Source organism: Lagenorhynchus albirostris, chromosome 19 (assembly GCF_949774975.1).
Source record: "Lagenorhynchus albirostris chromosome 19, mLagAlb1.1, whole genome shotgun sequence".
In the NCBI taxonomy this organism is placed as follows: Eukaryota; Metazoa; Chordata; class Mammalia; order Artiodactyla; family Delphinidae; genus Lagenorhynchus; species Lagenorhynchus albirostris.
In genome coordinates, this window is record NC_083113.1 from 14,167,242 (window position 1) to 14,306,391 (window position 139,150).

Below are 139,150 nucleotides of genomic sequence, written 5' to 3' on the forward strand. Positions count from 1 at the left end.
AATCTTCCAGTTACTCTGACACCCTTTTTTTGCTTATTTAGCCTTGCAAACCTCTGTGCAACCGAATATCTGAATTATTTGATTGATTGATTTATTTTTATTGAAGTGGAATTACAATGTTGTGTTAATTACTGCTGTACAGCAATGTGAGTCAGTTATACATACCTATATATATATACATTCTTTTTCATATTCTTTCCGATTATGACTTATCACAAGATATTGAATACAGTTCCCTGTGCTATACAGTAGGACCTTGCTGTTTATCCATTCTATATACACCAGTTTGCATCTGCTAATCCCAAACTCCAATCCTCTCCCACCCCCTCCCCCTTGGCAACCACCAGTCTGTTCTCTATGTCCCTGATTCTGTTTCTGTTTTGTAGATAGGTTCATTTGTGCCACATTTTAGATTCCACATATAGGTGATATCATATGGTATTTGTCTCTCTCCTTCTGACTTACTTCACTTAGTATGATAATCTCTAGTTGCACAAATATCTGAATTTAAAACCCTCTTGCTTGAAATAACCTAGCGTGGTTCTCTTTTCCTGACTGGACCCTGACTGATCCCTCTGCCACAAATAGCTGAAGATGGGAGATCACGAGGTTATCACTGGAACAGATGACTTCAAGAACACATCCTGTGTTGGGACTCAGTGATTATGAGGTTGTCCTGTTTCTTTTTTTTAAAAAAAATAATTAATTATTTTTATTTATTTATTTTTGGCTGCGTTGCATCTTTGTTGCTGCGCACAGGCTTTCTCTAGTTGCGGTGAGTGGGGGCTACTCTTCATTGCAGTGCGCGGGCTTCTCATTGCGGTGGCTTCTCTTGTTGCAGAACATGGGCTCTAGGGGCACAGGCTTCAGCAGTTGTAGCACGTGGGCTCAGTAGTTGCGGCCCGCAGGCTCAGTAGTTGCAGCTCACGGGCTCTAGAGCACAGGCTCAGTAGTTGTGGTGCACCGGCTTAGCTACCCTGAGGCATGTGGGATCTTCCCGGACCAGGGTTCAAACCCATGTCCCCTGTGTTGGCAGGTGGATTCTTAACCACTGCGCCACCAGGGAAGTCCCCCTACTGCTTCTTTTTCTTTTAATTTGCGGTACGCGGGCCCCTCACTGTTGTGGCCTCTCCCGTTGCAGAGCACAGGCTCTGGATGCGCATGCTCAGCGGCCATGGCTTACGAGTCCAGCCGCTCCACGGCTTGTGGGATCCTCCCGGACCGGGGCACAAACCCACGTCCCCTGCATCAGCAGGCGGACTCCCAACCACTGCACCACCAGGGAAGCGCCCCCCTACTGCTTCTTTTTTTTTTTTTAATAAATTTATTTATTTATTTATTTTTGGCTGTGTTGGTCTTTGTTGCTGCGTGTGGGCTTTCTCTAGTTGTGGCGAGCGGGGGCTACTCTTTGTTGCGGTGTGTGGGCTTATTGTCGTGGCTTCTCTTGTTGCGGAGCACAGGCTCCAGGCGTGCGGGCTTCAGTAGTTGTGGCACGTGGGCTCAGTAGTTGTGGCTCGTGGGCTCTAGAGTGCAGGCTCAGTAGTTGTGGCGCACGGGCTTAGTTGCTCCGCGGCATGTGGGAATCCTCCCAGGCCAGGGCTCGAACCCGTGTCCCTTGCATTGGCAGGTGGATTCTTAACCACAGTGCCACCAGGGAAGCCCCCTACTGCTTCTTGACACCTGTGAATCTCTCTGTAGGAATTTTCTGGAATGCTGCTGCACAACAAAATCAAGACAGCGGGAGGAAAGTCTTTGTCTCATTTCTCCCTTTAAAATCTCTGTGACCAACACCTAATTGGCCAAACCGAATTTGCATCCAGAACTTGACTGGAAAGGAGTCTGAGAAAGATTTTTAAGTTTCCAGCTTCTACAATTCAGGATGATACAGTGGAAGGAGGTTGAAAGGATGTCACTTTACCAATTATCCCTCCTCTCCCCACTGAACAAAAGGCTCCCCGAAAGCTTTACCACTGGCAGTCGTGGTAGGCTGGTGAGGCTGGGGGCCGGATTGCAGGGGTTGAGTGAAGGATTCTGGTGAGTCTAGAAGACTTAGAGGCTGAGGTTAGTTTGAGCAAATCCAGGTTGATTGGAAGATGGAACAGGGCCTGAGAAAGTTGTTGGGTGGATAAGACAGAAGTGAGTGGCAGGGGAATTCCCTGGCAGTCCAGTGGTTAGGACGCCTGGCTTTCACTGCCGAGGGTCCCAGTTTGATCCCTAGTCGGGAAACTAATATCCAGCAAGCAGTGCAGCGTGGCCAAAAAAAAAAAAAAAAAAATAGAAGCGAGTGACAGAAGTATGTTACAAGGCAAAAAGGACTTTATAGATGTAATTGGAGTTTCAGACAATAAAATAGAGAGATTATCCGGGGTTATGTGAGTGGGCCCAATCTCATCCCATAAGCCCTTAAAAGCAGAGGACTTTCTGTGGCTGGGGTCAGAGAGTTGAGGCAGAGGGAGAAGTCAGAGAGATTCAAAGTGTGAGAAGGATTCCACCCAGGGTTGCTGGAAGGGGCTGCATAGAAGACAAGAACAGGAACACAGGCAGCCTCTAAGAGTAAAGACTGGTCCCTGCCGGACACCCAGGGAGGAAGCCGAGAACACGGTCCTACAGCGGTAAGGAGAATTCGGCCAGCAACCTGAGTGAGCTTAGAAATGGATTCTTCCCCAGAGCCTCCAGGAAGGAAGGCAGGCCTGATAACACCTTGATTTTGGCCTTGTGAGAGACCCTAAACAGAGGACCCAGTTCAACCCATTCAAAATTCTGATCTACAGGGCTTCCCTGGTGGCGCAGTTGTTGGGAGTCCGCCTGCCGATGCAGGGGACACGGGTTCGTGCCCTGGTCCGGGAAGATCCCACATGCCGCGGAGCAGCTGGGCCCGTGAGTCATGGCCGCTGAGCCTGCGAGTCCGGAGCCTGTGCTCTGCAACGGGAGAGGCCACAACAGTGAGAGGCCCGCGTACCGAAAAAAAAAAAAATTCTGATCTACAGAAACTGTAAAATAATAAATGTGTGTTGTTTTAAACTCCTAAATTTGTGGTAAGTTATTATGGCAGCCATAAAAAATACTAAAAAAATAAAATAAAATAAGAGAGAAAAAGCCCCCAGATGAGCATTTTCCCTGCCTGATGATCTCCATGTGTGTCCTCATCAGGCTGCAGAGGAAAGATCAGCCCAGCCTGAGTGGTTTCTGAGTCCAGGGTCTATAAATGAATCACCCAGTATGTGGCCCTTTTCTGGCTTATTTCAGGAGTGCAAGGAAGGGAAGAATTACAAAGTAGCAGGAGAAAACTTTAGCAGTTGGTGATCTATTATCTTGATTGTGGTGATGGTTCCACAGATGTTTTCATATGTCAAAATTGATCAAATTGTAAACTTAAATATGTGCAGTTTATTGTATGTCAATTATATCTCAAAAAAGCTATATATAAAAAATAGGGACTTCCCTGGTGGCGCAGTGGTTAAGAATCTGCCTGCCAATGCAGAGGACATGGGTTCGAGCCCTGGTCCGGGAAGATCCCACATGCCACAGAACAACTAAATCTGCGAGCCACAACTACTGAGCTCGCGTGCTGCAACTACTGAAGCCCGCACGCCTAGAAGCCCGTGCTCCGCAACAAGAGAAGCCACCGCAATGAGAAGCCCGTACACTGCACCACTGGCTGCAACTAGAGAAAGCCCATACACAGCAACGAAGACCCAACGTGGCCAAAATAAATAAATAAATGAATGAATAAATAAAAACAGTAAACTGATTAAAAAAAAATAGTCACTCCTCATTTCAAGAAAAAAAAAATAGACAAGGTTAAGACAGGAAAAGACAAGCCATGGATGGGGAGAAGATATTTGCAAAACAATGATTAGATAAAGGCTTTTTATCCAGCATATATTTTTGAAAACTTGCAACTCAATAATAAGCCAAAGAATCCAATAAAAATGAGCAAAAATTTTGAACAGACACTTCACCAACAAAGATACATAGATTGTAAATAACAGTATGAAACCATGTTCATCATTATTAGTCATTAGGGAAATGCAAGTTAAAATCACAATGAGGCACCACTACTCACTCACCTGAATGGTTTTAAATACAAGGACTAAAAGTACGAAGTGCTGAGGCGTTTGAGAGTAACTGGCCTGGGAACTCTATGAGGGCAGGACCTGGGCTCTCTTGGTCATCACAGTGTCCAGTCGTCACCTAGTTCAGGGCCTGTCACAGGGTAGGTACTCACTCAGTAGATACTTATTGAATAAGTGGACAAAATTCTTTGGGAGGACATTTCTTGATGATTTCTGGGGTCCAAGAGCAGTTGGACTTTCTCTCCTAGGGGCTCCCCTGAGGTAATGTCCCACCTCAGGGGTGATGACTTTCACTATAGTTGTTGGTTCATTCCTTCATTCATTAATCACATATTTCTTTTACTTATTTATGTATTTATGTACTTATTTACTGAAGTACAATTGATTTACAATGTTAGTTTCTGGTGTACAGCAAATTGATTCAGTTTTATATATATGTACGTATACATATGTACATATATATACACATGTATATATTCTTTTTCAAATTCTGTTCCATTATATTATGTTATTATAAGATATTGAATATAGTTCCCTCTAGTATACAGTAGGACTCTGTTCTTTATCTAATTTATATATAGTAGTTTGTATCTGGTAATCCCAAACTCCTAATTTATCCCTCCTCCCACCCCCATTTCTCTTTTGGTAACCGTAAGTTTGTTCTCTATGTCTGTGAGTCTGTTTCTATTTTGTAAATAAGTTCATTCGTATCATATTTTAGATTCCACATATAAGAATCACATATTTCTTTTTTTTTTTTTTTTTTTTTTGCGGTACGCGGACCTCTCACTGTTGTGGCCTCTCCCGTTGCGGAGCACAGGTTCCGGACGTGCAGGCTCAGCGGCCATGGCTCATGGGCCCAGCTGCTCCTCAGCATGTGGGATCCTCCCGGACTGGGGCACGAACCCGTGTCCCCTGCATCGGCAGGTGGACTCTCAACCACTGCACCACCAGGGAAGCCCCAAGAATCACATATTTCTGCCATCTGTATTATGGCATCTGCAGAGTCCAGGACTTTGTCCTCGATACCGGAATCCAGTGTGGCCCACCATCTCAGCCCTCTGAGGACTCAGAGGCCACATTAAGAAAGAGCTCATGCACTCAGTATGTGTTGGGTGCAAAGTGTGTAGGAAGAAAGGTGAATGTGACTTACTGATGGAGCCAATGAACGCCTCTCAGAGGAAGAGGGGATCTCGTTAGACCTTAAAGGATAAAGAAGAATGTCTGAAACTCCACAAGGACAAGGAAGGGTCTGTCTTATCATTACTAAAACTCCAGTGACTAGTACATGGGCAGATGCAAACTGGTAAATTTTTACATAAAAGAACGCTGCTGTTTTATATGAGGCCCTCTATTTCCACACAGAAAGATTGCCTGTGTGAGGTCACCAGGAGGCATTGGTTGCAAGTAACTGGAAATACTGTCTCACCTGGGCTTAAGCATTAAGGAGAATGTATTTCATCACAATGAAGGAATCTAAATGTAGGTGGCTCTGGAGGGTAGTTAATGAATTTTAGAAGATGAAGGAAGTATGGAAGGCTTAGATTCCTTCCTTGTCTCTGATCTGCTAGTCTTAGACAATTGACTTGTCCTCAGATCCTTATGGTCCCAAGATGGCTGCTGCAGCTCCAGGCATCACATGGAGATACAGTGACGTCTAGGGTAAGAAGGGGATGGAAGGATCTCCTGGTCCTATTAGCAACCAGGAACCCTGTCTTGAATATGTAGGTTGATGCTCTGCATTCACTTCAACTTCCCTCTTGTACGCCGTCCTGCCTGCAGGGGCTGAAAGGTTTAAAACAACTTTTCTGACTCCGGTGCAGCTGGGATCTGCCTTACATTTGGGTTCTTCCAACCAGATGCACTCAGACAAGATTTGAATGATGGACGAGGGGTGGAGGCCATTCTTCTGCTGGCTCTACCCCCATGGAAGTGTCTGCTTTTTTGTGGTGGTCTTTCTGATCATAGCAGTTTCCAGATGGCAGTTGTCCCATAACTGTGACAGATCCCTGGTGTGTGGCCTGTGGCCTTCCTGATCTTGGCAGTGGAAGCCAATTCCTAATTAAGCAGTCAGGATCTTGATCCTAGAAAGGAAGTGGGCCTTTGAAAAGCTCTGGTTTATGGTTTGGCTCTTAAAGTTATACCTGAATGGTCAACACAGAGTCTATTTGTTCAACCTTCCTGACGCTTCTGTAAGCCACTTATCACCCTATAATAAATCCTTTACTGCAGACATTAACCAGAATTGGTCCTGGTCTCTGTAATGAACTGTATAAGTTTGCCATGGCTACTGTAACAAATTACCTCCAATTTTGTGGCATAAAACAACAGAAATTTATTCTCTCGCCTTTGTGAGGCCAGAAAGCTATAATCAGGACCACTGGGCCAAAATCAATGTGTTAGCGGAGCCATGCTCCTTCTGGCACCTCTAGGAGAGAATCTGTTCCTCGCCTCTTCCAGCTTCTGGTGGCTGCCGGCACTCCTTGGCTTGTGGCTGCATCTCTCCATGTCTGCCTCCCTGGTCATGTTCCTTCCTCCTCTTCTGTGTGTGTAATCTCCCTCTCTCTCTCTCTCTCTCTCTCTCTCTCTCTTTTCTTTTCTTTTCTTTTTTGGCCATGCAGCTTGAGGGACCTTAGTTCCCAGACCAGGGATTGAACCCGGGCCCTTGTCAGTGAAAGCACAAAGTCCTAACCACTGGACCACCAGGGAATTCCCTCCCTTTGTGTCTCTCTTATCATGATGCTTGCCATAGCCTTTCAGTCTCACCCTGATAATCCAGGATAATCCCATCTCAAAAACTTAATTTAATCACATCTAAAAAAACCTTTTTTTTTTTCCCCAAATAAGTTCACACTTACAGGTCCCAGGGATTGGGACATGGATATCTTTGGGAGAGCCATTTTTCAGCCTACCGCATGAAACACCATAAAACCTTTCTTAGAGGTCTTCCCTGGTGGCGCGGTGGTTAAGAATCTGCCTGCCAATGCAGGGGACACAGGTTCGATCCCTGGTCCAGGAAGATCCCACATGCCGTGGAGCAACTAAGCCCGTGCGCAACAATGACTGAGCCTGTGCTCTAGAGCCCACGAGCCACAACTACTGAAGCTCACGCGCCTAGAGCCCATGCTCCGCAACAAGAGAGCCACCGCCATGAGAAACCTGCGCACCTCAACGAAGAATAGCCCCCGTTCGCTGCAACTAGAGAAAGCCTGCACGCAGCAACGAAGACCCAACAGAGCCGAAAGAAAGAAGGAAAGAAAAAAAACAAAAACAATACCTTTCTTAGAGCATCCACCTCCCCGCAAGCCAAATTCCCCTAATCATGGGCCAACTGGATCACTGTGAAACACGTCCTCTCTCCTTTTGTTTTTTGACCACGCCGTGCGTCACGAGGGGATCTTAGTTCCCTGACCAGGGTTCAAACCCGTGCCCCCTGCAGTGGATACACTGAGTCTTAACCACTGGACCACCAGGGAAGTCTGAAAACATGTCCTCTCTTTTCCCTCTAGATTCACTCTCCACTCTGCTCTAGGTCCGGGAATGTGGATTACATCAGTTGGGACTCCCTTGCCTTCTGTCTTCCAGCTGGGTTCAGCAGTGGGAAGTGTTAGCAGAATATTGGAGAGAGGAAAAGAGAGCAGGTGGGTATTGACTCTCCTACTTCCCTGATGGGCTGTGGGCTGGCAGCAGTGATGTTCCGGAATCTCTGTCAGGGGACTGGTAACCGCTCCCTCCCAGGCCCCTTCTGGTGGTTTAGGAACAGTGATAGCTTCCGGCTGTTGGGTGGGCCCAGGTGCTGCCCTGTGTTGGTTTGCCCTAACCATACCCCACATCTGTACTTTGTTGCTTAAATAACTCCCTTACCCCATTTGACCCTTTGGTCTCCTGCGGGGATCCTGGCTGACGCAGACACAGAGCCAAGCCTACGGGAGTCTTTAGCAAGAGGGCTCGTGTAGGTTGGTTTAGGTCAATCAAGAATGACGTGGGGGAAGGGCTGTGCCACAAAGAATGACGTGAGAGATTTTTGCTGGGCTGGCAACTACCGTATCTCCTTTACCCATTTTAGGGATTAGGGCCCTAGGATAAAGCTTCCTGTCTTCTTGGACAGTTCACATGTTAGAAAAAAAATTTAATGGTGATATATTGATTTAATAACGAGTCCTTAGGTTGTGCCAGGGACTGTGCCTTGGTACTTGACATGATTTACCACATTTAATTCCCACTACCACCCAGTGACGAAGGATATTATAATATCGTTTACTGATGGGAAACTAAAAGTTTAACTGACTAGCCCAAGGTCATGCAGTAACTAAGCGAGCAGAAGTTGGGATTCTAAGATCTCTGTGACCTCAGAGCTTGCATTTTTAACCACTACAACCATACTGTCTCCTTTATCGTACTTGAGATACTTCTGTCCACCAGGTGAGATGCTAATTGCTTTACGTATATTGTTTCTAATTTACAGAAGAACCTCTCTACGTGAATGCACGTCACCATCATCTCACACCCAAACTCCCTCCTCTACTCTTAGGCATTCCTGGGTGCTCTCCTCTTATGAGGCCTGAACTTTTAGAAACATAAACTGGAGCAGTTGCTTCTTTGCTTAAAACTCTGCAGTGACTGCCTGTGTATCTTCCAGGAAAATCCAAGTGCTTGAAGATCTCACAGACATCCAAAGCCCTGGTCCCTATCTACCTGTCTAACTTCACTCCTAGCCACCTCTTCGTGGAGTTCTGGACTGCAGCACACTGGCCTCCTTTCTGTTCTTCAAATTTTAATGACCAGCTCCCTCCCCAGTCTGAAGCTCCCCGAGGAGAGGGGCCTGTGGCTCTGTATTCCCAATACTGGCAAATAACAGGCAGCTAGGAAATACTGTCCATGTATATAATGAATGGATGACTGAATGGCTGCATGGATGAATAAATGAACCTTTCAAAGAGAGGTATCCCTAAGGTATTTTCAGATGAAGAAATCTAGAGGCCAGGAGAGGCAAATATATTACTAAATGTCACTCAGCAGATAAATGTTCCATCTGGGTATCAAATTCAGGTCTGAGTTCAGAGTTGGGCTTCCTCCAGTCACACTGTCTCAAAATGACTGCTCCCACTAGTAAGTGTAACACCATCTGATAATGAAAATGAATTGACACCGGGAGAAAAGATTGACACCAGAGGTACAGGGTTTGCAAACACGAGGACACATAAACAGCAGGAACCAAAGTATCATAACTGGGAACTTTGACATCTGTGATCCCCAAATCCCTCAGGGAACGAGACCTGCTCAGGTGGGGAAGTCCAAGAGTGACAGATTTATAAAATCCCCAAAAGGTGTTGGGGATTCACATTAGAGGACCAGGCCTGTAATGGTCAGAGGAGCCCAGGCAATTATGTCAGACTGGTTCATGGTATGTGGGGGTCAGTGACCAAAGCAACCCAGGAATCAAGTCTTCTGCTGACCGCCTTGAAAGATATTCTGGCCATGCATCCCACGGAAACGTCACTGCACCCAGGGAGCTCGTTCTAGTCTTGGGAAAGAATCCATGCCTCTTGCACCCAGTGTGGGTGGGTCAAGGTTCAGCCGATGGTGGCAGACAAGCCACCTGTAAGTGCTCCGCTCAGCGTGCCCAGCTGAGCTCCCCGCCAACAGCTGCCCTGTGGGTGAGCCATCAGCTCCCTCCAGCCCTGTCAAGCCTTCAGGTCAATCAAATCCCAGCTGACATCCAACTGCAACCATGGGAAAGACCCCAAGTGAAAAATCACTCACCTGAGGGAAAACAGGAGGAGGAGAAAGGCACGACATGGACAGGTGAGAGGGTACTGTCTTACTTCCCCACAGACAGCAATTGCCAACTCTGAACAAAATATTAAAAAACAAAACAGAGCTTCCCTGGTGGCGCAGTGGTTGAGAGTCCGCCTGCCGATGCAGGGGACGCGGGTTCGTGGCCCGGCCCGGGAGGATCCCACATGCCGCAGAGCGGCCGGGCCCGTGAGCCATGGCCGCTGAGCCTGTGCGTCCAGAGCCTGTGCTCCGCAACGGGAGAGGCCACAACAGTGAGAGGCCCGCGTACCGCAAAAAAAAAAAAAAAAAAAAAAAAAAGAATCGTAGAGCAAAACTCAAGAAAGCCAAATACTGAGGATTTTCAGTCAGAACAGCAAGAAGCTCAACAGCCATTATCTGAGGCGGGAGGCAAGATCAGCTCTTCCAAGGGAAACATGGATACACCTCCCAGGTCCCCTGATGGTACCTCCCCTGCATCTCTAGTTTATATGGATCGTCCAATACCTTCCTTCCAACTCAGCAGGTGGCGCAATTTGAAGGCTGTCACAGACCATTCTCTTGGCCACAAAATGGTCCATTCTGGCTACTGCCAAGACCCTAATATATACTGCCTCTATCCCATTGTGGAATCCCAAGCTCTCTCCACAAGCTTCAATTCTAATTCTTTTGGCTCTTTTTCGCCATAAAGATCTTAGAGAAGCCAGACACGGAAAGTCATAGATGATTTGTAATGATTCCCATACAAGGGAATACTTTTCAGCACTGAAAGGAAAAAACAAGATATCCACGACGTGGATGCAGTTCAAGACCATTATGTTGAGTGAAAGAAAAAAGAACCCACACAACAGAGTACACAGTGTATAATTCTGGATAATTCCCACTACATGAATTTGTAGAGCAGGCAGGAAAAACTAATCTACAGCATCCAGAAGCAGACTAGTGACTGTCTATGTCGTAGAAAGAATTGAGTTGAAAAAGGCACAGGATGATGTAGAGGTTTTATGTCTTTTTTTTTTTTTTTTTTTGGCCACTCCGTATGGCTTGCAGGATCTTATTTCCCTGAACCCGGCCCACAGCTGTGAAAGCGCTGAGTCCTAACCACTAGACCTCCAGGGAATTCCTCTCACGTCTTAAAATGTCAGTTACTTAGGTGTAAAATTCATCAGAGCACTACATTTTATACTTGAAAGTTGCAAGAGACTGGATCTTAAATGTTCTCACCACAAACAAGAAATGAGAATTATGTGATGGGATGGATGGAGGTGTTAGCTAATGCTAGGGTGGTAATCATTTTGCCACATATAAATGTATCAAATCAACATGTGGTATACCTTAAACTTAGGTGAAGTTATGTGTCCATCATATCTCATTAAAGCTGAAGGAAAAAAAAAAACAATGGAACGCACTATGTGAGATCAAGTTCATATGGCTTTTCCTCTGAGGACGCACCTCCGTTCGTGTGGCAAGGGACAGCTTGAACTCAAGCAGAAAAACAGTCATTTATTTATTTATTTATTCGCGGTACGGGGACCTCTCACTGTTGTGGCCTCTCCCGTTGCGGAGCACAGGCTCCGGACGCGCAGGCTCAGCGGCCATGGCTCACGGGCCCAGCCGCTCCGCGGCATGTGGGATCTTCCCAGACCGGGGCACGAACCCGTGTCCCCTGCATCGGCAGGTGGACTCTCAACCACTGCACCACCAGGGAAGCCCAGAAAACCTGTCATTGACTTGAAGTATCAGACCCTAGAGTTCAGGGAGGCAAGAGTAGTTGGAAACTGAGAGGAGAAATCCTAATATGGAGGGAGCCCCAGAGAAAGAGGACCTAAGTCCGTATATAAATTACCCTTGAATCTTTAATGTACTGAAAGAAAAAGAAAGCTGTCAACACAGAATTCTATATCCACTGTAAATATCCTAGAAAATTGGCAAAATAAGATGGCTGCTCTCATTTCTGTCATTCAGCAAGAGTGGAGACAGGAAACGAGGAGGGCATTGCCATTTCCTTTAAAGGACCAACTCATAAGGTGCTCAGATTGCTTTCACTCATTTTCATTGGCCAAAACATAGTGCCATAGATGCAGGGAAAGCTGGAAAATGTTGTCTTTAGTACAGCACTCTTAAATCCACTAGGTAAAGGAAGAAGGGATAACAGATATAGAGACAGCTAGCTGGAGTCTCTGCCATCCAGCTTTATAGACAATTATGTGGTTGTGTGTTGGCTGGAGCTGTGGCAGCCATCTTATCACCATGAGGGGAGACAGTACTGATACACTGAGGATGGAGGAGCAGCCAGATGGAAAAACCCTGGCTCTACTACGACATCATGCTCTCTAAACTGGCACACTTCAGTATAAATATTATGTGAGCCACGCATACCATTTAAAATTTTCAGTAACCATGCTTAAAAAGTTAAAAAATATAGATGAAATTAATTTAAAATATACTTTATTTGACCCAGTATACCCAAAATATAATTTAAATATATAATCAATGTAAAATTATTAATGATTTAAAATCTTTTAAACAGTAAATAAAAATTCTGTATGTACACACATCTGTTTCCTAGCTCTATCCACTGAGAGAGTATAGAAGCAATGATATCCTTGTAGCAATCAGTTCACCCAGGTCTTGGTTTCTAAATACTGTTCTCCACTAAAAGGAACCAGAGCTCCTTGGGGAAATGGCCAGAGTTACAGAGATGAGGCAGGATAATTACAAAAGGAGCCTGGGAATCTGATACCAGAAAGCGAGGAGGTGCTCAACAAATGATGGGGACACATCAAAAGGACACGAGCCCTCTTGAAAAGGTTCCCATGGGCCTCATCTGGGACAACTTGAGCATCACGATAAATGATAGTGAAGAACTACAATTATAAAATAATAACTCATGAGTCCATGTTGATATAAAGCCATCGGTAAATACATGAATCGGGAAGGGGAGGAAAGCTCTTCCTAAGAGTAGAATGTCGACTAAGAAATGTAGAAAGAATGATGACATGAGAGGCTCACTATTCGGTAATGGTCATAATAGTAACCGTAAGGCAAACTCCAACAACGGATGCTAAAATGAATGGGTCAGAGTTTGAGAAGTAACAGGAATTTACATGGTCTCAAACTCTCTCCACATCCTTATTAACGACAAAGAGAAAAAATAGTAAGCATACAGTGGAGAAACGAGGCAGGCAACATCTGAAAAAAGAAAAATAAGAAAAGGAAGAAGTCGTTAAATTCTGGGGGATATTTTATACTTAGAGCACAGCTCGGCTTGCACTAGTTACCTTTCAAGTGCACAATGGCTACATGGGATCCGGGAGCCATACTGGAAGCTCAGCTTAAATGGACCCTGCTGTTTGAGATTTCTCATCCTGTACAATAATAAATGTTCTCATTATTAAGGCACTTGGAGTTAATATTACTTTACTTATAACAGAATGCAATCTAATGACACCATCATACCGTCACACACATACTGTGGGAGGATGAATTATGGCCCCCAAAGATGCCAACCCGCAATCTCAGACCTATGAATATCCCCTGTTACATGCCAAAGGGACTTTGCAGATGTAATTAAGATTTATGGACTCTAAAAGAGAGAAATTATCCTGGATTCCCTGAGTGGACCCGGTCTAAACACACGAGTTCTTAAGAGCAGAGAACTTTCTCAGGCTGGAGGTAGAAGAGAAATGTGGCAGAAGGAGAAATGAGAGGGATTCCAAGCATGAGAAGGATTTGACTCACCATTACAGACTCTGGGATGTAGGGTCAATGTGCAGGGACCAGAAAGAAGTTGCAAAGAGCTACGGATGGGCCCTCACGGCCAGCAAGGAAAAAGGATCTCAGTCTGACAAGCGCAAGGAACAGAATTCTGCCAACAACTTAAATGAGTTTGGAAGAGGGTCCTGCACAGAACCTCCGAAACAATCCAGCCAGTGACACTTTGATCAGCCTTGTGAGACCCACAGCAGGGAAATTAGCTGAGCCCACCCAGATTTCTGACCTGCAGAAACGTAAGATAATGAATTTGTGTTGTGTTGTGATGCTCAGTTTGTGAGAATTTGTTATGGCAGCAAAGAAAAACCAACACACACACACACACACAAACCCCCCCCCACACACAAACCCCCACACACACACACACACAGTCCCACACCACAAAGAGCATCTTTTCTTCATCGTTTATTTGTACAGTTTTTATAAAAAGTAGAAAAATAAACATTTTATGGGGTCTGAGCTTGAGAAATTACACACATAAATATAAAAATAGTGATTTGGAGGCAATAAATTAAAAAAGGGTTTTGACACATAAATAATATCGAAGACGCTGAGACACATTGCAGGTGGGTCTCTGGGGTCAGACACACTGGTCTCCACTGGCAACACATTTCAGGTCCCGGGTGAGGAGGCGGAAGAGGTTGAACACGACAGAGGCTTCGAGGCAGTCCCGGGACTCCTGGGGGCAGAGGGGGATGGCTCAGTAGCTCCCACGTCTGGGCTCCCAGCTGAGCCCAGCCATCGGTTTCCCCTCCCCGGTCACTCACCTTCTTCGGGGCCTCCTGGAGCCGGTGCAGCCAGTGGTGGAGGCGGCCCCGGGGCCTGGGGCCTGCTGTGGGCCGAGCTGGGACCTGCGGGCAGAGGAGGGTGGTGTTGAGGGTGTGAGGCAGGGCCTGGGACAGAGGGGCACGTACAGGTGGCCAGAGCCCAGACGCGGCCCGGGTGCCCCAAGCGCTCACACAGGCCTGGAGCTTGGAGTGGATGTGGTGCAGCGTGTGAAGGGGCTGGTCCAGGATGTGATCCAGGGATGAGTTAGCCGTGGCCTCCAGGACATTCAGTGTCAGGGCCAGCTCCGCCTCCAAGGCCACGGGGCGCTCCCACACCTGAGGAGGAGACAGAAGACAGGTGAGAGTTGCACGTGAGAGAGAACAGGCGAGGAGGCACAGGTGAGGGGGACAGAGGAAGGGACAGTGGAAGGTGAAAGTCGGGGTCAGGTGAGAGCCGATGCGGTTGGCTGAGGGGAAGGGGTCAGGGGACGGGAGGGGAGGGCAGGGAGAGAAGGACGTGAGGGAAGGAGGAGGTGAGGGGCCACCTGCAGAGCGGGAGCAGGGCGAGCAGGTGAGGGCAGGCGGGCCTGACTCTCCCAACTCACCTGCAGCTGCCTCAGGTCCCGGGTCCTGGGGAAGAGGCGGGAGCTGCAGTTCCAGTCCTTCTGCAAGAGCGACTCTTCCTGGAGAGCAAGGGCAAGGTCAGCCCATGGGGGGAGGGACAGAGGGAAGACCCCAGGGAGACTGGAGGATGGCCAACAACAGGAGGACGGGAGGTTGACTTCCAGAAGGACCGCAGAGGCAGGTCCACCGCAGGAGGACAGGAGATCGCCCACCGCGGGGAGGGTGGAGGTCAGCCCAGTGCGGGGAGGGCAGGCCCACCTTCAGCCCAGGTAGCCTGGGAGCGCACAGAGGGAGGGGTGGAGGGTCGCCCACTGCAGGAGGGGTCGGGGGAGACTCACAAAGGCATCCTTGGCCCTCTTGAAGGCCTGCAGCTCTTGCGGGGACAGAGACTTGAACTGGGCCATGTGGCAGCCCCTTGCACCTGGGAGGGCCCCGAGGGGTGAGGGCACAGGAACCGCTCCTGTCCTGCTCGGCGCCACGGTCATCAGCACCAGCAGCAGCCTGCAGCCGGGGGCCATGTCTGTGTTAAGGAAGGACAGAAGGTGAGGGGAGGGAGGGCGTCGCGGGGGGGAGGGGGGAGGCTCTGGGGAGGGGAGGGTCCCAGACAATGATGTAGGGGCTGACCCAGCTTCATTCCTGCTCTCTGGTCTCTGCAGCAGATGGGGATCAAGTGTCGGCTCTGAGGCTGCCGCCTGGGGTCTCTCAGTCTCGTCCGGCGTCTCTGACTTCAGCCTCCTCCTCTGGATCTCAGCTCGCTGCTCTGTCCTTGTCTCTGAACTTCCAGCTCCGTCTCAGGTGTAATTCCTGCCTGAGTTCCATGGCGCAGCTTTTAGCCTGTGCAGCTGGGCAATCCCAGCTGATGTAGGAAAAGTGAAAACACAGCTAGAGGCTGACACTGGCAACAGGGGAGGCGAGCGCTGGGAAAGCCCAGAGCGGGGCGGGGCCTGTGAGCCCTGTGAGCTGCTCAGGGAAAGAGAAACTGACATGGATTCATGTCCCATTTCACCTCCAAGAAAGTGAGTAAGGAAGTCAAAATCAGGGCTGGGGCAGCTTCAGCCCCACACGGCGGGTCTCCTGCGCCGGTGCCCAGGCTGATCTAGGACTGCGGTGGGGAGGGGACAGAGGGACTTCCTTTTTGGCAGAGTCCCCAGTACAGGGAGTAGAGGGAAAAGGCACCTGTAGGAGGTGTTGCCATGAAGAGCCTGGAACTTCCAAGAGGGAGGCTGTCTAGGAGAAGGCAGAAGGTCCAGGGATGCTGCTGCGGGTGGGAGGGAGAGTGAGAAAGGCAAAACACTCGCGAATTCAGAGAGGACACCAGCTGCTCCCCACCCTTCCCCACCTGATACCGATAGAGACAGCATGGGAGCCTGCACCGACCTGCCCTCTGTCAGGCGCACAAGGACCCAGGAATAGGAGGATGTGCTATGAAATTGAGCTGTGACCAGTACTTCAGGGAAATCAGGTGGGGTTGAGAAAAATGCCTTCATTCATTCACCAAGTACCTATTTGCCCTCCCACCCCCGCTTTGGGTCAGACCCTGCTCAAGGTGCCAGGAAGAAAGCATTGAAAAAAGAAAAGACAATCCTTCATGGGGCTTTTTACTGGAGAGAGGTACGAGGTAGTACCTGTCTGGGACACGGGGATTAGGCATGTGGTACGTATTACGTTAGGTAAAGTCAGATAACGGAAAATGAAAGAAGTGAAGCAGGGATGAGAGCAGAGTGCGAGAGGAAATCTGTATTTAATAAGGTCATGAAATGACATTTGAGGGAAGACCTAAAGGAAGTGAGGGAGGGAGGTCTGTGGAGATCTGAGGGGGAGCCTTCCAGGAAAAGGGAACAGTCAGTGAAAAAGAGAAACAGAGACACGCCCCTCCTATGAGCCTGTACATCTCACCCTGTTCACAGAGGCCCTGCCACAATATGGTTTGTTTTCTTTGTTGTTGTTGTTGTTGTTTTTGGCCGCGCTGCCTGCAGGATCTCAGTTCCCGGACCAGGGATTGAACCGGGCCCTCGGCAGTGAAAGCGCGGCGTCCTGACCACTCGAATGGCTGGGAATTCCCTCGCAACGTGCTGCTGAATACTCATGGTAGCACCAAGGACATCCTGTGCTTTGCCTACATTGCAAATACAGAGGACACTGCAGGGACTCAGAGGAGTTAAGAGACTTCTCCAAGGTCACACAGCAAGTAAGTGGTGAGGGCAGGATATTAACTGAGTTCTGTCTGACACCAGAGAGTAACCACTACACTCAACGGCCCCAGTGTAGCGACATCTCCTGACTTGGAGGTAATGGACGTCTCGAACAGAAGGTGTGGAGTCCTTTTGACTATTACTCCCACCCCCTCTTTCCCTCATTCATAATTCCGGGGAGAGGGTGGACCAAAGTCTTCATTTGGGAATGTCCTTGAGCTCTGATACGTAACGTTTTTTAGAAATTTTTTTATTGGAGTATAATTGCTTTACAGCATTGTATTAGTTTCTGCCATACAATGAAGTGAATCAGCCATATGTATGCCTATATGCCCTCCGTCCTGGACCTCATTCCCACGCCCCCATCCCACCCTCTAGGTCGTCACAGAGCACTGAGCTGAGCTTCCTGTGCTTTAGAGCAGGTTCCCACTAGCTAGCTATTTTACGCATGGTAGTGTATATATGTCAGCCCTACCCTCCCACTTCGTCCCACCCTCCCCTGCCCCCACTCTGTCCACATGTCCATTCTCTAGGTCCACGTCTCTATTCCTGCCCTGCAGATAGGTTCACCTGTAACAGCAGGTGGACTTCCTTGGGGGTCCAGTGGGTAAGACTCTGTGCAGGGGGCCCGGGCTCCATCAGTGGTAGAGGAACTAGATCCTGCATGCATGCCGCAACTCAGACCCAGAGCAGCCAAAATAAATAAACATGTTTTTTAAAAATAAAAGCAACAGGGCTTCCCTGTTGGTGCAGTGGTTGAGAGTCTGCCTGCCGATGCAGGGGACACAGGTTCGTGCCCCGGTCCGGGAGGATCCCACATGCCGCGGAGCGGCTGGGCCCGTGAGCCATGGCCGCTGAGCCTGCGCGTCCGGAGCCTGTGCTCCGCAACGGGAGAGGCCACAACAGTGAGAGGCCCGCGTACAGCAAAAAAAAAAAATAATAATAATAATAAAAATAAAAGCAAAGCAGGGATGTGCCCAAGTCACCTACCAGTGTTCTTTCTGGTCAGTTTCTATTAATTGCATCGGCCTTACATCAGGGGAGGACGCATTGCAACAACTGTGAATCCTGAAAATTGACAAATTATCTCAAAATCCCTCAACATCATACTGTTTCTCTTAGAAAGGAAGTTCAGGGGAGTGGTTAGGAGCATGGGAGCTGGAGCTAAACTCTGGGGCTCAAACCTGGCTCTGACCCTCTCTAGCTGTGTGACCTTGGCAAACAGGCTTTGCAGTTGGCCACGAAGATTGCCCATCCACAGATGCAGACAGATTTTAAAAGTGCAATTGTTCTGCATTTACGGGTGTGATTATTTAATGGAGACCAATTATTAAGGCCATTCTGTGGCTTCAGCTGGAAGCTTCAGAAACATTATTTCAATGTATAGTACTCACTGCAAGGGAAGTGTAACAATGCCATGGCATAAATGAGTAAACTGAGGCTCAGAGAGAAGTAATTTGCCCAGACACGCAACACTTAAGGGGCAGGGGCAGAACTGAAACTCAGGTCACCTGATTTCCCTGTCTCAGCATTTTGTGCTGAACAGCCCCCCTCAAAATGATCACGGAATAAACAACCCAAAGAAATGCAAAAATAGTTAATAATTCGCTATAAATTAACAACAGAACACAGAACGGCAAATACACACAGGAACTTCATAAACACAAAACACACCTAAGTAATGGAATTCAAAAAACTACTTATCCAGAGGACTTTTGGCCCTTTCACTATCCAGTCCCTCAGGGAAAGAGACTTCCCCAGCGGGGACGTCCAAGAGTCACATATTCATGGAATCGCAAAGCGGGCACTGAAGGTTCAAAGCAGGGCTGGGACCTGTCATGAGACAGGACTGTTCCTATAACCACAGAAGTAGAAACTGGTCCATGGTACGTGGTGGTCAGCGACCAAGGCGGACACGGACTCCAGTCTTTTCCTGCCAGCCCGGACCCTGGAAGATCTTAGGGCAACGCATCCCGCGGAAATATCGCTGCTTCCGGGGGAACTCGTTGTGGTCTTTGGGAAAAGGGCGCCTCTGGCACCAGCGCCGGCGGGTCCAGGCTGAGAGACCCGCCTGGTCCGATGGGGCCACGGAGGAGGGCGGCGTCCGCAGCCAGGCGCCCCCAGACTTTCGGGTCCCAGGCGGAGCCGCGGCGGGATCACAGACAAGGACCCGAGTGCGCCACCAGCCGCAGGTCCCACGCGAGCAGGCGCAGGAGGTTGAAGATGACGGTGGCTTCGTGGCACCGAGGCGAGTCCTGCAGCCCGGGAAGGAGGCGGAGTGGGGCTGACTCAGGGATCTCCTTCCCCGAGAGACCCCTCTCCAGACCCTCACGGCTCCAAGCCGGGCTCCCGTCTAGCCGCTTTCCCGCCTGCTCCACTCACAGCTGTGCGAGTTTGGGGACGCCTCCTGGGCCTCCGCAGGGACTTCCTCCGGGAGCCTGGCCTGACCAGCTCGAGCTGGAGGGAGAACAGGAGGTTAATGAAGGCGGCGGGGAACCAAGCCCCCCCCCCCCGCAGACCAAAGCCCGGATCTGGGGACACCGAGAGGACGTGAATCGTGTCTGTGCCCGTTTCTGGCCTCATGGGACAGATTCGCAGTCGGGGGGCCTGGCCTCGAGACCAGGCGCGCAGAGCGAGCCGGGAAGTGTGCGGGGCCAGGGCGCGGCGCACTCACGCAGGCCGCCACGTCCCGCCCCGCGGCCGCCAGCAGCTCCAGGGTCGGGCCGACGCCGGGGAACAGCTCGGGGCTCGGCAGGCTGCTCAGCACATCTTGGGCGTCGGCGAGGCCGCGGGCCACCTGGCGGAGCAGCGCACGGGACTGCGGGCACCCGGCGGGAGTTAGACGGGGCCGCGCGCCAGCCCGCGCTCCCCCACCCCACCCCCACCCCGCCCGCCGCCCTCGGGCCTCACGGAAAAGCGCGGAGGGTCCCTCCTCCGGCGGAACGAGCAGTTGCGCGGCCTCCAGCTCAGCGTCTCTTCTTCCTGCGGGGCAAGGGCTGGGGTGACGCGGAGTCTCCTGGCAAGGGCCCCTGAAGCGCTGGGACGTCGGAGATTCCTGGACGTGGCTGGGGACTGGCCGGGACGGTTGTGCTTATCGTGTCCCGAACCAGGCAGCGCGCCGATGGCTGAGTGGGGCTGAAAGGCACCCGCGCTCCCCGTGCGGAGTCTGTGCCCCGATGTGGAGCCGAGTCCGCCTGGAGGGGGCGCCCCTCTGTGACCCGCACCAAGGCCGTGCATGAGCTGACCACCCGGGCCTCCGGGAAGAGGTCGTGGTCACAATTCTGGACCCTGAAATCTGAGATGTGCCTGCTGGACGCTAGGACGCGAGGGCCCCTCGGGACAAAGTCTGGTGTCTCCGAGCCCGGTGGGCCCGCGGTCCAGGGGGCGGGGGCGTCTGAGCATCACTCACGTAGCGGTCCCTCAGTGCCTTGATGGCCAGCAGCGCCCGGGGGTCCAGGGAGCGGTAGTGTGAGAGGAAGCGGCGCGGAGGCTCCACCACTTCGGGGTCCGCTGCCACGCCCACCGTCACCAAGACCCACAGCCCCACGGCCACCGCGGCTGCGCCACTCGGCCCCATCTCTGCTCCTGCAGGACGCGACGGACGTCAGCGAGCTCAAGGGGAAGGCCCCGAGTCCAAGCCCCTGCCTGTGGTTAGACTTGCAGAGGGACTGACGCTCAGAGCGTGGGCTGTGGACACACGCAGGGGAAGAGACAGGATGGTCCCCTCCTACCCTCAGCCTCTCTCCTCTCCCTCCTCAGCTACAATGTGTCTCTGGAGCCTGGTGCTGCAGCAGGGCCTGCCTTCCACTGTCCTCTGGGTGGTGTCCAGAGTGGTGTCCACCTGGGACAGCGGTGCCTGCACCCTCCGTGGTGGCTTTTAAGTGCCCAGCTGAGAATGGTGAGCAAGCGGGCTTCCCCGTGCAGGGTAAGCTTTCCCAACGTCATTGCTGGCCATTGACTAGCCCAGAGGGTTGCAGGCAGGGGTTTGAGGACTTTACCCACCTGTGGGCCAGTGCCAGCGATGACTCTGCTCAACCCTCTCTCCTGAGCCAATTGCTACGTTTGTTTTCTGCACGTTTTGTCTTTTCTGTGTGTCGGTCTTTCTTTTGCACTCTAGGAATGAACTCAAAACACACCTTTTCCTTTGGCTGGAAGCTGCAAGCTTGGCAGAGGTACCCATACAAGTGCCTGCTGTCAGGAGTTCATACTCGGGTTTCTTTCTTTCTTTTTAAAGATTTTTTTTTCATATGGACCATTTTCTAAAAAGTCTTTATTGAATTTGTTACAATATTGCTTCTGTTTTAAGTTTTGGTTTTTAGGGCCAGGAGGCATGTCAGATCTTCGCTCCCCAACCAGGGACTGGACCCACGCCCTCTGCATTGGAAGGTGAAGTCCTAACCACTGGACTGCCAGGGAAGTCCCCATACTAGGGTTTCTAATGGTTGCTCTTCAATCTCTCTCTTGTCATTATATCCTTCCTCTCCCTGTCTTTTTTTCCCTCTTTCTCTGCACAAATATCCTTCCCTTCTGTTTTCTCAGCTTCTTTCCTCATCTGGGACTTAGACAAACTCTCTCTGGCTTCCTTAGTCTGTTATTAAATGACATGTATTCCTTTACCAATTATAAAACCATTCTTCATTTGCTGTTGAAAATTGGAATTGCAAACATGTTTTTCTCAACCACTGTTAATAATAATTATAGTTGGTACATACTGAGTGCTTCCTGTATGCTTAGCTTCCACTTTAAGCTCTTCTCATGTATTTACTGCTTTATTCTCCCCAGCAAGTCTGTGAGGTAGGTCCTCTCACTGGCTGACATTTTATAAGATGAGGAAACTGAGGTACCGAGGCCGTGCGTCTGTCCAAGCTCACACAGCTTGTAGATGTGATCCCAGGCTGTCTGGGTTATTACTGGTGATGCTCTGCCACTTCTCACCTATATAGACAGATCTATTCATGTGCAGAATAGTTAAGGTATGTTTTGGGCAAGTAAAGCAAAGTTTCCCACATGAGACCACCTTTAATTAATTATAAAGTTTATTAATAAATATTGATAATTACAGGCAAGTAATGGCTGTTTTTCCCATGTATGTCTTCCTCAGCATTAATATGAAAAAAATTATTTTGTCTTTCAGTGTATACTTTCCTTATTCAAAGGCATAGAGGTTTTAAAAAACATCAAAGTGGTTGAAGCAGAAGTACTCTGAAAAAAACATGAGGGAAATCCTACTGAGACACTAGACGAGATCAGCCAATGTGTCCATGTGCAAACTTTCCAGTCTTCCATTACCTCTCCCCAACTCATCCCAGCATCCCCCCATTTCAGCTGGAGATCCAAATGGTTTGGGGAAGGTGACTTGACCCCCCGTCTCTGGGTTGGCATATGTGACTTGGCTGCAGCCATTGACCTCAGTTAGCCTCCTTGGCCACAGTGATTGCATTTGGGGGTGGGCATATGACCTAAGCCAATCTAATCAGAATGAATCTCAGTGCTGGACATCTCATCCCCAGATAGCTGTGTGTATCGAGTTTGTTCCTTTTTATTGCTAAATGGTATTCCATGGTATGAATGTACTACAGTTTTGGGTTTTTTTAAACAGTTACCTGTTAAAGAACATCTGGGTTGTTTTTTGGCTGTTATAAATAAAGCTGCTATAAACAATCATGTGCAAGATTTTGTATGAATGTAAGTCTTCATTTCTCTGGGAAAATGCCCAGGAATGCAATTGCTAGGTCATATAGTAGTTGCATGTTTAGCTTTTGTAAAAAAACTACCAATCCTATTTTCCAGAGGGGCTGTACCATTTTGCATTTACACCAGCAATAAGCGATCAATTTCTCCATATCCTTGTTAGCATTTGACTTTATTTATTTATTTATTTGTTTTTAGGCATTCGGATGGCTGTATAATGATATCTCATGGTGGTTTTAATGTGCATCTCTTTGTCGGCTAACAATGTTGAACATCTTTTCATGTACCTATTTCCCATCTTTCACTCTTCAGTGAAGTGTCTCTTCATGTCTTTTGCCCCTTCCCAAACGGACTGTTTAAATTTTCTACTGTTGATTTTTGAGAGTTCTTTATCTATTCTAGATACTAGTCCTTCATCAGATAGGTGGTTCGCAAGTACTCTCTCCCAGTCTTTAGCCCGTTCTTCTATCTTCTTAACATGGTCTTTTACGTAGCAAAAGTTCTGGATCAAATTCAGTTGATCAATTTTCCCTTTATGGATTAAGCCCTTGCTGTCAAGTCTAAGAACCCTTTGCCTTGCTCTAGATCCTCAAGATGTTCTTCATCACTTTTTCAAAACGTTTTATAGCTTTATATTTTACATTTAAGTCCATGATCCATATTGAGTTAATTTCTATTTTAGTGTGAAGTTTAGGTCAAGGTTCATTTTTTGGCCTATGGAGGTCCAATTACTCCGGCACTATTTTTTGAAAAGGCTGGTTTTCTCCACTGAATTGCTTTAGTATGTATGAGTATTTCTACATGCAAGGAGTGTCACACCGTGTATATTATTCAGCGATTTACTTTTTTCACTGTGTGATATGTCTTGAAGATTTTTCCGTGTCGGTGCCTATAGATCTGCTTCATTTTATTTAACTACTGCAGGTCTAGCTTAACCTGGAGTTCCTGGACAATAGGATTCTGGGGAGGGTGAACCTGCATGGGAAAAAGCTGCATCTCCATCTTCACTGACCTCAAACTGAAATTGAGCATGTCTTTCCATTATGAATGTAAGCAACAAACCACAATAATATTAGCAGAACCTGTGACTTTGTCACTAAAAGAAGCCACAGATATTTCCTAACACATTACAGATGTGGCACATATCTTTTTTTTATTATTTTTTTAAATTTTTGGCTGCTTTAGGTCTTTGTTGCTGCGCGTGGGCTTTCTCTAGTTGCGGCGAGTGGGGTCTACTCTTCTTTGTGGTTCGCGGGCTTCTCACTGGGTGGCTTCTCTTGTTGCAGAGCACGGGCTTTAGGCACGTGGGCTTCAGTAGTTGTGGCACTTGGCCTCAGTAGTTGTGGCTCGCGGGCTTAGTAGCTCCACGGCATGGGGGATCTTCCCGGACCAGGGCTCGAACCCGTGTCCCCTGCACTGGCAGGTGGATTCTTAACTACTGCGCCACCAGGGAAGTCCTGTGGCACATATCTTGAAAAATCATTTACTCCCATTACTCCCTCAACAGTATAGTAGTTATTAAACCTACTGCTATGTCTTGTATTTAGTTCATTAATAAAGAGACATATGTATTACTTATCACAAAGTTACTTTAATGTTGTGGTAACTGTGTTTCAAAATAATCGGTTTTCTTAATAGTCCTGTGTATTTAAAAACACGTTTCTGAACAAATAAGCGATTATAGCAAGGTTGCAGGATACAAGATTAATATGAAAAACTATATGGCTTTCTTCTATAACAGCAGTGAACAGCTTGTAGTTGAAATTTAAAATTCCATTTACATCAGCACCCCCAAAAATGAAATACTTAAGTACAAATACAACAAAATATAAATAAAATCTGTGTGAGGAAAACTATAAAACTTCGATGAAAGAAATAAAAGTACATCTAAAAATGGAAATATTCTATGAATATGGATAGGAAGACTCAATATTGTCAAGATGTTGGTTCTTCCCAACTTAATCTATAGATTCAATGCAATCCAATCAAAATCCCAGCAAGTTAATTTGTGGATATTGACAAAGTGAAAGTTTATATAGAGATTCAAAAGACCCAGAATAACTTTCACAGTATTAAAAGAGAAGAACAAAGTTGGAGGACTGACACTCTCTCACATCAAGACTTACTATAAAGCTATAGTCATCAAGACAGTGTGATATTAGTAGAAGGACAGACAAATCAATGGAACAGAATAGAGAGCCCAGGAATAGACCCACACAAATATAGTCAACTGATCTTTGAGAAAAGAGCAAATGCAATTCAATGAAGAAAGGATAGACTTCCAACAAATGGTATTGAAACAACTGGACATTCGCATGCGAATAAATAAAAAAATAAACAAACCAAGCTAGACGCAGACCTTGAACATTTCACAAAAATTAACTTAAAATGTATCATAGACCTAAATGTCAAGTGCAGAATTATAAAACTCCTAGAATATAGTATAGGAGAAAATCTAGGGAACCATGGTGATGATTTTTTATATACACTGAAAGCACGATCCATGGAAGAAAAAAAATTGATGAATTGGAAACATTTTATACTCAGCCCTATGAAAGACACTATTAAAAGAGTGAAAAAGGGCTTCCCTGGTGGCGCAGTCGTTGGGAGTCCACCTGCTGATGCAGGGGACGCGAGTTTGTGCCCCGGTCCGGGAGGATCCCACGTGCCGCGGAGCGGCTGGTCCTGTGGGCCATGGCCGCTGGGCCTGCGCATCCGCGGCGGGAGAGGCCACAACAGTGAGAGGCCCGTGCAAAAAAAAAAAAAAAAGAATGAAAAAATGACTCCCTTTCTCTCCCGCAGTCTTGAGATCCATGATTTTAACAAAAGACTGGAAAGAATATCAATGCCCACCAATAGGGGATTGGTTATTCAATAATCCTGTTACAATGCAAGCCTTACCAGTGGTATATGCAGGATGTCTCCCATTTGCCCCTCCAAGTTCACTCTTCCCACTTCTCCACCCTCCTCTGGGCCCCAGGAAGCTGGCCTTTGGTTTCTGTTGGGTGCAGCCAATGGGGAGCCTAGCAGTAGGGCCAGAGAGTGGGGAAGGAGAGTAAAGTCAGAGTATTTATTCCCCAGGTTTCCTCCCTGCAGGGGCATCATGACTTCTCTGTCCCTCCCCCTGTGTACATGACTCCCTCCTTCCCAGGTGAGGTAACCACTCCCTCCCTTCTCCCATTCCTTCAGGCCTAGGGATGACAGACCCTCATCCGGGTGGGCCCCAAGGCCTTGCATTCCTCCTCCTCTGTTCTCTTCACCATCCAATCCCTTTGTAAACACCCTTGATATTAAACCACCACAGATTATCCTACATTGATTAGGCCATCTGCTTCCTGCAGGGGACCTCACTGATACAGTACAATTAAAGATGTGGGCGAATGCAAATGAGAGGTAATGGTAAGACACACAGAGCAGGCTACCAAACTCTATACAGACTCGTTCCAATTTAGAAGTTGCTCAAAGAAAGAGAAAAAAGAAAAAAGAGGAGAACTAGCAACTAACTGCTAAAAAGATTACATCCAGGAAGTGGGATTAAAGACTTTCTTTAACTCTCCAAGTTGTATTTTTTTTTAATATTTATTTATTTATTTTGTTGCACCGGGTCTTAGTTGCAGCAGGCAGGCTCCTTAGTTGCTCCTTAGTTGCGGCATGCATGTGGGAATCTAGTTCCCTGACCAGGGATCGAACCCAGGCCCCTGCATTGGGAGCGTAGAGTCTCAGCCACTGCGCCACCAGGGAAGTCCCAATGGTATTTTTTTACTGACTGAATCTTTATAACAAATGTGTTACTTCGATAATCAGAAAACATATGTACAAATAAATATATGTAACATTTCTACTCATTGGAAAAATTGTTCCAGATCTGGGGTGATGAAAGACAGGTGGGTGGTGAAATTATAGGTGGGTTTTTAGCTTTATCCAATGACCTTGCCTTGCTAATTTTATCAGGAAAAGTAGTAGATTTTATTTTTAAAGCAAAACAAAGAGACTGAGACACATGGAGACAGAGAGACACTGGCCTGAATGTTTGCTAGAAAAAGGAATGATAGACAGATGGAGTTATCGACAGAGACAAAAACAGGACCAGAGAGACAGAGACAAAAGAGGAGGCAAACAGAGAGGGAAGAAAGAGAAACAGAATGAAATGGGGACAGAAATGGAGAGAGAGAAGGAGGCACTGAATCAGATATTTAGGGGTAGTTGTGGCTTGGAGATCAGGCTTTGGAGCTGGATTGAGTGTTGGTTCAAATTCTGCCTCTGCCAATCACTGACTGTGTGTCTTGGAAAAGTTCCTTCACTTTACTGTGCCTCGGTCATCCCATCTATACATCGGAGGTGGAACAATTCTTGCAGTGTCATTTTTTGAGCATTAAATGAGACATGTACATATCAGTTACTTAGAACAGGGCCCAGTAAGACCAAGCACTGTATAAGGGCTGGTTGTTATTATAGAACAGAGATAAGGACACCCAGGGTGATGAAAAGAAAGTGAGAGGATGCAGAAAGGGACAGAGACCAGAACTGGTGGCAGAGAGCTGGGGCAGAGTCATCGCTGGCACTGGCCCACAGGTGGGTAAAGTCCTCAAACCCCTGCCTGCAACCCTCTGGGCTAGTCAATGGCCAGCAATGACGTTGGGAAAGCTTACCCTGCACGGGGAAGCCCGCTTGCTCACCATTCTCAGCTGGGCACTTAAAAGCCACCACGGAGGGTGCAGGCACCGCTGTCCCAGGTGGACACCACTCTGGACACCACCCAGAGGACAGTGGAAGGCAGGCCCTGCTGCAGCACCAGGCTCCAGAGACACATTGTAGCTGAGGAGGGAGAGGAGAGAGGCTGAGGGTAGGAGGGGGCCATCCTGTCTCTTCCCCTGCGTGTGTCCACAGCCCACGCTCTGAGCGTCAGTCCCTCTGCAAGTCTAACCACAGGCAGGGGCTTGGACTCGGGGCCTTCCCCTTGAGCTCGCTGACGTCCGTCGCGTCCTGCAGGAGCAGAGATGGGGCCGAGTGGCGCAGCCGCGGTGGCCGTGGGGCTGTGGGTCTTGGTGACGGTGGGCGTGGCAGCGGACCCCGAAGTGGTGGAGCCTCCGCGCCGCTTCCTCTCACACTACCGCTCCCTGGACCCCCGGGCGCTGCTGGCCATCAAGGCACTGAGGGACCGCTACGTGAGTGATGCTCAGACGCCCCCGCCCCCTGGACCGCGGGCCCACCGGGCTCGGAGACACCAGACTTTGTCCCGAGGGGCCCTCGCGTCCTAGCGTCCAGCAGGCACATCTCAGATTTCAGGGTCCAGAATTGTGACCACGACCTCTTCCCGGAGGCCCGGGTGGTCAGCTCATGCACGGCCTTGGTGCGGGTCACAGAGGGGCGCCCCCTCCAGGCGGACTCGGCTCCACATCGGGGCACAGGCTCCGCACGGGGAGCGCGGGTGCCTTTCAGCCCCACTCAGCCATCGGCGCGCTGCCTGGTTCGGGACACGATAAGCACAACCGTCCCGGCCAGTCCCCAGCCACGTCCAGGAATCTCCGACGTCCCAGCGCTTCAGGGGCCCTTGCCAGGAGACTCCGCGTCACCCCAGCCCTTGCCCCGCAGGAAGAAGAGACGCTGAGCTGGAGGCCGCGCAACTGCTCGTTCCGCCGGAGGAGGGACCCTCCGCGCTTTTCCGTGAGGCCCGAGGGCGGCGGGCGGGGTGGGGGTGGGGTGGGGGAGCGCGGGCTGGCGCGCGGCCCCGTCTAACTCCCGCCGGGTGCCCGCAGTCCCGTGCGCTGCTCCGCCAGGTGGCCCGCGGCCTCGCCGACGCCCAAGACGTGCTGAGCAGCCTGCCGAGCCCCGAGCTGTTCCCCGGCGTCGGCCCGACCCTGGAGCTGCTGGCGGCCGCGGGGCGGGACGTGGCGGCCTGCGTGAGTGCGCCGCGCCCTGGCCCCGCACACTTCCCGGCTCGCTCTGCGCGCCTGGTCTCGAGGCCAGGCCCCCCGACTGCGAATCTGTCCCATGAGGCCAGAAACGGGCACAGACACGATTCACGTCCTCTCGGTGTCCCCAGATCCGGGCTTTGGTCTGCGGGGGGGGGGGGGGACTTGGTTCCCCGCCGCCTTCATTAACCTCCTGTTCTCCCTCCAGCTCGAGCTGGTCAGGCCAGGCTCCCGGAGGAAGTCCCTGCGGAGGCCCAGGAGGCGTCCCCAAACTCGCACAGCTGTGAGTGGAGCAGGCGGGAAAGCGGCTAGACGGGAGCCCGGCTTGGAGCCGTGAGGGTCTGGAGAGGGGTCTCTCGGGGAAGGAGATCCCTGAGTCAGCCCCACTCCGCCTCCTTCCCGGGCTGCAGGACTCGCCTCGGTGCCACGAAGCCACCGTCATCTTCAACCTCCTGCGCCTGCTCGCGTGGGACCTGCGGCTGGTGGCGCACTCGGGTCCTTGTCTGTGATCCCGCCGCGGCTCCGCCTGGGACCCGAAAGTCTGGGGGCGCCTGGCTGCGGACGCCGCCCTCCTCCGTGGCCCCATCGGACCAGGCGGGTCTCTCAGCCTGGACCCGCCGGCGCTGGTGCCAGAGGCGCCCTTTTCCCAGAGACCACAACGAGTTCCCCCGGAAGCAGCGATATTTCCGGGGGATGCGTTGCCCTAAGATCTTCCAGGGTCCGGGCTGGCAGGAAAAGACTGGAGTCCGTGTCCGCCTTGGTCGCTGACCACCACGTACCATGGACCAGTTTCTACTTCTGTGGTTATAGGAACAGTCCTGTCTCATGACAGGTCCCAGCCCTGCTTTGAACCTTCAGTGCCCGCTTTGCGATTCCATGAATATGTGACTCTTGGACGTCCCCGCTGGGGAAGTCTCTTTCCCTGAGGGACTGGATAGTGAAAGGGCCAAAAGTCCTCTGGATAAGTAGTTTTTTGAATTCCATTACTTAGGTGTGTTTTGTGTTTATGAAGTTCCTGTGTGTATTTGCCGTTCTGTGTTCTGTTGTTAATTTATAGCGAATTATTAACTATTTTTGCATTTCTTTGGGTTGTTTATTCCGTGATCATTTTGAGGGGGGCTGTTCAGCACAAAATGCTGAGACAGGGAAATCAGGTGACCTGAGTTTCAGTTCTGCCCCTGCCCCTTAAGTGTTGCGTGTCTGGGCAAATTACTTCTCTCTGAGCCTCAGTTTACTCATTTATGCCATGGCATTGTTACACTTCCCTTGCAGTGAGTACTATACATTGAAATAATGTTTCTGAAGCTTCCAGCTGAAGCCACAGAATGGCCTTAATAATTGGTCTCCATTAAATAATCACACCCGTAAATGCAGAACAATTGCACTTTTAAAATCTGTCTGCATCTGTGGATGGGCAATCTTCGTGGCCAACTGCAAAGCCTGTTTGCCAAGGTCACACAGCTAGAGAGGGTCAGAGCCAGGTTTGAGCCCCAGAGTTTAGCTCCAGCTCCCATGCTCCTAACCACTCCCCTGAACTTCCTTTCTAAGAGAAACAGTATGATGTTGAGGGATTTTGAGATAATTTGTCAATTTTCAGGATTCACAGTTGTTGCAATGCGTCCTCCCCTGATGTAAGGCCGATGCAATTAATAGAAACTGACCAGAAAGAACACTGGTAGGTGACTTGGGCACATCCCTGCTTTGCTTTTATTTTTATTATTATTATTATTTTTTTTTTTTGCTGTACGCGGGCCTCTCACTGTTGTGGCCTCTCCCGTTGCGGAGCACAGGCTCCGGACGCGCAGGCTCAGCGGCCATGGCTCACGGGCCCAGCCGCTCCGCGGCATGTGGGATCCTCCCGGACCGGGGCACGAACCTGTGTCCCCTGCATCGGCAGGCAGACTCTCAACCACTGCACCAACAGGGAAGCCCTGTTGCTTTTATTTTTAAAAAACATGTTTATTTATTTTGGCTGCTCTGGGTCTGAGTTGCGGCATGCATGCAGGATCTAGTTCCTCTACCACTGATGGAGCCCGGGCCCCCTGCACAGAGTCTTACCCACTGGACCCCCAGGGAAGTCCACCTGCTGTTACAGGTGAACCTATCTGCAGGGCAGGAATAGAGACGTGGACCTAGAGAATGGACATGTGGACAGAGTGGGGGCAGGGGAGGGTGGGACGAAGTGGGAGGGTAGGGCTGACATATATACACTACCATGCGTAAAATAGCTAGCTAGTGGGAACCTGCTCTAAAGCACAGGAAGCTCAGCTCAGTGCTCTGTGACGACCTAGAGGGTGGGATGGGGGCGTGGGAATGAGGTCCAGGACGGAGGGCATATAGGCATACATATGGCTGATTCACTTCATTGTATGGCAGAAACTAATACAATGCTGTAAAGCAATTATACTCCAATAAAAAAATTTCTAAAAAACGTTACGTATCAGAGCTCAAGGACATTCCCAAATGAAGACTTTGGTCCACCCTCTCCCCGGAATTATGAATGAGGGAAAGAGGGGGTGGGAGTAATAGTCAAAAGGACTCCACACCTTCTGTTCGAGACGTCCATTACCTCCAAGTCAGGAGATGTCGCTACACTGGGGCCGTTGAGTGTAGTGGTTACTCTCTGGTGTCAGACAGAACTCAGTTAATATCCTGCCCTCACCACTTACTTGCTGTGTGACCTTGGAGAAGTCTCTTAACTCCTCTGAGTCCCTGCAGTGTCCTCTGTATTTGCAATGTAGGCAAAGCACAGGATGTCCTTGGTGCTACCATGAGTATTCAGCAGCACGTTGCGAGGGAATTCCCAGCCATTCGAGTGGTCAGGACGCCGCGCTTTCACTGCCGAGGGCCCGGTTCAATCCCTGGTCCGGGAACTGAGATCCTGCAGGCAGCGCGGCCAAAAACAACAACAACAACAACAAAGAAAACAAACCATATTGTGGCAGGGCCTCTGTGAACAGGGTGAGATGTACAGGCTCATAGGAGGGGCGTGTCTCTGTTTCTCTTTTTCACTGACTGTTCCCTTTTCCTGGAAGGCTCCCCCTCAGATCTCCACAGACCTCCCTCCCTCACTTCCTTTAGGTCTTCCCTCAAATGTCATTTCATGACCTTATTAAATACAGATTTCCTCTCGCACTCTGCTCTCATCCCTGCTTCACTTCTTTCATTTTCCGTTATCTGACTTTACCTAACGTAATACGTACCACATGCCTAATCCCCGTGTCCCAGACAGGTGCTACCTCGTACCTCTCTCCAGTAAAAAGCCCCATGAAGGATTGTCTTTTCTTTTTTCAATGCTTTCTTCCTGGCACCTTGAGCAGGGTCTGACCCAAAGCGGGGGTGGGAGGGCAAATAGGTACTTGGTGAATGAATGAAGGCATTTTTCTCAACCCCACCTGATTTCCCTGAAGTACTGGTCACAGCTCAATTTCATAGCACATCCTCCTATTCCTGGGTCCTTGTGCGCCTGACAGAGGGCAGGTCGGTGCAGGCTCCCATGCTGTCTCTATCGGTATCAGGTGGGGAAGGGTGGGGAGCAGCTGGTGTCCTCTCTGAATTCGCGAGTGTTTTGCCTTTCTCACTCTCCCTCCCACCCGCAGCAGCATCCCTGGACCTTCTGCCTTCTCCTAGACAGCCTCCCTCTTGGAAGTTCCAGGCTCTTCATGGCAACACCTCCTACAGGTGCCTTTTCCCTCTACTCCCTGTACTGGGGACTCTGCCAAAAAGGAAGTCCCTCTGTCCCCTCCCCACCGCAGTCCTAGATCAGCCTGGGCACCGGCGCAGGAGACCCGCCGTGTGGGGCTGAAGCTGCCCCAGCCCTGATTTTGACTTCCTTACTCACTTTCTTGGAGGTGAAATGGGACATGAATCCATGTCAGTTTCTCTTTCCCTGAGCAGCTCACAGGGCTCACAGGCCCCGCCCCGCTCTGGGCTTTCCCAGCGCTCGCCTCCCCTGTTGCCAGTGTCAGCCTCTAGCTGTGTTTTCACTTTTCCTACATCAGCTGGGATTGCCCAGCTGCACAGGCTAAAAGCTGCGCCATGGAACTCAGGCAGGAATTACACCTGAGACGGAGCTGGAAGTTCAGAGACAAGGACAGAGCAGCGAGCTGAGATCCAGAGGAGGAGGCTGAAGTCAGAGACGCCGGACGAGACTGAGAGACCCCAGGCGGCAGCCTCAGAGCCGACACTTGATCCCCATCTGCTGCAGAGACCAGAGAGCAGGAATGAAGCTGGGTCAGCCCCTACATCATTGTCTGGGACCCTCCCCTCCCCAGAGCCTCCCCCCTCCCCCCCGCGACGCCCTCCCTCCCCTCACCTTCTGTCCTTCCTTAACACAGACATGGCCCCCGGCTGCAGGCTGCTGCTGGTGCTGATGACCGTGGCGCCGAGCAGGACAGGAGCGGTTCCTGTGCCCTCACCCCTCGGGGCCCTCCCAGGTGCAAGGGGCTGCCACATGGCCCAGTTCAAGTCTCTGTCCCCGCAAGAGCTGCAGGCCTTCAAGAGGGCCAAGGATGCCTTTGTGAGTCTCCCCCGACCCCTCCTGCAGTGGGCGACCCTCCACCCCTCCCTCTGTGCGCTCCCAGGCTACCTGGGCTGAAGGTGGGCCTGCCCTCCCCGCACTGGGCTGACCTCCACCCTCCCCGCGGTGGGCGATCTCCTGTCCTCCTGCGGTGGACCTGCCTCTGCGGTCCTTCTGGAAGTCAACCTCCCGTCCTCCTGTTGTTGGCCATCCTCCAGTCTCCCTGGGGTCTTCCCTCTGTCCCTCCCCCCATGGGCTGACCTTGCCCTTGCTCTCCAGGAAGAGTCGCTCTTGCAGAAGGACTGGAACTGCAGCTCCCGCCTCTTCCCCAGGACCCGGGACCTGAGGCAGCTGCAGGTGAGTTGGGAGAGTCAGGCCCGCCTGCCCTCACCTGCTCGCCCTGCTCCCGCTCTGCAGGTGGCCCCTCACCTCCTCCTTCCCTCACGTCCTTCTCTCCCTGCCCTCCCCTCCCGTCCCCTGACCCCTTCCCCTCAGCCAACCGCATCGGCTCTCACCTGACCCCGACTTTCACCTTCCACTGTCCCTTCCTCTGTCCCCCTCACCTGTGCCTCCTCGCCTGTTCTCTCTCACGTGCAACTCTCACCTGTCTTCTGTCTCCTCCTCAGGTGTGGGAGCGCCCCGTGGCCTTGGAGGCGGAGCTGGCCCTGACACTGAATGTCCTGGAGGCCACGGCTAACTCATCCCTGGATCACATCCTGGACCAGCCCCTTCACACGCTGCACCACATCCACTCCAAGCTCCAGGCCTGTGTGAGCGCTCGGGGCACCCGGGCCGCGTCTGGGCTCTGGCCACCTGTACGTGCCCCTCTGTCCCAGGCCCTGCCTCACACCCTCAACACCACCCTCCTCTGCCCGCAGGTCCCAGCTCGGCCCACAGCAGGCCCCAGGCCCCGGGGCCGCCTCCACCACTGGCTGCACCGGCTCCAGGAGGCCCCGAAGAAGGTGAGTGACCGGGGAGGGGAAACCGATGGCTGGGCTCAGCTGGGAGCCCAGACGTGGGAGCTACTGAGCCATCCCCCTCTGCCCCCAGGAGTCCCGGGACTGCCTCGAAGCCTCTGTCGTGTTCAACCTCTTCCGCCTCCTCACCCGGGACCTGAAATGTGTTGCCAGTGGAGACCAGTGTGTCTGACCCCAGAGACCCACCTGTCTCAGCATCTTATTTATTTTTTTTAAATTTAATTAATTAATTTATTTCTAGCTGCATTGGGTCTTTGTTGCTCTGCACGGGCTTTCTCCAGTTGCAGCAAGCACGGGGTAGTCTTCATTGCGGTTCATGGGCTTCTCATTGCGGTGGCTTCTCTTGTTGCAGATCGCTGGCTCTAGGCGTGTGGGCGTCAGTAGTTGTGGCACGTGGACTCAGTAGTTGTGGCTCACGGGCTCTAGAGCGCAGGCTCAGTAGTTGAGGCGCACGGGCTTAGTTGTTCCGCGGCATGTGGGATCTTCCCAGACCAGCACCCTAACCCGTGTCCCCTGCATTGGCAGGTGGATTCTTAAGCACTGTGCCACCAGGGAAGCCCTGTCTCAGCATCTTAGATATTATTTATGCACAAACTACCTCCACTGGATTATTGCTTCCAGATCCCTATTTGTTTTTGAAGCCCCTAAAAGATATTTATTCTTGTACTTTTTGTAAAATGTGTGAAAATAAACAATTTGTCTATGACATTGACCTTGTTTGTATGTGACTGTATAAGTGACCGCACAACTGAGTATGTGACTGTGGCCCTCTGAGTGTGCGTGTATTGCATTTGGAAGGAGAAGTGAGAGATGAAGAGACTATGAAAGAATAAATGAATGAGGAGTGAAAAAATCACTGAGGATGTTTTCAGCCACAACAATGGAAGATTTCATTGCATCACAAGCTATCATTACATTAAGTAATAAGATGTCTAGAGGAGGCTGTGTCTGGGTCAGATCAGTGGGACCATGGCTTTATCATGGACCTACGGTCTATAACTGTTAGTATTTCTAAGGATATGTGTTATAATTGTGTTTGCGTTACATTCACCCCAACCTCCTGTGGTTCTAAACCTGGGATGACTATTGTCAGGGTGGCGATGTGCTGGGAGAAACATCACAGAGAGAGTTGTCACCAAAAAGTCATTAAGTTCCACTGTGGGCATTGTTCTATGTAGACAGTGGTGTTGACTGCAAATAATTTTCTTGTCTGATCTGTATGTCTTTTATTTCCTTTTCTTGCCTTATTGCACTGGATAGAACTGTAGTACTATGTTGAATAAGAAGGGTGAAAGAGGCCATCTTTGCCTTCTTCCTGATCTTAGGGGGAAAACATTCAGTTTCACCATTAAGTGTAAATGTCAGCTGTAGGTTTTTTGTAGATGCTCTTTTTCAAGTTGAGGAAGTTCCTTTCCATTCCTATTTTTCTAAGAGTTTAAAAAAATCATGATGGGGACTTCCCTGGTGGTCCAGTGGTTAAAAATCTGCCTTCCAATGCAGGGGACATGGGTTCGATCCCTGGTCAGGGAACTAAGATCCCACATGCCACGGGGCAACTAAGCCCGTGTGCCACAACTATTGAGTCTGTGCACCACAACTAGAGAGCCTGTGTGCTGCAACTACTGAGATTGTGCACTCTGGAGCCCGTGCGCCGCAACTAGAGAAGCCTGTGTGCTCTGGAGTCCACGTGCCACAACTAGAGAGAAGCCTGTGCACTGCAACGAAGAGCCCGTGTGCTGCAATGAAAGATCCTGCATGCCACAACTAAGACCTGACACAGCCCAATTAAAAAAAAAAGATCATGAATGGATGTTGAAATCCGGCAAATGTTTTTTCTTCATTGATTGATATGATCATGTGATTTTCTTTAGCCTGTCTTGGTGGATTGTATTGATTGGTTTTCAAAGACTGTCATTGATAAAAAGCTGCAAAGAGTCCTTGTATTCAGTATCCATGGAAGGGGGGCAAGAAGATGAATAATCTGGGGCTGCAATCTGGGGAAACATGCTCTTCTGCCTACTCCTGTCTCTATGACATTACTATTTCTTACCTCTGTAAGAGTACATGGTGTACCATGCACTGGCTCTTAGAACTTCTGCTCAGAAATGATACACACCACTTCCATCCCCATTTCATTGGCCCAAACAAGTGACATAGCCAAGCCTGAGGTCAATAAGGCAGAGATTAATAATTTTCCCCAAGAAATGGATTCCTCACTTTGGAAAGGAAGAAGGTATTTGGAATGATAAGGCAGTATAACACATCCTAAGTTCTTATCTCCAACTCTGACTTTATTGTTTATTTATTTTTTGGCTGCATAGGGTCTCAGTTGTGGCACGTGAGATCTTTCGTTGCGGCATGCGGGCTTCTCTCTAGTTGCAGCATGTGGGCTTCTCTCTAGTTGTGGTGCACGGGCTCTAGAGCACGTGGGCTCAGTAGTCACAGCACGCGGGCTTAGTTGCCCCTCGGCATGTGGGATCTTAGTTCCCCGACTAGGGATCGAACTGGCATCCCCTGCATTGCAGGACGGATTCTCAACCACTGGACCACCAGGGAAGTCCCTCCAACTCTGACTTTAAAGACAAAGACAAATTAGCTTTATTATTGTGTGTAGAAACCAGCTCAAGTTCAGATCCAAACTGGACCAGCTGATAAGCCAGTAGCAATGAAGACTCTCATCCTAAAAGTTCCCATGCCATTTTCCGACTAATGATCCGTAGAAAGGGATTTGCTGGTGGAAACCCCCATTAAGAAGAGCTAGTCCACAGTGCTGAGAAGGCAGGCCCGCTGTCCACTCTCCATGGTTCTGAACACCACTCTTGGCTACAGGAGGGTAGTTTCTTTCATCCCTGGGACCTTGGTGGATGCCTGTTAACTTCTTCAGCACTTACAGATTTTTAAAATGAAATATTGTCACATCACATAATGGTTATGGGATTTTTTTCTTAAATAACAGAAAACTTCAACTCAACTTGCTTAAACAATCAGGAATTTGTAATCTCATATACCAAGAAGCCTGAGGGGAAGAAAGATAAGGAGTTGGCTAATTCAGGAAATCACACTAATGTTATTGATCATTCAGATCCTTTCCATCTTTCAGCCTTGCTGTCCTCAGCATTTCAGTCTCATCCTCAAGTTTGATCATCTCAGGTCACACGGTGGCTACCGCAGTTATGGATATTAAATCCTTTGAGCAATGTCCAGAGGAAGAAAAGGGACAGCATTTCCATGTATCTTTCTTATCACTGAGGAAAACTTTTCCTAGGAGCCCCTAGCAGACTTTCCTTCAATCCCACATTAACATCCTATTAAAAATTGCAAACCCGGGCTTCCCTGGTGGTGCAGTGGTTGAGAGTCCGCCTGCCGATGCAGGGGACGCAGGTTCGCGCCCCGGTCCGGGAGGATCCCACGTGCCGCGGAGCGGCTGGGCCCGTGAGCCATGGCCACTGAGCCTGCGCGTCTGGAGCCTGTGCTCCGCAACGGGAGAGGCCACAACAGTGAGAGGCCCGCATACTTCCAAAAAAAAAAAAAAATTGCAAACCCGCTAGTGCTCCTGATATCCTAGTGCTCTACTTCCCCCCGCCATAGCACATATCTACTTCTAACACACCATAAATGTGCTTACTTTTAAAAAAAAATGTATTTATTTGGTTGAGCCAGGTCTTAGTCGTGGCACACGGGGCCTTTGTTGCTGCGTGCGGGATTTAGTTACTTCCCTGACCAGGGATCGACCCCAGGTCCCCTGTATTGGGAGTGTGGAGTCTTAAGCACTGGACCAGCAGGGAAGTCCCAAGAATGTACGTACTTATTGGGACTTCCCTGGCGGTCCAGTGGTTAAGACTTCGCGCTTGCACTGCAGGGCGTGCGGGTTCGATCCTTTGTCTGGGAACTAAGATCCCACAAGCGGCTCCGCCAAAAAAAAAAAAAAAAAAGAAATGTGGTTACTTATTATGTTGTTGTTTATGACCTGTCGCTCTCTACTAGAATATAAGCTCCACCAGCTCAGAGGTTATTGTCTGTTTTGTTCACCTCTGTCCCCAGCACCCAAAACAGGCACAGAGTAGGTGCTCAGTCAATACTTATTGAAAGAATGGATGACTGTCACATTGTGTCACATGCCTCAGCCCGAATGATTTGCTGGAAAGGGACATGAGACAACTATAACTGGCTCAGACCAGAGATGGTCTGCTTTGTAGAGTGGGGTTGGGGCCCACTTCTCCTGAAAGCTCAGGTCACAGCAAAGACGGTAGATTTCTGATCAAAATGGGGGTTATTTCAGGCCTCCATAATCTATTACAAGCCTCCAATACTTATTTCATATTTTCTCCCCTCTCCTTAAAACTCCAACTCCTCTCCCCCATCCTCACTCTCACAGATGGCTTTGCTTCTTCCACTGAAAACACGGAAGCAATAGAAGAGACATCCCATATGCTCCCACTACCACATCCACATACCTACCAGCATCGGGGCCTGGATGCTCTGCTATCCTCCTTTCTAAACCCAGCTTCTCCATTTGGACCCTGGATCCTACCTGTTTCTTACTCATAATTCTCCCCTCACCGCTTATCCTGCATCATCAGTTTTCCCCTGTCTATTCCTATCATTTCTATTATTTATTCTATCTCGGGAACTCCCTGGTGGTCCAGTGGTTAGGACTCCACGCTTCCACTACCAGGGGCACAGGTTTGATCCCTGGTCAGGGAACTAAGATCCCACATGCCGCGATGTGGCCAAAATACATAAATACAATACATAAAAATAAAAACATAAAGAAATTCTATTTCAATCCCACACCCCCTCCAGTTACCACCCCATTTCTCTGCCTCCTTGTACTAGTCAGGCTTCTCCAGAAAAACAGAACCAACAGAACACAGATATATATATATATATATATATGTAGATATATATATATATATACATATATATTTATTACGAGCAGTTGGCCATGCATTATGGAGGCCAAGTCCCAAGATCTTCCGTTGGCAATCTGGAGACCCAGGAGAGGCGATGTGTAGTTCCAGTGTAATTCCAAAGCCCTGAGAACCAGGAGAGCCTATGGTGTAAGTTCTGGTCCAAAATCCAGGATGCTTGAGACCCAGGAAGGGCCAATGTCTCAGCTTGAATCTGAAAGCCAGAAAAGAACACCATCTCAACTCAAAGCAGTCAGGCAGGTGGCGTTCTCTCTTACTCAGCCTCTTCCTTCTATTCAGGTCTGTCGTTGATTAGATGAGGTCCACCCACAGTAGGGAAGGCAGTATATTTACTCAGTCTACCAGTTCAAATGTAATCTAATCCAGAAAAACCCTCGCAGACACACCCTGAACAACGTTTGACCAAATGTCTGGGCACCCAATGGCCCAATCAAGTTGACACATAAAGTTGACCATCACACTCCCTTTTCAGCAACGTTTGTCAAAAGAGTTGTCTATGTCATTGTCTCCTCTTCCCCTGTGCCTCCTTTGAGTAAGGCTTTTGCCCCAACCACTCCACATTCAGCTCTTGTTCAGACCACCAATGACCTCCATGTTGCCAAACCCAGCGGTTAAGTCTCAGTACAATTTTTCCTGATCTGTCAGCAGTAATTGACATGGGTGTTCATCCTCTGCTCCATGAAACACATTCTTCGCTGGCTCCCACTTTCCTGGTTTTCCTCCTTCCTCTCTGGTGGTTCCTTCTCATTCTCTTTTCTGATTCTGCTTCTCCCCGAATGTACCAGGGGCTCATCCTGGCCCTTATCTCTCAACTCTCTGTGATGCATGTATCTATTCTCATGGCTTAGAACCCAACCCCACCTCTACAGTCATGGCTCTTGTGGCAGATTGAATTCTTGGTGCAAATTTTCCCCCTCCCTGCATCTATACCCTTCCCATGGCCTCATTGAAGGCAGAGTTTAATTCCCTGCCCCTTGATTTTGGACCTAGCCATGTGACTTTTTTTTTTTTTTTTGCAGTACACGGACGTCTCACTGTTGTGGCCTCTCCCATTGCGGAGCACAGGCTCCGGACGCGCAGGCTCAGTGGTCATGGCTCACGGGCCCAGCCGCTCCGCGGCATGTGGAATCTTCCCGGACCAGGGCATGAACCCGTGTCCCCTGCATCGGCAGGCGGACTCTCAACAACTGCGCCACCAGGGAAGCCCGCCATGTGACATTTTTTTAGCCAATGGTATGTATGTGCAATGATATACAATAATGTCCTGTTCTCAGTCTAGTCCTCAAGAGGCCTCATGGGTTTCCTGTGTCCTCCTGGGATTTTGTCATGACAATGAGAAGAGCTCCCCTGGCTTGCTGCTTTCCTTCAGCCTGGCCTCAGACCTGAGCCAGCCAGACCCTCAGCTTGAATCAGAGCCACCCAGCTGAACCCGACCTGCATCACCCAGCCCCAGAGGTCAGCAGAGCCATCCCCAGCTCATCTGTGGATGGCTGAGCTAAGTAAGTGGTTACTGTGGTTTTGAAATTTTTGTGGTTGTTTGTCAGTCATAGCACACACTGACTGATACACCTCCCAAATTTAGCTCTTCAGACCTCACTCCTGAACTCCAGGCTTATACATCAAACTGACTACTGAACAGCTTCATTTGGATGTCTAATGGGCTTCTCAAACTTATCATGCCGGAAATGTAACTTCTTCCCTTCTCCACCCTAAACCTCTCCTTCTATTATTTTTCTCATCCTAGAAAGGGCAGCTCCATCTTTCAAGACCCACAGGCCAAAGACTTTGGAATCATCCTCGGCCCCTCTCTTTTTATCATCTCCCACATCCAGTTAGTAAGTCCAGTCGATGCTACTTGAAAGAATATGCTGCATTGGACCATCGCTCGCTCCCTCTCTGGCCCCACCCTCTCCCAGCTGGACCATGGCAGCAGCCTCTTGCCTGTGTTCCCCAGTCCTGCTCTGAGCCCACCGTCTGTTCCCCACATGCAGCCAGAGGGACTCTGTGAACACCTGAGTCAGGTCAGGCCCCTCCCCTGCCCAGAGTGCTCTCCTGGCTCCATCTCACTCACAGTAAGTGTCCATTGACCAATGAATGAATAAACAAAATAATGATATATATGTCAAAGAAAAATTGACCAGTCGATCTAAGAAAGAAATGGAATGGATTTGCATTTCCTTAATGATCAGTGAACATATTTTCATATGCTTATTGGTCATTTGCATCAAAATGAGTCTTAGAGGGCTAAAATCAAGGTGTCAGCAGGGCTGATTCCTTAGGGAGGATCCTGGGAAGAATACGATTCCTTGCCTTTTTCAACTTCTAGTGGCCACCTGGATTCCTGGGCTTGTGGCCCCTTCCTCTAGCTTCATAGAACATCACCCCAGTCTCTGCTCCCATCATCACCTCTCCTTCTCATCTGTAGTCAAATCTCCCTCTCATAAGGACATTTGTGTCTCCATTTACGGTTCATCCAGATAACCCGGCACAATCTCCCCATCTCAAGATCCTTAATTCAATTACATCTGCAAAGTTTCTTCTGCCAAAAAAAAGGTCACATTCATAGGTTCCAGGATCAGGACCTGGATATCTTAGGAGGCCATTATCAATCAGCCTACCACAGTCAGCCTTCCCTCTACTGTACCCAGGTAGTGGAAAGACTGAATTCCCTTTATTTTCCCCTGGAGATCTGTGTCCTATCGGACTCTCTGATCATCCCTCAACCTGCCTCTTACCCAAGCTTTGTGATAATACCTTAATATCTATTCTTCCTTTATTAATAGGAAACTTGATTTTTTACCAGGCATATGGCTAACCCGAGTCATGACTCAGCTTCTTATGGCATCATATGCTCACCTGTAGCTAAGTTCTGACAGAAAGAGCTCTTAAAGGGTGGGGCATTCTCTTCTTCTTCCCTCCCTCCTATTCTCCACCTGTTGTCTGGGATATGGATGCAAAGGATGGAGTTCAAGCAATCATCTTGGACCACGAAGAGGAAGCCACATATTGACGATGGAGCAACAATATAGAAGGAGCTTGGGTTCTCGCACTGTGGAACCCCAGACAGTCTGACACTGAAGCCCCAGACAGCTTGGGTGGCACCTCTCTTCATGAAGGAGAGAAGAATACTCCTCATTTGCAGTAAAATCAAATACAAATTAGTGATAGGCAGAATAATGGCCCCCCCCCAAAGATGTCCCTGTCCTAATCCCCAGTTATGACAAGGAGGAGATAAGGTGGCAGATGGAATAAAAGCTGTTAATCAGCTGACCTCAAAATAAGGAAATTATCCTGCATTATCCGGGTGAGTCTAATGTGATCACAAAGATCCTTTAATATGGAAGAGGGGCAGAAGAGGAGGTCAGAGTCAGAGAGAGATTTGAAGATGTTGTGTTGCTGGCTTTGAAGAAGGAGGGGGCCGCAAGCTAAGGAGTGTACGCAGCCTCTAGAAACTAGAAAATGCAAGGAAATGGATTGTCCCCTAGAGCCTCCAGAAGGAATGCAGCCCTGCCAACACCTTGATTTTAGCCCAGTGAGATCCACTTTAGACTTCTGACCTCCAGACCTGTCAGATAATGTCTGTGTTGTTTTAAACTACTAAGTTTGTAATCATTTGTTATGGCAGCAACAGAAAACTAATATATAATTGATCCAGGCTTCTTCCCCTGAATCTTTCTGTCTTTAAGGCCCATCACTAATAATAATAATCAAGGGACTTCCCTGGTGGTCCAGTGGTTAAGAATCCACCTTCCGGTGCAGGGGGCGCCAGCTCGATCCCTGGTCGGGGAACTAAGATCCCAAATGCCACGGGGCAACTATGCCTGCACGTCGCAACTACTGAGCCCGTATGCCACAACTAGAGAGAAGCCCGTGTGCCCCAACGAAGAGCCCGCACGCCTTAATGAACGATCCTGCATGCTGCAGTGATGATCCTGAGTGTCGCAACTAAGACCTGACGCAGCCAAATAAATCAAAATAAATTTAAAGAAATAATAATCAAAACCAACACCAACATTAATAGTTAACATACTGAGCATTTTCCTGTGCCTGACACAGTCTCAGCACATGACACTTATTATCTCACGTAAGCCTCACAACAATCCTACAAAGGAAGTAGAAAGCCTTAAATACAAATGTGGGAAAAGAAAAATAAGGCTGAAAATTAGCAAGCTAAACATCAATCTCAAATGTTAGGATAAGAACAACACAATAAACTCAAAGAATGAATGAAAACCAAATGCACAATAGAAACTAATGCTGTTTATTATTATTAATGAAATAAGATCAAATGAAAGAAAAAAACCCAAATATGCAATAGAGAGGATCTACAAAGCTAAATGTTGGTTATCACTAGTAATTTGAAAAGACTAATAAAACCCTTGCAATTATATCTCAAAATAGATGAGAAAAAAGATTCAGCCATTAAAAAAAAGAAGGAAATCTTGCAATTTGCGACAGCATGGATGGCATTATGCTAAGTGAAATAAGTCAGACAGAGAAACAAATACTCTGTCATCTCGCTTATATGTGGAATCTAAAAAAACAAAACCAAAAACAAATGAAAAACTGAACTCACAGAAACAGAGAACAGATTGGTGGATGAATGAAGGTGGTCAAAACGTACACATTTCCAGTTATAAGATAGATGAGTCCTGGGGATGTAATGCACAGCATGGTGACTATAGTTAACAATACTGTATTGTATATTTGAAAGTTGCTAAGAGAGGACATCTTAAAGGTTCTCACCACAGGGAAAAAAATGCAATTATTCGAGGGGATGGATGTTAACTAAACTTACTGTGGTCATCATTTTGCAATATACGCATATATCATTATGTTGTACACCTTAAACATATACAATACTATATGTCAATTATATCTCAATAAAACTGGAAAAGAGAAGGAAAAAGAAAAAAGAGAGATAGAGAATATATCAATGACCAATATAAGCAACAGAAAGGGAAACCTTCCGAAATTTTGCCACTTGCAGCAACATGGGTGGACCTAGAGGGTATTATGCTCAGTGAGGTAAGTCAGACAGAGAAAGACATATACTGTATGGTATCACTTACATGTGGAATCTAAAAAGTACAACAAACTAGTGAGTATAATAAGTAAGAAGCAGGGAATTCCCTGGCGGTCCAGTGGTTAGGATTCAGTGCTTTCCCTGCCGTGGCCCGAGATCGAGTTCAATCCCTGGTCGGGGAGCTAAGATCCCACAAGCCTGGGAGCCAAAAAATAAAAAATAAAAATAAAGTAGACATAGATACAGAGAACAAACTAGTGGTTACCAGTGGGGAGGGGCAATATAGAGGTGGGAGAGTGGGAGGTGTAAAGTAAGCTATAAGGATGTATTGTACAACACGGGGAATATTGCCAATATTTTATAGTAACTGTAAAAGGAGTGTAACTTTTAAAAATCGTATAAAAAGTAAAATAAAAGGAAAGGAAACGTTCCTTACAAGTCTCAAAACTAGAAGAGGTAACTAGCTTTTGTGTGTATTGTCTCCACTTCACACACGAGGAAACTGAAGTTCACAGAGGTTGAGTATCTTCCCGAGTTCACGCAGCAGGTAAGTGGCAGCGTCGGGATTTGAACCTGAGGCTCCAGCAATCACCTGCCCGCTACACGAATCTCTGGCTTTGGCGCCACCTCGCGAGAGTGCCCAGCCTCCCCTTCCCGGCCGGCAGCCCGCGAGACTCCGCCCCCTCCCCGGATTGAGTTTAGGGTTTCTACCGCCCACCTGCTGGGAATCTCGGGTCAAAGTTGTTGCAGCCCTTAGGAGGTTCAGACTCCGCTTACTCCACAGGCTTCCTCCTGAAATTTCATTTGATTTTCTCTTTCAGTTTCAATCGCTCCCCTGCAGTGGCCCCCACCCTGCAGCCTTGATCACCTCTGAATTCCTGCCATGCCCTCCTGGTGGCAGGTTGCCTATTTGGAGCTCAATTATTGCTATATCTGTCTCAGCTGGGAGTGTCCGCCTTGCTCAAGGGCCCCCAGCAGCCTGACATCACCTGGGAGCTGGTAGGAAATGCAGAAACGAAATCCTACCCCAGACCTGCTGAATCGGGATCAGTATCTTGACCCCCCCCCACCCCACCTCGACCCCCAAGTAATCTGCGGCACAGTGAAGCCTGAGTAGCTCTGGCCTAGACCGCAAGGGGACCGTGGGACCCAGGGAGCCTTCCAGGTAGGCCCCTCACCTGGAGCAGGTGTAGCTGAGAAAATGGTCTTCAGCCACGTCCTGAAGTTAGATGATTTTGTGTCTGAGCTGGAGAAGATTCAAGTGCATTCCAGGCACCTGGGTTTCAGGCACTGTCTTACGAGGCTCCGTCGTGGACCCTAAGAGATGTTCCTTTTTCTATTGCTAATGGAATTTTAATTTGTTTGGAAAATTATATGAAATAAACTTTATAGGAGCTGAGCAAATTGAGGTATCAACACAGAAAATTCTAGATGTGATAAACAGTCAGTGACATATGAAGTCTTAGAAGACCAAAGCCCTAACCCAGTGGTTCTCAAACTCTAGCATCAAGTCACCAGGAGAGCGTTCAAAACTCAGACTCTTGGGCCCCACCCCTAGTTTCTGATTCATAGAACTGGGGTGGGGCTGAGAATCTGCATTTCTCACAGGTTCCCAGGGGATACTGATGATGTTAGTCCAGAGACCATGCTTTGAGAACCACTGTTTCCAAACTACAGAGTCAGGGCTGCTTTGAAGGGTTGTATTAGCCCTTGAGAATTATATAGAAATGATCCCAGTCAGTGACCTGTCATTACAGAAGAGTCATTCATTCCAATGATCCAGTGTAAATTTAAGTACTGATCTGAATATTTTCCTGTATTTATGCACAGATTTAGCATTTTCATTTAAATTATGTGTCACCTGTAATGTGATTTATGTTCAGGTTCTACCCTGATTGAGATAAAAACTTTCTTTTTCCTTCTAGTGGCACTTTCAAGTGTATACCCACCTCCTTTTTCTATGGTCTGATGAGAAATGTCAAATCAAGATGTGAGATCTAAAAAGGGGATTTTTTTTTCCCCACATGGTACGAATCAAAATACATCAGTGGATGGTTTTTAAAAAACCTGCTGTTCTTCCCACTGCATTCCCAGAGTCCTTTGCAACGCACCTGTAATAGCTCTTTTCACATTGTGTTCGAATTATTGATTTACCATCTAACTTTCTGAAGGGCTCATGGGTTTCTCAAGGGCAGGACATTCTTCCATTTGAAGAAAAAAAAATGTGCAATAAGGAGATGTTTATTTTTCTACTATTTGTCCACTATGTGTTATCAACAGCGAGGAAACTGTTTCTGGGGGAAGATGCCTGATGGGTGCTCACGTGGGCATGTTTGATGTGTGCATGGAGTTTTGTGATTTTGAGATTTCATGGGGCGTAGGGTGGGAGCAGTTGAGAACTGGGGTTCTGTTGATGATGGTGGGCGTGTGATTCTGTTGGAAGGATATTGTCTGGGACCGTGTTTCTCTGGCACTGTGGTATCAAGCATGTGCCTACACTTGATGCCTGTAATCCTCTAGGATCCACCAGTGAGAATCAGTGACCATCAGTGGCTGACTGTGTGAAGGGGTACCCCTACCCCCCCGAACCCATGTGTGTGTCTCTGGACTGGGGATGCTGTGCCCATGCACCAGATCTCTGTGGGTTCTCTCTGACGCTGGCTGTGTACTGTGACTCCGTGGGTCCTGCGTTCCTGCCCCTGGTCTGCCTCCGTGTCAGGGTCTCCTCACCATTCCATGTTGCTCTCTGTGTCTGAAGCTCATGGCCCTCCTGGGTGGCTGGGGCTCTGGGGGATTGTGTCCATCCCCAAGTCCGGTGGCCCTTGCAGAGCTGGGAGGGTGGGGACTCTGTGTCCCTGAGGTTAAGGAGGCCCGCTGGGAAGTTAGCAGCTGGAGATAAGATTTCACAGTCATGAGCGGAAAGGAGGGAGAAGGATCCAGATTTGGTCTGAGGCAGGGCCAGGCCAGAGTCCAGGGTCTCAGAATCATTATAAGAATAGTTCTAGGGACTTCCCTGGCAGTCAGTCCAGTGGTTAATACTCTGAGCTTCCACTGCAGGGGGTGTGGGTTCGATCCCTGGTTCAAGGAACTAAGATCCTGCATGCCATGCGGTGCGGCCAAAAAAAAAAAAATGTATAGTTCTAATAGCTCCTGTTAATTGTGCATATACCATGTGCCAGGCACTGTACTTCATGTTTTATAGTTATACTGTTTTTATATTTATACTGTCATTTACAAATATAACTATATTTATATTTATACTGTTGTATTTATTCAATATCACAATTAAGTATTTATACATAATTATATGAATTGTTCCTCATGTTTTTGAATAATATTCTATTATTTATAAATTACATAGTTTTTTTTTTTTTTTTTTTTTTTCCGGCACGCGGGCCTCTCACCGTTGTGGCCTCTCCTGTTGCGGAGCACAGGCTCCGGACGCGCAGGCTCAGCGGCCACGGCTCACGGGCGCAGCCGCTCCACGGCATGTGGGATCTTCCCGGACCGGGGCACGAACCCGTGTCCCCTGCATCGGCAGGCGGACTCTCAACCACTGTGCCACCAGGGAAGCCCCATAGTAATTTTTAATTATCATTTTCTATCATCCCATTGAAGGTAGGAAGAAAAGTTCAGAGAGGTGAGTTCACTTGCCCGAGGTCATTCAGCAAGGTGACAGAGTCAAAATTTGAACCTAGTTCCAAGTGTTTCCGGCCTTTGGCTTGTGACCATTGCATTACCCTGGTCAAGGCGGAAGACGGCATCTGGGGGACCAGGAGGGAGCAGTGTTAGCTGGGTGGCCGTGCATAATAGCAGATTGTTGTCGGTGTCGCGTTGTGCTGGTGTGTGTTTATTGAGCCTTTAGTGTGTGCCAGGCACCGTGCTAAAGGCTTTCACAATAAGAATATGGCAAGTGCTCATGTGGCATTTAGCAAGGGCCCTACTCTAAGTACTGTTATGTGGATTAATTCATTTACTCCTTATACCAGCGTCCTGAGGTGGATACCGTCCTTGTCTCCATGAGGCCCTGAGGTGGAATCATGTGTGAAAGCTCGTGGAGGAGCTGGGAACTGGCTCCAGGCAGCCTGGCTCCATAAGCTGTTCCTTTAGCCCCCATACTTTCTATTATCCCTTGTAATCTTCACAACAATCCTATAGTGTAGGAAGAAATATCACCCATTTTACAGATGAGGAAACTGAGGCCCAGTCTTGGACTCATCCACAGAGCCACAGACTTGAACCACTGTCTGTCTGATCAGCTCATCCACACACCTGACCCTGTTCCTGTCTGGTGGGAGGCCAGGAACTCCAAAGAGCCTCTGAAGGGCCTTGGCCAGACTCCCAGATGCCAGGGGCCCTGTCTCTCCCTGAGGTCCCAGCCTCCCTAACCTTCTTGTGCAGCTCCTTAACTTTGCCTTTGGCTTGTGCCATTTCAGCTTGCTGATTAGTAAGCAGTCATGTTAACAAAAATTGTCTATTTTCCCCCAGATTAGGTTTTTATTTGTTTGTTTGTTGCTCTACAAAAGGTTTAAGTTTTGTACTGTTCAAAAGGTCCTTTGTTTATATTATAGATGCAAGATTTCCAATCTTGGTTAAGAGAATCTCCTAGCTCCTTGGGAGTGGGAATGCCGGGCAGTGGAGTGGGGGGGAGGCAGCCTCTTCTTCCTTCTCTCTCCCCCTCCTTGGCTTGTCCTTCTTGGAGTGGGGACTGGGGGCGGGGTTGTTTGATATCTTCTTGTCAATTTATAAGCCCTCTTTATATATTATAGCTACTAATTCTACGCTGTCCCAAGTGTTGCAGAATTTTCCCCAAGCCTTTTGTACATTGCCTTGCAATGGTTTTTGTTATGCAAATATGTCTAATATCTTAAGATTGGTTAGGAAGATCTCCTGCTCCTGGGGAGGTGGGGGGGGTCCCCCTCCCCATCTCCCCTCTCCCCCCTCTTCCTTCCCCTCCAGGGTCTCTCTCTCCTTATCTCCAGCTGTTCTATTCCCAAGGGCCTGCCTCCCGGGAAGGGGACCTGCCCAGCGTGGAGGCCCAGCTCCCCTCCCCCTCTTTGGGTCTCTTGGTATTTGGAAGGGGGTTGTCCATTCCTTGTCAGTTTTTAAGAGCTTCTCCTCCTTATAACTTTTTTTTTTTTTTTTTTTTGCGGTACGCGGGCCTCTCACTGCTGTGGCCTCTCCCGTTGCGGAGCACGGCCTCCGGGCGTGCAGGCTCAGCGGCCATGGCTCACGGGCCCAGCTGCTCCACGGCATGTGGGATCTTTCCGGACTGGGGCACGAACACGTCCCCTGCATCGGCAGGCGGACCCTCAACCACTGAGCCACCAGGGAAGCCCCTCCCTATAACTATTAACTCTATGCTACCTTCTGTATTACAAGCCACTGGTCCTGTCATTTGCCACATTAAATCTTAAGCTGCTGAGTTTTATACAAATAAGTCCGTCTTGTATTCATCTGTTGTGGGTTTCCGACCTAGGTTGGGAAGACTCCCCGCTCCTAAGCGCCCTCCTCTTCCCTCCCTAAGTCCTTATCTCGCAGCTTTTCCCTTCCCACGGGTCAGGAGCATAAAAGCGCGGGAGGGCGCTGCCCTGCAGTGTCAACATGTCCCCTCTGTGCTCACTGCTGCTGGCCGTGGCCCTGGCGGCCGTCCCCGGCGTCCGAGGCAACTGCCCGGAGCCCGCCAGCCTCAAGAAACCCGACGGGACGCGCACGTGCGCCAAGCTCTACGAAAAGAGCGATCCCTACTACGAAAACTGCTGCGGCGGCGCCGAGCTGTCGGTGGAGCCGGGCACCGACCTGCCCTACCTGCCCTCTGGCTGGAACAACGCCATCTCGTCCGCCGTGGTGGCCCCGCGCTGCGAGCTCGTCGTGTGGTCCTCTCGCGGCAAGGGCGGCAAGACGCGCAAATTCTCCTCCGGCACCTACCCGCGCCTGGAAGAGTACCGCCTCGGCATCTTCGGGGACTGGTCCAACTCCATCTCCGCGCTCTACTGCAGGTGCCTGCCCGCTGGCCCGCGCGCCTAGGGACTCGGCCCTCCAGTCCGCACATCCACCTGCCTAGCTCCCAACAGAGCACCCGGGCTCCAGCCCCATCATCCAGACCACTGAGCCTCTGACCCAAATTGGGCATCCTTAGAACCAGTCCAGGAGGTCCCCCTTCTCACCCACGCCCCCTCCCCCAAGCCCATGCCCCTTGGATCTCCCTGACCCAACTCTGGGATTCCCAGGCTCAGAAGCTGACCCAGTAATCCAGCCTCCGTTCTGGGAGCACCCTCTCCAACCTCAGATCCCAGAGCTCTCAGACCCAACTCTGGGACTCCCAGATTCTAAACCTGACCCAGACCTCAAGACCCCAGACCTCATTCTAGGATTTACCCTATCTAGCCCTCATGCTCCACCCCCCTAGACCCTCTAGATCAGCCTTGGCCCCAGAAACCAGTTCCAGAGCCCCTGTTAAGGTTCTGAAGCCCCCAGACCCAACTTGGAGGCCCCTGAGCCCACCCTGGACTCACATATCCAAGCTCACAGACCCGGGGGCCCTAAATGTAGCCAGGGCACCCTCTAAAACCACCCCACCTGTCCCTCTACCCCCAAGAACTCCAAGAGCCTCCAGCCCCAAACTTCCAGGCCAGGATGTCTAGCTCCTGAACTTGGAGTCCAGCCCGGGACCCCCACCCCATTTCAGGCTTCTAGAATCCCTCCCACCTGGCACCCCCTGGTAATAATCTTTGATTCTGTGGCAGGTGCTACTGATACCTTAGCAATCCCTCATCTCCATCCCCCGCAAAGCGCTGAGCCCCTCACCTGGCCTTGTCCGTGGGGTCTGCTGAAGTCCGCAAGACCCAGAAGAGAGCTCACCGCCTGCCTCCACCACCCTTCCTTCCCTGTAATACAACTGTTATGAACTTGTCCCTGTCTGCCATCTATTGGTGCCTGGGACCCAAGCCCATGCAGATGCGGGTCAGGATGGAGGAGAGAGCAGGGTGGTCAGGCCTGGGTCAGCCCATACTTGGGACAATGCCGTGGATGGGGACACACCCATAGATTCCGACATGGGTTTAGGTGTGGACACCCCACACACACACAGGACATCTGGGTGACATGCCATGGTACTGCCGGTTGATTGTTAAACATTGAAATGCTTCCCACACTTTTTTTTTTTTTTTTTTTTTTTTTTTTTTGCGGTATGCAGGCCTCTCACTGCTGTGGCTTCTCCCATTGCGGAGCACAGGCCCCGGACGTGCAGGCTCAGTGGCCATGGCTCACGGGCCCAGTCACTCCGTGGCATATGGGATCATCCCAGACCGGGGCACGAACCCGTGTCCCCCACATCGGCAGGCGGACTCTCAACCACTGCGCCACCAGGGAAGCCCTTCCCACACTTTTTGATGGCTAGCCCTTCTCTGAATGCCCCCCAGCTGTTCAGGCCTGCCGGGACCTCCAGACTCCCTCAGGATTTATGAATAGGACAGTAGGAGGCCTTCAAGGACCCTGCTCCAGGCTAGGGCCAGGGTCCGTTTTGCAATCTGGTCACAGCCCAGGACTTACGGGTTGTGAAGTGCTTTCAGTGCCCCTCTACCCAACACATGGAGAATACTTTAGTTCTAATTTGTGTATTTTTGAAAATTCGAATTTGCAATTTACTACTCCCAAGGAGCAGGGCCCTTGATGGGTACCTGGGTTTGGGCGCTCTGGAGGAGTGAGGGAAGAGAAATGAGGGGTCTTGGGGGGAGAAGAAGTAGGGGGACAGCTCTGGGGGATGATAACTTGGGATTGGAGGAGGAAGGGAATCTGGGGGGATTCTGAGTTAAGAGACATGGGAGAAGAGGTAAGTGGAGAGGCTACGAGGCCATAAATTGGGGATATGTGAAGAGATCAGAGGTCAACGGAGGTACTGGAGGATCAAGGATTAGAGGATGTGCAAGTTGGAAAGTGGGAAATGAACACAGTGAAGTTTTTTTCTTTTTCTGGCCACCACGCACGGGTATGTGGTATCTTAGTTCCCCTACCAGGGCTCGAACCTGCGCCCCCTGCAGTGGAAGCGCAGAGTCTTAAACACTGGACCGCCAGGGAAGTCCCTTGGTGAAGTTCTAAGGATCAAACACCACGGAAATAATCAGCATCCTTGGGCACATGTATTTATTCATTCAGTCAGCAAAGATTTATTGAGCCCCTACTATCTGTCAAGCACTGACTCAGGAAGAAGTGGCCACTGCCCTCATGGAAAATGCCAGAGAGTCAGACATTCAAAGATGTGTGAAGATGTCAAATGAGAAACCAAGGGTCAGGCAGGATTACGGGGGCATAGGAGGTGGTACGTGATCCAAGAGCAGCTGAGGGGTCGTGAAGGTCTAGAGGGAGCAGGGAGGTGCTCAGGGAACACGGTAAGCTTAAGGGTCAAGGAGGTGCCAAGGGTTAGGGACTTCTAAGGGTCAGGGAGCTGCTACGGGGTCAGAGAGACGCTAAGACGTCAGAAGTGATAAAGGAGCAAGAAGATGCTAAGGGCTCAGGGAGGTGTCAAGGGGTGGATGGATATGACAAGGGGTCAGAATGGGCCCGGAGCCAGCCAGTCACTCCCTGAACTGCACAGACACAGAGGAGTCGGTCACCCTCGTCCGCAGCAGCCCACCGTGCTCCATCCGGTTCTTGGTCTTGTGCAGGAAGTGGACAAAGCGGACGCCAGGGCCGTACTGGCGGAATACGTGGGACACCTGGGGCAGCACCAGGGTCAGGAAGAAGCTCTTATGAGGGACCCATAAACCCTGCTCTCCTCCCTCTGTGAGGTCTTGGGATGCGAAAGCACGTGTGCGGGTGGCAGACAGGGTAGGGAGTCTCACCTGGACCCAGTGGCCAGGGGGGCCTCTCCCAGAGGTCCGGGGGGCCACGTGGTGCTGGGCGATGACTGTGCGGCGGTCAGCTGCCAGCAGCCAGACGTGCAGCTCATACACACACACATCCAGTCGGCTGTCCTCATACCTGGGGGTGGGGGCCAGGCCTTCAGCTGCCTCCACTGCCCCTACCTCCCAGCCCCAAACCCTGGCTCAGCCGCCTGTCAACACACACTCCCTGGCACCCACTTTGTGCACCGGGGCTGGGTGGTGCTAGCACCACAGCAGTGACCAAGACAGCCCCACACCCCACCCTCATGGGATTCATGGTCCGGTGGGGGAGGCGGACATGTCACCAGGCAGTGACAAACAGGAATGGTCAGGCCCGCGATGGGGGAAATCCGGGGCCCTGGAGGATAATGCATTTGACGCAACCTGGGGCGGCCAGGGGAAGGCTTCCTGGTGGAGCCACATGTACTGACTCCTGAAGGAGACAGGGGACTCCGCCTCCAGAAAAGAGGGTGGCCACATCCAAGGAAGAAGGAACAGCCTCTGGGCTGGCACACTGCAAGAACGGACTCCGAGAGAAGGGGCCGCAGAGGTGGGCAGGGCTGGGTCCTGCGGCGGCAGGAGGGTCTCTGGGAGGATGGCGTGAGGCTGGCGCTTCGGGGAGCGCCTGTGTGCGACCTGGCTGGGCAGGCCGGTGGTGCAGAGGCACATACCAGTCCATGACCGTGATGTTTGGCTGCTCAACGTCGAGCAGCTCCTCCCACAAGCCCTCCGCCAGAAGGTCCACGCTCTGCTGCTTCACGGTCCAGCTGTGAGAGACAGCACGGGAGAGGCGGGGTCCGCCATCTGCCGGCATTCTCCCAGGCCAGCCTGGCCCCAGCAAGCAGGGCACCCTGATCATTGCACCCTGGAAGTGATGTCAAGGGCACCGGCATAAGGGCACTGAGAGCTCACTCAGCCTACCTCACGGCCTCAGTTCCCATGAACTCCTCTGAAGGTAGTGCAACCTGAGCCCCGTGTTGCAGATGGGGAAACCGAGGCTCACAAAGGGAAATGACGTGTCGAGATCGAGCAGCAAAGAAGTGGCAGAGCTGGGATCCCAACCCAGGTGCCTGTGACTCTGAGCTTCTGAGGTGCACCATCCCACCCACCGTTCAGAAGCAGGGCCTGGTTTAATGGCAGATAGCTGGTGGCCTGGGTGACCCTCCCCCTCCTACGGAAAGAGGCTGAGCATAGGAACAATATTAACTGCTGTTTATTTAACACCTACTATGTGCAGGCTACTCCCAGCGAGCCAGGCGTGTGTTTTATGGGCATGCTCTTATGACTAACCCTGTTTACAGAGCAGAAGACTAGGGCCCAGAGAGGCAGACTGTTTCTCCAGGTCTCACAGCGAGGAAGGCCGGAACAAGGAATCACAGGCAGGCCACCGTGGGTCCCGGCCACTCACCTGAGGCCCTGCTGGAGCTTCTCCGTCTTAATGTGCCAGCCTCGGAAATTGCCTGGCGGGTGGACGAGCAAAGGATTAGAATGTGCCCATTCTCCAGGGCCAGCCCCTCAGCACCGGGCTAGCCACAAAGCGCTTACCCAGAGTCTCCAGGGGTTGCTGTGTGGGACCAGTAGGGGGCGCTGGCTCATAAATGTTGATGCCTGAAATGCGCAGGAAAGCAGAGCCTCAGGCGCGCTGAAGCTGCCCCGCTTCCGAATGCTCCCCACTTTCTAACCCCAGGGCAGGTTGGAAGAGCAGGAATCAGTGCCCTGCCTGCCAGACCAGACCAGCCAGGCAGGGGTGAGTGGTGAGTCATGGCCCTGGGAGAGCCCTGAGAATGTCCTGGGGGCAGAGGGACAATGCTTGGAGAGGGAGGGCGTTGTGGTGAGACAGAGGGACAGAGAGAGAGGCACCAAGAAAAAGAGATAGAATATGGGCGGAGGGAGGGAGGGAGAGATACGGGGTGAGACCAAGAGACACAGGGAGAGATAGACGGAGACACATGACGTAGAAAGAAACAGAGACGCAGGTGGGACAAAGAGACACAAGGAGACAGAGAGGGATGTAGAGGAATAAAAAGACAGAGGCACACTAACAGACAACGACGGAGAAACAGAGTAGAGAGACAAGCAAACAGACGGAAAGAAGAGACAGACGGTCTGGGTGAGTGAGCCTGGGGAAAGAAGGCGGAGACGTCTCCAGCTCCGCGCGGACTTCTGTCCCGCACCTTCGGGGTTGGGAGAACGGAGCAGGTTGCGGTAGAGCGGCCGCTGCAGGAAGAGAAGCTTCCAGGTGAGGCGCGGGGGCAGCTCCAGGCTCCCTCCCGGCGGCGCCCATTCCTGTAGCAGCAGCTGCTGTGCATAGCCCTCGGTCGGCTGCTCAGGCACCGGGAGCCCGGGGGTCTCGGGGGCCGCGGGCGACGGCGGCGACGGGGGCGGGGGCGGCGACGGCAGCTCCTGGGTGCTCGAGGGTTCCTCCATCCCGCCACCGAGCGCTGGTCCTTCCCGCACCTCCTCCATCCGTCGGGTCTGGGCGACTGTCCCGGCTCCTCTGCAGGGCTCGGTGTTAACCCAGGGCGGGAGAGGGCGGAGCGCCTCGGCTGGCATTTAAGCGAAGGGTGTGTTGGGGGAAGGCTCTGGGGCCCCAGGCCCGACTCCCTCAGATCCAGCAGTCCAGGTCACAGCGCCTCCTTTTCCCAGACTGTAGAAGTCCGGGTCCCAGCCTTGCTCCGTTTCCCAAGCCTCCTGCCCCAGTTTCCCCAGGGCCAGTTGAGCACCCAGACACCAGCCCTGGGAGAGGGGTGGGACCAAGGCGCTAATGCCAGGGCTCCGGGGCACATCCACCTCTTTAAGATCCCACATGGCAGGATTAGAGGTTAATTAATGAAGCCCCCCTCTTCCCACCCCCGTCAGCTAGGCAGTAAGGGGTGGGGGCTGGGAGGGTAGGTCCTCTGCCAGTTCCTCCTCTGCCCTGACATGGGACACAACCTTGGGACCTGACATTTCCTGTTCCGGAAACATAGTGGGGGTGCAGTGGAGGTCAGAGAGAGACCTGGAGCCTGAGATGGGGAGTCACAGAGATGGGGAACATCAGGGAGACACTGAGATAGCACCAGAGAGGGAAGCAGCAACCCCTTCTGGGTATCAGGGTGGCTTGCATCCCTTCCTGGGGCTGGGGCAGGTGGCACAGCTGCCAAAGCTTCCTCCCTCGGAGGTCATAGGGAGTTTGGAGTGAGGGCTGGAGTGATGGTAGGGGTAGGAGGTCGGGGTGCAGAGGAAGTGGGGTGGCAGAGGAACCTGTAGGGCCAGACACCCACAGCCACTTTCTGCCCGTGCCACATCCCACACCCGGCCCCGGTAAGCACAGGCTCAGAGTCCCACACAGGTTACCAGTAACAAGTGCCACAGTGAGAGATTTCTGCTTGCTAGGTGCTGTCCTAAGTGCTTACAAGTTCATTTCATCCTCTAACGACGTAGGTGCTACTATTGTGGGCATTTTATAGGTAAAAGAAAGAATAGAGAACGCGTGTGGAGCTGCATGTCGGCCCAAGCGCTCCAGCATCCGCCTGCACACCAACCCTGAGTGGGGAACTGTTGTTATCCCCATTTCACGGATGAGGAAACAGAGTCCCACCTCACAGGCCTGGTCCCATACTGCCCCAGATAACCCCATATGCTTCCATGGGTGCCTCCTGCCTCGGATTCCCACAAGACCCTGAGAGACACATACTGCAGACATACAGAATTGAGCTCACACCGGAATGATGATGCTTGAGGAAACTGAGACTCAGAGAGGTCTAGTAACTCACCCAAGGTTGCACAGCTGGTGTGTGGCGAGCTGGACACAGAATCTCAGTGAGATACACAGGGATTCAGATTCAAACTGCCCCTAGAGAGAAACACTGGCTCAACACAGAAACAGACGGGAGAAAATGGTTACATTTATTGTCTGTCTTTAACTCATTAAATCTTACAACCCTGGGAGGTGGGAACTGGTAATAGTACCTCCATTGACAGATTGGGGAACTGAGGCAAGAGAGGTGAAGAGGGAAACTTGGGAATTAGCCAGGGCCCTGGGAAGAGGGAGGACCCATGGAAGCGGGCAAACCAACGAATGTGCAATAGCCCCGCTGCACCTGGGGTCTCCAGGAGATTCCCAGACAAACACTTGCAGAGCCCGCAACACACGCACAACCGGAAATACTCCCTTGGCCCACTACAAGCGCACAAACGCACAGCCTTGTCTGGCTGGTTGCCCACCTGTCTTCATTGGAGGAGGGGGAGGGGGAGGGGAAAAGAGGGGGAGGGGAGGAGGGGGAGGGGAGGGGAAAAGAGGGGGAGGAGGAGGGGGGAGGGGAAAAGAGGGGGAGGGGGAGGGGAGGGGGAAAAGAGGGGAGGGGGAGGAGGAAAGGACAGAGCGAGAAGGAGGAGTGTCTGTCTAGTGGACTCAGAGCTGTCCCCCGGTCAGAATCCAGGGCAGGGAGTGGCTCGGAGCCAGAAACCTAAAAAAAAGCGCAGCAAGTCTATAGAATGGGGATCAACACCCCTCCTCTGTCTGCCCCCCTCCTGCCATGGTGTCCACATTATCTCCCTCCTGGGGTCCTCACCCCCTTCTCTTACACACACACACACACACACACACACACACACACATACACACACACACACACACACACACACACACGCCACAGCCAGAGGGGTCTTATGAAAGCTTAAACCCAAGCAGTCGCTCCCCCACTTAAACCTGCCATGGCTCCCCAGTGCCGGAGAAACATCCCAGCTCTTTGCCAGCATTAGAGACCCTGGATTTCTGCTCCCTGTTCTCTCCCGTCTTAGGGACTTCGCTCAGAAAGTTCTTTCCACCCAGAATGCCCTTCCCTCTCACCCATACCCCCATACTCAGTGGTTCCCAAGCTTTAGGGCTCACTAGTTTCACCCAGGGAGCTTATTTTATATGTGTACTTTCAAGCCCCACTCCCAGGAGGCTAATTCAGTCCCTCTGGGCCCCAGAATCTAAAAGTTCAGAAGCACCCACCCCATCATTCCATACCATGAGAAACATTTTTACTTAAATCTGAGGGATCCAGGGACACAACCAGGGCCATACAAAGCCAAATGTCTTCAACATTAGATCTCAAACGTCTCCTTTCTCCACCTTCTGAGCGGTAAAGGTCCCAGTGTGGGGACTCAAGCTCTGAAAGGCTGTTTTTCAAAAGGGCCAAGGCCTGGATGACCAACACAGCACGCCTCCCCACAGCCACCTCTCATGTGTCACAAAACATTAAAAAGTACGAGCGATGGTGTGAGCACTTTGGAAAACAAATTGGCAATCTCTCATAAAACCAGATATGCTCCCACGCTACAACCCAGCCATCCCACTCCTGGGGATTTAGCCGTGGCCACCAAAAGACCCACACCCAATGCGGCTTTCCCATGATGACCCCAGGGCAAGCCCACCAAAGTGCCCGTCGACAGGTGAGTGGATAAACCAGCCGAGCTATGTCCACACTGTGGGATGCTCTCAGTAAGAAAACGGAATGACTAGCCAAACGTGCAGCCACATGGATGAACCTAAAAATCCTCACACAGACTGACAAAAGCCCTGCAGAAATGAGCACGTACTGTGTGATTCCGTTTCTAGAAAATTCTGGACAAGGCAACAGGAATCTAGAATCAGAGAAACAGGTTGGTGGTTTCCTGGGCTGCGGGGCAGGGGCGTGGACTTTCTGGAGTGAGAAAAAAAGCTCTGTCTTTCTTTTGTGTGTATTTATTTTTTTTATTTTTAATTTTTTTTTGGTGTCACCTCAGGTCATGAGGGATCTTGGTTCCCCAACCAGGGATCGAACCCATGCCCCCTGCAGTGGAGGCGCGGAGTCGTAACCACTGGACCACCAGGCAAGTTCCCAAAAGTTCTATCTTAATTGTAGTGGTAGTTATACGGGTGTATACATTTGCCAAAACTCATCAAACTGTACCTTTAAAATGGGTGTATTTTCTTGTGTGTAAATTATACCTCAATAAGAAACAAAGCAGAAGGGATATGGTAACTCTCTCCACGTACAAACAAGGAAACAGCAGCAAGTCTATTGAGTGAAAAAGGCCAGATCTAGAATAGTGGACCTCATAGGCTACTATTTGTGTGAACAAAAAATATATATGAAGAAAACAAGGATCCATAACTTCCCATTGCCCTTTCTACCTTTTGTTCTTTTAACAAATACTTATTAAACATCCACAGTGGCCAAGGCCTCTGCATTGCGGATATAATGGTGAAAGAACAGACAGATTCCTGTCCCCATGGGGCTTCCTCGTGGGAGGAGGGACAGGCTTCAACTGTTCAACAAGTAACTAATTGACAAGCAGCATGAAATGCTTTGATGGTGAAAAAAGGTTGTGATGGCAGGGAAGAGCAGCGGGTGGGAAGCCTGTTTTAGCTGAGGTGGTCAGGGAGGGCTTCTCGGAGGAGGTGACATTTGAGCAGAGACCTGAAGAAGAGGGAGCAGCAAGTGCAAAGGCCCTGAGGTGGGACCAGGCATGGTGCATTTGGGGAACAGGAGGGAGGCCAGTGTGGTTGGAATGGAGGGAACGCAGGGGAGATGAGATCAGAGAGAGGATGGGGTGCGCAGCTCTGTAGGATTTATCTAAGTGTAATAAATGCAAAGTGAAACTATGGGGAAGTTTTTGGCTGGCAAGTGATGAATTGATCTCTGGCTGAGTGAGGGCAGGGAGGGGGCAAGGAAACAATGAGGAAGGAGATGGGGGTGGGCAGGACCAGGGTGGGGCCATAGAGTGACTGGTCGAGGACAAGTTTAATATCTTTGCTGATCTGACAAAGAGGAAAGGCTTGATTGGACTTGAGGGTTGAGCAATGGGCAGAAGAAGGTGGCACCATTTGCAGAGAGGGGAAAACGAGGTCAGAACAGATCGAGGGCGAAGAGTGGGCACGAAATCAAGTATTTTATCTCAGGTGTCAGTACTGGACATCTAAAGGGGTGATGGGAATTCCCTGGTGGTCCAGTGGTTAAGACTCCGAGCTCTCACTGCCGAGGGCCGGGGTTTAATCCCTGGTTGGGAAACAAAGATCCCACAAGCCACAAAACAAAACAAACAAACAGTAGCAATAATGGAGCACTTACTCTATGCCTGGCACTATGTGCTCTATGTCTGTTAACCAAATGCACCCTCTAAGGTAGGTATTATCATTAAACCTATTTCACAGATGAAGAAACTGAGGCACAGAGAGGTGATGTGTCCTGCCCAAGGTCACACAGCCAGAAAGTGGCAGAGCTGGGATTTGAACCCCCGCTGTCTGGCCCCAGAGTCTGCATCCCCAGGGAGGGGAGGGTGGCCCAGGTTAGGGTTCAAACTCCTCATGCTAGTGTCCAACTCCCAGCATCATGATCCTTTTCACCAGCCATCTGACCATGGCTCTGCTCTCCCTGAAACCCCTCCCGGCTCCTCAGACCACCCCCCCAGATCAGATTCTAGTTTGCAGCCCCATTTCTAAGTCATCCAGTTGGTCCCAGTGCATCTCAACCCCACCCCTGCCCCTCTCTTTACATCCCAGCAGCTCTGAATTCCACTCATAAGAAGACTCAGAGCTCTCGGGAAAATGACAGGATGAAGCCAGTGCCGGGCACGGTGACAGGGAAGCCTGGGTGGGCTCAGTCTTCTGCCCGAGGTGGGAAGTCAGGCTGGAGTCTGCTGCTCTGTCTGCCCCATCAGACAGTGGATTCATCTCCTAGGGCTGCTGTGACAAATTAGCACATGCTTGGTGGCTTAAACAACAGAAATGTATTCTCTCATAGTTCTAGAAGCCAAAAGTCTGAAATCAACTTGGCAGGCAGCACTCCAGAGGCTCTAGGAGAGAAGACTTCCTCGCCTCTCCCAGCTCCTGGTGGCAGCCGGCATCCCTTGGTTTGTGGTCGAATCACTCCAGTCTCTGCCTCCGTGGTCACATTGCCTCCTTTGCTCTCAAATTTCCCTCTTTCTCACTCTTATAAGCACACTTATTGAATTTAGGGCTCTTCCGGATAATCCAGGATGATCTCATCTCAAGGTCCCCAAACTAATTATAGCTACAAAGACCCTCTTTCCAAAATAGGTGGCACTCACAGGTTCCGGGGATTAGGATGTGAACATATCTTTTGGGGGGACCATCAGTCAACCCACAATGGACAGGGATTCCTCATAGGGCAAGAGCAAAATTGGGGGAGGCAGGAGAGCCTGGTTCAGTGGTTCTTAAGTTTGTGTGTTAGAACAGGAAAAAAAAAAAAAAGATCGTGTGTTGGAATCCTCTGGAGGGCTTGTTAAATGCAGGCTTCTGGGCTCCACACCCCTGTGCCCACCTGAGAGGTGATGCTGCTGCAGATCTGGGATCTTGGTGGTGAGAAGCAGAAGGCTGCCTGAGCTCAACAGTCCTCACCCTTACTCCGTGTGACCTTGGGCAAAGGACTTTCCTTCTTTCCAAAGCTTAGTCTATAAAATGGGGCTATCTTCTCCTCCCCACAGTGCTACTTGAGGTGACCCATGCTTTCCTCTTCACCCACTGTGAGTCCCACATTTTTGCTGGGCCTTGACCCTCCAACTTCCTTCCCACCTCAGGACCTTTGCACATGCTGCCCCTTCTGCCTACAAGGCCTTCCACTCCACGCCTCCAGTGGATGCCTTCATCTCCATTCAAATGTCATCTCTTCACAAGGCACACACCCTTCCTGCTTTATTCTACCTAACAATACATCTCGGTGATTGTTCCCTATTGGTTCCTATAAAGCATCTTGGGCTCTCCCCCACCAGGTCAATTTCCCACCCCCTGCCACACCCTGTTCTTTCTTTCTTGAACTGAGTGTTGTTTGTAAATACCTGTGAGTACATGGGTATGTTCACTTGGTCATGAACTGTGTCACCCGGTAAGAATGTCAACCTCACCAGGGCAGGGCCTTGGGTGGGTTTGTTTATTATTTGTCCTCAGCTCAGGGTTGACACTGACTGGTTGCTCTATTTGCTGAGCAGGGAGGGCAAGAAGGCCGGTCCCAAACAGGAGGAAGAGGCTCTGTCCAGCCCAAGAACCACATCCAACCTGCGCAAGTCTAGCTCCCACGGCTCCTGCTGCAAAACCAGTATCACCCCCAGGTGCATCGGCGCGTCCCAGGGCCCAATCCTGCTGGTGCAGAGAAAGAATGTCCTTGAGGGCGGGCATCAGGGCTTGGAGGAGCAGATGGTGGCTTCTCCACCAGGGCTGCAGGGGATGGGAGAGCCCAGCCAGGTCAGGCGTGGGGTGAGGGTGGGAGAAAGGTGTGCTAGGTTGGGTGCCACGTCCCCCAAATATAAACCACTGGGCTCTGAGGTGGGGATATGTGTTGAGCCAGCTTCACCCTGTAGGGGGCGACAGAGAGGTGGGGATGAGTTGGGGTAGCAGGAAGGAAATGAGAAGGGGTGGGAGGAGGGGAGACGGAGGAGGGACGCTGGTAAGGAGGAAAACAAAGAGACATCCAGACAGAGTGATGAAGATGAAGACAGAAGGAAAGAGAGGTAGAGAGATCTAGAGAGGCTGAAGCAGACAGACAAAAGCAGAGATGCGTATAGGGACTGGGATGGAGTTGATCAGATCCAGGGAAGGATCCAGAGAGTCAGAGATACCCACAAGGCATTACCTGGGACAGAGGGCAGGTGGGAGTCCAGGGGCAGGTGGGGGAGGCGAGGCGTACGCACACCAGATAAATTTGCCAAATAGGAAGTCCGTGCAAGGTCTCTCCTGTGGCGTTGTTTAGAACAGCAAACAGCCGCAGGCTGAACGTCCTGAATGTCCATCAACAGAGGCTGTTTCAGTGAATCAAGGTTCATAGGCGTCACGGAATACTACCCAGCCATTAACAGGAGCGAGGCTGCTTTTTATGTACCGACTGGGATCAACCACTAGAATACATTGTTAGGTCACAAAAAAACAAGGTGTAGAAGGATGTGTACAGTATGCTAACATTTGTGCAAAGTGGAACATATATCAGTATATGCATGTAGGTATTTGCTGGTGTATGCATACATTTCTGAAAGCAGATACAAGAAACTTGCATCAGTGGCTGGTCCTGGGGACGGGGACCGAGAGGCTGGGGATGCAGAGGAAGGGAGGTTGACTTTGCGATTTATTCCCTTTGGAATCTTCTATATTTTGTACCATGGGCTTCAGTTACCTGTTCAAACACTAAATAAGATTAAATGATAGAATAAGAAAGACAGAGGGAGACAGAAAGTCGGGGATAAAGCTGTGGGGAAGAGAGGGATGGAGGAAGAAAGGGAGAAAGAGTTTAACTCTGTTTAATCCAGTGGTCCCCAAACTTCTGTAGATGCCTTTGGTCATCTGGGGAAAGGCTGTGAGGGGTCCTGACCTCCCCAAATGACAGGCCAGGACCCTATTTGCTGCCCCATTTTGTCCCCCCAGGCCTAATACCTCTCAGTCGTCTCCTGGAGTGGCCATCTTTCTTCCAGAGTCTCCTTTTTTGGGGTCTGGCCTAGTTGAGTTGACCGGCAGCCCTGGAAGACAGAGGTTGACCCTTTCCTGTTGAGACCTGTGGTCCCTCAGGTGCGGTTGGAAAGGGAGGTCCTGCTCAGTCTTCAGGAGGCTGGCATGGCGATGGCTTTGAACCCTGCCTCTACCACTTTCTTGCTGTGTGACCTCAGGCTGGTGACTTCGAGTCTCTGTTCCTCAGTCTCCCAGCTATAAAATGGGACAAGGAAGGTACTTCCTCGGAGGGCTGCTAGGAGGGTTGTGTTAGTTTCCTGGGGCTGCCATAATGAATTGTCACACTCTGGGTTGCTTAAAACAGCAGAAATGTATTCTCTCATAGTTCTAGAAGCCGAAGTCTGAAATCAAGGTGTCAGCAAGGACTTGCTCCGTCTAGAGCTTTAGAGGGAGAAGACTTCTTTGCCTCTTCCTGCTTCTAGGGGCTCCCAGTGCGGTTTTGCTCGTGGCCCCAGGACTCCAATCTCTGCCTGTCTTCACAAGGTCTTCTCTGGGTGTCTCTAGTCTACCTCTGCTTTTCTTTTATAAGGATATTTGTCACTGGATTTAGGGCCCACCCAGATAAGCCAGGATGACCTCACCTCAAGGTCCTTAATCACATCTGCAAAGACCCTTTTTCCAAATAAGGTCACAGTTACAGGTTCCACGGGGACACGTCTGTTCTTTTTGGGGGGGGTGGGGAGGGGACACTAACCCACTACAGGATTAAATGAGGTAAAACTAGGAGCTCAGCAAAGCGCTGGACACAGTAAGGTTTTGATGAATGTTAACTATTCCCTTGATTTTGCTTGGCCCACATGATATTGTTAAATGTTTTTCATAAGTTGCCTACCTTTGAGTTCAAAAGCTTTCACATGAAAATGAGGATCTCTTGAGGAAAATCAGAACATTTTGCATCATTGGCCCAAACCCCCGCAAGGCCAAGGAGCCCTGAGAAGTGACTGACCTTCGAAGGGGCGTGTGTGTGGCCACTTCCCCAGTCCCCAGTGTCACCTGCCTGGCCCTGGGGCATCAGAGTTGGAGCCTCCTGGACCAGATCTGTCCTGCTCACTGTTGCAGCCCCACCGCCCAGCCTGAGGCCTGGCTCAGAAAGCCAGTGAGGGACCCAGGACTTCAGGCCTGGCCCTCGTAGGATGTGTGACCCTGGGCAGGCCCTTCCCCTCCATGGACCTCAGTCTCCACATCTGTGAAATGGGGGAAGGTGTGAGATGATTCCTGGGCCCTTCTCGTTGTGGGGCGTTGGCAGGAGGCAGGCACGAGTTTGAGGTCACCAGTGACTTACTGTGGCAGATAAACTGCCCTTCTCAATCCTGGCTGCATGTTATAATTGCCTGGATAATTCTCATTTTATATACCTGTGACCAGACTCCAATCCGCACCAAAGGGGGTTGCCCTTTGCTCACAGAACAGACCTTCAGCATGGCCTTCAAGGCCTTTATTCCTCCCAAGACCACTCTCTCATTCATTCATTCTTTCCCTTTAGCCCACTCCTTCTTCCATTCTCCTCCCTGTGAGCCATTCTGTTCCGTAAATGAGTCTCTTTTTTTGGTCTTGCCAAATGAGGACTATTCTTTTATGTCCACAATTTTTTGATTTACAGACTTGGTTGGCTTGGCTCCCCATTCCCATGGGCACACTTGGTCCCTGGCTCCTGATGGCTTCACAGGAGCCCTTGCCTTGTGCCCTCAGATCCTGCATGAATACTGCATGGTCCTGAGGGAGAATTTCTTTGGGAAGTCACCCAGGAGCGGAATTACTGCAAGATACGTACGTGCAGCACTTCATCTGACTAAGCCAGACTTTCATTTTTACCAGATTCGTACTGTTAATATGACAGCTCATCGCTGAATTTGCTTTTCTCTGATTACTAATTGGTTTGAGCACCTGTGCACATCCCTGTTGGCCTTTTAATTTGGTATAATCAACTTGATTTTTTTCTTCAAAATTTGTTTCTTTGGGGGAGTTTTCAGAAGTCCTTCTCTGCCCCTAGCTCATCAATTATTTTCCTCTATCAACTTTATAGTTTACCTTTCACGGTGTTTTTTTTTTTTTTTAATATTTATTTATTTATTTATTTTGCTGCGTCGGGTCTTAGTTGCGGCACGCGGGATCTTCGTTGCAGCATACGGGATCTTAAGTTGCGGCGTGCAGGCTTAGTTGCCCTGTGGCATGTGGGATCTTAGTTCCCCGACCACGGAACAAACCCACGTCCCCTGCATTGGAAGGCGGATTCTTGACCACTGGACCACCAGGGAAGTCCCCACGGTGATATTTAATCCAGCTAGGGAAAACATTGTCAAAACAGAACTGAGATAATAGAAGGTTTTCGTATTTCTACTGTTTAATCCTCAGCCGCTGGCCAGAAGTAGCAATTGAACGTGTGAAATGTGGCTAGTGCAACTGAGGGACCGAATGCTTAATTTTATTTCATTTAATTTAAAAGTAAATAGGCACATGTGGCTAGTGGCTACTGCCCTGCACAGCACTGATCTCGGGTTCCCTTTCATTGTATTTGGTAGGGATTCAGTTTTCTTTTTCTTAATAAAATGAACCAATTTCTTCAACACTATTATTAAACAATCTATTTCCCCCCTTCAATTTGCTCCTGCGTACACTTGGGCCTGCCTCTGGGTTCTCTGGGGTGAAGCCTGGCGAATGTAGTGACTAGCAGGGATGGCGGATCACGATTCTACAGAAGCGTTTTTTTGTTTTTTTGGCTTTTCCATGCAGCATGCGGGATCTTAGTTCCCCAACCAGGGATCGAACTCGTGTCCCCTGCATTGGGAGCGTGGAGTCTTAACCACTGGACCGCCAGGGAAGTCCCAGTAATAGAAGTTTTAATTAGACACACAGTCATCCAGAATAAAGACTACATTTCCCAACCTCCTTTGCTGCTGGGTGTGGCCACGTGACTAAGCTCAGGCCAAAGAGGCAATGGTGAAAGCTTTGGGGTCACTGCCCTTTAAAAGGAAGGGGTATGCCCTCCTATTCACGTGGGAGAGGTAACAATCCTAGGATGGAGGAGCAGCAAGATGGAAGGAAGCTGGGACCTTGCTGACTGGGCAGGACTGAGTCCCCCACTCCTTGGCCTCTTATTGAGAGCAACTGTAGATCTCAGTGGTTCTCAAACTTGAGGGGGCATCAGAATGAGGCTTCACACTGCGATGGCTTCTCCTGCTGCAGAGCAAGGGCTCTAGAGCGCAGGCTCAGTAGTCGTGGTGCACCGGCTTAGTTGCTCCGCGGCATGTGGGATCTTCCCGGACCAGGGCTCGAACCCGTGTCCCTTGCATCGGCAGGCAGATTCTTAACCACTGTGCCACCAGGGACGTCCTGTACTATGCTTTAAATCTCTGTGTTTATCCATCTAGATCATGTGTGTACTTGGCCAGGCTGACACAGAAACAGTGCCCGGATCCCTGGGGGACTCAGGGCCTGTGGAGAGGGGTGCTGTGGGGTAGGGGCTGACAGTGGGGGCGAGGCAGGACTCGGTCGGATTCTCTGGCTCCTCTCCACACACTTCCAGCCCACAAACCAGACTGAGGTCCCTGGTGCCGGTGACGCCTGGAGGGCTCTGGGAAGGGGGTCCCCTCCTTGGTCTCTCAGTGTCCCCAGGAGGCCGCTGCTGCCCCGACACCTCCCAGGGTGCTGGGAAGGACATACGCCGGGCCCACACTGGCCTGGGGCAGTCACTGCCCAAAACGCAGAAGCAGCGCCGTCTCCTGTCGGCCGGATTCTCTCCTCTCCCTGAGACCCGGCCTCAGCCTGGAGGGCAGGACACGGCCAATGGAATATTTCTGAGGCTGGCAGCTCCTGGTCCATCCGTCTTAGCCGACGCCCCAGCAGCCCATCTGCCTGTTGACCGGTTTCCTAACATCAGCTCACCAAGGATCAGTTCCTACCCACTGAACGCACTCCAGACAACCTTTAAAATAGGTTTCCAGCAAACTGCAGATTTGGCAAACTGGTCATCATGGCACATGGACTGGTAAACTGGCTGCTTCCAGGCCTGGGGGGCATCAATCCAGCCCTGTAACCGGCTGCTTGGACCTGGAACTCCCGCCCACCCACAGACACGGCCCTGGTCCTGAACTGGGCTGGAATCCTGGGGTCAGCCAGGCCTCCCTCCCAACCCTAGAGCCCCTCCCCATCAATTCTCCCCCCAAGACGGCCTGGACGGGGGTGGGGGGGTCTCTATGCACACTGCACACACACAAAACAAGAAACTGGTTTAATTGTAAAACTAAGTTGAGGGAGGGGCGGGCGGGGCTGCGCTGAGGGGGCAGGAACCCGATTCTTCAAGCAGTGGTCCTGTCCCCGGTGCCACCCCGCGGGACAGGGACCATCCGTCCCCAGATGGGGGCTAGAGTGTTATAAAATGACAATATAAATAGACTTCTAGAAAAGAGGAGGCTGTTCCAGGTGCAGTAGTCATGTTCTGCAGAGGCTGGGGGTGGGTGGGAAGCCCTGACCCCTGTCTCCGCATCCAGCCACAGAGAGGGGTGTGGGGCAAAGGGAAAAGGCCACTCTTCAGACATTCATGATCGACCCCCGCAATGGCTCAGGGGGGAGGGGCTGTGGATCAGGCGAGGTCTCAGAGACACGCACTCGCAGGCTGGAGGACAGAGGAGCTGGACCTTCTACATGCACACATGCGTGTACACACACACACGCGTGCGCACGCACACACACACACACACACGCACACACCTCTTTCGTAGTGTTGTCTCCACCCCTGGCGGCCCCCACTGCAGGTTTCCAGTGATGGGAAGGCTGCCCGTCCTTCCTGGAGACAGGACAACACTGGGGCGGGCCTGTCCCAGAGGGTTGGCGGGTCCTGGGAGCCTCGTGTGCTCCCACAAGTCCCTGCGCTTTTTTAAAAGTCCCAAAATCAAAACGGCAGTTCAGTAGTAGGGTCCCGCACACCCCCCAGCAAGGAGGGCAGAGCCATACAGAGTGTCTCCTGGGCTGGGAGGGGCAGGGGCCGGCCCTCCACTGGCCTCTGGCAGGGCAGGGGTGACCCAAGGGGCTCTTTGGTTCAGGGTCAGGGCGCTGGGCCTCATCTGGTGCGGTTCTGGCGCATGAGGGGCACGATGCTGGCGGGCGGGCCCGCTTTGGCCAGGAATGGGTGCTTGAGCAGCTCAGCCGCCGTGGCCCGCTGTGCCGGGTCACGCACCAGCAGGCGGTCCAGGAAGCCCTTCAGGGATGGCGACACCTGTCAGGAGGCGGGCGAGAGGGTCAGGGGGTCTGAGAGCCAGCTCCACTGCTCACTCGCTGTGGGGCCTCAGTCTCGTCCTCTGTCAAATGGGCTGACAACATCTACTGCCTAGGGAGGGGGCAAAGAGGTCCCAGGAGCTTGGCCCCAGGGGCTCATTCCCTCCCCATTTCCAAGGTTCGGCAGGACCCTGGCAGCAGCTGGGCCCTGGAGGCACCCGTTTCTCACCGGGCAATTCCTTCACCACGAAGGCCCCTCTCCTGGACCTGGCTATGCTGTGTGCGTCTAGCCAGGCCAGCCTAAGCACAGCTTCTGGGATGTGGGGTGGTGAGGGCACAGAGTTTACACAGACACTCGAGGCCTGGGGGACACGGGGGTGACCCAGCGCACAGTAAGCGCCACCTCGGGAGGGAGCCATCCATACCCCAGTGCTGCCCGCACCCAGCGCTCTGCTTGGGTTCGGGGCTGGGTGGAGCCCTGTCCCCCCACCCCCACCTGCCTGCCGCCTGTGGGAGGGGCCCACCTTGTGCAGGTTCTTCAGTCGGGGTGGCAGGTTGTCCCGAATCATCTTCATGGCTTTGAGGGGTGGCTCATTGAAGTAGGGGGGCTCCCCATCCACCATCTCGATCACCATCACCCCCAGAGACCAGATGTCCACCTACGGTGGGGACGGGGCAGCAGGGCTGAGCTGTGCAGGCATGGCCAGTGCTCGAGGGACACCCACAGAGGGATGGCCCTGGTTCTGTCTTTGCCTCTTCGCTCCTCGAATCCTTGGGCCCTGAACACCCTCGCTGATACCTAGCCTGCCGGACCCTATGCACTCCTCACCCAGGGAGCCCTCTGAAGGGTTCTGCCCACGCAGCATCTATCCCCTTCTTTTTTGCTAACCCCCCTCCTTCCCCTGGGTTCCTCTGGAGAACTCCCTCTCCCCTACTTCAGTCCATGGAGCATGACCAGGTAGCCTAATCGGCAAGAGTCCGGACACAGTAATTGGTTCAGGAACGGGCACAGGACCCAAGCTGAGCCAGTCACAGTCAACCCTGAGACTTCAACCAAAATATTCAGGAAAACAGTAGGGCTCATGTGATGTGTTCTGGAGTTGCCAGGGTCATGTCTGTGCTGACCAGGGGAGCACCTGCCTGAGTGAAGACTACAGGGGGGAAATTCTAGGGACCCACAGCTTTCCATTTTGCTAAATCCGTTTGAGATAGTTTTGTCACTCACAGGCAGTCCTGATTGAGATGGTCCCTCAGAATCTCCTCCCAGCCTCCCCTCCCAGTGTGATCCCACTCCTGCCTGAGGTTCCCCTAAGATATGCTTCCAAGGGCACCTTGGCCAGGCCCTGGGTCAAGCCTTGTTGACTGGAGGAATCCTCAGGGCCACAGGCCACAGCTCAAAGACCAGGCAGGTAACGGCAGGGAGTGAAGCAGGTCAGTGCAGGCAATAGAGCTGGGTGGGAACTACGGCCAAGACGAAGGCGCCCCTGCACTTGCTAACGTGGAGCAGCCCCTCAGCGCCTGCTGACTGTTGCTGTGTGGGAATTTGGCCTCCACATGGCCAGAGCTCTTGGTTTTCTGACAGAGGATAAAATGCAGACTTTCACGTGAGAGCTCTTTTTAAAATGCTCGCAAGAGCATCTTCAGAGCACGTCAGCCAGTTTGTGGCCTCTGCCCCAGGCTGACAGGCAGGGCCAGGGCCAGGGCCACTTCTGCTCAGCATTCTGTTCCCAGCTAAGCACTGGCCTGGCTCCAAACTAGAGCCCAGTCAGCAATGAGTGCACGCAGCCATGCCTACTTCTCCCCCAGACTGTCCCCAGGGACTGAGCCCCCTCACCCCCAGCACTCTGGCTGTTCCGGACTGTCACAGCGTAAACCAGTGCCGAGCGGCACGGCCGGCCACCTCTGGCTCACCTCTGGCCCGTAGGGGAGGCGGGAGATGAGCTCTGGGGCCATCCAGTAGGGCGTGCCGACCAGGGACTTCCTCCGGGGCACCTCCTTGCTCACCTGGGCACAGAACCCAAAGTCCGACAGCTTCACCTGCAGCAGGACGTAGGCAGTAGGGTCAGAGGTGCTGGTGGGGCAGGGTGAGCAGAGGCATCTACCTAATTGATTCCTTGGCCTCGGACGCGCTGGGTCTCCACGATGCTGCCCAGAGGTCAGAGCCTCTGGGGAGCTCTGCTGTCTCCTGGCTGGGGCCCTCAGCCGTGTCACCTGCCCAAGATCGCACCATCTGCCTCCGTGACAGGGTCTGCGCTGGGGCTCTCGGGGGAAGTGGCCCGAGTCCCAGGGGTACCAAAGGCTGGGCGGGGACTCAGACTGGGGCTGGCTCCCAATGCTGTGCCCTGGGCCCCTGCTTCCCGGCAGAAAGCACACCTTCAGCTGGCAGGTGTCCAAGGGGGGTACAAGGGGACACAGCCTGCCTCTGCAACAGCTACGTCCCCAGACCAAGGATTTATACCTTTGCTGGAACTGTGGGCCCTATCTGGACTCTCGAGGATGTCTGTGGACCCTCCCACCCCCAGAGAGCATGCTGACACATGTCCCCCAGACACATCTGCAGACACCTTTAGGTGTTCGTGGACCCCAGCTGAGACTCCCGGTGACACTGAGCCTTCCCCCCACCCCCCGCCTCTGCTGACTGGCGTAACGTTCCTGGGGGAGGGCGGGCAAATCACCAACAAGAATTTGGTGAAAGTCAAGGGCCCCCTCCCACTGAAAATCATGTTCACTCTTGGAATATAAATGCAGGTTCTGGTCACTGTGGACCACCCATGGACCTCAGACTCAGAACTTCAGTCCAGAAGATGGGAGACGGGACTGGAGTCCACAGCCCATGCCTGGATGCCAGGCTAGGAGCAGGTTCTCACATGGCCGAGAGGCTGGCCACCCAAATGGAGTCTCCCCTCTCTGGGCCCAGGGCTAGCCTACAGTTCCCAACGGCCCGTGCTGACGGCAGAGCCCCGCCAGCCTGAGCCCCTGACCGCAGGGGCAGAGGCCGCACTCACGTGGACCCCTGACTCTGGACTGCTGCCCAAGGAACGAAGGAACTTACTGCTCCTCACGTGACTGCACTCGGGGGTCAGAGCACACCCTACCAGCAGAGGGAGAGCTGGGCAGAGGCGGGGGAAGGCCAAGCCACCCCGTTCCTCACCCTGCCATCGTGGGTCAGCAAGATGGAGTCGCTCTTGATGTCCCGGTGGATGACCCCCTGGGCGTGGAGCACGGACAAGGCCTGCAGCACGGCCAGGCACACGGCGGCGATCTGCTCCTCGTTCATCCTGCGGGGGTGGGTGGGTGAATGACGGGGACAGACAGGGCCCCGCCCTGGGGTTTAAGGGGGACACAACACTACCCTGGGCTTTGAGGGGGACATGGCCCCACCCCAAGGGGTCTGGAGGGGGCCAGTCCTATCGTGGGAGAGGTCTGAGGGGGCCCAGGTCCACCCTGGGGAGCCGGGGGAGACAGCAGGCTGGCTGTCACAGGGCCCAGCTGTCCAGCAGTACCTGGTGTGGGTGACGATGTCGGTGAGGGCGCCTCCCTCCAGGAACTCCATCACCACCCAGAGCTCGTCCCCGACCAGGTAGCTGTTGTACATCTCCACCACGTTCTCATGCTGGTAGTCCCTCATGATCACCACCTGGGCATGGGAGGCCGGGTTGGCGCAGCGGAGGGAGGATGGCCAGCCCCTGCCACCGGAGCCCTCCCCCCTCCCTCTCAGCCTGGGTGTGGACCCTGCCACACTGCGGGTCTGCTTCCCCCCGTCACTCCTGCTCATCGGGGTCCCCCTGGGCTGTCCTCCCACGGCCAAAGTCAAGAGACCTCAAAGGCAGCGTGGGCCTGACGTCTGCACTCTATTCCAGGGGTGCTCCCGCCCCGCACACACCCCACACTTCTGACGCTGGTCTCTGACCAGCCCTGAGCTGGGCTGCGAGTGGCTCTGATGGCCAGGCTGGTGTCGGGAGAGGGAGCTGGAACGAGGGCGTCTAAGCACAGGGCTGAGACCAGAAGGCCAAGCAGGTACTAGGCAGGTCAGATAAAAGGCAGTGGGGGGTGGGGGGGTGGGGGAAGAGATTTCAGGGGCAGGAAGGCCTAGCAAGGCAAAGCCTCACGGAGCTGGGGGAACACGATGCTCACAGGGGCCACATTACACGGGGCAAAGCTGAGGAGTGTGGAGAGGTCAGGAGGCAAGAGCTAGAGTCGGACGACCCTGGACCTGACGTCCTCCTGGGATTCCTGCATCAGAGGCCGGGGGCTGCTCCCAACACAGATTCCTCTCGGGAAGGAGCCAGGGGTCTGCCTTTGCAACATGCTCACTGGTAGTGAGCCCCCCAAGGGCCAAAGCCTGAGGTCAGACAGAAGCGAGGCCTAGATGGGGGCGGATCTCAGATGCGCGGCCAAGAGGCCAGGCCTTTGCCCTGTGGGCACCAGGGGGCGCTGCAAGGGGCAGTAAAGGGGTGTGTGGCAGCCCTTTGGCTGTGGTGTGCGGAATGCCCAGGGGGCAGGGCCGAGCAGCAAATGGGCTACGTGGGGACAGGAACGGGGATGGGGGAAGGAGTGACAGGCTCAGGACTGACAAGCCGGGGTGGGGGCCAGGGAGGTCCAGAGCTCCGGCCTGCGGACAGGAGTGGCGGGGCCTCTCTGAGACAGGGAACCAGGAGAGGCAGGTTTGGAGTACACGCTTCGGGGCCAGCATGGGACTTGGTGGGTATGAGGGGCCTGGAAGGCACGCAGAGGGTGGGGCTCAGGGGGATTAAGGGAGCCTGGAGCTGGGGCTCGGGGCCTGGCCAGGAACAGGACAGCCGTGGCCATGGGTATCGTGGGGACAGAGGAGACAGCCTGGGGAGGTGTGACGAGTGAGGACAGGAGCCGGGCCCAGGACCCAGCCCTGGGGAACCCCATCCCCGAAGGCCCTTTCCCCTCCTCACCCCTATGTGCCCTCAAACCACGGGGCGGAGGAGCCCCAGGAGGCGAGGTGAAGGCGGGGGCGGGGCAGCGGCCCACCTCATTGAAGAGCAGCTCGCGCCTCTGCTGCTTGCGCAGGTCCATCTTCTTGACGGCCACCAGCCGGCCCGAGCTGCGCACGGTGGCGATGCACACGATGCCCGTGGAGCCCTCGCCGATCTTGATGAAGTTGTCCAGGTAGGAGCGAGGGTCGCCGGGGTCCACCACCAGTTGCAGGGCAGCCCGGAACTGCTCGTGGGACACTCGCTGGGGTTCCCGCTGTGGCGAGCGGGGTCCGGGGGGTCCGGGGGCGGGGGGCGCAGGGGGGGCGGCGAGGGTGCGGGCTGGAGGGGCCAGCTGGGGCTCGGAGGCGTGGGGGCCCAGCACTCCAGGGCTGGGGGGGCCGTGGGCTCGAGCGGGGGGCCGGGAGGCAGAGGAGGACTGGGGGACGGCCAGGCCCCCCACCGATGGCCCATTGGGGGCCACGTTGTGAGGCTCCCCCTGCAACAGAAAAGAGACGCTGCTGTCAGTGGAGGGGCCAGAGGGACGGGGACCCCGGCTGTGGGACAGACACATGGTGGTCAGGATGCAGATGGACGGTGGGCTGGGCACAGGTTGGAGTCGGTGGGTGGCAACGGGGAAGCTCCGGGCAAGGGGACAGTGGGGCGGTCCTGGGGCAGGGGGAGCAGTTACCTGGGCGCCCCGGGATGGGTGGTCCGTGTCGGCCCGCGGGTACGTGTTAAAGGGCCGGCCAGCTGCCACTTTCGCCCCGCTGGCCAGACCGGCAGGCTGGTGGGGGGTGCCGACGTCAGGCCCAGAGAGGGGCCGCTTGTCCCGGGAGGACTCCTGGGGCCCCCCTGAGCCCTCCCTGGAAGACTTGGGCCTCTTGTCTGGCCCCACCCGCCGCCTGTCTCCACTGCTGCCACCCGCCTCGCTGCGACCGGCGACCCGGCCTTGACCGCCCGCCTTCTCTGGGCCCCCTCTGGCCGTGGTGGCCTGCTCCACGGGCATCCCGTTTTCCTGGCGGGCACGGGCGGGTGGCGGCGGGCTGTCTCTCCGCAGGGAGTTGGAGCGCGTCACCGACATGTTCTCAAACTCGTCGAGCAGCAGCGTGAGGGCCCCATCCTTGGCGCCTTTGCTGCCCCGCACGATGGTCTGGGGTCCGGGGCAATGGCGGGGTGGGGGCCGGGCAAGGAGGAGGGGGACACAGGACGTGTATCCGACACACGAGGACAGGACAACACAACACACACACAGAGACAAGACAGAGACGGAATGAAGAAATGCCATGGGTGATGACAGGGCGGGGCGGCAGGGGGTCGGGCAGGAGCAGGGAGGCCCCTGCTGCCCCTCCCCCAGCACCTAGCCTTGGGTGGCAGGAGGGGAGCGGGAGGAAAGCCTGCCCATCCGACAGGCTGTCGCCCCCCCCCCGTGGGCTGCACCCGTCTTTTTCTTGCTCTCCGGACTGGGGGGCGGTCCCTGCCCTGTGGGGTGCAGGGGAAGAAGGGCAGAGACTATGCCACCCCATAATCAGCCCTGGAGAGCTGCAAATTACAGGATGCTGGGGCCGGGGCCCAGCCTGGCAGTTCCTCCCCTGCAGCCTGCCAGGGCTCTTAACGCCAAACCACGCTCTCTGTTCCTCTGGAGGCTGAGGGTGGGTTAACGGGAGAGTCAGAAAGGTTTGGGCCCGAAGCAGAGGTGCAGGAGTGCCCCAGGAGCAAGGCTGGCAAATGCGAATGCCTGTGTAAAGCCTGTCCTGAACCCACCCTCACCCGCCATGGCCACCACCTGATCCAGGTCACAGCCTCCAGGGTTCCCCCTGCCCCCGACTCAGCTCCAGGCACATGGGCCTCCTAACTGCTCCTAAAACACACCGGACACACTCCAACCTCAGGCACTGGCTGTTTGCACTGCCTGGAACGTCTTCCCCCAAGTTTGCCCTGAGCTCCCCTCCCCAACACACCCCCCTTTCAGGTCTTTGCTGGAGGCTTTCGCTGACCGCCCGTGGTCTGAAACGCCAGCCCCTAACACTCCCTATCCCCCTCCCCTGCTTTCCTGTTCTCTAGAGTACTTAAAACCAGCTGACGTAAAGCATGCGTACAGCTGTCCATGGCCTGCTCCCCCAGTGCAATGATCGTGAGGGAGGCCATGGCTTCCTCCTGTCTGTTTCTGTTCTGGCTGGTATGCAGAAGGTGCTCAATAAGTATTTGCTGAACCCGTGAGTGAGTAAGGCAGGCAGGCTGGGAGGAGGCTGAGGGGAGCAGAGCCCATGCCCCTCAGCCCTGTGCCGTCAATCACTGGCAGGCAGGGACACAGGCTGCCAGACATCCTAAAGCCAGAACCACTTCAAATGTGCAGAAAACACAGATCCCACAAAACCCTCCTACAGGCCGCCGTACCCCTGTGGGGCCAGCCCCTGCCCCCGGCCTCTCCTGGGCTTGGCTGCCAGCCTAGAGGCCTGGCCTTGCCCAGGGGCCCAGCGAAGCAAGGGAGACACCTGGTCAGGCTTTGGTGCTGGAATAAGAGGTCGAGAAGTCCCTGGGGGTTGGGGGAGGGTCTGGGAGGACTAGGGAGTTTCTCGGCCGAGGGCAGCAAACACGAGCGCCCACAGGGGCCCCAGGAGAGTGCCAGCCCGTGTGGCACCTTTGTGTGGCTTAAGGTGCCCCTTCCTCCTGGCAGACACAGTCCCAGGTAGGGCTCGTGGCTGACAGGCCAAGCAGGGGCTAGATTTTAGGAAGCGCCCTAGTGCGGGCATAACGAGCAGACAAGCAGCCACAGGGCCGGGCAGGGGACGGAACTGAGGTGGGCGCGCGGGCCCAGAAGAGCTGGCACCCCGCCTGCGGCGGCAGCTGCCCCTCCAGCGGCCCCAGCCCATCTGTCAGGAGAAGCCAGAAATAGGGATTTGGATGTGAAGCCTCTTGCTTTTTTAGGCAGTGGCAGAGAATTCAAAGTATCCAAAAGCCCCCTGCCTGGGGCACGTGAACGCCTCAGTGGGCTGCCAGCTGGAGACCCTGGGGGAGAGCTTCCGCGCCCCGCTGGCCCGGGGCGGGGCAGGATGAGTCGGCCCTGGGCCTGCCCCCTGGCGCTGAGCCTGCTGACCAGCCGGCCCATCTCCACCCCTCCGAACAACCCGGGTTGCGTTCCCTGGCCCATGGCCCTTCCTGGTTCCCACTGCCCTTCGGATAAAGTCCGTGCTCCGAGGCCGGCTTCGCAGGCTGCGGGGTGCCGCAGCCCCTGCCCCCAGACCAGCCTCACCATAGGCCACGCCCGGCACTGGGATCACGGAGACAGGAAAGGAGTTAAGAACATGGGCCTTGGAAACGGACCTTGATTCAAATCCCAACTCTGCCCATTTGCTCAGATGGCAGGGAAAAAACCCAAACCAAAAACCCCCAATGCTTCACGTGGGCCGTTTCCTCTACTAAAAGCCCTGCCTCTCCACCATTTGCCCCAATGACTCCTCGTCCTCGGCCCTCAGGGCTCAGCTCCGGTGTCACCGACTCCAAGAAGCTGGCCTGGACCCTGGGGCTGGTCAGGAGCCCCCTCTGGGCTCCCCCAGCCCAGCCCTGAGCACTTGGGGCAGTCGCCATGAGGGAACGAGTCTGTCCCTCGTCCTGAGATGAGGGCCCGGTGAAGGCCCAGGACAAGTCTGTGGTGCTGGGGACCGGAGCACAGAGCTCAGGGCGTGAGCCTCCAAGGACAGGAGCACGACTTGGGGCTGGTGTGGGGGACTGTCGGAGGGTCAAGGTCAGTGTAGGGTTCTCAGCAAGGTAAGGGGGGCATCAGCGTTGAGGCCAAGTGAGGGATCAGTGGGTGGAGGGGTGAGTGAAAGGTGAGGACTGGGGCGTGTCTGTGTGGAGCTCAGCAAGGGAGGGGAAGGTGTTGGCCGCAGGGTCAAGTGTGGGGTTGAGGGCTGGGGTCACCCCAAGGGGGTTGGCGTGGGTCAGGAGAGGCGGTGGTGGGCACCAGCATACCTTGGGGGCCCCAGGCTGGATGGAGGTGATGCAGGCAGGGTCGATGAGGGGCTTGGGCCGGCGAGCTGACTCCTCGATCAGGCTCTGCCACTGGCGGGGCAGCCCCGTGAACTTCTGCTCGTGCTGGTCGAAGCCCGTGTGCACGCGGTGCTCGAAGTTAGACGGTGCCGAGATCTCAACCCGCTTCTTCTTCTTCCCAAACATGGCGCCAGGCTCTCAGCGTGGTGAGGGTGCAGAGTTGGGCTCCTGCCGGCAGGCCTGTGGGAGGGGACGGCTCGCCAGAACGTGCTATTCTCCTCGATCCTCCGGCCCCGCCCTGGTCCTATCCATCCTCCTCTCCTCCCTGGTCTCCCCACTCCCCCCCGCCCCCTTCCCAGTCTGTCCCCCACATGCAGCCCAAGGGACCCCGTGAACACCCGAGTCAGGCCCCTTGCTCAGAGCCCTCCTGTGGCTCCACCTCACTCAGGGGAGAAGCTCAGTCTTCCCGTGGCCCGCCCCACACGACCTGCCCCATCACTTCTCTGCTCTCATCTCTCCCTCTCACTCACACTGGCTTCCAAACCTCAGGGACTTGCACTGGCTGTTCCCTCTGTGGGGAATACTCTTCCCCAGTATCCACACACATGGTCCCCTCCCTCCCTTCCTTCACCGTCATTGGTGACTCCTTTCCTGAACACCCCAAGAAAAGGAGTCCCCATTCCCCACTGTCCTTCCATCACATTTCATAGCATGTTTAACTTCTGGAAATTCTGCTGCTCAGTCTTGTGTTTACTAGTTCAGTGTTTAAAACCCCCATCACTAGACTTTCATGCCCCAGGCCAGGTCTCACCTGCCCAGTTTCCTGGCATCCCACTCCCTTGTCTCGGCCACGCCCAGCACACAGTATGTGCTCAGTGACTGGTTCCTGAAGGCCAGCTGACACTATCCCTGCTTTTCCAGCCTGCACTCTGGGCTGGAAGCACCACATACCTTTGGTTACTTGTTCAACAAATGGTTACCAAGCCCCTGTCCTATGCGTGACCCCTAGGCAGCCTTACTGCTATATGCCCACTTTACAGATGAGGAGACTGAGGCTCAGAGGAGGGAAGTTCCTCACCAAGATCAGAGCGGGGAAAGAGCCACTTCATAACAGATACTAACAGACCAAACAGTCCCTGTCTTTAGGGCCTGTGGTCTCCAGTCCTGTACTCAGAACAGCACCGGCACAGAGTAAATGCTCAATGAGAGCTGATTTAAAAACCAAAGGGGCCGAAGAGGACATGTGTGATGGTGGTGTCCCATAGGGGGACCAGAGAAATGATGGGTGGGGAGCCAGATGGCCAGAGTGCAAATCTCTCTCTGTCGCCTACTACGTGTGACCTTGGGCAAGTGACCTAACCTGTCTGTGCGCTGGATCAGCCCCCACAGGGCTGCCGGGAGGATTAATGAGTTAATACGAGCAGAGCTGGGTGCAGGGCTGGGACACGGAGGGAGGGCCCCGTCGGCATTTGCCCTTCTGATGATTAGGATGACTCCTAGCCACGTCTGGGGAAGGGGGCCCAGGTGTTGCCCCCCAACCCACACATGGGCCCTGAGTCCCACAGACCTGGTTTGATGCTGGCTGTGCTAGAAGTGCCCTTGGGCACGAGACGTCTCCTCTTGGGGCTTCGGGTTACTCATCTGTAAAGTGGGAAGAAAACATCATTTGTCCATTATTCGTTCGTTCATTCATTCAGCAACAACTCACTCCTTTGTGTCCAGCCTTGCGCTGGTTGGTGCTAGGGATACTGCGGTGACTGAGACAGCCCCTGACAGCCCAGAGTGGGCGGCGCTGGGGTCACAGAGTGCCAGACCCAGCCTGGAGGGATGGCAGGCTGGGGATAAGGGAGGTTTCCCAGAAGAGGGCCCGTGTGAACGAAGACCCAAAGAACTAGGGGAAATGCACTGGGTGGGGATTTCTGTCTGGTTTATGGCTGGCTCCCCAGAGCCTGGCACAGTGCCCAGCACAGGGTCGGCCCCAAGCTCAGTGAGTCTCGTGACCTAGCAAGGATGCTTGCGTGTGTCTGGGATGCGGCCCCTGCAGCCCCTGGTTCCACTCCCGGCTCCTTTCGCGGAGCAGCTCTGTGAGGTAAGGACGAAGAGGCTGCCATCCCCAGGCCAGAGGCAGGGCCATCAGTGGGCAGTGATCCAGGGGAACCGGTTTGGCAGCAGGAGCCGCCTAGTGGGAGGCGGGTGGGGACCCAGCAGCCAACCTGCCTCAACTGGCCTGGGCCTCCCGGCCAGCAGGTGACCAGAGCCAGGGCTCCCCCAGGGGTCCAGTTTCCCTGCCTGCTCTGGGGTGGAACAGGCCTGGCCAGGGTGAGGGGCCCTCTGCCCCAGCCCGTTCTCTACCCTGCAAGCCAGGAGCCCCTTCAGCAGCGGTCCCGCATTCCAGCCCCCGGAACGCTGCCTATCCCGCCCGCCCAGGCCTCCATTCCTGGCCCACCTGCCAGAGGCCCTGACCTACCCTGTCCTCTCTCCAGGCTTCTCTGCCCTCGACTCTCTCCCAGTTCCAGCTCCTAGCCTCATCCCTACCCGCTGACTTTCCCCCATCTTCCCCACTCCACTCCATCCCTCCAGATGTGTATACCATGTCCCACCACCTCCTCACTGCCTTCCCAGATTTGCCCCCATTTGGCCCTGGGCCCAGCCTCACTCCTCACCTTGGCCTCTCTCACTCTGCCTGCCCATCCTCCGCCCCCCAGCCCAGGATCTGCGGGCCCCAAGTCAGCTCCAAGCCCTCTGCACGAATAGGGTTAGCCACAGGACCCCTCACTAAACCCAGGAGAGGGAGGGGCTCAGGATCCAGACGGGGTGGGCAGGAGGCAGCCTGGAAGACAGGGCAGCCGACCCAGAAGCCCTGCCGTAAACCCCCAAGCCACCTCTGCACCCCGCCCCCAGCCCCGCCCCCAGCTGCCTGTGTGACCCGAAGGGGAAGGGGACAGAGGGGCACACCTCCGGATATTTGCCCGGGGCCAGCCCTTCCCTCTGGGCGCTGCATGGAGGGCAGGACAAACAGAGGAACCAACCGTGTTTATAATGATCAGGCGGGAGCCCCACCCTGGGGCAGCTCCAAGCACTGCCGGCTCCCCCGACCAGAAACCCCCCTTCCCACCAAGTCCCCAAGCTCCTGACTTTATGGGGGCCACGGAAGGGAGAGGAGCTGCTACATATAAAGGGGCCTGTGCCAGCAGCAGAGGAGGCGGGCAAAGAGTAGGTGCTGGGGCTCCCAGCAAGCCCAGAATTTAGGGGTCAGACAGCCCAGGGCCAAGAGCCCAGCTCTGCCTGTGAAGTGTGGGTGAGCTGACCCACCGTGGGAGCTCACTGCATGGCCCTGGGCTAGCAGCTCAGCTGCTCGGTGCCTCAGTCTCCTCTTCTGTTAAAAGAGGACCATGACAGTACCTGCTTCCTGGAGTTCTTATAAGGAGTCACAGAGAACCCAGGCACTGATGGCCTGGCCCCAAGGCCAAGCGCACACAGCAAGGAAGCGCGCGGTAAATGTCGGTCACTATCACAGCAGCAGCCAACACTTAGGGAGCACCTACCGTGCCGGTCCCTCTCCTAAGCACTTGACCCGGAGTCCCTCATTTAATCTGCATGCCCGACCCCAGACAAAGGGGCCGTTTTGGGCTTTGTGTTACAGACAAGGAAGACAAGGCACAGAGAGGGCACCCCACTTGCCCAGGTCACACAGCTTGGGAAGCAGAGTGGACACAAGACTCCAGCCCTGTCTAACACAGAGCCCGGGCCCCGCCAGTTCTCAGAATTACGGCAGGTGGGTCCTTGGAGACTCGTGTGTGCCCGGGTCTGCTTGATGTCCTGTGTCTAATCGCATTCCATCCTCACCGCTAACCTGTGAGACAGACACGCTCATCATCCCCAGTTCACAGGTGGGGAGACTGAGGCTCAGAGAGGGGAAATCCTTTATCCAGGGCACCTAGAATTTGAACCCAGGCAGTCGGGGACCGAAGTCCAGGCTCTTGCCCACCTGTCCTGCGGTGGTGCTTCTGTTTTTGTCATTACCATCATGGTCCTGGCCTCCAACCATTCCTCCCTCCTTCTCCACCCTCTCTATCCACACCCAGACCTTGCTCTTCCTCTCCTGTCCTGACCCCACCTGGGGGTGAGGGTCCCCAGCTCCTCCAACCTGCCCAGGCCCCCAGCGGTAGTGTGGGAGGCAGCACAAAGTGGGGCTCCAACCACCGCCACCCCCCACCCAGGAATAAGGAATTACTCGCCCTTTCCACGGGCCTTTGGCCTGTCGGTCTGCAGCAGAAAAGCTGTCCAAGCACCAGTCCCCACCCCAAATGCGGTTTACTGAGGCTAGCCCCAGTACTCACACCCCTACCACCACCACCAGCACCACCACCATGGGGGGCCCATGACCCTGCGCAGATGCCAATGCTGAGCTCACCGGCTCCCCGGCACTTAGGTGGAGTGGCTATTTCACTCCCATTTTGCAGATGTGGAAACTGAGGCTCACAAAGGTGAAATCTCTCGCTAAGGTCATCAAGCAGAGGTGGGCCTGGAAGACAGTCTGATCCACTACAGAGTCAACATCCTTAAACTCCTCCCCGTGGCCCACGAGGTCCTGAGAGATCTGCCCATCAGCTCTCCTCCCACACGGCCCCTCGCTCACTCTGCCCCAGCCACTCTGGCCTCTTCACTGTTCTTCAAACGTCAGACATGACCCCACCTCAGGGCCTTTGCACTGGCAGCTTACAACCCCACCCCACCCCACCCCGTGCTGGAACTCTCTTCTCAGTGATCTCCATATGGCTCCCTCACTCCTTCCCTCCACCCACGTCTGCACACAAATGTCCCTGTTCCTGTCCTACCACCCTCTATGCCCCTTTCCTTGCTTTACTTTTCCTCACTGCGTTCACCATATACTGTGTGTGTATGTGTTTGCGTGCGTGAGCTTCTTCAGTGTCTGCTTCTTCCACCAGAATGTCAGCTCCACCAGCGCAGGGCCTGTCCTCTGTCTTGCTCCCCACTGTACCCCAATGCCTACAACACCGCGTGGCAGGCACTCAAGGAACACTTGGTGAACGAACACATTCGCCTGTACCCGCTATGCTACACCCCTGCTCAGACACCTCAGACTCTGCCCAGGCAGTACCTGTGAAACTCTGGCAGAGAAACGCCTGGAACTCAGAGGCAGAGGGTGAAGCAGTGACCCCAGCGACACGGCCCAAAGGAGGACAGGGTGCAGTCTGCAGCCCCCAGCCGGGGCATAGGTGCCTCCGAAGCCCAGTGCTTGATCCCTCAAATGCAGGCACATTTCCATCCTACTCTAAAATGTTTATTTCAATTAAAAAAAAAGTCTTTTGAATTATTTCACATGTGGGACGGGCAGTTTCCGACCTGTCCTAGCAAAAGCTTCCAATTTCCCAGTCACCCCCACGCTCTCACGTGTTCCACCATCAGACCTTTCATGACACGAAAATGGCACCGCCCTCCCCACCAAGGAAATCAGCGCACGTGGAAGAGCCAGATCTGCTAGTGTGACAACACGGTCAAGGGAGTGTGTGTGCGTGCGCGTGTAGAGGGCTCCTTCCCTCCTGCCCTCCACCTGCTCCAGCAGCCCTGAATAAAGCTGCCCCCCCATCACCCCGGCAGTGGAGGGAGCTGACTCAGCCAGGGCCCCAGGGCGCAGGGGCAGAGCAGAGGATGCGGCAGGGGCCACGGCCACCCCTTCCTAGTCACCAAAATGAAACTAAAGCAGGAAGGGGGCGATGAGGAAGGCCTCACTGGTCCCAGCCTGCGCTCAGCGCTTCCACCGCTGGTTCCCGCCCACCCTTCTGCCGTGATCTCCACCCACCAGCTCCAGAAGCCCCCTCCCTGCCTCAGTTTACCGCCTACCTCCCTGGGCGGTGCTCTGATGATGGAGGGGGAGTCTTAACGTGGCAGCCCATGGCAGGCTCTCGCTGCCCCCCGAAACCCCACACCGTTCCTCCTTCACACCTTTGCTCAGTTCTTGCGGCCCACCTGCGTGTCCCCCACCCCCACCCCCCATTCTCCTCCTGCCCTGAGCCTAGTTCCACCAAGGAACCCTCTGGCACCTTGTCCCCAGACCCTGCCTCACGCTTTGGGACTGACATGTGCTCAAGCCCCTCCTTGGCAAACACCTACTCTACCCACAAATGATCCATCACACTCAGCCCCCCACCCCTCCATCCAATCATCAATGTCTACCGAGGACTGATCTCTGCCAGGCCTGGGGCAGAGGCGCCAGGAGCGTCAGGAATATCCCTGCCCTTGCAGAGCTCACATCCTAGGGGAAAGGAGACAGTCAATAAATGAGATAAATCAGAAAAATAGCTAGTAAGTCAGGTGGTAAGTGCTGAGGAGAAAAATACAGCAGGGATCAGGAGGGTGTGCAGGGTGAGGGGAGGTGGGAATTTTCAGTGAAGTGGTCAGGGAGGGCCTTGCTGAGGAGGTGACGCTTGAGCAGGGACCCGAGTGGAGAGAGGAGAGGGAGCCCTGTGGGTAGCTGGAGGAGCACCCAGGCAGTGGGAACAGCCAGTGCAAATGTCCTGAGGCAGGAACGTGCTTGATGCGGCCGAAGAGCAGAGAGGAGGCCGAGTGGCTGGGGCCGGGTGAGTGAGGTGAGAGAGAAGGGCAGATTGTGTAGGCACTTGTGGGCCGTGGGTAGGACTCTGGCTTTTTAAAAATTTTTTTATGTGGACCATTTTTTTTTTTTTTTGCGGTACACGGGCCTCTCACTATTGGGGCCTCTCCCGTCACGGAGCACAGGCTCTGGACGCGCAGGCTCAGCGGCCATGGCTCAGCGGCCATGGCTCATGGGCCCAGCCGCTCCACGGCATGTGGGACCTTCCTGGACCGGGGCACAAACCTGTGTCCCCTGCATTGGCAGGCGGACTCTCAACCACTGCGCCACCAGAGAAGCCCCATGTGGACCATTTTTAAAGTCTTTATTGAATTTGTTACAATATTCCTTCTGTTTTACGTTTTGGTTTTTTGGCTGTGAGCCATGTGAGATCTTAGCTCCCTGACCAGGGATCGACCAGGGATCAAACCTGCACCCTCTGCATTGGAAGGCAAAGTCTTAACCACTGGATCACCATGGAAATCCCCAGGACTCTGGCTTTTACCTGAGTGAGACGGAGCAACAGGAAGGTTCTGAGCAGGGGAGGGATGTGGCCAGACTCAGGTGTTCACAGGCTCCCGGTGGCTGCGTGTGGGGGCAGGGCAGGAGCAGGGACACCTGGGAGGAGGAGGAGGCGACAGTCCAGCAGGAGAAGAGGGTGGACGGGACCACGTGGAGCCTGTGGAGGCGGAAGGAATAGGCAGGTTCTGGGCACCCTGTAGAGATTGAGACGGCAGGATTGCTGAGGACTGACACCACCTTTTGCAACAGCTGGAGCGTGAGCTCCACGGGCGCAGGGGCTTGGTCTGGTCTTGCCCGTCGCTGCATCCCCCAGAGCCTGGCATCCTGGCATCCAGTCCATTCTCTCCCAGCCCTTAGCATCACCTAACATGTTGTATGGTTATGATTGTGTCTGCTGTCTCCCTGCTAAGTCGGTGGCTCGGTGCAGGCAGGAGCAATGCTCTGGTTGGTTACAGGCTGGATCCCAGGTCTCCCCTCAGTGGCTGCTGGGTGGATGGAGGGGACACACGTGTTTCAGCGCTGACTCTGGCCTATGCCTGCACCAGGCATGCAGACCAGGCCACAGTGAACCCTCCCAGTGGTTCTTGGGTGTGTGGGTGGAGAGTCCTCTTCCCTCCTATTTCCCAAACTAGGAAACTGAGGCCCAGAGAGGAGAAGTCACTGCCCAGGGCTGCCCAGCGCCAGGGCACAAAAGCGTCGACTGACCCACGGAGAAGGCCTGTCACTGCCCCCTTAAGCCTCCCGCTTCCCATCAGCCCTGGCTCCAGCCAAAGCTTCTACTCCAGACAAAGGACCTCAGAGGTTTATGGGACAGGAACATGAACAGAGACAACTCTGCTTCCGATGACCAAAACCAAGATCAGAAAGGCTGCTGTGGTTAGTAGGGAATCTGAAGAAATGTTAAACAAAACTCTGCAGGGCTCCCCACCTGGATGAAACTCCCTACCGTGACTTAGCAAGGCCCTGCCCAGTTGGGCCCTGCCACCAAGGGACCCCATCTCCTCCCTGCACTTCACCCCAGCCACGCTGGCCTCCTCCTTTGCAGTCTTGGACACATCAAGCTTGTTCCAGCCTCAGGGCCTTTGCACCCATTGTTCCCTCTGCCCAGAGCTGCATGGCTCCCCTTTCTTGATCTTCAGGTTTCAGTGCAAAGAAAACCTCCTGTGGGAGGCCTTCCCTGACCCCCTGACAAAATTTGCACCCCTGCTTTATACTTCTCCGTGGCATTTATTATCATCTGGCATTATATACCTTTGTCTGTCTCATTCTTGTCGTACCCCTGGCAGCTAGAGCAGGGCCTGGCACACAGCAGGTACCTGGTAAATATCTGTGCAACGAATGAGTGATGTCATCGCCAAAGCGATGAGGCTGGACCCTGAGGAGGTGCAGGGAAGGGTGGTGGGGCAGAGGGCGGCCAGGAGTCCCCAAGGCCTGTCCACACTGTCCACACTGCCTGGAAGTATGACCTTGATGCCTGTGACGGAACTGAGCCTCTTTAGAGACTGAATCCAGCTATTCAGTGAATAACCTGGTGTGTGTTCCAAACACAAGGAGCGCCCGGCTGTGAGCCCACTTCCCCAGGCCCTCCCCACCACACGGCCTAGGCTGGGAACTGGAGGAAGTGGTGGTACATTTTGGCCAGAAGCAAGAAGAACATCATACAGGGGGTGTGCCGCCAGAGATCCGCGCTCCCCACGATGGGTGAAAGCCCATGAAAAGACACAGATCGAGGGCCACCCGAGCCTTGGGGAGCAGGGCCTGGAGTCGCATGTGGGAAGTGACGAGCAGCCTGCTCTCGTGTTCTGGCCACGTAAGCGCCATCCTCCCCTCAGCAGGCCTCTGCACTGAGTGCCGGACAAGGACTCGGAAGGCAGCCGACGCGTAAGAGCGGACGGCCCAGGCTCGTGCCCGCTCCACCACTGCCAAGCTGTGTGCCCGTGAGCAAGTGACTCTGGGCCTCCGTGTCCTCACCTGCAAACTGGGGGTAACGATGGTCCCTATCTCCTGGGAGTGTTTGGACGAGCGAACCAGATGACCCATGCCAAGCGCTCAGAACAGCGCCTGCCGCCGAGTGGGCCCTCACTGCTACAGCCTAGCTGCTGTTACCATTACTGGCACTGCTGCTGCTGCCGAACGAACAAAGGAAGGAACAAGTAAAGGACAGAGGATGCTGAGCACGGTCTCCCAGAGCGAATGTGCCAGTCTGACTACCTCTGTTTAAGACTGTCCTTCTCCAGGGCTGGGATGGGGGAGCATAATGGGCCCCCATCATGCTCTGATGACCCCTGCCCTCCCAAAGGACAGGGCCTGGGGCCCTCTTAGCCACCCTGTGTCCCCGGCCCTGCCCAGCACAGGGCGAGGCACAGCTCAGAGAGTGGCTGAATGCACAGATGGCGCTTCCTTTACCCCGAGGTGCTCTAAGCCCCCAGGGAGGCCAGGCGGCTCCTGTGGCAGCCCCAGGCTCAGGTGCCCCCTCCCCGCCTGGCCAGGCTCAATAGAGCACAGACACAAAGGGCACTGCTGGTGTCCCTCACCCCCCAGAGGTGCCCAGGGTGGGGATGGATGCCACAACAAACCTGAGAGTGTGGGCGAGCCCCCAGGGACTGGGGAAATCAGATTCGACTTCATTCATTCCTCCCCTGAGGTGGGGCAGGAAGGAGGGAGGGGGCAACAGGTAGAAAAGAGGTTCCAGTGGCCTCCCAGGCCCCTCCAACCTAAGCCCTTCCCCGCCATACACACACACACACACACACACACACACACACACACCCCCAAGACACAGAAGCAAATGAAGTTGCTCCACAGTGCACAGCTGTCCTCAGAGACTGACACAGACATGCAAAACAGACATCCAGCCACACAACCACAGAAACACGAGAACACACACACTGGTTGCATGGAAAAGTCCCCAAGCAGCCCGAGACGGAGCAGCCGCTTGCCCCACACTACCCGGGTACCCTGCTGGCAGCTGTACAGGGGCCTGGGCGCAGGAGGGAACATCCCACCCCGAGCCTCAGCAAGTGGGCCGGAGGCAACTGGGAGGTGTCATGGGAGGAGGTGGGGAAAGCAGTCTTAAGAGGGGCCTGGCTCAGAGGAAGTTCTCAGAACGAAAGGGCCGCAACACTGGGGACCCACGGCTGGGACCCCAAGAAGTCAAGGACCCGGGGCCCCTCCACAAACAACGTAAAGACCCGTTCACCCCTGAGATGGAGGGACTCCAGAGAGACCCAGAGTCACATACAAGGATCCTGGGGGAGCCAAATAACATAATGATACGGACTTCAGCCACCACCTAGAAACACAGCCACATGCTCACACACACATAACCCCACAAATGCTCCGTATGGCTGGACTCACTAGGAAGGCAGGCCCCAGGACCCTCCACACATCCAGGAGCGCTCCTGAGACAGAGTTACACCATGAGACCCTCACACAGACCCAGGCATGCCCACAGCCAGCCCCAGGGTCACCAGTGGCCCAGGGAGGCACAACCCCTTGGAAACACCTCCGTGCAGACCAGACCCCAGGAATGCGCTCCCACAGAGATGCTCAGGGGGACCCGCGCCGAGGTGTGGGCTAAGCCCCAGCAGATAGACGCCTGTCACCGCCCACACGGGCACACACACAGCCACCCCGCCCCTGGCCCCAAGACAGGTGTGGCCCCTGGCGCACGTGCTTACGCTGGCTCAGGTGGCCCTGTGTCCGGACTGCCCTCCCGCACACGCAGGCAGCCCTCCCCCTCCTCCGCTCCTCCCCAAGGCCTGGGCCAGCTCACCTCCACCATCCTCTTCCCTCTGTCCTGGGCCACCCGCAGTGGGGCAGGCCGGCAGACAGAGGCTTCCAGCTGAAAGATCAGGGAGCTGGGATCAAGGGGTTCCCCTGCCCACGGAGGTGAGCTGGCTGGGCTCTGCGCCCTGGCCTCCCTGGCAGCGGCTGGTGACGCGGCCCTGCCCTGGCAGGAGTTGAGCTTGGCTGTGGCTCCAGCCCACGGGAGGGGGAGGGGAAGGGTGGAGGGTGAAGGGAGGGCCGGAGGGAGGCGGGGCTGAGCCTGGAAAGCCTGAGCCATGGGGCCCATAACTGTCCCAGCGGAGGGAGGGCTGGGCCGGGACACAGGAGCAGGGGACCCAACCACAGCCCCTGCTTTGGCAGGGTCAGTCTCCCACCACACACGCACACCCCCATCTCACTCCCTATGCCAGGCCAGGTGCCAGGGGCCAGAAACAGTGGCTCAGCATGGGGCTGAGTGCCCGAGAGTGGCGGGGCAGCCAGGTGTGAAACACTGGCTGGGGCTGTGGTGCAGGACACAGAGATGGGGGATGAGTGGCCTCTTTGACGGGGAGGGTGGCTGGAGATCCGGGGCTTGCTGTGTCCCCCTCTCCCTGCACACCCAGGCTGCGATGCCAGTAAGAGCCCCAGAGGGTGCAACGAAGGGGGCCCCTGCTGCTCTGCCCCACTCACCCATCAGGATGAACCCGAGACTTGCGGCCTCACCAGGGGAGATCACGGTGAACAGCCGCCACCCCCATGCCACGGAAATACCTAGGCGTGAGAGTGGGGCTGGATGGCGGGAATGTGGAGAGGGAAAGGTGGGGACGGCTGGGACTCCTGTGTCGCTATGCTGGCTGTCTTGCCAGGATGTAACTAACCTTTCTGAAAATAAGTGGCCCAACTTTCCAGAGAACTTCCTCTGGGCCAGGTCCTCCTCTCAGCATCGACACACATTAAGTCATTTTAGCTCACCACTGCCCTAAATGGGCAGGTACTTTATCAGGCCCATTTTACAACAGAGGAAACTGAAGCCTGGAGAGGCCGAGTGACTTGCCCAAGTGGGCCGTCTGTCCCAGTGCCTGTGTCCTAGACCAGCCACTCTGAGCAGGAGGCTAGGGGGCCCAGAACCCCTATCGCAGAACAGGAGAAAAGGACGCTCAGAGAAAGGGAATCTAGAAGGGGTCGTGCAGGCCCACCCCACCTCTGCCTCACACCTTCTCCCCGCTTCAGATCTCACTTTCTCTGAGAAGCCTTCCTTGGCCCGGGGCACAGCTCCTGGCACGAAATCTGTTTCTTTCTGTCTCCCCTGTGGGGGGCAGGGGCCGGGGCTGCCCAGTTCATCCCTTTACTGCAGCCCCTCCTGCAGGAAGCCTTCCCTGACACCCCGGGCTCCATCCCCGCGCTGACCCTCAGGCTGTCACCGTCCCTGACCTGTCTCCCCCATTGGTTCACACATTTGCCCCACTCCTGGCACATACCAGGCAAGCCTGTCGGAGGCCCTGGCAATTCAGCAGTGAACAAACCCGACCAAACTGCCTGCCCTGGGGGCGGACAGAAGAGTAGGACTGCCCCCTGACTTGGGTGGGGGTGGGTGGTCGTGTGAGCGGCAGCAATGATCAGATTCAAGCAGGGTCCTGGGCCCTGGGCGGGTACTCGGCTGACGGGCAGCCCAGGGAGAACAGTGAGCGAGCAGGTGGCCCGGGCGGCAGGTGGACAGAGGTGCCTGGGTCCTTCCCACTCCCCTGCTCCGGCACCCTACCACAGCTTCTGCCCCAGACCGACTCCTCCAGGACTTTACCACGGGGACCAGGAGGACTGACTGGCTCCAAGGGCCTGGAAATCCCATCTACCCCCTTCTGTCTACCACCTGCTCACTAAGCCAGGGGCTCCCGGCCAGGCCTGGGGCCACGGCAGGGCAGGTCGGGCCCCTCCCGCTCCCCCCCACGCCCCAGATCCCAGGCCGCCCCCTCCCCCATCAGGGTGGAGCACCTGTCAGGCAGCCACCCAGAGGAGAGCCAAATGGGGCGGGCTCCCCAAACCGGACCGGCTGGTTTGGGCTCTGGTGAAGGAGGCGGTCAGGACTGGGCAGTTCTGACCAGCCAGGGAAACTAGGTCCCAAGGGAAGGGACCGGGGAGGGGGGAGGAAGGAGGGAGCAACCCTCCTCCAGAAGGAAGTCTCACTGGAAACAAGGGATCCTCCTGGGACAGGCCTCAGGGGCAAGGAGAGGTCGGTTCAAGAGCCTCTCACACCAGAACAGATCTTCATTACCAAACTTTATAAACACACCCCAAGCTAGAGACTAAACCAATGAACCCCCATAAAATTCATCGCTGGGATTCTCAACTATTAACATTCTGCCACATTTAGGCTTCATCTATCCCCTCCCTTTCCTTTCCTTCTCTCCGTCTCAGTCTCTGTCCTTTTATAATATGGAACATAGTTCAAAAGCCAATGGCACCAAAGGGAAAACAGGGTCAGGACGATGCCCTCCTGCCCTGCCCCACCCCAGCTCAGCCCTGGAGCCACCTCTACTGGAGTTTCTTTGTTTTCTTTCTGAGAGAGCTTATGCACGTGTGTGTGCACACGCGCGCGCACACAGAGATGCTTACGCACTTTTAAAACAGCCAGAAATGGCAGCGCACCACACGTACGATGCTTTTGCCAACAGCATTCCTCGGCCCCTCTGCGCCGTTGGCACCAGGAGGAATTTGGCAGTATCCAGTTGAGGTGAAGACACACTGGGGACCTGGCAAGTGCTCTCCCACGTCTACACCCAGGGACACACATGAGAAGGTTCACACAGCACAGTCTGAATCGGCGAGGGACTGGAAACGACACAAACGCTCGTCTACAGGAGATGGATGATGAACTGTGATCTACCAGCTCCGTGGAATAGTACACAACAGTGAGAATGAATGACCCACAGCTACGTTGGATGGACATCAAAAACAATATTAAACAGAAGAAGCAAAACAAAGCCCGATACATCCTAGGACTTTGTTCAGAAATAGTTTAAAACCAGACAAAATGAAATATGCTCTTTAGGGAAGCATACAGAGGTAGCAAAACCAAAGAGAAAAGCAAGGCAGCGACTGCCTCAAAAATCAGGGGAGAAGCTGCCTCCGGGGGGCAAGAGGGCTTGGGACGGGCTTCTGGGGGGCTGGAACCATCTGTGTCTTCAAATGGAGGCGGGGGTTACGTGGGTTTTCCCTTTAAAGTAACTGACCATACTATACATTTATGCCTTAGGTAGGCTAATAATTTAAAATTAGGATTTTAAATAAAAAATATATATATGTCTAGTGACCTTTCCATCTCTGCAAAGCACAGCCTTGTTGCTTTAGCAGCTGTGTGGAAGGGCCACGATGTCTTGAGCCAGTCCCCACGGGGCCAGGTCAGTGGTTTCCAGGCATTTGCTCTTACAAACGGTGCAGCAACGATAACCGTGTGCAGATGTCATTTCACAGGTGTGCCAGCATGTCTGGGGGCCAAATGCCTACAAGTGGGATTGCCGGGCAAAGCTCAGCACTGCCAAGTCGCCCGTTCTCAGCCCCTCCCTCGGCCTCATGCCCAGGGTGTTGTCAAACTCTCCCATCTTCCTCAGTCAGACAGGTGAAGTCTGGCCCCTCTCGGCCTAGTTTTCATTTGCGTTTTTGTACTTAGTAATTGTGCATCCTTTCATATTTATAAAAGCACCACAATTCCTTTTCTGCTAAGTGTCTCTTCAAAGCCTTTGCCTCCTGCATGCTGCGCGGCGTGGCCAAAAAAAAAAAAAGTTTTATTTTGGAACTTTCTGGGTCCGTGCTTCCAGTGCATGGGGCGCGGGTCTGATCCCTGGTTGGGGAGATCGCACATGCCACGTGGTATGGCCGGAAAAAAAAAAAAGCCTTTGCCTGTTTTTCTGCAAGGGTCAGGGAGACCTCTGCAAACCCACCCCAGCTATCCCCACGTCTCCAGCCTCATCTCCCCACCACCACCCCCAACCATGGGCTCCTTCCCACATTCATGGAGTTTGTCAAAAGAAATCCAATGTGCATGCACCAAGTCCAGTCCCAGCCGGTGTGACGGTGCAGCATGGCCCCTGCCCGCTGGGGCCTGCAGTCCAGCATCGCCTGATGAAGTGTGAAATTCCAGCGGAGACCGGTGGCTGGAGGGCTGAGAGTGTGGGGGAGCCAGGCTGGAGCAGGGCAGGAGCCAGGCCACCAGGGAGGCGGGGGAGCAGAGGCAGGCGCTGAGGACGGGCTGGTATTTGGGAGATGTAACTCTGGCTGCCTTGTCTGTGGAGGATGGGATCACGGGGGCCTGAGAGGGTGTGCGGACAAGTGATGAGACGGAAGCAGTGTTCCAGGAGACTGATGAAAGCAGCCAGTATGGTTGGACACGGAGAGAGGGGCACAGACCAGAGCTATGTCTGCCCCCAAAAAAGCAACGCTTGTTGATGAGTCAGATACGGGGGGCTGAGGGCAAGGCAGGTGTCAAGGGTGACTTTGAAAGTAGGTAAGTCCTGGTGCCATCTTCTACAAAAGGGAGTGCGAGAGGGGCTCCAAAAATGCCAGGCCCAGGCCCTAGAAGAACTCAGTTGTGAAAAAGGTGAACAAAACGGGAAGACCACTTTCCCCAGTAGTTTCCCCGATAGTTTAAGACCAGCTGTACAGACACAGCAATCAAGACAGTGGGGATAAACACAGTAATCAAGACAGTGGGGATAAACACAGAGCCCGGTGAACGGAATAGAGAACCCAGAGACAGACCCTTACAAATATACCCAACTGGTTTTTTTTTTTTTTTTTTTTTTTTTGTGGTACGTGGGCCTCTCACTGCTGTGGCCTCTCCGGACGCGCAGGCCCAGCGGCCATGGCCCACGGGCCCAGCCGCTCCATGGCATGTGGGATCTTCCCGGACCGGGGCACGAACCCGTGTCCCCTGCATCGGCAGGCGGACCCTCAACCACTGCGCCACCAGGGAAGCCCCCAACTGGTTTTTAAAACATTGATTTTTTTTCACTGTGGTAAAATATACATAATATTTATCTTTTAACCATTTGTAAAGTGTACACTTCAGTGGCATTAAATACATTCACAATGTTGTGGAACCACCTTCAAGGCCTATGCCTCAAACTTTTTCATTATCCCCAAAAAAGATCCTGTACCCATTAAACAATAGCTCCCCACTCCCTCCTTCCCCCTAGCCTCAGGTAACCTCTATTCTACTTTCCTTCTCTATGAATCTGCCTACGCTAGGTGGAATACGTAAGTGGAATCTCACAATATTTCTCCTATGTCTGGCTTAGTTCACTAAGCATGTTTCCAAGTCCACCCAGCTTGTAGCATAAATTAAAACTTCATTCCTTTTAATGGCTGAATAATATTCCCTTGTGTGTATGCACCAAATTTTGTTTATTCATTCATCTGTTGATAGACACTTGGATCGTTTCCACTTTTGAGGTATTGTTAATAATGCATCTATGAACATTAAAGTATACAAATACCTGTTCAAGTCTCTGCTTTCAATTCTTTTGGATGTGTACCTAGCAGTCGAATTGCTGGGTCATATGGTAGTTCTATATTTAACCTTTTGAGAAACCACCAAACTGTTTCCCACGGCAGCCGCACCATTTTACATCCCCACCAGCAATCCATAAGGGCTCCAATTTCTCTGCATCCTCACCAATACATGTTATTTTCCTTTTTTCTTTTGATAATAGCCATCCTGGTAGGTGTGAAGTGGTATCTCACTGTGGTAACTTATTTTTGACAAAGAAGCATAAGCAATTCAACGGAGGAAAGACAGCATTTTCAACAAATGGTACAGGAACAATCAGACATCCCTATGCTAAAAAATGAACCTTCATCTAAACCTCACACTTGCACAAACCTTCATTCATAATGGATCACAGGCTTAAATATAAAATGTGAAACTATAAAACTTTTAGAAAACAAACAAATCGTCAGGATCTAGGGCTAAGCAGAGTTCTCAGACTTGATACCAAAAGCATGACCCGTAAAAGGAAAAATTAATAAAGCAGACCTCACCAAAATTAAAAACTTCTGCTCTGCAAAAGTCCATGTGAAGAGGATAAAAAGCCACAGATTGGGAGCAAATATTTGCAAGCACATATCTGACAAGCGATTAATATCTAGAAGTGATAAAGAACTCTCAATACTCAACAGTAAAAAAACCCCAAACAATCCAATTAGAAAATGGGCAGGAGACATGAGACATTTCACCAAAGGGGATACACAGATGGCAGATAAGCTCATGAAAGGATGTTCAACATCATTAGCCATTAGAGAAATGCAAATGAAAGGCACAATGAGTTATCATTACATGCGTATTAGAACAGCTAAAATAAAAAATAGTGATAACACCAAATGCTGGTGAGGACACAGAAAAACTGATCGCTCATACACTGCTGGTGGGAATGCAGAATGGAACAGTCATTCTGGAAAACAGTCTGGCAGTTTCTTTAAACATGCATCTACCTTACTTTCCAGCAATTGCACTTATGGGTATCTGTCCCAGAAAACCGAAAATTTACATTCACACAAAAACCTGTATGAGACTGTTTATAGCAGCTTTATTTCTAATAGCCCCAAACTGGAAACAACCCAGATGCCCCTCAATGGGTGAATGGTTCAATAAACTATGGCACGTCCACTGCCGAGCAAGAAAAAGGAATGAACTATTGACACAGGCAACAACCTGGATGAATCTCCAGAGAACTGTGCTGAGTGAAAAAAAGCCAACACCAAAAGGGGACGTACAGTATGATCCCATTTACATAACGCTGAGATGACAGAATAATAAGAATGGGGAACAGATAGATGAGTGCTTGCCAGGAGTAAGGGACAGGCCAGGGAGGGGATGTGGCTATAAAAAGGCATCGGGGGGATCCTTGTGCTGGAATGTTCTATATCTTGACTGTATCTGTGTCAATATCCTGGTTGTGGTCTTGTACTAACCATAATTTTGCAAGATGTTATTATTGGGGGAACTGGGTAAAGGGTACAGGGGCTCTCTCTGTGTTATTTCTTACACGTCCAAGTTAATCTACAATGATCTCACAATAAAAAGCTTAATTAAAAATATTAATAATTTAAAAAATATATTAATAATTTACTGAAAATGCCAGACCCTTTCCCACCTTAGAAGATGCTATTCATTCTCCTTGGAATGCACAGCTTTCCACACACTAACTCCTACTCCTTTTACAGCCCTCAGCGCAGATGTCTCCTCCTCCAGGAAGCCTTCCCTGATTTCCTAGGGTGGAGCCAGGGCTTGCTTCAAGTTCTCGGGGGGGCCCTCCTCCACCAAAGCCATGACCCTCGGGCCTGTGCTTTCCTCAGGGTCACTCTGGGCTGTCACTGCTTAGTGCTGTGTCTGTCTCCCATCACTGGACATGAGGGCAGGGCCTCGGGCAGACAGGTCACCATCCTGTCCCAGGCATCAGCCAGCACAGGGCTGGACTCAGAGGAGGCACACAGTGAAAGAGTGAGGGACAATAATGACAATAATACTCTCAGCTAACACTTGTTAAGAGGTTTCTATGTGCTAGCTCTCTTTTGAGTGCTTTACATGGATAAAATAACCTTTATAACAATCTCATTTTACAAATGGGGAAATTGAGGCCAAGGGGGGCTGGAGGGGGGCCACAAGCCCAAGGTCACCCAGCTAGTAGGTGGCGGAGCTGGGTAGCAAACCCAGGCCTTCAGATCCAGAGCCTTTGATAGTCATCTCCACCCCATAGGGCTTCTCCATGAAAGGCTGGATGAGACTGGCTAACAGGGGAAGCAGAGGGGCAGAGGAGGCAGGGGAAGAGAAGAGACCCTCCCTGCACCCAGCCCCCAATCCATTCCCATGTGTGTGGGGGGGTCTCACCCTTCTCCAGGGAAGGCCCCTCCGTGGAAGTGACAGATCTGGGATGGTACCAGAACCCCCTTCACACCTTACAAGTGTCAGGGAAGGCCCCTTACAGGTCATGGGCCTACAGCTGAATCCCAATTGTCAACCTGGGAAGCTGGCAGTGCCCTCTCCGGACAGGGACTACCCACCTTCATCTGAGGCAGAGGTGTCACCCGGCTGGAGCAGGGGGTGGCAAGCCGAGAGAAGCCCCAGAGCGCCCTCCTGCGGCTCCACCGGGGCAGGGATGCTTTCATCTGGCTATGGGGAGAGGCTTCCATCTGACCCATGCTGGGGAGCATGCGACTTCACTTAGCCACCCTATTGAGAGCAAGCTGCAGCTGAGTGCTGGCGGTCTGGAGCCATTTACATACAGTGTTAAAACCTGCAGAACAATATGGGATACTATTTATGGAAGCAACAAGGAAGCACAGTGAGTACCTGCGGGAGGGGACCCAGGGGACTTTAACCACGGCAAGCGTTTTTTCTCTCTTAGCTGGGCAACAGGCCCAAGGGAGTCCATCAGGTGATTCTCTGATCTCTTGAGGGCAACTGTAATCTTTCATGATTCACAAACGAACAGGCAACAATTAAAAGGAAGAAAAGAGGGCTTCCCTGGTGGCGCAGTGGTTGAGAGTCCGCCTGCCGATGCAGGGGACGCGGGTTCGTGCCCCGGTCCGGGAAGATCCCACGTGCCGCGGAGCGGCTGGGCCTGTGAGCCATGGCTGCTGAGCCTGCACGTCCGGAGCCTGTGCTCCGCAATGGGAGAGGCCACAACAGTGAGAGGCCCGAGTACAGCAAAAAAAAAAAAAAAAAAAAGGAAGAAAAGAGGGCTGAATTTATTTGATAAACCTGGAAAGAGCACACGAAGGAGGGGGCTTCTAGGGTGCTGGCAACGCTTGTCTTCTTGATCTGGTGGTCGTTAGAAGGGCGTGTGCTTTATGATTATTCACTAGACTGAACAGGGAGGTCTCACGCAGTTTTCTGTACACGTGTCATATTTTACACTCTGGTGCAGGAAACACCAGGGGTAGCAATTCTGACACCTGGAAGCTTCCTCCATACCTGCAGGTGTCCGCAGACAGTCTCTTTCGCTCTCTGTCCATCTCTCTCTCTCTCTCACACTCACACACTCCCAAGGCTGTAACTGCTGCCGCGATCAGAGCAGTAGCCCCCCTTGGCCCCTTGCAGCTCTTGGGCTGTTTCCTGCAAGGAGACAAAGGCCTGGAAGCAGCCAGACTCAGCCTCAGCCCCAACACCCAGGTCTCTGCACATGCCCAGCACTCTGGTGTCCTGCGTGGATCACACTCCCTGTGGAGCCTTTCTGGCCACGGGGAAGTATCTATCCACGGCGTCCCTACCCTGGGGTGCCACAGCCGGTCACCCAGAGTGGAAGGAGTTAGTTAAGATTTGGTAGGGTCCCCATGGTGGGGACAGCCCTAGGTGGCTCACCTGTGCCCTGCGCTGGAGACAGAGGACACCAGCGAGGCCAGCTACAGAGCCTTACGTGCGCGCACCACACTAGTGCAAGACAAGGCAGTGAGCAGGGTGCTGTGAATGCCTCCATGTTGCAGAGGAGGAAAGTGGGGCTCAGGGAGGGGAGGTGCTGGCCCAAGGTCACACAGCATGTATTAGAGCCAGGATTCCATGGCAGGTGTGACCCAGGCCAGAGTCCACTCACTTAACCACGTTCAGGCTCTTATTCGTCCCGTTCAAGGCTCTTATTCGGTCCCGCACTCAACAATTCTTTATTATGCACTCAGTATGTGCCAGGCATTGTTTTAAGCACTGGGGATACAGCAGTGAGTAAGATAGTCCCTCCTTCCCAGAGATGATATCCTAGTGAGTGAGACGGAGTTAAGACAACACACAAGTAAACAAAAAAGTCCGTAACGAGTGGGAGAGGGGACAGTGGGGGGAGGGGTGTCTCTGAGGGGGCGGCATTTGGGCAAGAGCAGGGGAGTGAGGGAGCCACGTGCGGATCCAGGGAAGAGTTTTCAGGGTGGAAGGAACCACAACTGCAAAGGCCCGAGGACTGAAGCCTGCCTGGCACATTCCAGAATGCCGGAGGAGGCTGGCCAAGGAGGCTGGTGTGGCAGGAAGGGAGGAAGGGTGGAAGGGGAGAGTGGCCCGGCTGAGGTCAAAGAGAGTCTACAATAAATGCAGAAGAACAGCAGCTCCCGGCGCCCAGGCCTCTTGACCACAGCCCTCCAAGGGAGGTGTGGTCCCCCTACCAGCATCATGTTATGGAGGAGGAAGCCCGTGGGGGATGGGAAAGCTTCCCAGGGTGGCCCTCCTGGCCAAGGGCAGAACTGGGGCAGGAGTCCCTAAAGCTTAACCGCCAGGCCAGGCTGAAGGATGGGGGTGGGGCTGGGGGTCAGGGACGGCTCTCAGCTGGGCGCCTCTGGTCCCAGCAAAGCAGGAGCCCAAAGCTGTGCACTTATGACAATGGTTCACTGGAAGCCAGGGGCTCACACACAGCCATTTGCTCCCAGGCCCCGGCCATTCTGCAAGTCAGGCCTTTGGCTTCCTCCCGCTCCGCTCTGCTGTAGCTGGGTACCAGCCTTACTAGGAGTGACTTAAGAACTTTTTTTTCAATCCACTCACTTAAAAAAAAAAACTTAATTAAATTTATTTTAAAATAGTCACTCAGACACAAATGTTGGCCTGATGTTCCCACAGAGCACCGCCTATGAAATAAGGGAACCTGAATCCAGTAGCGCCTCTAGGCCTAAGGCCCAATATACAGGAAGTACAGGGGACAGAGGAACATGTGAAATGACACCACAAAGATGCATCAGTGAGATCCAGAGTGTGGAAACTTCCAGAGGAGAGAGGACCAGGGTTGCTGACTACCCAATAAGCAAGCACAGGAAAGAGCCGCCAGGGGAAACCCTATGGACTACAGAAGCCTTCAGGGGCCTATCAACCGAACGCAAAGCAGACCCTGTCTGGATGCCAAGTCAAACAAACACATGAAAAAGGATGATAAGACAGCTGGGGAAATGTGAGGATATTAAGGAAGTACTGGTTCTTTTTCTCCTGTGACAATGGTATTGTGTGTGTGTGTATGTGTGTGTCTGTGTGTTTTAAGGATTCCTTATCTCTCATAGGCAAAAAAAATCTGAGATACTTATGGCTGAAGTCTATGATGTTTGAGAAGTGCTTCAAAAGAATCAGGGAGGTGGGGATGGGGCACAGATGAAAAAGCCTGGTGGTGACTGATAACTGCTGAAGCTGGGGACGGGGACGTGGGGAGGGCAGCAGACCACTCTTCAGAGCATGTGTGGACACTTCCATTATACAAAGGTTTTAAATGTTTTGCAAAAGGAAATGTGACCTAGTCATAACAGTGAAGAATTATGGATCGCTCACCCCGTGAACCTTAATTACTAAATCCAAACACATATCCTGCCTCTAATAACTGTAACAGTAATCACGGCAACAGTAACCAGAATGACATAATGATGACAGCCCTGTGCTGAGTGTTACACACACGCTGACTCAATTCTCCCAGCTACCCTGGGAGGCAACAAGAATCCTTCTCCTCTGGCTCCAAATGGGAACCAGTGCAGAGATACCCAGGGCTCAGGGCCTGGCCTCAGAGGAAGCTCTGTTGGGGGTGGGTGAGGCTGGCAGGGGAGCTGCATGCCCAGCCCTTGCTGGGATGGGGTCGGGGAGAGGAGGCCAGGGAGCCCTTGGTGAGTGGGGACACACAGGGGCACTGGACTCTTGGTCCCCCTTGTTCCCATCAAACAATAATGGCTCCTGCAATGCAATATTCACATATTAGCACAAACCTTTCCTGAAATTAAACCAGGAGCCACCCCACGGGAGCCTGAAATGGTAACCAGCAACAGATGACAACACCAGATCTGGGGCCCACGGGACTTGTTAGGCTCCACCCTCTGGATGGTCCTCCCTGCAAGGTTGCAGAGCCAGCCTCAGTACCCCCGGCCCCTGACCATCAGTGGGATGGGTGCCCTGCCTCCCACCCTCTCCCACACCAGGTGCCAGGAGGAGCAAGGGAGGCTGGAGTGTGTGTGGCAGGGGGAGCCTGTGGAAGGAGGGAAGCCCTCCTTCCTGTTCTTGTCCTGGGCCTGTAGAAACCATCTCCCCCCTGTGGCTTCAGCAGGATCCTGGCTCTAAACAGGGAAGCTAAGGAAGCCTCTTCAGGGGAGGAGGGAAGCAGAAATTGAGGGAAAGAGGGAGAGAGATAGGAGGCAGAGACACAGGTAGAGAAAGACAGGAGCGGCGCGCGGACAGAGAGATAGCTGCTCAGACAGAGGTCTGGAGGGCCAAGGGATGGGAAGACAGGACAGCAACAGAGGCTGCACCACCAGGCACAGACGCCTTCTTTGGGCCTCAGCTCCCTTGACAGTAACATGGGAATAATAATCATATCTTCCTACAGTGTGCTTATGGAGGTGACATGACTTAATCACGCCATGTCAGAAACCCAGGAAAGTGCCCAAAGCCAGGAAATCGCAAAAGCTAATATATGTTTCCTATCATTCTGTAAGCCAGTGGCTCTCATCTCGGTTCAGAATCGCACTAGAGTAACCCAGGGAGCTTGAAAAAACCTCACAAAACCCAATGCTCAGGCCTCACAGCCAGAGATTCGGATTCAAATGGTCTGACCTTGGACCCCCGCATGGATGCCTGCACCAGGTAACCCTAATGTGTGGCCAGAGGTGAGCATGGGATTAGGGGTGGGGGGCCTGGACACACAGTCCCAGGCCTGCGTCCTCGAGGGGTGGTGTAAAGTGAGACAGACTGATGGGGGTGTAGGCCTTAGGGGCTGAAAGGGAAAGGGCGGGGCAGGGTGAGTGCCCAGGAGGCCCCCCTCTCTGCCTGCCCACCCTCCCCCACCATAGCCACCGGGAGTCTGGGGCCTGCTGAAGAATGCAAGGAATGAAGCCAGGCCTGGCACGGCCATCTCCAGGTCCCCGCCCCTTTCACAAACTCCCAAGAGCCCTTCCCTGGTCAGGTCACTGGCCAGATTGCCAACCACCGCCCCCGGGAAGGCCTCAGCAATCACTCAGTCCTCCGGGCCTGAAGCCCGCGCCCAGCCCTCTCCTCAGAGCGCCCACCCTGAACCCCTTCTCCTCTTGGGTCCTCCGCAACCCCAATGCTGGACCACAGGGCGCAGCCCAGGGGTGAAGCGCTTATCAGTGGTGGAGGGAGTGACACTGACAGCCAGCCTGTGGCTGGCAGAGTTTATCACCTGCTCTGGAGGCAGGAGTGGCCTGAGAAGGCTTCCCAGAGGTGGTGACCTTTAGGCCAGGACCCAAAGAATAAATGAGGTGAGAGCACTAAAAAAAGGCCAGCGAGGCTGAAGTGCAGCTGGCAAGGGAGGGGGGCAGGGCCTTGCTGACCAGAGGCGGGACTAGGTCCCCCACCACCCCAGCAGTGGGAACCACAGAAGGATTTTAAGCAGGGCAGGGACCCACTCTGACCTCACTGGCATCTGCTGCCCTCCACCCCGTTCTCTCCCAGGGACGGAGAACCGCAGCTGGCCTCCTGGGGGTGCCGGGGTATCCCCAGATCCTGCCATGGCTACGGGGTAAGGGCTGGACCCTGGCTCCTTCCCGCCACGCTGTAAGGAGACCCCAGCACTGCTGCTTCCTGCATCCCTGAGCCTGTTTCCCGATAATTAAACTGTAAGCTGATTAGTCAAGGAAAACCTTTAATTAGCCCTTGAAATCATTCAGGAAAATTACAACCTCCTCTCTGGCACCCTGCCTGCCCTCTGCCAGGGCCCAGGGGCGGTGCCAGGGAGAAAGCAGGGAATGGGGGAGGTGGGCTCCTGCCTCTGCTGTGAGAGCCTCACCCAGCAGAGCCAAGCCCAGCGAACAAGGCGCCTCGTGGGAGAGGAGGCCACAGGCTCCCCCTGCCACAGCACAAAGTGCCTTGGAATAAATCCAGCAAGCGGCGGGCAAGGCCCAGGCTGGAAACGTGCGATACTTTGCTGAAAGACACCAGAGAAGACATACATAAATGGAGAGACGGACCACGTTCATGGACTGGGAGACTCCATGTCACGTCTGTGTGTGCGGCAAGATGCTTGTCTCATCTCTAAATGGAATTATGAAAAGTCAAATAGCCGAGACACTCGGGAAGAAGGACACGTGGAAGGGCTTGCTCTCCACACCAGCGAGACTTACTATCAACTACAGAAATTAGGACAGTGGGGTACTGACCCAGGAATAGGCAAACCAAGCATAAGAAAGGAAGAAAGTACCCAGAAACAGGCCCACTTATACTGAGAGATAATTTATGACACAGGTGGCAGGGGAGAAACGCTGGTTTGTAATAAATGGCACACGGATGACTGAGGATCCAGATGGACAATGTGAAACTGGGTGCCTATCTCACACCACACGCACACACTCCAATTCTAGCACAAAGGAAAACTAAACGTGAAAAGCAGAACTATAAAACTATAAAGGAAATGGGTGATAACTGACTGCATTAAAATTAAAGGCTTCTGTTCATCAAAAGACACAATAAAAAAAGTGAATGGACTTCCCTGGCGGTCCAGTGGTTAAGAATCTGCCTTCCAATGCAGGGGACGTGGGTTCGACCCCTGGTCAGGGAACTAAGATCCCACACACCGCAGGACAACTAAGCCACAACTACTGAGCCCGTGGCCTCAACTAGAGAGCCCACGCGCCACAACTAGAGAGAAGCCTGAGTGCTGCAATGAAGAGCCCGTGTGCTGCAAGTAAGATCTGATGCAGCCAGATGAATAAATAAATAAATATTTTTTTAAAAAAAAGTGAAAAGACAGGCCATGGACTGAGAGAAGGCAGGAGTACCATCTAGGAAACACATGTTCTTGACCAGAATCTAGAATTTAACTCACAGAAATTCAAAATAAAAATGCAGACAGGGAATTCCCTGGCGGTCTAGTGGTTAAAAAAAGTACAGACAGCCAGAGGAAACAGAGGCAAGTGACCCGAGTGGGCCATTCATAGGAGGGGCGCTCCAGATGTCTGAGGAGCACGTGAAAAGCTGCTCCAACACCCCGAGGAGACACCACCACATCAGGTTACTCACTACTGGTGCCACCCTCACCGCCCTCATCTCTGAAATGGGTTGAATCCTTCCAGGAAGGACTGAGTAGAAACAGCGTGGGAGTTGTGTGCGGGCACTGGGCCTGGCACGTGCAAACCCGCGATTAGTTCTCCCTGTTAATCAGCCTCAGGAATGAGGACTCCCCAGGCCCAAGGTCTTTTCAGGCCTTCTCCTGCCTCTGACCTGGGAGGTCGGGGGTGTGGCTAGAAGGCTAAGAGTCCAAGAGATAGGCTCCATCTGGGTAGCAACTGGGTCTGTTTATCTACCACAGTGTCCCCGGAGGCCACAAAGGGCCAGGCGCTCCAGAGTATTTGTTGGAAAAAAGGGTAATAAACCAATCACATTCACATTTCTATGCCAGGCACTAGGATACGTATGTTAGGAGCAGAACTTTACACAAGCCCCAGGACACGCAGAGGAACCTCAGTTCTAGAGGAAGAAGCTGAGACACGAAGAGGCCCGAGTGGCTGCCGAGATTCGAATCCAGAGCCGTGGGAGAATGCCAGTCTTCCTTCAGCTCCTGGAAGGCTCCCCGCGCTCTCCCGCCTGGAACCTCTGCACAGGCAGCTCCCTCAGCCTCGACAGTCACCCTCCTCCTCCCTGAGCTCATCCTTCAAGCAGCAATTCCTCCTTAGGAAAGCCTGCCCTGTAATTCTCACATTGGGGGTGGGGCGGGCGGGTGGGGGAAGGACACCCCTCACATCATACACGCTGGCAATGACACTCTCTGCTTATTATGGCTTGTTCGTTCATTCGGCCCACCAGTGTTTACTGAGGGACTACTACAAGTCAAGCCCTGAGATACAACAAGGGACGCAAGAATCCCCCCCCACCGCCTTGAAGCTAAGTCATTCGGGGTGGGGCGGGCCGAGAGGACACTAACCCACACGCCCACAGTCATAACTAAGGATCAGTAGTGACGGTGAGTGGACCAGGAGAACCAAGCAGGGGAAGGTGGGGAGAGAGAGTGACGGCACTACTGTAGACAGGAGTCAGGGAGATCTTCCTGGATGCAGGGATGCGAGGTACTGCAAACACAAGGGAGCAGCATGAACAGAGGGCCTGAGGCAGGACCAGCCTGGAATGTTCCAGGAACAGGGCAGCAGGAGAGGAGTGAAGGCGAGCAGGGAACCTGGGCCAGGATCTTGTGGGGCCTTGGAGGCGTTCCCAAAAGAGATGAAGCCACGGGAGGGCGCCCAGCAGGGCAGGGAACCCCTGGCTGGGCACGGGGACAAACTGTGGGGGCAGCGGGGGAGTGAGGAGGCGGCCACATGGCCCAGGCAGGAGTGGAGGGCGGCTGGAACGGCGGAGACAACAAGGAGTGGGAGGCGCTGGGGTCTAATCTGAGGCAGAACAGCCGGCTTTTTTTTTCAGTACGCGGGCCTCTCACTGCTGTGGCCTCTCCCATTGCAGAGCACAGGTTCCGGACACGCAGGCCCAGCGGCCATGGCTCACGGGGCCAGCCGCGGCATGTGGGATCTTCCCGGACCGGGGCACGAACCTGCGTCCCCTGCATCGGCAGGCAGACTCTCAACCACTGCACCACCAGGGAAGCGCCAGCCGGCTTTCTTGACATCGTGGATGTGGAGGATGAGGACAAGAGGAGCCAGGATGACGCCAGATTCCTGGTCCCATGGAGAGGACGGATGGGGTGCCCGTGAACGAGGCAGGGTTGCTGGGAGGAGATGGGGCTTGGGAGTCTGGTCTATTTTACCTGTCTCCGCATCACTCTTTGGTCAAGGTCTGGGTCGCCTGCCAGACTGAGCCCACCGAGGGAGCCTGCTGTGTTCACCTCTGGGTCCTGGCACCCGGGGCCCCAGCACAGGGCTTATCAAGGAGTAAGCATGGGACTCCCATAGGTGGGATGGGTAAGAGCTGGCCTGGATAGGAGCCCGGGGAGGAGAAAAGGACAAGAGGACTCATCTCAGCGATAAGAAGCACACGTTACTTCTGTAGGAGAAGAGAATATAAAGTGTTCCAAGGTCAGTTACAAAGTCTGAGAGACCCAGTGCAGGGAGGACGAGCAGCGCTGCTGGGTGGGCGCGCAGTTACGGCCACTCTGGACAGCTGCGTGGCGGGCTCTGCTAAGGGGGTGAGACTCGACCCTCTGAGCTGAGCACCGCAGCCCGGATGTGATCCCTGGAGAAGTGCATGCACACAGGTCCCAGCAGATGTGTTGAAAGAGCACAGTCACCCCCGCGCAGCAGGGGCGGAGAAGTAAGTTATGATTAGCAGGCTGCCCAGCAACGAGGGCGAATGAACCACTCACACCCACAACCACATGGCTGTGCCTCACAGACCAAGGATGAGGGAGGGCAGACCCAGACGAGGATGTGCTGCAGGAGTCCCTTTATGTGAAGTCTCCAGGCAGGCGAGGTGGCAGGCTATAACTCAGGATGCACACCTAGTAAAACCTCTGGAAAAGCGGGGGCCTGGTGACCCCCAAGGTCAGGGAGGTGGCCTCTACTGGGGTTGTGGTCAAGAGGGCATGGGAGGCTCCTGAGGTGCTGTGTTCGCAGTCTTCGCCTAGGTGTGGTGAAAATGCTGCTCACCTTATAATTACCTGTTAAACTGACATGGGCACTGATGCACTTTTCTATAGGCATGTTACCCTTCACCACTGTGGAAGGTTTAAAGAGGTGGAATCAGCAAGGTACATAAATACACAAATAATCTGGGGCCAGATTTGGAGGAAGGGAGCTGGGGAAGTGGCTGCAGGCAGCAGAGGAGGGGTCCCTAGGGAGAAAGAAAGCGAGAGAAAGAGAGCGTGTACCTGCGCACAGGACTTGGGGGGTTGTCCTCACCTGGGGGACAGTAGGAGCCCAGCCCTCCCGCAATGCCCTACTTCCTCCCCATTCCCAGCACTCGCGTGCAGGGCTGGCAGGAGGGGCAGGGGAGGGGGAGGAGGCTCAGGCGGCTTCCCCATGTGTGGGAGTGGCTGAAAGCCGCCAGGGGAAGCAAGCCTGAAACTGCCACACAATGCCGCTTTATCAGAGTTTCCAGGGCCGGGCTAGAGCGCTGGAGTGGGAGCAGAGGGCCCAGGAGGGAGGCTCTCTATGTGGGGCCCCTGCCCGGCGTCCCCACCTGCCAAGGTGTGCCCTCCAGAGCTCCCCTGCAGCCGGCTGGGAAGGCAGGAGCCTTCTAATCCCTCCGCTCAGTTAGCAGGTGGCAGGGGGAGCCCGGGGCCAAACCCCAGCCCTGCTGGCTGACACCAGGCTGGTCTCCCAGGTTCTCCATTTCCTCCCCTTAAAAGTGGGATAATAAGAACATCTACATCTAGGCCTTCGCTGGTGGTCCAGTGGGTAAGACTCTGGGCTTCTACTGCAGGGGGCCCGGGAACTAAGATCCCACATGCCGCTAACAAAAAACAACCACCACCAAAAAAACAAGAACGTCTACATCTTGGGGTTGCTAGGAGGATGTGACAAGTTCGTTCACTCAAAGCACACAAAACAGTGCCTGCTAATACTAATAATATAGAGTAATACTGTGAGTACTAATACTGGCAGCTATCTGTCTTTGAACACTTACTATGCATTCTGTCTGATGAGTATGCATTTATATCCTCAAAACAACCCTGTAAAGGAGGTATCATTACCATCCCCATTTTATAGATGAGGACGCGGAGGCACAGAGGGGTGAACCGACTTGTCCGGGATCACACAGCTAAGAGTGGTGAAGCTGGCTCCAGAGTCTACGCCCTCAGTCTCCACTGCACCCGACAGGTCAAGAGCTCCAGACTGGAGCGAGGCAGGCCTGGATTTGAGTCCCAAACCTGCCACTCACTCACTGTGGTTTCCAGCCTATGCCTCAGTTTCCTCTTTTTAGGGAAAGCAAAAATATCACAAATAGACAGGAAAGGAAGTCCAGAGGGCTTTCAACAAACACAAAGATGCTCCCTTTTACTCATATTAAAATCAGGGGACTTCCCTGGTGGTCCAGTGATTAAGACTCTGTGCTTCCCCGGCAGGGGGCATGGTCGGGGAACTGAGATCCCACATGGTACGGCCAAAATTAAAATAAAATAAATAACAAGAATAATTTTTAAAAATCAGAACCACAATAAGGACCACTTACTGTGGCACCGGCCTGACTGGCAGAGGTCAAAGTATCAGATAACACCCATCCACATGGCGAGAACGTGAGGAGACCACGGCGCCACCGGACACTGGGAGTGGGGTGCAAACAGGAGCGTGCTCTCAGGCAGGCTGGGACACTGCCAGCAGAGCTCCCGGGGCACGCATCTCAGACCCCCGAGCACCTCCAGAGGTGTGCCCACAGCTCACACGCGTGTGGGGGGACACCATGCCATGTAACCTCACACAGCCACAGAAAGCACGAGGAAGCCCTCTACATCCTGACACAGAACTTAAGAGTGAAAAATGCAAGGGACAGGACAGAATACAAACATGGGAAGTCGGCTCCACGTGAGCAAAAACAAAAGCGGGGGAGAACACGTGCAGGAACAAACACCCAAGAAAGAAAAGAAACCAGGAACAATGCTGTCTCTGGGAAGGGGCCCGAAGACAGAGAAGGGGTGGGAAAGAGACCTTATCGCTGTATATACCCTTCTGCGCTGTGCGTGGTTTCTCAACTGCAAATAGGCAATACATGCAGACAGGGCAAAAATGGGCCTCTTAAAATTAAAATGCAGGAAAAGAGAAATGAGGTTAATAACACCTCCTCCTCAGGGCTCCCGGCCGCGCCACGGCGGGATGCTCAAAGAGCACACATCTGGCGCCTGGCACTCAGGGACCTGGCGGCTAGCACGGTGTCACGAGGGGCTGGGAGCAGGCGAACAGGAGGCTGCAGCCCAGAGGGGCACACGTACCATGAGGTTACTATGTACCAGCTAATGTGCTAAGCACTCGACAGCACGGTCTCCTCCAATCCCCCCGACAGCCCATTTAACAGGTGAGGAAGGTGAGGCCCGGGGGTGCTCTGGCTCTTCCAGTAGGGGGTCGGGCTGAGGGACGTGTGAGCGGAATGCGTGGCCCTGGCAGGGAAGGTGCCATTGGGCAGGACCAGAGGGCCCCGTGAGACAGGCTGCAGTGAGTGGTGGCTTCTGACACATCTGCTGTAGCTGGCTCCCCTGGGACCTGGGAAAGCTCCCCTTCTGACCCTCCCTGCCCACCTCCACCAGCGTTCCTGTGGGCCAAGGCAGCTGGCAGACAATAAGCCCCAGCCCCGGATGGGTGGCTGGGCCGGGAAGGGTCCCATTTCCCTGGCTGTGACTTGGAAGGAGACTGCTTCCTGCTGGCAGCATCTGTGGCCGCCCGGCTTGGGTGATGGGAGAAACAGCTGCTGGGGACACCCCGACCGGCGTCTGGCCAGGAAGTCTGGCTCACTGTGAGCCAGCAGGACAAGGAGGGGTGAGGCAGTAGACACGAAAGGGAAGGGGGCTGTGGGAGGTCGTGAGGGAAGTAGGGACCCAGTGCCCAGAAACCACCCAGGCTGAACAGGCCCCCGAAGAGTTTCTATCTAAACAGGAGCCTGGAAGAACAGGAAGTACCTTGTCTTACCAAGACCACTTCCAAAACACTGCAGGGCACCGGAGCCTGAAGGCCTGGAGTTCAAGTCCTGCCTCTGCCACGTGCCTGCTGTGTGACCCTAGGCAGGTCACGTATCTCTCTGGGTCTCAACTCTCTCATCTCTAAAAAGGAGATGATACCAGTACCTACCTCATAGGTTGTTGTGAAGCTCAAATGAGTCCATACGGCTAAAGGACTCACAATCTTGGCCAGCACACGGGACCCTCCAACACCGCCACCCTCATGCTACCCACTCTCTTCTGCTTGGACTATCCTGGCAGCCTCCCCTCAGGTCTCCCGGCCCCCACCCTCCCTGATCTGTTCCCCACATGGCAGCCTGAGCAATCTTTATAAAAGGCAAAGCAGATGTTGCTTAAAGCCCTCCGATGACTCCCATTACACACAGAATGAAGTCCACACTCCTCACCCCAGCCTGTCACCCCCTGCTGTATCTGCCACACCTCCCCACCTTCTTGACCTCACTGCCAGCTCTGCCACACTGGCTTCCTTGGTGGCAACTGAACATCCCAAGCTCCTCTGGACCTCAGGGCCTTTGCACTTTCCATACCAACTACCTGTTCTGTTCTTTCCAACTCTTCCCAGGCCTGGCTCCCTCTCATCAATCAGATGTCTCCTTCTCCAGAAAGCCCTTGTGCTGGCTCCCCAGGCTGGGTCAGATGCCTCCTCCTGATTCCTACAGTCCCTGTGCGTCCCCCATCCCAGCCCTAACCATTCTGCTTGTGCATCCCTATCCCAGCCCAACCACTGTGGGCTGTCACTGTCTGGGGACAGGTCTATCTCCTTCACTGTCCTGTAACCCATGAGGGCAGGGCTTGGACTGTGTTGGTCACCACTGGGACCAATGATCTGACACACATGAGTGTATCAAGGCTTTGCCCATCCCTTTCCGAGCTGCACCTCCTTCCTCTTTGCCTCCCTCCTGAGGAGGTTTAAGTCAGTACCGTTTCCCTTCCCAAATGTCAGCCCTGGGAGATGATCCCCAAGGAGAGTTGGGTCAAAGTTTCAGCCACTGTCCTGGATACCCTAGAGGGCGAAGGTCAAAGCCCAGCCTGCCTTCTCCTCTGGGTGTGAGGGCTCAGTAGGTGTCAGGCCCCAGCTAAGCCCGTCACATGAACCATCCCCCTGTTTCCAGCCTGGGGTGAGGGGGGCAGGCAGGTGGCATGAAACCTACCACCTCATGGCTGAGTAAATTGTTTCAGCAAGGGCCGCAGACTTGCCCGAAGCAGGACACGGAGGCAAGGGAACCCTCAAGCACTGCTGGGAAGCATATTGGTACAAATACTTAGGGAAGCAATTTGGAAGGTCCAGCATTTCCACTGTGAGACATATACCTAAGAGAGACTCTGACTGTGGTACACAAGGAAACATGTCTAGAATGTTCACTGCAGTGTTGTTTGTTACAGTCCCAGTGGGAACCACCTAAATGGCCACCGAAAGGTGAATGGGTAACTCCTGTCACTAATACAAAAAGAAACGCAGAAAGGGAAAACGAATGACCTGCTCTAGACCGACACACGTCCACATGGAGAAAAAGCCAAACTAACGCAGAGCAGAAGAAGCAGGCTGTTTACTGTGGTATGCTTTATATGATCTGTAAAACTGTAAAACACTGGGCAACCCTGGCTGGCCATCAGAACCACGTGCCGATGCTGGCCCCACGCCAGGCCAAGGGACTCCAAGCCAGAATTTCTAGGGTGGGCCTGGGCAGCAGTATTTTTGAAAGCTCTCCAGGTGACTGCAGTATGTAGCTAGGGTTGAGAGCTATTACTCTATTGTTTGTGAATCCATCCGAGGGCAGGAACAGTAGGAAAACCTGCAGAGGAAGGCTGGACACCAAATCCAGCCCAGCGGCTACCACTGGGAGGGAGGACAGGCAGGGAGGGCGGGGCAGAGAAGAGGGGCCTTTAACTGTATCTACCGTGTGCTCTGTCCCAGGCTGGACACTGGAAGCGTGGGTGTTTTGCTACATTGAGAGCTCTACTTTTTTCCCTAGTCTAAAAATGTATCACAGGAACAAAACTGGCAAATAAGAAATCACTTGCTCAAGGTCCCATGGCTGGTAAGTGATGGGGCAGGAGCCCGAATGTCTAGTGCCAAAGCCCTATAATTCCCCCATTATCTGTGCCAAGCCCTGAGATGCTGAGCGAGTTGCCGCCGTGAGGGCCCGAGGCTGGCTGGCCTCATAGGGCTGCCTGGCCCTGTACCCACCCAGTGACCCTGCCAGAGCCAGGCGGGGGAGGGGCAGCTCCCAGAGTAAGCCAGGAGGCAGGTGGAGAGAGGCCCGGCCACCACCTCTGAGGCCCTCCTCAGGTAGCGGTAGCAGCAGCGGCCTCAAGACCAGTGCTTACATAGCACCTACTGTGTGCTAGGCCTCAGGCCAAGCGCTTTATGCTCTGCATCCTCACAGCAGTTCTATGAAGTAGTCATTATCGTTGTGCCCATTTTGCAGAGGAGGAAACTGAGGCCCAGAAAAGTTAAGCGACTTGCCCACGGTCACACAGCCTGTGAGTGATGAATGTGAGCCAGGCATCCTTGCACCAGCGTCCTTTCTCTGAACCACTCCCCAGTACTGCCTCAGAGCTCCACACACACAGGGCAGCTACTCATCTGCCCCTGCTCCACTGCCCACCCTCCTCCAAGGCCAGGAACCCTAGGGGTCTCACACAGGCTACATGCTGCCGACAAGCCCCCAACTCTGCATCCCTGACCTCCACTCACGCCTTTTCTTCTGCCTGGCGCACCCTTTCCCATTCCTCCTACTCATCCTTCAGAGATTACCCAGGGGACTTTCCAAGGGACAGAGTACCAGGCCCAGGGTCTGGGCACTCTCCTGGTCCTCTGACCGTGTCCTCGCAGGCCACGTCACTGCTGGTAGAGATGTAGCCATGTATCACTGGCTAGGGGTCTGGTTCCGGTCCGCTCCCACCAAGGGACACTGAGGGCCCTCAGGGGCCAGGGGCTCGTGTGTCTTGTCCGCTGCTGCAGACCCAGCACCCAGCACCACGCCCGACATTCAACCACCACCAACCCAGCACCCTCCATGGACCAGGCAGTGATTCAAGTGGGGATTCAGGGAAAGAACAACATGGAGAAATTCCTGCCCGTGAGGGGCCCACATTCTAGTGGGAGGCAGACAAGAAACTGCGTGTTGATAAATAAGTTAAAGACCGAGTGAAGGGCTGGGAGAGAACAATAGTGAGATAAAGAGTGTGTGTGGAGGGCGGTTGGGAGTTCCCTGGTGGCCTAGTGGTTAGGATTCAGTGCTTTCACTGCAGAGGTCTGGGTTCGATCCCTGGTCCGGGAACCATCCCACATGCCACACAGCACGGCCAAAATACCACAAAACAGTGTCTGGGGGCAGGGTGGTCCTGGTCAGGCTGTGAGTGAGTGGCTCGTGAGTGAGAGGGTGCAAAGTGGGGAAGGGATTCCAAGCAGAGGGAACACAAAGGTCAAAGACCTGGAGGCAGGCATAAGCCTACAGAGTTGAAGAATAGCAAACAGGCCAGTGTGGTTGGACCTCGGGGAGGGACGCGAGAGAGCAGGAGGAAAAGAGGTGGCAGTGACTGAAGATCGTGAGGAGAGGTTGGGGTTTTAAGGACAGAGAACACCCAACTTTGTACAGGGTACCACCCAACAACACCCTCCCCAGACAGGAGCCTGCCAGAGTCACTTGGACTCCGGGCCACCCACAAACACCCCATCCCATCGGCCCAGTGGACCCTCTCCTCCCAGATCACACCCTTCCACGGAGGCCAAACAGACAATCTGTTCCTGCCCAGGGAGTGGCCCGGCCTTGCCCAGCCCCCTGCTTCCACGAACAGACATCTGGCAATCTACAGTGTGGCGACCAGGGGCAGGAGCTCTGGAATCATTCAGATCCAGCCTGGAATCTGCCTCCATCACTTAGCAGAAGCTCTTTGAGCCTCACTTTTTGTGGCTGTAAACTGGGTGTATCTAGATTGTAGTACAATAAGACCAGGCGCTGAGCACAGTGTCAGCCCTCATTAAGTATTAACCAACATTATGAGTATTTGAGAGGCAGCAGAGCATAGAACTCTGGGCCCAGAACTCCAGAGTTCCAATCTCAGCTGCAAAACGTACTCATGAGGTGGCCCTGGGCAAATCACTTGGCCTCTTAATAATGGCACCAAGCCCATAAGGTTGTGGTCAGGATTAAATACTTGTAAAGAGTTTAGAACAGGGTCTGACACATAGTGCTTTATGAGTGCTTGGAATTCTTTTCATTATCTGCGGGAGGGGGGCTTCCTTCTCCCCCACCAGAAAGCACCTTTGATTTCTTTCTTGAATGTCCTACTCCTCCTCTCCAGCAATATGTCCCACTTGGGTTTTAACTTTTGACCCTTGGGAACATCATCTGTCGGGCCATCAGATTCTGATTTTGCTCGCTTTGGTCACGCCCCACCTTTGATCTCATAAAGATGCCCCCCAACCTAAGTCTCCTACATTTGCTCCACTGGCTGCTGCCTTAACTCCAACCGCCGCCCCCACGGTTGTGACCTCTGACCCTCATAGGCACATCCTCCCATCAGATTATTAATTTGACCCCCTTTTTTGACATTCACCCCGTGCCCCTCCAACGAACTCCCACTTCAAATTTCGAATTTTGCGCCCCCCTTCGCCACGCCCCCTTCGTTAGTTTGACCTCTGACCTCCTATACACCTCCCTCCCTCCCGCTCAGCGTAGACCCACGACCCCCCCGGACGCGACCCTTCCCTCCACAAGTGAACTTTGACCCCAGCGGCCCCGCCCCCTACTCGCCTAAACACTCTACAACCGCCCGGCGCACCCCAATCCCGTGGCCAGACCACTTATCCTACCGGCTCGGCACCGCAGTCGCTCGCGGCCTAGCTGCTCGGCCCGGAAATCGGCTCGCTCACGCCGCCCTCAGCTCTCTTGCGCCGCCGCCACCACGGCCACTGCCGCCGCCATGTTGAATCCCCAACGAACATCCGGGGCTTTCCCCCCTCGCCGTCCACCAGTCCCCATAGCAACGGGGCTGACTGGGCCGGGGGCAGGGCCCACTCAGGGGCGGAGCTGGGCTCCGGGCAGCGCCGCTCCAGCCTCTGATTGGTGCTGATAGTCCAATAGGAGACCTTCGGGCGGAAAATGCCAAGCAGGGATTGGAAAATTTGGAAAGGGTGCGGAGAGGCTGGCTCCCAGCCCACTTGGATTCTTAAAGGGGAAAATGGCTATCCTCTGGTAACAGAACTTCCCACCTTCCCTCAAAAGGAGTTAGCGGGTGGAAGGCAGTAATGGTAATAATGGCCAGAAACAGTTCGTAAGCATTTACTATGTGTCAGACACCCCGCCAAGTGAAATTTCTCGCCGAATACTCACAACAGCCGTATTGTATGTTAATACCCATTTTACAGATAAAACTGAGGTTTAGAGGGGCGAACGAGCTGGTTCGGGATCACAGGAAGTAAATAATGAGTTTTGGACGACGTCTGTCAGTCTGTCTGAGTCCGGGAACTTGGCCCGGAATCAAGGCACAGTTTGATTTAATCTTTTTATAAGGTTTTTTTTGTGTGTTTTTGTTTTGTTGTTTATAGTATTTATTTGTAAAAAATTTTTTTGAAAAAAAAACCCCGTAATCTAAACTCGGACATCTTTTTCTGTGATTGCACTCATTGAGCTCCAGCCACTTTGCTCTTCCAAAAAAAAAAAAAAAAAAAATCAGGTGCTCTCCCACTTCAAGGTCATTGCATTGCCTTTTCCTTCTGTCTGGAATAGACTCTTCCCCCATGTATCGTCATGGCTACCTCCTTTCTGTCCTTCAGGGTTTTACTCAAATGTCATCTTATCAGTGGGACTGTTCCTGCCCATGCTGACTAATGCAGCAAACATCCCTCTCACATGCTACTAAACCCCTTACCTTGTCTGCTTTTTCTTATTTTCTGTTGCTCAAATCATCCTCTAACATACTAGATCATTAGATAATCATAGTTACTGTTTTTTGGCTCTCTCCGCTGCTGTCGTGTCAGCACCATGAGAGCATTGATTTTTGTCTGTTTTGTTCACTGTACTTGCCCATTTGTTGAATGGATGGTTGGATGAGTTGTAAATCCACCTCCGCAGAGGTACTTTTAAATATTTAGTGCATCTCCCTTGCCCCAGCACAGTGTCTAGCACATAGTAGGCATTTAATTAATATCTGCAGAAACAATGAATGAGTGATTGCATAATGTCTTTTTTTCTGTGCATTTACCTACCTTTTATTTATTTTTAAAATAAATTTATTTTATTTATTTTTAATTTTGGCTGTGTTGTGTCTTCGTTGCTGCGCTCAGGCTTTCTCTAGTTGCGGCGAGCAGGGGCTACTCTTCGTTGCGGTGCGCAGGCTTCTCATTGCCGTGGCTTCTGTTGTTGCAGAGCATGGACTCTAGGCGCGTGGGCTTCAGTAGTTGTGGCTTGCAGGCTCTAGAGCACAGGCTCAGCAGTTGTGGCGCCTGGGCCTAGCTGCTCCGCGGCATGTGGTATCTTCCTGGACCAGTGCTCGAACCTGTGTCCCCTGCATTGGCAGGTGGATTCTTAAGCACTGCGCCACCAGGGAAGCCCCCTACCTACCTTTTAAAACAGAATTGGAAACACATTTATAAAGAATTTTGTATCTTTTTAAAACAAGACTATAAATATCACCAGTAACTTTCCAGGTCATTAAATATTCTTCAAGAACATTTGTTTTAATGGCTGCATAAGATGCCATTCTATCAATGAATGCTAATTTGTCTGAACCACTCTTTCTTGTTGAACATCTAAACTGTGATAAATATTTTGCTATTATAAATAATTTATCCCACCCCCAAAATCCAAGCAGTTAAATATTTGTGCACATCTTTAATTATTTCCTTTGAAAAGATTACCACAGTTGGAACTGCTGGGTCAAAGGAAACGTACATCTTTAAGATTTAATAATAGTAACAGTTCCCATGCTTCAAACATTTCTGTGCACTATACATGGTGCTAAGTTGCATAATTTAATCAACAGGGGCTGTGATTATCCCTGCTTCACAGAGGAGGAAACTGAGGCTTAGAGAAGTAACTTCATTTGCTCGAAACCCCACACTGGGCTCATCCCTAGCTTTGATGCCCAAGCAAGGCTCTCGCTAACTTCCCTCTGCTGCCTCCCCACGGCCTGGGACACACATTGCCAAGTTGTGCTGCAGGGATCCAATTCACACACCCGCCAGTGTTCGGAGAGAATATGCCCTTTAAACTACCCTTGCCAGCATTAAACATTCTTGTTCTTGTGCTCTTTTGAAGTCTTTCTGCCTTACTGAGTCTCCGTTTTTAAAAAAAAAAACAAGTCTTGGGACTTCCCTGGTGGTCCAGAGGTTAGGACTCTGCCCTTCCACTTCAGGGGACACAGGTTCAATCCCTGGTCCCTGGGCGGAGAACTAAGACTCTGCAACCCCACCTCACCCCCCACACACACAAAAAAACAGCAAGTCTAGTAGCTGAGACGATGGCACTTTATCCAAGTCCCAGTGATGGGAGGATGGCCGGGTACAGCCTTTGTCTCTCTCTTTTTAATTTTATATTGGACTATAGTTGATTTACAGTGTTGTGTTAGTTGCAGGTGTACAGCAAAGTGGTTCACTTACACATATACATATACCTAGTCTTTGCCTCTTTAATACCCTGCACACAGTGCAGGGCATCAGGCTCTAGAACCCATGTTTGGGGAAGCCCTCCTGTCACTTAGTTGGGGATCTCAGTCAGAGATCAGAGCCCTGGAACAAGCCCAGTGGTAGATCTGCTCCAAGGGTTTCCTCAGGATGGGCAATCAGTCCCTTCTACTTCAGGGCCCTGGGAGAGGAAATCGGGCCCAAAGAGCCTCCTATAGCAGGCTTCCTGGAGGGGTTGGTGAGGAGGTGACCCCCAATAGATGGAAAAGGTGAGGAGAGTGAAGAGGATTTGGCCTCATAAAAATGATAAATTTCAGGCTTCCCTGGTGGCGCAGTCGTTGGGAGTCCGCCTGCCAATGCAGGGGACATGGGTTCGAGCCCTGGTCTGGGGAGCAGCTAAGCCTGTGTGCCACAACTGCTGAGCCTGCGCTCCAGAGCCCATGAGCCACAACTCCTAAAGCCCGGGCGCCTAGAGCCTGTGCTCTGCAACAAGAAAAGCCATTGCAGCGCGAAGCCCGCGCAACGCAACGAAGAGGAGCCCCTGCTTGCCGCAACTAGAGAAAAGCCCGCGCGCAGCAACGAAGACCCAACACAGCCGAAAATAAATAAATAAAATAAATAAATTTTTAAAAAAATGATAAATTTCAATACATCATGGGAAAAGATCAGTGGCAATATATAGATGGCAAGCAAAGCTTCCTGTCCTTTATATGTAAAGAGCATTTACAAATTTGTGGTCCAGTGGTTAAGACTCCACACTCCCAATGCAGGGGGCCCAGGTTCAATCCCTGGTCAGGGAACTAGATCCCACATGCCGCAGATAAGCGTTCACATGCCACAACTAAGGAGCCAGTGAACTGCAACTAAGGAGCTCTCGAGCCACAACTAAGGAGCCCATGTGCCACAACTAAGAAGCCAGTGAGCCGCAACTAAGGAAACTGCCTGCTGCAACTAAGGAACCCAACTGCTGCAACTAAGACCTGGCACAACCAAGTAAATAAAAAAAAAAGAAAGAAAAAAGAAACTGCAAGGAGCCTTAGGCCTAGTGGAGCCTGGGGGGGAATAAGATGTGAGGAGGCTGAAACTGCATGGTGCAATGGAGGAATACATGTGCCATCAGCCAGAGCTAGGGGTTCACAGGCTTCTCTCAGGGGAGCCCTCAGCCCTGGGGCCAGAGCCCAGCCTTTGCCTAGGACTTCTGGAGTCAGACCTGTCCATCCCCAGCTCAGAGCCCTCCCCTTGTTCCATGTCACTCAGGATAAAGGACAGAGTCCTCCCTGTGACCCACAAGGCCCCACGCGATCTACCCCAGTCACCTCCCTGCCCTCATCCCCACTCTGCCTCTCACTCCCTCTGCCCTCTGACAGGATGGGCGTGCTTCTGTCTCAGGGCCTGTGCATTAGCTGTTCCTCTGCTTGAACTGCTCTGCGCACATGGCTCCCCCTTCAGATTCCTTCAGATCTAAACATCACCCTCTCAGTGAGGTCTCCCTGACCACCCTCGTGAAAACTGCCACTGCCCCCCACTACTCTCTATCCCCCTTCCTGCTTTTTCTGTGCATTTATCACTATTTACCATTATATGTTTTACTTATTTATTGTGTTTGCTGTCCGACACCCTGGATAGAATGTCGGCTCCATGAGGGCAGACATCTCTGTGTTGTTCACAGCACGGAGAACAGGTCCTGGCACATGACAGGTGCTCAATAAATACCGATTGAATACAGGAAAGGAAGAAGGGAAACAGGGGGAGGGGGAAAAATTTAAAAAGGGAGGAAAATGGCAGCTCCGTGAGCTCCTAAGCTTGTCAGCTGCCCCAGTTGGAAGTTAGGAGTGTTAACACTTCCCGCCTTCCAGGATAAGTCAGTGCCAGGCTGGGAAACTGAGGCATGAAGGACACTGGTTACCGCTCCTTGGGCCATTGGAGACAGGCCTCTGATTGGCACTAAGGGCCGGCCTGGAGGAGAAAGTCACCATCGCCACCTGCTGGACAATGGTGTCATGACAGCCATGCCCACCCTGCTGACTTGGGGCTGGTGATGGCCCTCGCACGGTGGTCAGGAGAGGAGTCGGCCCAGTGGGGCATCCCCAGCAGAAGTTCAGAGTCCACGGAGACACAGCCATAAGCCTCTTTACTCCTGAGGCTCTGTGGACACTCTGCCCAGTCAGTGCTATGCAGGAGGGCAGGGTTGTGCCACCCAAGACCTGTCTTGCTTCACTTTGCCCGTACAGCTGCTCTCCCAACACAGCAGGTTGGGACCCCCACCTCTCGGGGAGGGGAGAGCTGCTCCAGCTCCCTCAGGGCTGCATCCACCCCACATGGGACCTAGGAAGGTAGAGGAGTCGAGGACCTCCCTGACACCCTCCTGGGCCTGGTAGCAAGGCCCAGGGTTCCTGATGAGAGCTGTCTCCATCCCCAGAGGTACATCATCCGGCCAAGCAGGGGTCTCACCACCCAGACATGGTCCACAATCTTCCCATCATGCAAGGGACAGAAAAAATAAAATAAAATAAAAGGAGGTCATGAAGGCTGAAAGCCCAGATTCTGGGGCCAAGTGGCCTGAGTTCAAATCCCAGCTCTGCCTCTGATAGGCTGTGTGACCTTGGGTGAGCTATTAGACCTCTCTCGGTGTCAGTTTTCCTCAACTGGAAAGTGAGGATGATAGTAATAGTACCTACATCATAGCTATCATGAGAATTAAGTGAGATATTTGGAAAAGGCTGAAAAGGGAACCTGGCACAAGGCAAGGACTGGGTAAGTGTGGGCTATTATTATTAGAGCACAAACCCTGGAGTCAGACAAAACTCACTTTATATCCCAGCAAAGCCACTCCCTATGTGGCCTTCAGCACATGCCCCTACTCTGAGCCTCACTTCCATATTCCATAAAATGGGGAGAACTGAATAGATAACATACACAAGAGCCTGCCTGTGGTGTATGGGCTACACAGTAAATAGGAGTTATTTATCATAAAAAGAATATGGTCTTTGGGGTCAGATCTTAGTTCTGCACCCTCTGGCTGTGTGACCCTGGGAAAATTACCTCCCCTTTCTGAGCTGTAAAATGAAAAGAAAATTTGTCGCATGGTATCGTTGTGGTGATTAAAGGGACTAACTATAAGGCATCCAGTTCAGAGTCTGGAACACAACAGGTGTTCAATCAGTCAGTTATTAGCACCTTTATAAAACTACAGTGGCAGAAATAAAGGTGAGCCATGATTATTTGGGTCCGTCTAACCTTAAGCCATCCCTACCACACACACACATCATATTGCTTTCCCTCTACCTGTCTCCCACAACCTACCTTTTTCTTCCCCTGCTTCATGTGATAAATACCTATAGAATCGACCGTGTGTTAGAAACTGTTCTAAGCACTTCATATATAATAAGTCATTCAACCCCCATTCAACCCTGTGAGGTAGAAACTATTAATATCCCCATTTTTCAGATGGGAAAACTATGGCTCAAAGTTGCTTGAGGTCATCCAGCTGGTAAATAGCAGAGGCAGGATTTGAACCCAGGACTTCCAGCTCTCACGTCCACTTCTGAAACCACTTGGCTCCAGAGCATGCTAGGCCTGGTTACTCAGGCAGGTGGTTGGGCCACTGCTCACTGACCTGGTCATCAGACACCTGCTGGATGTGGACATGGGTCTCATTGAGGTTGTGTAGCCGTGTGTACCCGTTCTCTTTGATGCGCACGGTGCTCCAGGGCTGCGGGAAGAGGGTTAAGGAGGTCAGCCGCTCCTCACAACCCTGCCGGAGAGAATCATTTAGACCCAGGGCTGGCGCAGGTGGAGTACCCACTGGGGAGCAGAAAAGACCTGCCAGGCTGGGACCCTGCCACCCCCAAGGAAGACAAAGCCAGTTAAGACTTGATCTTGATAATGCTCACAGCTGAGTGTTTTGACCCAACCAGGCTTCCTGGTTCTCTGACTTCTAGAACAGTGCCTGGCTGTACAAGACTGTCCACTGCAGCATTTTCTCGAAAAGCCCTGAGCTGGAAGCCAGCCAAACGGCCATCAGTGGGGGTCAGTTAAATAAATTATAGGGTAGCCATCACAAAGTGGGGCGGTAGAGAAAAATGGCCAAGACGTATGGTTAAGGGGAAAATGCAATTCACAGAATAGAAGAAATTGGTGGCTCTCAACCCTCACTGCACAGTAGACCCTCCAAGAAAGCTATTAAAATCGTCATTGCCTGGGGGAGAGGAAGTGCTTATCCTTGCAGTAGAAACCCAGGTAATGTGAGCAGAAAGGATGAGGGAGCATCAGCCTCAAAAACAAACAAAAAAAATCACCATTTTGCAGCCATCATCATAGTAACTGATTGAAGCCAGAACCATCAATGGATGGTCAAAGTAGCGGCGAAAATTTGAGGAATATCAGGATATTTGTGGAGTCTCAAAGTTTCTCCAGGAGACCCTTGTTAATTTTAAAGGGGAAAACCGTGACTATGGTGGAGAAGATGTGTAAACTGAGACTTAAAGGGGCTAAAGAGATACCACGCACCTCCTCATAGGGTGCACTGAAAAGAACACAATATCGCTTTTGTATTCTTACCAAAAATGTGTAACTTCAATCTAATCACCAGCAAACATCAGACAAATCCGAACTGAGGGATAGTCTATGAAACAACTTTGCTATGCTCTTCAAATTTTTCAAAGTCATGAAGAATGAAGAAAGAGTGGGGAAATGTTTCTGATTAAAGGAAGGGAGAGGGGGCTTCCCTGGTGGCGCAGTGGTTGAGAGTCCGCCTGCCGATGCAGGGGGCGCGGGTTCGTGCCCCGGTCCGGGAGGGTCCCGCGTGCCGCGGAGCGGCTGGGCCCGTGAGCCATGGCCGCTGGGCCTGCATGTCCTGAGGCTGTGCTCCGTAGCGGGAGAGGCCGCAGCGGTGAGAGGCCAGCGTATCGCAAAAAAAAAAAAAGGAAGGGGAGAGATAAGACACGGAAGTAGAATGTATGACCTTAGACTAGATTCTGGACCAGAAAAAAAAAATTCTTTAATTTAAAGGACATGAATAGGACAATTGGCTAAATTTGAATGAGATTAGATAATGGTATATTATCAATGTTAACTACTTGAATCTGATTATTATACTGTACTGATGTAAGAGAATGTCCTCGTTTTCTTAGGACATGCAGATGGAAAGATAAAGGGGCATCATTTCTGCAACGTACTCTTCATCGGATCTGAAAATAATAGTAAAATGTATACATACACACACACACACACTTAGACAGTCAGACAAAAACAGAGATTGAAACAAGTGTGGTTAAATGTTCACATTTGGGAAATCTTGGGAAAGGGGATATGGAACATCTTTGTATTATTTTTGCTACTTTTCTGTAAGTCTAAAATAATTTCAAAATTTAAAATGAAAGAAAAAAGCTAACCTGCACTGATTAAGGTCAGAATAGTGATCACCTACACCTATGAGGAGCCACCTGTACCGATAACATTCTATTTCCTGCTGCAGGTGGTGGCCGCACAGGGGTGGCAATGCCAGGGCCGAGCCCTCGGAGATTCTGGTGTTTGTTCTGGGGTTGGGCCCAGGCATCGGAGTTTTAAAACCTCCCCAGGTAATTCTAACGTGCACCAAGGCTGAGAACTGCTAGGGTATGAAGCATGATCCAAGCTGTTTTTAAAAAGTGGGTGATGCCGTAACACATCTCCATTGAGACAATGACTCATTTGCATACATGGAAAATATTCTCAAATGCCACCCGAGATGTAACCATTGAGAGTGGGACTAAGAAGGGTGAGGAGAGTTTTACCTCCTGCCCTCTGTTCTGTTTGAATTTTTATCATGAGAGGTTCTTACTTTGATCTCACTAATTTGTAAGAAACAGCTTAAAAAATAAGCCCTTGCTTCTTGTGGAAGTGACTGATTCCAAGGCTCGGCGGGTGGGGGTAGGGGGACAGAAGATGATCCTGGAGCACCCTGTAGTGCCAAAAAGTAAGAGAGAGCCCACAAAACGACAGGGACACATCGAAAGGACACGGCCTGATCTGAAGAGTTCCCAGTGGCCAAAGTTAGAGCAATGTAGGCAGCAGCGTAAACGGCAGGAGTATTGGATTAGAGTCCACGGGAGAAGATAATTACCCATGAGCCCATACTAGTATAAATCCATAACTAACTAACCAAATAAATGGGGCGGAAGGGACAACTCTTCCTCATGGGAGGATGCTAACTAATAAATCGAGGAGGAATGAGGGAAATAGAAGATCCCCAGTAGAACATCCCAGTGATCACTGTAACAGACAAGACCCACTGATGGGTTCAAAAATTAGCAGGTGAAAGTTGGAGGAGAAACAGGACATTTGCAGGGTCTAAAAGCATCTCCCCCAAGATGTTTATCAACTAAAAAGGGAAATACAACAACTTTACAGAGCAAGAACCCAGCAGACACTTCCTTAAACAGGTGATTCAGAGAAATTCCTCCAGGAATGAGACACAGTGAGGACAGGGACCCCCCCGCCCCCGGTATGGCCCGCTGAGAAGGACAGACCATCATTTGTGACTGTGTGGCCCCAAATGCATAACCTGAATCTTGGCAGGAGAAAATATCAGACAAACCCAGATCCAGGTGCATTCTGAAAAAAACAACTGACCTGAATGAAAGACAAGGGAAGAGGGAGGAACCATCACAGTTTGGAGGAGACTAAGGAGACACAATAACTAAATACAGTGTGGGATCCTGAAACAGAAAAAGGTCATTGGTGGGAAAGCTGGTGCAATGTGAATAAAGTCTGGAGTCCAGTTACAATGCTAATGATAAGCCCTCTGCCCTGGATCCATCCAGTAGACCTGGGCAAGCACCCCCTGCCCCCGCCACTTATTGATCCTGTGATTCTGAAGGAGTATTTTACTGTCTGAGCCTCTGTTTCCACATCTGTGCAATGGGCATGCTATTGATACTAGGTGCATCTAACCACCTAAGAGATAGCAGCTGTATAAAGGATGAGGCACCCAGGCTGGTACAAGTGCAGCCCTCAATAGATCAGAGGCCAAAGCAGCACCCCCCCTCCCCCCACCCTGCTCGCGGCAGATCCGGTGATGATGTGGACGGGGACACAAGGGTGGGTGTTGGGCATCTCTCGGCTGCCATTAAATACCTGGAGAAGGGACAAAGGGGAGGGGTCTGTCATACCCAGCCAGGCCCCGCGGTTCTGACCTTGAGGGGGCGGTCCACTGACACCAGCCACATGGCTCTCAGCCCACCCCAGGCCTCACATGGTAGTTGTAAATTGGCCACAGGCATTCACAGGAGCGTTCGTGAGCCCACAGCTGCAGGTCCACCCCTGATACAAAGCAAGAGGGGGGTCAGGTCCCTGAATCCAGGAGAGATGGGGGGTGGGGTCTGGGGCTGGGGAGTCCCCTGGGGTCACTCACCGTATTTATAGAAAATATCCTCCAACTCATAGAACTTGCCGAGGAGGCCTCTGCAAACCTGGGCCGGATGAGCAAGGAGGTGAGGGGTGACTCGGGTCAACCCCCCCACCTGGATTTCAGCACCTTTTCCCCAGGGAGGGGGTCCTCACCTTGCTTTCATGCCAGGTGCAGTCATCCCAATCAGCACTGGAACAGTACATGGGCCGGTGACCCCACGGCGGGGCTGCTGGGTTCTTATTGGCTTTCTGCAGAGAAGGGCGCAGTGTGAGGGGCAGGGGTTGCAGGAGGGGGAGGCGAGGCAGGTCCAAGGGGGACATCCACAGGTTACCTGGAGGTCGCTCTCCAGCCAGCGAAACTGTCTCTCTACCAGGTGGCGCCGTAATGGAGAAAGAAATATACCTCGGTGGAGAAGGAAATGATGTGTATCGGGCCCAGATCCCAGCTGGAAGGGTCAAAGGGCAGGGGTCAAATATGGGGTCTCTCCTGCATCTCCCATCCTTCAGGGGAGGGAGGCCAGTCCCCCAGCTTCCCTCAGGTTACCGGTACCACAGGCCTTCACTGTCCCCTGGCATGATGAAGCGAGCTTTGTAGTTGGAGAGTTGCTGGATAAAAGGAAGTAAAACGGTGGGGAGAGGGTCTGGGTGCCCCCGCCCACCCCCACCTCCCACTGTCAGGCCAGGCCTGGCTCCCAGCCCAGCCCTCATCTCCTTTCCTCTCACTTCCACAAATGAGCTGCTGCAGTACGAGAGACTAAGGTGAGACACTAGGAAGGACTTTTCTTTGGCCAGGCCCTTGCCCACCCTGAAGCCCTCAGGCCTCACTAGCGGTCTTCGTGATTCCCAGGACATGCATGTATGGCAGGCTGGCGGCCACAGGTTCAATGAGATTCATGAACTTGTCCCTGACGTGAGCGTTGCCCTGAACCATGTTGTAGAAAAAGTCTCCCGGGGGGTGGAGGAGAGAATGAGGACCCAGACCTGGCTCTGCTTTCTCCAGATTCGAGAGACCTGGTTGGTCACGTGCGGGCTGTGCAAGTCCTGGCCGCCCCCACTGTGAGGCATCCTGGTTCTCCGATCCCTACCTCACACCCACCCGCATGTGCGCTTGGCACCATTTCCTGAGCCTCTGGTCCCCGAGGGCCCCTGCAGGACCTTGCCGGTCTCCTGTGCTCTGAGCACACCAGCCGCCATCTCACCCCTTCTCAGAGTAATAACAACGTTAAGACTGACATGGTCTGGGAACTTCCCTGGTGATCCAGTGGTTTAAGACTCGGTGCTTCCACTGCAGGGGGCACAAGTTCAATACCTGGTCAGGGAACTAAGATCCCGCATGCCCCTCGGAGGGGCCAAAATAAACAAATAAAAAAATATATAAGGGTGAATTAAAAAAAAAAGACTGACATAGTCTAGTCAGGTACCAGGCACATTTTCAGATGCTTTACATGCTCGATCACCTGACTCTTCAAAACACCCTCTGAGGTGGATGTTATTATCATCCCCGTTTCAGATGGGGAAACTGAGGCCCAGAGGGGTTAAGTGCTCATTTAAGGTCACAGAGCTGGTTAGTGAGGATCCAGGAATCAAACCCTGGGAGCCTGGTTCCAGAGTCTACTATGGCTTTGAACTATATCGGCCCCAATCTCCATCTCCCATCTGGTTCCCGTCCTCTCGAATCACAACAGAAATGATCATGACAACAAACACTTATGTAGCACTTACAACAGGACAGGCAATATCGACTTATTTAGTCATCACAAGAGCCCTGTGAATTCTAACCTAGTCTTAGCCCTTATAACAATAATACAGAGGAGAAAACCAACGCACATAGCTCGAAGCGTCAAGACTGATTTTAACCTGGGCAGCCTGGTTGACCACAGCACCGTCTCTGTGGCCAGTCTCATCCCCCAGCCTGCAGAGCCACGCTAGCCCCGGCCCAGGTCCCCTCCGCGGTCCTGGCGTTGCCTCCCACCCAAGCTTCCCCTCCCCGACCCCAAACCTCCAGGCGCACCCTGGCTGATGCCTCACCCACATGAAGAACAGCGTCGTACCTGCCCTGCTGGGTGTCACTGCACAATCAGGGTAGGGCCCTAGGATTGTCAGTCCCTATGTCCCCAAACACAGCCAGACAGGGGCTCCAGTGGGGCCCAGTCTTCAGGGCCCTGAAGAGGAACCGACGGCTCCAGCCCTGAGTACTGCCGCAGCAGTAAACTGAGGGGAAAGGAAAAGGTCACAGTCGGCTGGGGAGCGGGGTGGGGGGCACCCCAGGATGTCTCCTTCACCCCCATCCGTCTTCAACTGGTGTGGGGATTGAATGGGTCTGCCCTATGCCCCTTCTGTCCACCTCACCCCAGGTCCCCAGCCTTCCATTTTCATCCCAGGGTCTTATACAATAGGCTTGCAGGTAAGCAGAAGGGGTACCAGCCCACCTGAGCCACCCGCCAATAGCAGCTTCTAGCCCACATCCCACTCCTCTTCCCATTCCCCCCTCAACACCTGGGCCCAGGGCCCCTCTCACCATACTGGACCCTGGGCAGCAGCCCCTGCAGTGTGATTCGGTCGGTGTATGTAGAGCTTCCGCCAGAGAATGCCCCCATCCATAGAGGGGCTGAAGGTGCCCTGAGCCCGGAGGGGCAGGGGCCCCCCCTAGCTGCAGCCCGAACAACTGCACTTCCGAGGGGGTTGGGACCCATGTGGTCCAAGTTACAGTCATGCAGCCTGTCTCACCTGGAGAGAAAGGAAATGGGGGTCGGGCAGTGAGGCCTGGGCAGGGGTGGGGAGGGATGTGAGGAGAGTGAGGGGCAATAACGAGAGACTGAGGGGCTCTTGAACATTTAGTAGTTAAGATCACAGGTTCTGCAGCTTTCCAAGTTCAATCCCCGCTCCACCATTTCCAAGCTGTGCTTTCCTTGGGCAAGTCACTTCACCTCTCTGAGCCTCAGTTTCCTTCTCAATAAAATGGAATAATAATAGTATCTTCCCTATAGGGTTCTGTGAGGCTTAGATGAATAAGTAAAAGTAAAGTAATATGTATAGCTGATTCACTTTGTTATAAAGCAGAAACTAACACACCATTGTAAAGCAATTATACTCCAATAAAGATGTAAAAAAATAAAAGTAAAGTACTTGAAACAGTGCCTAGTACAGTCAGGGTTATATGAGTGAATGAATATTATTATTAATATCGTTACTGGGTGCAGGCCTGTTCCGCGTATTTTACACATGACATAGTTTAGGGGTTGTCAACTCAGATGTCTAGAGGCCAGCTAGGTAATACACATGGGGACAAGGGCCAGCTGTAAGGAGTAAGGCAGCAGGGAGACGTGGAGTATGTTGCAAAGCGTAGAGCCTGCCCTGCCTCAGAGAGGAACCATCGTTCAGCTCTGGTACCACTCAATCTGTCAACTTCTAGAGCAAATCTTTATACGGTGTTTTTTTTTTTTTTGCGGTACGTGGGCCTCTCACTGTTGTGGCCTCTCCCGTTGCGGAGCACAGGCTCCGGACACGCAGGCTCAGCGGCCATGGCTCACGCGCCCAGCCGTTCCGCGGCACGTGGGATCCTCCCGGACCGGGGCACGAACCCACGTCCCCTGCATCGGCAGGCGGACTCTCAACCACTGCGCCACCAGGGAAGCCATATACGGTGGTTTTTATAGCCCCAAAGCATGTAAGAGTAGATATACAAACTTTTAAGTGATAGCTCCTAATTCTTAAGTGATAGCTCCTAATTCTTAAACGTCAGCAAATCAAGGTTTTAAAAATACCATGTGGTATAGGATGACGTTAAGAGCATGAGCGGGCTTCATATTTATACATTCATATATATATAGAAATATAGGTGTGTACATATGCATATCAACATATCCGCATGTATTGTCAAGCCCTGTTTGTGAGAGGGCCTAGGAGCAGCGACGCCTCAGTAGCAGTGAGCACACCTAGTGCTCAGATCTTAGTTTCTAAATACCCATTCTCCAATCAAAGGAACCAGGGCTCCTTGGAGAAGTAGTTGATTCCAGAGATGGGGTAGGAAATATACAAGATGAGTCTGGGATAATTGGTGGTGCCAGAAGGTGAGGCAGTGCTCAGGACACGATGGGCGTGGGGTTGTGGAAAGAACACAGAAGCCAAGCTGGAGGAGTTCTAAAAGACCAAGTCAGAGACAATTTGAGCCACAAAATAAATAGCAATAGTACTGAGTTTAATTCATGGGCTAAAATAAATATCCGAGAGTCCATACCAAATAAATAAATAACCAAAACAAACAAACAAATAAATAGAGGGGGCGGGGAGGGATAGCCCTTCCTTACAGTAAAATTTCAATTAGACAGAGAGAGGGAATTAGAAAGTTACAAAATCACAATTAGGCACACCCCATGCTAATAATTGTGGCAGACAAGATTTACCAATGAATGCTAAAATTAGTGCACAAAAGTTTCAGGAGAAAGCTGATTTCCAGCCTTAAGGAATCTTCCCCTCGATATTCATTACAAGGATACTTATACAAAGGAAAGAATAAAAGCTTTACAGTGGAGAAACCCAGCAGGCACCATTTTAACCAAGCAATGAAGGTTCACATTACCAGTGACAGCAATAAGACATGTCAGTGTCATGAACACTCTGATACCATGCACTGAGAAGGGCACTACATCCCACTAGGACAGTCTTGCCAGAAAAATACGTAATTCAATACGTATTCCAATCGTGAGAAAATAGCAGATAACCCCCAAGTGAGGACTGTCCTATAAAAACCAAACAAAATCAGAAAGACAACAGCTCAGTACTCCAAAATGTCAAGATGTTCACGTTAGGAGAAACTGGGTGAGGGGGATATAAGAACTCTGTAATATTTTTTGCAAAATTTCTGTTAAATCTAAAATTAGTACAAAATTTACAGTTTTAAAAACAAATATGACAGGCTTTTGAGCCAGCCTGCCTGGGTTCAAATTCCAGGCTATGTGACCTGCGGTCAGACTCTTCATGTCTTTGAGCCTCAGTTTACTCTTTTGTAAAATGGGAGGAACAATAGTACTTACAGCTTAAGGTCCAATAAGAGGTTAAATGAGTCTTCCATCTGAATCGCTTATAAGAGTATATTTGTTATTATTATCATTATTGTGTAGGCCAAACAAAGGCCAGCTGTGATCTCACTGGGTTTTCACAGTGAAATGGTTTTATTTTTGTTCCATTTTACAGAAGCCTCCAGGCAAAGTGCCTTGTCCAAGGTCACTTAGCCAGCAAATGCCAAAGCCAGTTCATTCGTGTGGTTTCAGATTCTCATTGCAACTAACCCTTAAGAAACTACCTTAAAAGTGTCAAGGACACACAAAAGAATAAGGAAAGACTGAGGAATTGTCACAGATAGGAGGAGTAATTAAGGAGACTTAAAGAGATATAAACCAATGCCTCTCCTCACTATATTCCCTTTCTTTTTTAAAGTGTAGTTATTTTTCATGAAAAATGTCATCTACCTTACTAATGAATGGGTTTATTATTGCTCATTTTTAATGATTGAATCAATAGTTTTAAATGCCTCCATTTTAGTTTCTGTTATGGCAACTATCATGGACGTAACTCACATAAACTGAAGCTCTCTAAGGTTCTTATAATTTTTTTAGCTGTGCCAAAGCATCCTGAGACAAAAACGTGTGAGAAGCACCGCCACACGCCAAGTTCCCTTTTGCTGCTTCACAGCTGATATTTCACTTACTCGTCACTCTGAGGTCACACTAATATTACCCCATTGTCCAGATGAGGAGACTGAGGCCAGAGAGGTTAAGTCACTTGCCCAAGTTTACACGGCAGGTAAGCAGCAAAGCTGGGGTTAAAACCCAGGAAGTCTGGGTGCAGAGGGTCCAGAGTCCAAGGTCCTACTACCTCCTTGCACCTCCACCAGAAGATCAAGGACCAGGAGGGAGCTTTGTGGGAACACCGCAATGAGCGAGGACGACAGCAGCCCCCTTAGGAGAGCGCTTACTATAGGCTGGGCTCCAGAGTCATTTCCCACACAGCCAGATGCGCCCCTGCTTATAATCTCCATTTAACAGAGGTGGACACATGCGGCTCAGAAAGAACCACCAGCCTAGAAATCAGTGTGGGATCCCTGAGCCTCACTGGGAAATGCCCAGGGAGAGGTCGCAGACACTTACCTGGGTAGGACAGGTGGACTTGCTCAGGGGCAGCGCTGGGAGCCTTTGGGGACCCCTGGACTCCCAGGGAGAAACAGAGGAGCAGACAGCAGCAGGACCAGCAGGGACGAGGGGAGCACATGGTAGAGGGAAGGGGGGAAGCAGAAAGGGGAAGGGGAAGGGTCTAAAGTGTATGAGATCCCTTCAGAACAGCAGGGGCGGCTGGGGAGGATGGGGAAAGAAGGGGGATCAGGCAAAATCCCACGGAGGGAGGGAGGACGGCAGGGAGGTCTTCACAGGGACGGTTATCCAGATGCTGGAGAAAGAACAAAAACAGTCATCACTACTGAGAGGCGAACGCCCTCTGAGCCTCGCTGGCTGCTAAGCATTTTACATAGATTAGCTCCTGGGAGCCTGACGACATTCCTCTGTGTGGTGGCCACTGCTCATCAGCCCCATGTCACAGATGACGGAGCTGATCAACGGAGTGACTCGGTTGCGTGGCTCAGGTGTGATGGAGCGGGGATTGGAACCCAGGGGTCCTGGCTCCAGAGCCCTTGCTCTTATCCACCGCTCACTCTCAATGCAAGAGGCTTGGGAGTGGGGCTGGGGGGTCTCAGTGTAGGAAGTTGCCTTTGGCAACCCCATCCCCAGCATTCCACCCTGCCCTCAGAGACCTCATCACCCTCTACTCCATCCTCCAACCTTCCATTTCCATCATAGTAACCTCAATCCCCCCACTCCATCCCCAGACCGCCCAAGAATTCCGTCCCACCTGGAGCAGCCCCGTCCTCCTTGCCCCTTACCCAGCATCCCATTCTGCCTTCAGTGACCCCAATTCCTCCCCATCTCCACCTGTCTCCCCTGACCCTGCATCTGTATACCCACCCTCCTCCTCCCCAGCCCTTCCCTTCCCGCTCCATTTCGGTCTCCAGCCCATCGAGGACCTGCCTGCCTGCCTGCCGGGGCAGAGCCAGGCCGGGACCGTCAATCAGGGGGCCGGGAGCTGGGGCTGGAGGTTCCCCCCAGGTCCCTGGCTCACCCGCTGGGGCTCCAACTCCCAGCATGCGCGTCTCGGGGCACCAGTGGGACAGCGGTATTTTATGAGTTTGTAGGCGCTGAGACATCCCGCCGCCCACAGCTATCCCAGCCCCGGAAGAGCCTGCCTTCTCCAGGTGACGGCCTCCCCAGACAGCTGGCGCCCCGGGTTCCACAGGTCCGGCTGGTCTTGGGCGGCCCATGCCCACGCGCCCACCTCCCCCCGCCCCCGCCTCCCCGGGCTGGGCGGGGGAAGGGGGACCTAGGTAAATTTGATAAGCTGCTGCCGCCACCTCCAAGCCGGCCTCCAGGTGAGCACCCGGACAGGAGGTCTATGCTCGTCCCCCAGGAGCCCCATCCCGCAGCTACGGAGCCCCCAGGGCACTGACACCGGTCCCCAGCTCTGTCCCTGCCGGATGCTGAGGTACCCAGGTGTGCTGGCACCTGCGCCTGCGACCGAGGTGGGTGTGGGGAGATTCTCCCATCCCTTCCCGCGGCGCCGGCTTTGTATTCTTGGCAGTTCCTTCCGCCTTCCTCACTCTGCAAGCTTAGTCCACGCCGGTTCCTCCTCAGGCCCCCGGGCATGCTGAAAACAGAAAATCAAAGTCCACCGAATGACGGTGCTGCTTCTGAGTCGTGCGCCCGAGGCCGGTTACTCGACCCCGCTGGGCCTTGGTTTCTTCACCTGTGAAATGAGGGTGATAACAGTATGGACACTATGGGCTACTGTGAGGATTAAACCAGTTGATACATGAAATTTCACGCTGAGAACAGGGACTGGCCCAGAGTAAGGGCTGGATAAGAATCCGCTGTTATTTTTATTATTATTAATGCATGAGTTCCAGAAATTGCCCTGGGGTCTAGGTGGGAGCAAGTGAGTATTTTCTCTGTAAACCTTTGTGAGCTGTTTGAAGGTTGTGAGTGGCTTGCTGCAAAATACCCTTGGGTATTTTCCCAGAGCAGCAGGAAAAGTCAGAGGGTCCAGGTTTTAGTTGTTTCGTCTTCCTGTCTGCAGATCAAATGACTCCACAATTTGGCTTTGTCAAGTCAGGTATAGCAGTATCTGCTGATTGGGAACACTGATTCCATAGACTGACACTGAGGGTGTAGGGGTGGTTCAAGATGGGCTTTTGCACTGTTTGGACTTTTCCCCCCACCTTCTGGAGTCTCCATTACAGCTTAAAATGTAATAAAAAGCAACTCTCTTGGCCATATTCAAATACCCTCAAGACCCTGCTCACCCTCAGCAATTTTAACTTCCCCTTAGTTCTAGTTTTTCTGGTGGTCTTCCAGGAGCTGTGGTTACGAACGTTGTTTTGGCTAAAGTCACCTGTGGCAGGCTGGTGAAGCCCTTCTCCAAATCATGTTTTAACATGTATTAAAAAGAAAAAAAAAACAACACAAGATACAAAGGAAACGGATGCTATTGAATTATAGATACACGATTTTTTTTGGATATGTAATACAGTAATATATGTACTTCTTTTCAGTGCATTAAACTTCAAGATCTAGGGACAGGTCCAAAATTATAGTAATTTAGAAACTTTGTTGAGTGTATAGATGATGTTTGAGAGTCTTGTGACGACTACAGTGGGGTTGGAAAACAACTGTTAATTTCTTCTCATGACAAAGCCAGAAATCTGCTAACTGTCCTGTGGTTGGCCCTTCCTCGCCCCTGCCCCCCATGGCAGAAGGACCTGGTAAATTTCAATTACAGCAACAGTTTATGAACATTGCCCTCTTAAAAATTTTTGAGGACCCCAAAGAGCTTTGGTATGTGTGGGTTATATCTTTTAATACTTACCATGTAAGAAAATAAAACTGGGAAGTGTTTTTTTTCTTTTTTTTTGGCTGTGCTGCGCGGCTTGTGGAATCGTAGTTCCCCGACCAGGGATTGAACCTGGGCCCTCGGCAGTGAAAGCACTGAGTCCTAATCACTGGACCACCAGGGAATTCCCAAAATTAGGAAGGTAGGCCTTGTTACCATCCCAGTTTACAAAATGAGAAAAAAAGCTTGGGGAGGGCAGCAGCCTGCCCCAAGTCACACAGCTGAACCCCAGTCCACAGGGAGGAGGCTCCTGAGCCCGCCTCTAACCTGCTGTGCGGGGCATCTGAGCAGGGCAGTGATGGGAGGGAACCAGTCTCAGCCAGGAGCTGGCTCTTGGGGGGCAGGTGGAGGCAGGTGCCCTGAGCCCCAGGTCCTTCTCCACCAGCAGTCCCTGAACTTGGCATGGAGCCTAGGGGAACCGTTGGCATCAGTTCTGAAGCCGAGACTGCCAGGTCTCAAACCTTAGCTGGGACAAACCAAACACTCCACATCTGCCCCCTCCCTCCAATGCCACTCCCCACCCCCAGCCACCGTCCTGGGAAGGCACACACTTTGGGTTACGTTCTCCTTTTTCTCCATATGTTTGATCCACAATTATTATTTTTTTAAAATCTTTTTAAAAAATTAATTATTTATTTTTGGCTGCGTTGGGTCTTCGTTGCTGCACGCGGGCTTTCTCTAGTTGAAGTGAGAGGGGGTTACTCTTCGTTGCGGTGCACGGGCTTCTCATTGCAGTGGCTTCTCTTGTTGCAGAGCACGGGCTCTAGAGCGCAGGCTCGGTAGTTGTGGCACATGGGCTTAGTTGCTCCGCCGCATGTGGAATCTTCCTGGACCAGGGCTCGAACCCACATCCCCTGCATTGGGAGGTGGATTCCTAACCACTGTGCCACCAAGGGAGTACCTGGCCCACAATTATTATATAGCATTTTTTAAATGTGTTTTTAAGTTTTATGGAAATGATATATTGTAGTCACCAACCCACAGCTTCATGTTTGCCCTGAGGATGTGCTTTTGGATTAGTCCATATTGTTACCTGGAGATCTTGTCCTCTTGTGTGTCAATACTTAACTCTTCTTTAATGCCCTTCAATAAAGTTTTATAAATTTTTCATAAAATATTGCGTATCTTTTGCTGGATTTATTCTGAGCCACCTTAAGATTTTGTAAATCGAATTTAAAAATTTTTTTAATAAAAAATATTCTTGAATAGTCAAATTTCACCATCTTAACCATCTTTGGTTTAATAATGTTAAGTACATTCACATTGTTGTGTAACCCATCTCCAGAACTCTTTTCAACTTGTACAATTGAAACTCTGGACCCATTAATCAGTCTCCCCACTGCAACCCCCAGCAACCACCATTCTACTTGGCCTCTATGCGTTTCCCTACTCTAAGAACCTTATATAAGTGGAATCATATGGTTTTTGTCTCTTTGTGCCTGGCTTATTTCTCTTAGAGTAATGTCCTCAAGGTCCATGTTGCAGCATGTAGCGGAATTTCTTTCCTTTTTAAGGCTGAATAATATTCCACTGTGTGTAAACACCACATTCTGTTTATCCAGTCATCTGTCGAGGGACACGTGGGTTACTTCTGCCTTCTGGCCGTTGTGAATAATTCTATGAACATGAGTGTGCAACTATCTCTTCAAGACCTTGCTTTCAGTTCTCTTGGGTATATACTCAGAAGTGGAATTGCTGCATCATATATGGAATTTAATTTTTTTAAACCTTGAACTTTAACACACACACACACACAAGGAGAGAAAATGGCATAATCAAATCTCATGTCCTCATCGCCCAGATTCAAAAATTACCAGCTTGGGGCCAATCTCATTTTTTGTTTGTATATTTGTTTTACCTGTTTATTGAAGTATAATGTACACACAGAGAGTGTAACCCGACTCCGTCTATAACCAGCCACAGACTGAGAAAAGGCATTTGCTCCTTTTCGTCTGGTGTATTTCCCTTATTCATAGCCTTCTAAAGTCCATCCATGTTGTTGCACATGGCTGTAGCTTACTCTACAGGAGCCCTCCAGAAGAGAGCCTTTTCTGAAATAACCATCACACAAGGTGGAAGTCCCTTTGGTACTGAGTCTAATTTAGTTTTGAAGCATAAAAGCAAGTCATCTGGGAATTTCCTGGCAGTCCAGTGGTTAGGACTTGGCGCTTTCACTGCGGGGGCCCGGGTTTGATCCCTGGTCAGGGAAGATCCTGAAAGCCGCACTGCATGGCCAAATAAATAAATAAAGCAAAAACCTTAAAAAAAAAAAAAAAGCGAGTCATCTACCAGCATTTTTGTAAAAGCATCAGTGTAAGACAATAATTGTCTATATATGCAAAAGACTGAAAAAGAAATTTGTTGTGACTTACAACTTTTTAAGATAACAGCTAAAACGATGACTGACATCATACCAGGACACTTCAAATTTTAAGAACTTCATGTAATTTCTAGAACATTTATATTAATAATATTTACCTTTACAATGTAACTTAAGATTTATTATTACTCGTTTGGCATTGTTTCCCAGGTCATTTAATATACCAAATATACCTAACTAGTTTCATACCTCTCTTTGGGATGTTCAGGGGCCCTCACTGAAGCATCCCAGAGTTAGCTGGAGGTCAAAAGAACTTCATTTAGAATTTGATTTGAGAAAGTTTGTCAAAGACATCAAAATGTTTTAAATTTGGTCAAATAGAATCAGAAGTCACTGTGAGGCAATACTGATACACACAACCAAAATGACGATAAAAGATCTCGAAGGCAAGCGCAGGAAGTCACTGGTAAAGAAACTCTACAATCTCTTATCAAAAGCAGAACCATATTTCAAGAAAACTTTGTCCTCTCAACAGAGAAAAAACCAAATTCTAGTTTTACATCATTTTACCTTTAATATTAAAATTCATTTATTTAATTAAATTAAATCGAAACTTAATCTTGATCATGCCTAAAACTCTCTTCTCAGTATTCCCTTTTAAAAATTAATTTCTAGAAATATATACCATTTCATAGTACAATCTTTCAATAAAGCACAAAATATATCTATTAATAGTTTCAAACATATTTAGTCTCTCTGTAATAAGAGGTCAAGAGTAGGTAAACAGAGGCCTCTTTAGCAATTAATGTTTTAGTATTTTATCTTATTAGAAATGATCTAGACATTCAATGAATTTCCAACATTTGATTTGAGTTAGCAGAACTCTAAAGTTTCGAGCTGCCAAAAATCTGGAGAAACTGTTTGCAGGTAGACATACAATAAAACATATTATTCTTAAAGCATCACCCAAAAGCTTTTATCCCATTTATCTCTATTTAATTACTTGTGAAAATAACATCATACCATTAATTATCTTGTTGACAAATTTTATAACATAAATAACACGAGCTTATTGACTTTCAGTAACCCTAGGTACAATAAAAGTATTATACTTAATGTTGATGACTCTAAAGACATGTCTATATTAGTTAAACCATCAGTTTAAACTTGTTTTTGGTCATTAAAGATTAATTCTAGATCACGTGATCCTTTAAAAATTTGGGTTAGTTTTTTTTTTTTTTTTTTTTTGTGGTATGCGGGCCTGTCACTGTTATGGCCTCTCCCGTTGCGGAGCACAGGCTCCGGATGCGCAGGCTCAGCGGCCATGGCTCACGGGCCCAGCCGCTCCGCGGCATGTGGGATCTTCCCGGACCAGGGCACGAACCCGCATCCCCTGCATCGGCAGGCGGACTCCCAACCACTGCGCCACCAGGGAAGCCCAGCACTTGCTTTTAAGTCCGTTAAACAGAGCTCTTTTACAAATTAATTTTGATAACACCGTCTGGAGGTAGGGACATAGCATATTTACAACATACACACAGACACGGATACATCCAGACAGACACAGAGACCTCATAATTTTCCTGCTTGAACTTAAAAAGCCTCTTTCCCTTCTTTTCCTTCCTTTCAGTTTCACATTCTACTAACTGAGCTAAGGCTGTATTCTCAGATGATGTGGGCTGTGTTTACATTTCAAGGATGTAAAAAACGTTATAACTTCAAGCTTTCTCCTAGGAATACTTTTTTTTTTTAACTGGCTCCACCTCACAGCATGCGGGATCTTTGAACCTATGCCCCCAAGCAGTGGGAGCGTGGAGTCTTAACCACTCGACCAACAGGGAAGTCCCTCCTAGGAATACTTTCATTTTCTTGGGGTCAGAACTTTGAAAAGGTGTTTTTTCAAGCTGACTTTCTCTAAAATGTGAAAAGAGCTCCCTCCTGGCCATTTAAGAGTTAAGATAAGTGCATTGGCTTTGTTCCAATTGTACATGAAACCAGGCAGAGTTCCCGCGAGTGGCTGCCCATCCAGGAGCTATTTGGCCTTTGAGGCATGGCTTCCCATTATTAATTTGGCAGCCTAATTCAGATATGATCTGAACAACTTTCTGAAGGCGGTTGTGATGGAGCGAATGCGTGCTGCTTCTGAGTCTAGTTCACCAAGGGAGTTCTACCCTTGGGTTAGTTCGATTCTCTTACGTGTCTCAGTTTCTCCCTCCAGTGGTCTAAAACTGCCAGGGGTTCTCGGGGCACTACACGATCAGCCTTTATTATGCCCCGATGACAAGCAGAATTTACTTACTGATTGTAGTGGGATCCTCTGTGGGACTGCTACAGGTCACGAGGATTGATCCTCAGACACTTCCCCTAGGTTCTCAGTCACCTCAGACCACCTCGTGGCCAGAAGGAGCAGTTGTCCCTTTTCCTTCAGAGCTGTGCAGGCTCAGTCTCTCATTTCACTAGCAGACAGTTTGTTCAGACCATATACACATAATCTTCCCAATTTAAGCCAAATTTCAAAAAAGGACAAGACAACCCAATTCGCTCCAGATTTCCCCCTAGGTCCTTGCCTAGGAAATGTACCTGAACCCCTTCAGGACTCCAAGTCCCAAGAAAAAGAGATAAATTTCAGGAGTAAAATTCAGGACAGCATTTAAGCAATGATGTCCGGATATCAGGAGAACTTGGAGAAGCACCTGAGGAATACCAAGAAGCTGGTGGGGCTCAAAGTTTCAGGGTGGGGGGCTCCTGGTGTCCTTTGGTGGCTGTCTCCGATATCCTGCAGACTATGCCAAGAAAATGTCGATGAAAATTCAATAACCTCTCAAGTTAAAAAAGAAAAAAAAAGGGAATTTTCTTCAAGCCAAACAGGGTTATAAGGCTGGAAGCAGATTCTCAGAAAGCTCTGAGAACTATTCTGCCTGTTAGAAGTCGAAGGTACAGTCATATACATTTTCTCGACAAAGGATTGTACAACAAAATGACATATTTTACGCCAAGTTCACCAAGGATACCTAGTCCAAGTAAGAATATACAAAATGAGTAGCAAGTCACCATGACCCCCACAGAGCTGGGAAAGAATTCTATTCTTCAGGAAGGTACATTGTGAACCTTCAGAAGAAAGGGGGAAAAATGATCTTTACAATTGAGCAGGCGCTGCCGGCTTTGAGGAGCTCTGGGTGATTGCATAATGCAGGCAACACGTTGCATTAGGGAGGGACAGAGGAGGCCCAAAAAAGCACATGGAGAGAATTTTATTTTTAATTTCTCTTGTCCTGCCTCAAAATATACAGTTTATTTCATCACACCACGATCTCACTAACATGGATTTATTGTGATTGTTACTCGTTTCTTCTTGGGGTTTTATTGTTTGTTTGTTTAGCCATATGGCTTATCACAGGACACTAAGTACAGTTCTCTGGGCTATACAGTAGGACTTCGTTGTTTACCCATTCTAGATAAAATAGTTTGCATTTGCTAATCCCAAACTCCCAATCCTTCCCTCCCCCAACCCCCTCTCCCTTGGCAACCACAAGTCTGTTCCCTATATCTGTGAATCTGTTTCTACTTCATAGATAAGTTCATTTGTGTCATATTTTAGATTCCATATATAACT

General features: G+C 52.2%; 8 protein-coding genes and 1 long non-coding RNA gene across 15 annotated transcripts in view; 5 read left to right on the top strand and 4 right to left on the bottom strand.

Moving 5' to 3' along the window:
• Window positions 1–14,205: 14,205 nt before the first annotated feature.
• Window positions 14,206–15,534, bottom strand: LOC132509546 (interferon lambda-3-like). The gene is made up of 5 exons (XM_060130678.1): window positions 15,355–15,534; window positions 14,998–15,075; window positions 14,585–14,728; window positions 14,393–14,476; window positions 14,206–14,304 (listed from the first exon to the last, which is right to left on the bottom strand). The coding sequence occupies exons 1-5, from the start codon at window positions 15,532–15,534 to the stop codon at window positions 14,206–14,208; spliced, it is 585 nt and encodes a 194-aa protein (XP_059986661.1).
• A 3,830-nt stretch (window positions 15,535–19,364) lies between these two features.
• Window positions 19,365–20,785, bottom strand: LOC132510329 (interferon lambda-4-like). Its single transcript, XM_060132226.1, has 5 exons — window positions 20,618–20,785; window positions 20,119–20,190; window positions 19,883–20,026; window positions 19,591–19,665; window positions 19,365–19,463 (listed from the first exon to the last, which is right to left on the bottom strand). Exons 1-5 carry the CDS (start codon window positions 20,783–20,785, stop codon window positions 19,365–19,367), a joined length of 558 nt encoding a protein of 185 aa, XP_059988209.1.
• Window positions 20,786–27,896: 7,111 nt separating this feature from the next.
• Window positions 27,897–29,320, top strand: LOC132510330 (interferon lambda-4-like). Its single transcript, XM_060132227.1, has 5 exons — window positions 27,897–28,064; window positions 28,492–28,563; window positions 28,656–28,799; window positions 29,020–29,094; window positions 29,222–29,320. The coding sequence occupies exons 1-5, from the start codon at window positions 27,897–27,899 to the stop codon at window positions 29,318–29,320; spliced, it is 558 nt and encodes a 185-aa protein (XP_059988210.1).
• A 3,830-nt stretch (window positions 29,321–33,150) lies between these two features.
• On the top strand, window positions 33,151–34,479 carry LOC132509577 (interferon lambda-3-like). The gene is made up of 5 exons (XM_060130739.1): window positions 33,151–33,330; window positions 33,610–33,687; window positions 33,957–34,100; window positions 34,209–34,292; window positions 34,381–34,479. The coding sequence occupies exons 1-5, from the start codon at window positions 33,151–33,153 to the stop codon at window positions 34,477–34,479; spliced, it is 585 nt and encodes a 194-aa protein (XP_059986722.1).
• A 15,389-nt stretch (window positions 34,480–49,868) lies between these two features.
• SYCN (syncollin) lies at window positions 49,869–50,291 on the top strand. The gene has a single exon (XM_060132069.1). The coding sequence runs from the start codon at window positions 49,869–49,871 to the stop codon at window positions 50,289–50,291; it is 423 nt and encodes a 140-aa protein (XP_059988052.1).
• Window positions 50,292–52,497: 2,206 nt separating this feature from the next.
• Window positions 52,498–55,612, bottom strand: NCCRP1 (NCCRP1, F-box associated domain containing). Its single transcript, XM_060132496.1, has 6 exons — window positions 55,321–55,612; window positions 54,692–54,754; window positions 54,555–54,606; window positions 53,818–53,913; window positions 53,105–53,243; window positions 52,498–52,978 (listed from the first exon to the last, which is right to left on the bottom strand). Exons 1-6 carry the CDS (start codon window positions 55,610–55,612, stop codon window positions 52,838–52,840), a joined length of 783 nt encoding a protein of 260 aa, XP_059988479.1. The 3' UTR covers window positions 52,498–52,837.
• A 12,209-nt stretch (window positions 55,613–67,821) lies between these two features.
• On the bottom strand, window positions 67,822–120,473 carry PAK4 (p21 (RAC1) activated kinase 4). 7 transcript variants are annotated; one of them, XM_060130510.1, is made up of 11 exons: window positions 88,663–88,801; window positions 84,871–85,044; window positions 79,320–79,393; window positions 77,735–77,992; window positions 74,454–74,915; window positions 73,821–74,261; window positions 72,323–72,456; window positions 71,971–72,097; window positions 70,731–70,856; window positions 69,344–69,478; window positions 67,822–68,820 (listed from the first exon to the last, which is right to left on the bottom strand). In XM_060130510.1, exons 4-11 carry the CDS (start codon window positions 77,936–77,938, stop codon window positions 68,665–68,667), a joined length of 1,785 nt encoding a protein of 594 aa, XP_059986493.1. In that variant the 5' UTR covers window positions 77,939–77,992; window positions 79,320–79,393; window positions 84,871–85,044; window positions 88,663–88,801; the 3' UTR covers window positions 67,822–68,664. The 7 variants fall into 7 exon arrangements, 6 of the variants coding, with proteins under 6 accessions (XP_059986493.1, XP_059986496.1, XP_059986492.1 ...); XM_060130513.1 differs by lacking the exons at window positions 84,871–85,044; window positions 88,663–88,801 and adding an exon at window positions 120,454–120,473; XM_060130509.1 differs by lacking the exons at window positions 84,871–85,044; window positions 88,663–88,801 and adding an exon at window positions 114,027–114,235.
• On the top strand, window positions 88,663–91,778 carry LOC132509455 (uncharacterized). Its single transcript, XR_009537003.1, has 3 exons — window positions 88,663–88,778; window positions 89,279–89,392; window positions 91,325–91,778. It is a non-coding gene; the product is annotated as an uncharacterized LOC132509455 (long non-coding RNA).
• Window positions 120,474–131,590: 11,117 nt separating the features above from the next.
• Window positions 131,591–139,150, top strand: part of LOC132510261 (F-box only protein 27-like) — a 14,446-nt gene continuing 6,886 nt past the window's right edge. Inside the window, exons 1-2 of the mRNA XM_060132070.1 lie at window positions 131,591–131,655; window positions 131,739–131,821. Coding sequence (XP_059988053.1) covers window positions 131,591–131,655; window positions 131,739–131,821 — 148 coding nt within the window. The remainder of the gene's footprint in view (window positions 131,656–131,738; window positions 131,822–139,150) is intronic.

Excerpts from the sequence above, each read along its gene's own strand:
- LOC132509546 (XM_060130678.1), bottom strand. The coding sequence starts at position 15,534 with ATGGCCCCCGGCTGCAGGCTGCTGCTGGTGCTGATGACCGTGGCGCCG. Across the intron at positions 14,729-14,997 it reads GGGACCTGAGGCAGCTGCAG|GTGTGGGAGCGCCCCGTGGC; the intron begins GTGAGTTGGGAG and ends TCTCCTCCTCAG. Across the intron at positions 14,305-14,392 it reads TCCAGGAGGCCCCGAAGAAG|GAGTCCCGGGACTGCCTCGA; the intron begins GTGAGTGACCGG and ends CTCTGCCCCCAG.
- LOC132510329 (XM_060132226.1), bottom strand. The coding sequence starts at position 20,785 with ATGGGGCCGAGTGGCGCAGCCGCGGTGGCCGTGGGGCTGTGGGTCTTG. Across the intron at positions 20,191-20,617 it reads AGGCACTGAGGGACCGCTAC|GAAGAAGAGACGCTGAGCTG; the intron begins GTGAGTGATGCT and ends CTTGCCCCGCAG. Across the intron at positions 20,027-20,118 it reads GGGACCCTCCGCGCTTTTCC|TCCCGTGCGCTGCTCCGCCA; the intron begins GTGAGGCCCGAG and ends GGGTGCCCGCAG.
- LOC132510330 (XM_060132227.1), top strand. The coding sequence starts at position 27,897 with ATGGGGCCGAGTGGCGCAGCCGCGGTGGCCGTGGGGCTGTGGGTCTTG. Across the intron at positions 28,564-28,655 it reads GGGACCCTCCGCGCTTTTCC|TCCCGTGCGCTGCTCCGCCA; the intron begins GTGAGGCCCGAG and ends GGGTGCCCGCAG. Across the intron at positions 28,800-29,019 it reads GGCGGGACGTGGCGGCCTGC|CTCGAGCTGGTCAGGCCAGG; the intron begins GTGAGTGCGCCG and ends TTCTCCCTCCAG.
- LOC132509577 (XM_060130739.1), top strand. The coding sequence starts at position 33,151 with ATGGCCCCCGGCTGCAGGCTGCTGCTGGTGCTGATGACCGTGGCGCCG. Across the intron at positions 33,688-33,956 it reads GGGACCTGAGGCAGCTGCAG|GTGTGGGAGCGCCCCGTGGC; the intron begins GTGAGTTGGGAG and ends TCTCCTCCTCAG. Across the intron at positions 34,101-34,208 it reads ACTCCAAGCTCCAGGCCTGT|GTCCCAGCTCGGCCCACAGC; the intron begins GTGAGCGCTCGG and ends CTCTGCCCGCAG.
- SYCN (XM_060132069.1), top strand. The coding sequence starts at position 49,869 with ATGTCCCCTCTGTGCTCACTGCTGCTGGCCGTGGCCCTGGCGGCCGTC.
- NCCRP1 (XM_060132496.1), bottom strand. The coding sequence starts at position 55,612 with ATGGAGGAGGTGCGGGAAGGACCAGCGCTCGGTGGCGGGATGGAGGAA. Across the intron at positions 54,755-55,320 it reads CCGTTCTCCCAACCCCGAAG|GCATCAACATTTATGAGCCA; the intron begins GTGCGGGACAGA and ends TGCGCATTTCAG. Across the intron at positions 53,914-54,554 it reads AAGCTCCAGCAGGGCCTCAG|CTGGACCGTGAAGCAGCAGA; the intron begins GTGAGTGGCCGG and ends TGTCTCTCACAG.
- PAK4 (XM_060130513.1), bottom strand. The coding sequence starts at position 77,938 with ATGTTTGGGAAGAAGAAGAAGCGGGTTGAGATCTCGGCACCGTCTAAC. Across the intron at positions 74,916-77,734 it reads TCCAGCCTGGGGCCCCCAAG|ACCATCGTGCGGGGCAGCAA; the intron begins GTATGCTGGTGC and ends CCCGGACCCCAG. Across the intron at positions 68,821-69,343 it reads GACTGAAGAACCTGCACAAG|GTGTCGCCATCCCTGAAGGG; the intron begins GTGGGCCCCTCC and ends GCCTCCTGACAG.